We start from the raw sequence: 122661 nt of genomic DNA, 5'->3' as shown, positions 1-122661 counted from the left end.
AAACTTGGTTAAACTGGAATCAATGTTTCAAAGGCCTGATTGTGATATACGCTAAGGCAGCTCTGCCTCAGTGTAAAGGAGATGCAGTGTCAAAAGCGTTGCCACCATTCAGGATTTTAGAATGAGTCTCATGAACATAAGAACGGCCATACTGGGTCAGACCGATAGGATACTGGGCTAGATGGACTCTCTTCTGACAGTGGCCAATGCCAGGTGTTTCAGAGGGAATGAACGGAACAGGGAATCATCAAGTGATCCATGCCCTTCCGCCCATTCCCAGCTTCTGGCAAACAGAGGCTAGGGACACTTCAGAGCATGGTTTTACCTGATATTTGGTGTGTTTGTTAAAGCCCCAGGTCCTGGAAGCATGTGACGAGGTGAGACTTTTGGCTTGTGTTTCCTAAACAAAGGAAGTTTCTTGGTTACAGAGAAAAGCTATAAAAAGGTGATCTAAGTGCAGCCTAAAGGGCTGAGAAGCCAGAAGGAAAATCGAAAGAACTCAACATTTATCATTTTTATGTCTCATAACAGGCAGTTGTGTCATTCTGGGGGTCTCGACTCATCATTTTCAAAAGTTTGGGGTTGGCAATCCTGTGCCACTGAGAACTCAGGCCGTAAATCTCTATCTGCTGCCCCTGGAGACCCCCCTAATTTAGTGCCATCATTTATCTAAAACAGAAGAATTAATAGAAAGGGAAGTAGACAGAGAGGGCAAAGTGTGGGAATGCGCATGGAGCCGGGCTGTGGGCCCAAGCAGCAAATGAGCACAGGCCCCGCTGGATTGGAGGCGAAGTGAAGAGATAAATTAGAAAGTTCATTTTTATGTTTAGGTCCTTAGAGCCTTTGCTGGAGACAAGAGGCCTGAAAACAAACTGATCACTGCCAAGGCAGTACAGTCAGTACCACGTCATCCAAAATCTTGAGTTTGGCTGAAGGAAACACGAGGGTTTTCTTCTAAAAAATTACATTGTGGAGTGTTTGTTTGTTTCTGAGCTGCCATGTTCTCAGCTTTTTCTTCTCAGCCATGAGAGCAAGAAACTGACCTTTGTTAAAGTGAGAGCTGAGATTGTCAGTTAATCACAGGATTCCAGGAGCTGGGGTGTTAAGAGAAACACCAGCTAGTGAAAGGGTCAGTGTGAAATCAGGAAAGTTTGTGACAACCCCAATGTGAAGTTTTTGGGAGTTGATGTGACAGGAAACAGCTGCACTTCTAGCGATTGCAGGTCCTTATCTGGCCCCCATCCCTGCACTGTCTGAACATGTCACAAATGCCAATGGGCTTAGCCTCAGTCATACTGCTGTGCAGAGACGACCCAGACCTGCCGATGGTGTGTGTGGGGGTGGGGCACAGAGTGAGGGCTGCACCTTCAGCTGATGTTACTAAACATGCTCAGTCTGTGTGAACATGGTCACTACAAGCCAAACATTAAATCTGGGGGACACATGACCCCATGTGCCTCCCCCACCCCCCACAGTGCTTCTTCTGCTGTGAGATGGGGAAGGCTGTTTTCCGCATTTTAGAAGAGGGGAAATTCAGGCCCAGACAGAATAAATGACTTATCTGACTTCACACGGAGCAAAACCTGGATCTGTGCAGGCTAACTTAGCACCTTAACTATGGGGCAAACCTTTCCCTCTGCAGCCAGAACCTGGGAGAAGAGGATAAGGAGACGGATGGACACGCACAGACACAGTTTGTCTGATAATCATCTCACTGACCCTCCCCACAGGCACTAGGCCAGTCTGTGCAGTGTTGGGTGATAATGGTGATAGACCACATCAAAGACTGGTGACATCTCCTTGGCCCAATACTGACCCTGTAATCACTGTGTGGACAGGTTCTGCTGGGGGGAAATAGGGGCCAGTTTGGGCTTTGTCTGACTCTGAGCAGAGGAGTGTCAGGCCTGAGAGAAGGGACAATGGAGATTGCTCGGCACACAAAGCTGGACATGCTCAAGTCCACAGTTAGCAGCAATTGCTCCTCTGCACAGGCTCTTTGCTGCTGGAGCTCCCCGCAAATGTTTCCCACCAACGCATTTGCCTCCACAGGTCTAGATTCTGACTCGGGTTGTCCCATTGCTCCTTTGACCTCAGCAGTTAGCCAGGGTTCGGGGCCTTGCTAGGTTCTTCCATTGGCAGGAGAAATGGATTATAGGAGTCAGGTATTTCTCTGGTGCAATCTGTATTAGTTACAAACAATGTCCAGACATTCCTGTGCCCTGAACACAGTACAAACAAACAGCAGCTGGCAGTTTCCTTACTCAGAACTCCACGTCTGCCTTTCCGGGGAACCCTGTGCCTGAACTGAGGGCAGAAGAGGGGAGGCAGAAGGTCAGGCTGAGGTGCTGACCCTGGCTCCATGTCTGCCTCCCCCCAGACCCAGGTGAAGGGCCAGAAGTTGCAGAGCATGCTGGGAAGCCTGAGCCCTTCCCAGATGGCACCACATGGGGTCCCAGAGTCCCTTGGGGCAGGGAGTGGGCGGGAGTGTTGCCTAGGGAAGGGAAAGGGGCTGTCACTCACACCACAAGTAGTTGTCCCGCATGTCCATCTGGACAGCCAGCTTGGCCTGCTGGATGCTGTCCATGATGTTGGTGCCATTAGGCATATCCCTAGATAACTCAGGAGGGTAGAAAAACCACAGTATTGAAGCTTTTCTGTACCAGGCCTGAATGGACCAAAGTTATTTTATGCTTGTCCAAAGTGCTTCCATATTAAACTCTGATTGAACTCCCAGGCTAGTATTAAGAATGGAATGTGTAACAGCTTCTTATCAGTGTAAGACACCAGAAGATAGTAAAAAGGGGCCCTATCTCCTGTTTAGTTTAGAAAGAGGGGAGGGGAGACAAGGTAATAAATTCAGAAGTGAACCAAGGTAACAGCCTTGAAAAGTTACGAGATGAATTGTTTGCTGTCAAGGATGATTTAACCTGTTTGATGTAATTGTTAACTATACACTGTATATACTATATAGTAGGGGGGAGGAGACTAGTGGGGGGTAATGAGGATGCCTTGTTGAAGTCATGTATAAGAAGACACACACAGCTTGTATCTGTGTGTGCAGGATTTGAGATTGTAAATATCTCCCTGGCACCTTACTTGGGCTCAAATAAACTTTTTCTGCATTCTCCACCCTGGTGTGATAATTAGTGCGACGCACACCGGGCAACGAACCACTGTTTGCTGCCTCAGGCCTTTTGGGCCAGCAACAGTCTTGGCGTCCCTGGGTGGGCTCGAGGCAAAATTGTGCCTTGCCCGGACTCCTCCAATGGCCGGTGGACGACAGTCACAGCCGATGCCAGCGCGCACCGGTGCTTTTACCGGGGGCCTCGGCAGGGACGTGTCAGACCGACCTTGGAAGGTACAACGGTGCAACGCACTCAGATAGTGGAGAAGCAGCTGCGGGCGACGGTGAGGAACCGGTCCTGTGGAAAAGGTAGGAACAGTTCAGTGCTGTTAACCTTTTGTTTGCCTGTTAAGACCTGGGGACGCCCAGTGTCTTCCCATGGGTATGGGGCAGGGATAGAGTACAGGCAGGGCACGGTGTATGCCCCCAGAATGCATTCTAGCAAATTGGAAAGTGTTTGGTTTGGATCCAATGATTAAGGGTAAACTAAAAAGGTTCTGTACAGTAGACTGGCCTCAATATCAACTAGAGAGCCAGGAAAGGTGGCCACCAGAAGGATCACTTAATTACAACATGATCCTTCAATTACTTTTGTTTTGTTAGCGAATGGGTAGCTTTTGAAACTGTTTGTATAAAGAGCTCTTGTAAAAATCCCCCACCATATGCCCCAGAGCTGCACTGGGAGGAGGATTGTCCGTGGGAATAATGGTCTTGGTGTGTGTGTGTGTGTGTGTGTGTGTGTGTGTGTGTGTGTGTGTGTGTGTGTGTGTGTATACCAGTGTGAGTGTCTGTTACTGGAAGACGCCCAGATTAACCTGTGAAGCAAATGCTAATGATCAGGAGTAGTCTAATGCAAGCCCAGTAACTAGTGGATCTTTAGGAGATCCGACCCACGGTGGGCTGACTCAGCTTGGCATCGTCCGGCGAGGAAGCTGCCTGGGTCTAGGAATGTGTGAACCTATCTTCCCCCCCCCTTCCTTTCCGTGTGGGCTACTGACAGTCTGATCATCTCACTGTACGCAATCAGAGTAGCGGCTCCTCTCCCAGAGACTAGCCGAAGCTCTTTGCTGAAAGGAGGTGTAGAAGAGTCAGTCATCCTCGTTAATCTCTCCTGTGTGAGTGTCCTGTAGGGAGAGATTCTTAGTTTATGAGCCGCTAGCGCGGACAGGGCCCCCCTCTTTGTGTGTATAAGTGGAAAATGGGGGAAGGGACAGTCTAAACATTCTACCTCACCCCCTAAGGGTACCCTAGCATAGTACATGTACGTACATTATGGTCCTGAAACCTGCAGGTATTTAGAGAATTGGAATCTTTACACATGTGAAAATCCATCTAAACAATGTCCATTAGAAGGTATCTTCAATCTAGATAAGATCATATATCTCAGAGGAGCTTTTAATTACCAAAGGAAAAGCCTCTGACACAGTGTGAGCAATTCGTCTAGGAATGGGTTAATTTGAAACTCAGCTAAGCCCAGAGATAAAGAGAGCTGCTCTGTGTATTAGGTCAGACTATGTTAAGTACAAAAGAAAAACTGCTTTTAGCCCCAGCTGGCTGTGGGAAAATATAGACAGAGGTAAATTAAAGGTAATATAAGTTACAGAACTGAGATTGCATTTGCAAAGCTTAACTGTTCAGTGAGATTTAACAGTCTTTGCAATCCCAGAGCTGGTATGGCTTGGTGACCTGAACTGGAATCTCTGAAAGAGACACTGCAGGAGATTCCAGGGTGTAAAAGAACAGCTCTCCCAAGAGTGGAAGCATGTTGGAAATACTGGATAAGCTGTATACAGAATAATCTCCTGTCCACCTATTCCCCTTCTCTGAATGTTATACACAGACGTGGTCAGTCTGGATATGTGTGAGTATTAAAGTGGCTTAAGGCTTGGGGAAGCTTTGGGGTTTGGTTATATGGTGTGTTTTATCCTTCCCCCAACGTCCTGCAGTAGATAAATTGGTAACAGATTTGTCACAGTTTGGTGAGTAATTGAGAATGGGGGAGCCCTATAGAATTTACACCATCTATTTGTTTTACCTTTGTTATGTTGTGTTTCTTTTGTTTGGAACTGTTGGTGTTATATGTTGAGGATTGCATGATTAAAGGTGAGCCTACTCTCAGCTGCAGTAAGTCTGAGAACTGGAAAGGGGTTCTACCCCCAGTTGCAGCAGGACTGGGCAATAGAGTAGTTGGAGAAAAAGAACAAATATGTATTTGATAACTAGAATTGAGCAATTAATAGCATAGATCATGACCCAGACAGCAACTCAAACCTGCACCCAGGGCAAGTTGCAGGCTTTGAGACAGGATTTCCAGTTAGAAAAGGAAGCCCTGGTTAAGCAAGTACTAGTCCTTCAGGGACTTGCCAAAATTTAACTATTTGTGCTCAGCATACACCGTAATAGCAGTGTGTTTGCTACAAGGGAAAATTAAATAATTAAACACCAGTGGGCCATGTGTTTTGCCCAGGTGGCAAGCCTCACAAGGGAAGACTTAGGTAGTCTTGTGAGTTAAAATGTTTTAGGGAAAAAGACCAGAAGGGTGGGGGCTAGTTGAGAAGCCAACCCCCCCTTAGTTAAAACTGGTAGTGGAGCAAATGGTACCTAGGGAAAGAACGGTTCAGCTAGAAAAGAAGGATCGGGCCCAGGCAGGCAGGCAACAGACGGAGAAATTGGAAAACGGGTTGGAAACTTTTGAGGGTCTAGTGGAAGAAAGGAGTAAATAGGTATAAACATGGGGATTTCAAATACCCAGGAGGATACTTGTAATAGTGATTTAAGTTGAGAAAAGTGGTTGTTGGAGAAAACAAGTGAGTGATTTAAGGCAGTGTGAAAAGTTAACTCCATAGTTGCTGGAGGGAACAGCAGTTGAACTTTGTAAAAATGCTAAAGAGAAAAATTCTTGGTGTCTTTGAAATGTTTGTAAATAAATTCAGGCAAAGAAATTATTAGATTGCAATCATTTGGTTATGACCCATTTAGTTGAATTATCTAAAAAATGTATATAGTGCTATGTAATTGAAATCTTATTAGGTTCTAAAGGCACTATAAGTGGTGATGTTTTCTTTCAGTGTTTAAAAGCAGGAGTTAAAAGTAAAGAGCAAGTCAGGAAGCATCTGTATTGATGCAAGTTATCTAACTGATAAAGTAGAAGTCACTGAGACCTAAGCTGCCTATGAAACATATATATGAAAATATGGGGTAATTCCCCTGTTTTGCCTGAAATCAACTAAGGTACTTGTATATTTTCAGTGATGATTGATTGCCCAGAAAGGGTAGACTTCTGTTTTTGTCTTTCAGAGAAAACTGATGCTAGCTGAACAGCATTCAACATACCATGCCTTTGATGGCACAGTAAAAATTATGTTTTGTGTTTTATGTTCTGTCTTGTGGTGTCTGTCTGGTGGCCAAAATTGTTTTGTTTATGGGATGGTCTGGATTGGAATACAGATACTTGTTTTGTTCAACTTGGAATACAAAGTGCTTGGATAAATTGGGAAAAATGTGATATACTAAAGTCTAATACATCTCCTTAAGTAAGAGAAAGAGAAACTTTATTGGCCAAATCTTTTAATTGAAAATTGTTAGTAAAACTTGCATACTAATAGTTTTTGGAAGCAAGGACATGGAAAGTTAGCCAGAAGGATCCAAATACAATATGGGGAGTGGGTTATCTCAGATTTCTAGCCAGAGGGCTGGGGATGGTGGGACACTATTGGACTAGAGGCTCTATGAAATAAACTCGTCAAAGTGGGTGTGCTTGTCCTAGCTTGTTGTCCCAAAGCTCTGGAAAAAGTTATTTTAGTAAAAGGATAGATGTGACAAACTTTAAATAATAAGACTAATGTACTGTATAAAGGCAATGTATATGTGTTCATTGTTAGAAAAAGATGTATAAGTGAAGGCTAAGTTTCCTTTGTAGGTTAAAAGAAGCCAAACAGGACAAAGGAAGAAGAACGAGTTAACTGAGGAAAAATAGCTAACATGCTGAGTTTAAAGATAGGGCATTAGCCCCATTTCAGGACATTGCTCTCAGCTAAGACTTAGCTAACAACCAAGACAAGAGGGGCTTAAATGTGCCACACAGCTGTAGAGTCTGCAAATCGCTGACAGGCACTAATGAAATGTGTTAGGTTTCTTTTTTTCACAGGTAAAGACAAACTACACAAAGACCCTACGAGTCCTGCCACCCTTGGAACCAGGAAACTGGATTAATGTAAAGCTCCACCAGCGAAAGACTGCTTTGGCTCTATGCTGGAAAGACCCTTATTAAGTCCTGGTGACCACCAACAGCGTTGTGCAGTGTCAGAATCCAGGATTTCCTGACCAAAAAGGACATTAAGGACTGACCCTGGTGTAGAAACCAAGAATTATACACTGGCAGGAAGAAATCTGTGGGACCCCTGTTTGAGACTGTGGTATTGATTAGATTTTGGGGTTTATTCTACAGGCTGCACCCTGTGGTTTGGATAAATCCTCCAGCATGTATTGCTCACAAGGGGCTGCCATTAGATTAGTACAACAGAGAGCCTAGGTTGTTTCCTCTGCAAGAAGAGGGAATTGACCAGATCTCTGTGGACTCAGGCCAATAATATAGCAACCATTTGAAATATTTTTAAAAGCTGGGAACATGATAAGAAATTGGGCCACCTAGAAAAAGGCCACTAGCCTTATTTTTAAAGCTCAGCTATCCCAAGTACAGGCTCGAGTTGGTGGGTTACATGTCATTTCCACCCTTAGTTCTATGACCCAGAAGTTGCTGACAGAGATGGTATTGAAAATCACTGAGACTGGGAAGGTATTGCAGTGGGATCTGGTATCTTTAGATGGATCTTGAGCACCAGACTTGGCCCACTGCCCTTACAGACTATCAGGAACCATCTGATCTGTGGTCAGGGGGATGACATACTTGGACACTTTCTGGATGGAAGTATGGACATTCACAATGCTCCTTCCGGGCATGTGGACCGGTTAGGGTGGGTGTGGGCTTCCACATACCGAATCCTACCGGGTCCATAGGGAGGATGAATGTGGAACTGAATACCCCAGCTCCCTAGAGTTTAATTGTTTTTTGTCTTCAAAGTATGAGAAAACTCAGCCAAATGTTTGTTGAGTATTCTCAAAGGGGGGGATTGTTGGTGCCATTAGGCATATCCCTAGATAACTCAGGAGGGTAGAAAAACCACAGTATTAATGAAGCTTTTCTGTACCAGGCCTGAATGGACCAAAGTTATTTTATGCTTGTCCAAAGTGCTTCCATATTAAACTCTGATTGAACTCCCAGGCTAGTATTAAGAATGGAATGTGTAACAGCTTCTTATCAGTGTAAGACACCAGAAGATAGGGCCCCTTTTTACTATCTCCTGTTTAGTTTAGAAAGAGGGGAGGGGAGACAAGGTAATAAATTCAGAAGTGAACCAAGGTAACAGCCTTGAAAAGTTACGAGATGAATTGTTTGCTGTCAAGGATGATTTAACCTGTTTGATGTAATTGTTAACTATACACTGAATGTACTATATAGTAGGGGGGAGGAGACTAGTGGGGGATAATGAGGATGCCTTGTTGAAGTCATGTATAAGAAGACACACACAGCTTGTATCTGTGTGTGCAGGATTTGAGATTGTAAATATCTCCCTGGCACCTTACTTGGGCTCAAATAAACTTTTTCTGCATTCTCCACCCTGGTGTGATAATTAGTGCGACGCACACCGGGCAACGAACCACTGTTTGCTGCCTCAGGCCTTTTGGGCCAGCAACAATGACATTCTGGGCCTGCTGCTCTGCGCTCTCAGTTGCCACAGAACCATGGACAGGTTCTGCAGCGAGATCTTGTTCTTCCACTATGGGGGCAGACACGGAGCCGAGGGCACTAGCATTTCGGGGGCGTGGCGACCGCAGCAGCCGGATCTTTGGCTGCCCCGGTGGTCAGCAGTATTTTGAGGGTGGGACCTTTCACCACCTCTGTCAGGGGCACCATTTATGGGGTGGAACCTTCCATTACTTAGGGCACCAAAAAAGCTGGCAGCGCTCCTGCTGCCCTTCAGTCATACCCGCTGTGACAAAGTTCCTCCTCTACCTTGGTGGGTCCTGCGCTTATTGGCAGATTTGCTCACCTCAGTGATCTTCCCCACAGTCTGGGTCAACTCAGACTGTGGGGAAGATCTTTTGACTGGAGATTAGCTAATGTAGTTCCTATATTCAAGAAGGGGAAAAAAAGTGACCCGGGTAACTACAGGCCTGTTAGTTTAACATCTGTAGTATGCAAAGTCATGGAAAAAATCTTAAAAGAGAGAGTGGTTCCGGAGCATGAGGCCGATGGCAACTGGGATAGATTACAGCATGGATTTACGAAAGGTAGATCGTGCCAAACCAACTTGATCTCCTTCTTTGAGAAAGTAACAGATTTTTTAGACAAGGGAAATGCGGTGGATCTAATATATCTGGATTTCAGTAAGGCGTTTGATACGGTACCGCATGAAGAATTACTGGTTAAATTGGAAAAGATGGGAATCGAAATGAAAATCCAGAGGTGGATAAGGAGCTGGTTAAAGGGGAGACTTCAGAGGGTAGTATTGAAGGGGGAACTGTCAGGTTGGAGGGTTACCAGTGGAGTTCCTCAAGGTTCGGTTTTGGGTCCGATTTTATTTAATCTATTTATTGCTGACCTGGGAACCAAGAGTAGGAGTGGGCTGATAAAGTTTGCGGATGACACCAAGTTGGGAGGTGTTGCCAATTCGGAAAAGGATCGGGATATCCTCCAGGGAGATTTGGATGACCTTGTAAACTGGAGTATTAGTAACAGGATGAAATTCAATAGTGAGAAGTGTAAGGTTATGCATTTAGGGATGACTAACAAGAATTTTAGTTATAAGCTGGGGACGCACCAGTTGGAAGTAACGGAGGAGGAGAAGGACCTAGGAGTCCTGGTTGATCGTAGGATGACTATGAGTAGGCAATGTGATGTGGCCGTTAAAAAAGCTAATGCGGTCTTGGGATGCATTAGGCGAGGTATTTCTAGTAGGGATAAGGAGGTGCTAGTCCCGTTATATAAGGCGTTGGTGAGATCTCATTTGGAGTATTGTGTGCAGTTTTGGTCTCCCATGTTTAAGAAGGATGAACTCAAACTGGAACGGGTACAAAGAAGGGCCACTAGAATGATCCAAGGAATGGAAGGCCTGTCGTATGAAAGGAGACTTGAGGAGCTCGGTTTGTTTTCCTTAACCAAAAGAAGGATAAGAGGAGATATGATTGCACTCTTTAAATATATCAGAGGGATAAATACCAGGGAAGGAGAGGAATTATTTCGGCTCAGTGCTAACGTGGACACGAGGACAAACGGATATAAATTGTCAGTCAGGAAATTCAGGCTTGAAATTAGACGAAGGTTTCTAACCATCAGGGGAGTGCAATACTGGAACAGCCTACCGAGGGAAACAGTGGGGGCGAAGGACCTCCATGACTTTAAGATTAAGCTAGATAAGTTTATGGAGGAGATGGTATGATAGGATAACGGGCTTAGTCAATAGGTCAATTAAGTGCCGCACTGAAGTAAATAGTCCAATGGGTCAATGATATGATATAACCTTTTTCAAGAGGGTATGGCTGGAGAGTCTTGCCCGCATGCTCGGGGTTCAGCTGACCGCCATATTTGGGGTCGGGAAGGAATTTTCCTCCAGGGAAGATTGGCAGTGGCCCTGGAGGTTTTTCACCTTCCTCCGAAGCATGGGGCAGGAGTGGGTGGATCAGCTTATGTGGCCTGCATCTAGCAGGAGGTCAGACTAGATGATCATAATGGTCCCTTCTGATCTTGAATTCTATGATTCTATGAACTCCTCCTGTGTCTGATCAGGAGTTGGGAGGTTTGGGGGGAACCCGGGCCCACCCTCTACTCCGGGTTCCAGCCCAGGGCCCTGTGGATTGCAGCTGTCTATAGTGCCTCCTGTAACAGCTCCATGACAGCTACAACTCACTGGGCTACTTCCCCATGGCCTCCTCCAAACACCTTCTTTATCCTTACCACAGGACCTTCCTCCTGGTGTCTGATAACACTTGTGCTCCTTAGTCCTCCAGCAGCACACCCTCTCACTCTCAGCTCCTTGTGCCTCTTGGTCCCAGCTCTTCACACACACTTCCTCTCCTCTGGCTCCCCCCTGCCTGACTGGAGTGAGCTCCTTTTTAAACCCAGGTGCCCTGATTAGCCTGCCTTGTTTGGCTGCAGGTGATCTAATCAGCCTGTCTGCCTTAATTGGTTCTAGCAGGTTCCTGATTACTCTAGTGCAGCCCCTGCTCTGGTCACTCAGGAAACAGAAAACTACTTATCCAGTGACCAGTATATTTGCCCTCCAGCAGACTCCTGTACCCCACTGGTTTGGGTCTGTCACACCAGCTATTTTAAAGTTTAAGGTGATAGTAAATAGACCCATTTTAAACCCTTCACCACACAAGACAATGCCCCTAGGATTCCTCATTAACTATTTATTTCTCTTCCCCGGGCTCCCTACAGCCACCAGCCACCTTCGAGCTTTCCCTCTTCTCTCCCAGGCTCTGCTCACTTGATTGCAGCAGCTCAGCGGATGGTCCAGCTTTGCTCTTTCACTTCCATTCTTCACTTCTTTGGGTGGCTGCATTTGCAACTAAGCAGCCTGATGGAAATACCTGAGTCCTCTTTCTCGGCAGGCAGGCTAAGCAGCTAAAGCCAAAGACTCCCTGAGAACGGGGGAGGTTAACCTGAGCTGTCAGGAGTGGACGCTTGGCCCATAGGGCAGGGTTACCATATTTGAACTTTCAAAAAAGAGGACACTCCATGGGGGGAGTGGTAGCCCTGCCCCCTATCCACACGCTCCCACTTCCTGCTCCCTGACTGCCCCCCAAAGGACCCCCAACCCATCCAAACCCCCAGCTCCTTGTCCCCTGATCGCCCTCTCCCAGGACCCCTGCTCCTAACTGCCCCTTGGGACCCCACCCCCTGTCTAAGCCTCCCTTCTCCTTGTCCCTGACTACCCCCTCCTTAGACCCCGCACCCTAACTGACCCCTAGAACTCCACCCCCTACCTGTCCCCTGACTGCAATGACCCCTATCCACACCCCCACCCCTGACAGACCCCCGGGACTCCCACACCTATCCAACCGCTCCCTGTCCCCTGACTGCACCCCCGAACCTCCGACCCATCTAACCCCACCTGCTCCCTGTCCCTTGACTGCCCCGACCCCTCTCCACAGCCCCACCCCTGACAGGCTCCCCAGAACCCCTGACCCATACAAACCCCCCTGCTCCCTGTCCCCTGACTGTCCCTTGGGACCTCATGCCCCTTCTCCAGCCCCCCAGCCCCCCTCACCATGCTGCTCAGAGCAGCATGTCTGGTGTGCGGAGCCAGACACAGTCTGCGCTACCCCATGGAGCGCGCAGCCCAGCCCCCCCCCTCCCCCCGAGTGCTGCCGGCGCCGTGCGCTGATCCTGCAGGGGAGAGGGGAGCAGGGGACAGGCTCTGACTACTGGAGGCCTGGATGCGAGCAGCTCAATCCAGCCCAGCTGCCATGTTAGCTGCGTCGCGCTCTGCACTAGGAGGGAAATCCCGGACCTTTTTAGATTTTTACAAATTCCTCCCGGACGGCTATTTAAAAACCAAAAAGCCGGACATGTCCAGGAAAATCTGGACGCATGGTAACCCTACCATAGGGACTCCAGGATCTGCAGCTGCTGCCACCTATATGGTGAATCCTCCAACTCATCACCAAACAGCTCTTCCGCTTTCTGCAAACTGGCCTCACTGGCTGACTGTGTAGAAGAACAGAAACCCTTTGTTACAGCAGAAGACTCTCGTCAATGCTGCACTCTTTGCATGGCTTTCAGAGGTCCCCATGAAACACGACTACCCTGCCCCTAGGAGTCTCTCAAGGAGCTGCCTGCGCAGTCACTTGACACCCACCAGTAATGGTCTCTGACAGTGGCATTGCAGAGGGAGCTTAGCAGACCGTCCCTTCTATGACTTCCCGAATTGCTGCCAGGACTGATGCTAAGAGAAGAGCAGATTTCTCCTCTGCGCTAGGGAGATTCCCATAGGAAAAGCAGCTGTGGTGGGGGAGGGGGCAATACAAGCACTACCCCTGAGCCCTTGAATAGCAGCAACCAGGACTCTGGGAGCCAGGGGATTGGTGTGTCTTGCCGGGAGAGCAAAGCTGGAGAGCAGAAAAGGGCATTGGAGGAATTGTAGAAAAGTCAGTGTCATGGCCAGGACATGGGCAGCCAGACCTAGTGGTCAGAGGCAGAGTCCACACTCAGAAGACAGGAGTTGAGAGTCAGCTGGGTCAGGATACTGGAAGAGCAGAAGCAAAAGACCAAGGAGATGAATGATATCTTCCATCTAAGCCTCAATGGGACCCATGTTGCTTGGATTGACAGGATGAGATCATCTGTCCCCACTGCTCTCTGAGCTGGGCTGGCTGCAGCATTCATCTGTGTGAGAGGCTGGGACAGAGACTGGAAGAAAGATGTTACAATCAGGGTCCAGGCAGCCCAGAAGGAGAACAAAGGGTCTGAAACCGAAAGGCAAAGCAATCAAATCACCAGATTCGACAGAGAATTTTTGTACAGTACAGGGACATCAAATAAGGTCTGTTAGGAAAGCTGAGATGTTAGTCTGGAAATTGCGAAGGCCAAGATTGTGACTCTTAAGATTCAGTTTTAGTCACTACAAAGTGTGTTTTGTTTTGTTTGTCTGTTTGAAATTTGTCTCTGTCTCTTGCTTAGCATCACTTAAATCTCTTCTTTGTTACTATGCTTCCCTAAGCACCTCAGTGTTGTGTGTGTGAGTGAAGTGAGAGTCTCCAGCCTACCTAACAGACTGAGCTGTGCCCTGTTTCTTCAAAGGTAGCAAATAATTTTGGAGTGGTGCCGGGCACAGAGTCCATGGGTAGTTCTCCAGACATCTCCTGTGAAGCCCAAAGAGAACAAAGGAGCAGGAGAGATTCAGGCCCCAATGACCTAAGGGAACTTCCCATAGAAGAGGCTACACAGTGCTCCAGACACAACCAGCAGGATCCCTCCCACAAGCTGGGCCATGTCCTTCCCCTCCCAGCCCCACAGCTTCTTCCCTACCCCAGCCTCAGTAACCCCTCCCATCTCCCTGGTCTCCCCACCCACGCTCCAATACCAGGCTGTTTCCATAATGGAAGCAGCTTTGTACCAGAGTTCACTCACCGCTAGATCCTGGCCAGGCCTCGTCTCACAGCTTTCTAGCTGGGCTAGCAACCCCGTTGATAGTCACTCTTGGGAACTCAGCCCTCCAGCCAGGTGACTGTCCTTTAGTCCACTCCTTCCTGGGTCACGCTCCTTCCAAACAAAGTCAAAAACTGTCTTGAACAGAAACAAGGCCTTCCACCCTTGTGGGGAGCTCTTCCACCGCCTGATTTCGGCTTGGCCTGCCCTTCTTGGGTTTCTATGGTCTTCTATGTCCCCTTCCTTAGGGACGGTGGGAGAACCCAGTGCTACCCTGGACTCCAGGTTTTGGCCCAAGGCCGTATACTGAACAGCTAGGGCTGCTTCTGCACTTTTGCTGCTGTTTTCCCTTGTTTCCTCTCAGGTGGGGCTCACTTGGTCATCTCCAGGCTTTGCAGCCACAGGCCAAGACACCCTGTTATATACCCCCTCCTCCTTAAAATCCAGACCAACCCGGGGCAAGTTCTACTCTTGTCCAGTATTCATCCCTCACCATCTCATCGCTGTCACCGGCTGTGCACTCGTACAGCCTCGTACTCACCAGAACTCAGAGGCCATCCTTCTCTTCCTGCAGCCACTCATTCTCATTAACAACTGCTTGCAGAGCCTTGTTCGGAAGCCACTAGCTTCTTCTGTAGCCTTTTTTTTTACTGCTGCTGCATCTCCCAAAACTTTTTCCATCAGGGTCTGAGCACACACCACTGCTCAACTCTTGTGCCTGATTCAGCTCTGTGCCAACCATTTCATCCTTCACCTCCCTGCAGCACCCGACAGGTGTGTTGGAGGAGGGTCTGCAAGGTCCACGGCTACCCCTGCCATCTCCACCTAGCCTGCCTCATGTGTGTTTGTCCAAGAGGACACCTTCTCCTTTCTTTCTATCTTCTTGGGGCCCTGGCCCCTCCTTTTGCCACTCAGGAATTTCCTGTGCAGGCCAGGTCTTTTGATGTGTCCTGCTTCTCTGCACCCAAACCAAAGAACTTTTGTTCCCAACTTGCCATTAGGCTATGCTTGTACACTTTCTCATGCCCTGCTCTCCTGGGCTAACCTTCTCAGTACAGCCCCAGCATGCTCTCCAAGTCTGCTCTTTTTGTCCATGGGTGTAGCAGGTTGATTTCCCTTTGCAGGATCTCTCACAGGTATTGCTGCTGCTCCCTCAAGATTACCAGCTGCATCTGTAGCTCTGCCTGCACTTCCTTCAGCTTCTGTTGGGTTTCTAGTAGCTGCCGGAGAAACCCGAGCCCTGCTTTGGCTGCTTAACCAGTCCCTGGAACTCAAATGGGAAATCCCACTTCGGGGGACAGACCTTCCCTCAGTAACCAAGACTTCCATGAGGTCTCATGGATGACTGGGTGAATTCAAACCTGCTGACTATGCCAATAATGAATGAATCTCCTCATTGTTAGGTGCCCTCTGGTCCTCCATCGATGGTCACTCCAGCACCATGGCAGTCTCTCTGCCTGGTAATTCGGCCCTCTGGCCGGCTCACCACCTTTAGTCCATGCTTTTGGGGCTCAGCTTGTCACACACTGAAAGTCCAAAGAGGTCTTCCCAGAGAAAAAAGTTCTTCTGCTCTCGCTGGGGCTCTGGCTCAGCCTGCAGCTCGCTTGCTGGGCTTGGTACCCCTCTCTGGGTGTGTGTATGTCCCCTTCTTTGGGGCCAGTAGAGGAACCCGGTCCCACCCTGACACTGGTAGCAGCCCAGGGCTCTGTATTCAACAGCTAGGGCTGCTCTTTTCTCTTTGCTGTAGGTTTCCCTGGGCACATCCTACCTCTCTTCTCAAGTTCCCTTCTAGGCTTTCCTTGGTGCTTTCAACTTCCTATGTAGTTCTCATTCCACTTCATAGCCCAGCTGGGCTTTATCACTGCTGAAGTCGTCTGGTTCTTTCGGGGCCAATACATGGTCCCTCTGAGGTAGGACTCATTCTGTAATCAGTTTGGCTAAGCCCCAGGCTCTGCAGCCCAGGGGAAAGCACTCTCCTTTCCCTGTTACAGACCTGCGCTGCCCAGTCCTGCTCTTCTTGGGTTGAGGTGAGTCTTGCCCCCAAGGTCAGGGTTTAGCTGATTGCCATTTTTGGGCTTGGGAAGAAATTATCCTCCAGGGCAGATTGGCAGAGTCCCTTGGGGGTTTTTCACCTTCCTCTGCAGTACAGGGCACGGTTCACTTGCTGGAGGAATCTCTGCACTTTAAAGTCTAGAAACCATTATTTGAGGACTTCAATAGTTCAGATATAGGTTAGGGGTTTATTACAAGAGTGGGAGGGTGAGATTCTGTGGCCTGTATTGTGCAGGAGGTCAGACTAGATGATCATAATGGTCTCTTCTGACCTTAAAGTCTATGAGTCTATGAGTTCAGACCTCTCCAGTTCAGACCTGGTTTCCAGAGGGGCTAAGTTCAGAAAGGCTCGACTGGCTGCAGTTGGAGTTTTGCTGGTTCTGGTGACTCTGACATTCATCGTTCAGAGGCTGACAGGTTTGTTGAGGTGACAGTGAAACCCCATTGCTGATCAGAAGGAGGTCAGAGTCAGGTCTCTAGGAGCTGAAGGTTCATTTGTCCTGCTGTGGGAAGTGGAGCTGGAGAGCAGAGATGTTATGTGAATGAGACTGCGTGATGGAGTTGGAGACTGAGGGACGGGAGCCTCCTCCCAGAAATGCTCCCAGGAGAACAGGTTTGAGGACATCACTGGGGAGCCTCTTGCTAGGAAAAAACCAAGAGTGGCACATTGATGGAGATGTCTCTGTCCCAGGGATGGGGGAAGCTCCCAGCCAGGCTATGCAGCAGGGATCCCATTTCTCCCCCAGGAGACCCATATGCCCAAAGAAGTAAATGGCTCTTACCTCCATGAGGGAGCGGGGTTTTCCCTCTCAGCCCCTTTGGGAACTAGCCCTGCTGGGTTTCATAGGACAAGGTGACCTGTCCCCACTGTTCCCTGAGGTGGCTCAGCTTCTGACTGCCCCCATCTGGGAGGCTGTCACACCCCCCAGGGTCTAGAAGACAGGTGGGGAGGAGGTTCCTATTCATGTCACCCTATGAGAGCCCATAGAAGGGCCAAAGGAAGAATAAAGGGCAGGAGGTGAAGCAGGCCCTGAGCCTCTGGCCCATCCTCACCTCCTCAAATGTGGAGCTTCCTGAGCTTCAGTTGGGCAGACAGTCTGCAGCCCTGACACAAAGGTCCTTCTGCGCCATACGGGGCAGGGAGATCTCTGCCTGGGAGCACGGGGAATGGGATGGGGGTCAGAGCAAGGAAAGAGGGGAGGGGTACGGGAGTGAGGGGAAGAGCTCATGCCCCAGATGAAGGAAGTTTGGGGTCAGAGGGAAGGACCCTGGTCCACAGAGAGGGGAGAGAGTTTCTGTCAGTGACAGGGGCCTCCATTTCCCCTTCCACTAGCCCCCCATTTACAGTGAGACAGAGTAGTACTTGCAGCAGGGAGCAGGAGTTGCTGAACATGGGAGGGGAACCTTTAAGGGGATCAGATGAGGCGCAGCCCTTGCAGCGCCTCGGGCACCTGGTGCAAGTGCCGGATGATGCGGAGCTGGCACATCACCTTGGCTGTGACATCCTCCAGCTGCAGGGGAATGAGAACATGTCAGAGACTGAGACACTGCCCAGGAATCAGGGAGGATTAAGGGCACCTGGAACCAGCACCATTTCCACCCAGCAGCTGCTCATGTCTGAGTGGTGGATTCACCCTCCTGATCCCCAGGATGGAGGCTTCTTGTCCTCTCTAGTGACCTCCAGTGCCAACCCCCTCCTTGTAGGGTTAGCTCCTGCCACCTCCCCATCAGTGCCCCTGACAGCTGTTCCACCTTCAACCCACCTGGGGACACCACTCAAGTTTGTAGAACCCTCTCCTGCACCCCAACCTCCATCCCCACCCAGGTAGGGCAGGGAGGGGGGCAGGAGGGATTCTGTCAGCAGTGAAGTGAGATGGGGGGAGGTTGAGACCTTTCCCCAAGTCACCCCAGTGACAAATGCTGAAGCCACAGGATGGCAGCCCTGGTGAACAGGGCAGGTCTGCAGCCCCTGCTAACTGAATCCTCCCGTTCTCTCGAGAGTGGGTCCAGCCCTGCCAGCAGCAGGACAAGCTTCCCCCACCCATGTGCCTCAGAACTGCCTGGCCAGTCGCCATCACCCATCAGTCCTTGGCCTCCCAGGCTGCCAGTGATGGGAGCAGCTCTGAGTGGTGGCTCGGGTGACATAGACACTAGGCCATGGGGAAATGGGTGCAGCTCTGTGGGGCAGGAAAGGTTCACAGAGGGCACTTAGGGGACTCTCCTGCCCTTCCCAGGAGTGAGAGCAGAGCATCACATCCTAAGAACACAAGTCCATGAAGTCCACAAGTCCCCACTAGGCTCCTTGCTCCCAGGCCAGTGAAATGTGATAGGATGGGAATGAGGCCTGGGCCCCGCCCCAATCTCCTGAGTCTAATGCAGCTGCTCACCTTGTCCCCCAGCAGCTGCTGGGCTTCCCCCAGGATGGAGTATGTGAGGAGCAACTCAGCCTGGTTGACACGCAGCAGGCGGTTATGGATCGCCAGCATTGCTGTCTGGAGGAAGTATTTTCTCTGCCCCTCAGAGAAGAATTTTCCAAAGACCTAAAACCAACAGGACACGAGGCTGTAGCAGATTGCCCAGAACCTTCTTCCAAGCCCTGGAGATAGAATGGCCTCAACGTCTGGTGCCCCAAAGGAAGGGTAAGAGAGCTGCTGTAGCCAAGGCAGTTCATTCCCCAGGAGGCTTTCAGGGTCCCATGGCTCAGGGAAGCCCCTTTATTAAAAGGTGGCAGATGCTTAGGGACCAAAGCCTCCAGTGGCTCTTTCTGGAGGGCAATTTATCACAGGGGCCATGATGGGCTGGAAATGGATCTCTAATGTGGGTGAGCAGGGCCCACTCTGCTGTGCAGCGCACAGAGATGATAGGGGACCCTGGATTGCTTCCAGCAGAGAGATCTCCTGCACCTCAGTGGCTAGAGGAGTGTGCGTGGCGGGGAGGGGGTTTGGAGCTGACAGACCAAAGGTCTATTCCCCCCAAATTATTGATTTCTCTAGTAGCTGGGTATGGCCTCTGCAGCTCCTTGGTTTCTTCCAAAGGGAATCCAATCTGCAACCTGACCAGGATAAGGAGACTCATGTCCCCGTCCCCATCACAGACACTCGTAGGAAACTTTTCTTCTGCTGCAGCAGTTCAGCTTGTGGGAGGCAGGACAAGCTCACACAGTCTCTCTCACGTTGCGGCTATAGAGCAGCATTCTGTAGATGCACTTGTAGATCCAGGAGCCATTCCAAGACCTCCTCTGTGATGTTGTGGAAATCACCCATTTCACCTTTAACTACAATCTCGGGGCACTGGGTTATGGTGTGTTCCAAGGTTTCGATGTTTTCACCACAGTTGTGAGACAGGGGGTGGGGGGAGTGTCTTTGATTTTCTACTTGTGCAGCAGTGACAATGTGCTTCTTTGGAACAGTGGCTGAGGTCCAGATACTCTGCCATTCCCTGGCCGGGTCTGGAGACATGAGGGGGGCGCATGTGGTCCATATTGGCTCTGGAGCTCACTGTGTCCCCTACCCAGTTCCCAGGTTGGGGCATTCTGCTTCCTGACTGGCAATGGAATTGGGCAAACCCCACCTCCTTTCTCTGCTTCTTCAGGCTGCAGGGAATTAAACAAGGATCTCATCAAGCAATAGTGACTGACTGACCCAGTGCTCTCCTCTCAGACACTTGGGGATCAGCCAGGGGGACAAGGAGCAGAGAGACACCCAGCGCCATAATCCTCTATTAACTCACCCACCCAGGGATTCTCCTTATGCCACGTAGCAATGGCTCCATGTAAGACACTCAAATCACGGCAACTAGCGAGGTTCCAATGTGGGACCTTTAGCACCAGCCTGTCCCACTGGGTGCTGGGTGAGGAACTCTGAGCTGGAAATAAGGAGTGGGCTCTTGTCCTGTCTCCAGGAGGCATCCACTGCAGGGACCCCAGCCAGCCCCACTCCCTGAGCTGGGTCATGCCCTGCCACGGTGTCCTTACCTCCCCCACCCTGGCTGTGTTCTTATAGCCCAGGAGCCTGCTGTCCTGGTGCCAGTCATGGCACCACAGATCTTCTGCCTCGTGTATGGTCAGCCCTGGAAGAGAGACAGACACTTTGATCATTCTGGTTGCAGTTTCTGTGTCCTTCCAATCCCATTGGTGGCTGCACAGTGGAGTGGAGAAGAACAGAGGCAGAGAGAGACTTGTCCTCCAGCTGGGGTCAGTCTGAGAGAAATTGTCCGGGGTCCCATTATCCACCTGTGGTCACTCTCAGTCCCCTATTGGGTTCCGTGTGCCAGCGGGTTCCTTACCCCTCTGTTGGAGCAGCAGCTGGTACAGCCGGTAAGTCCCCTCCCTGGCCTGCCGGCTGATGTCCTTGTCTGGGTCACTGACAAACAGAGCCAGCTGTGCCACGTGGTGACCCATCCTAGGGAACTCTGCTGAGATCTAATGGAAGGGAGAGGAGAGGGGACTCCATCAGCATTTTCCTGTCAGCTCCCTGTCCCCTCCTGGGCCAGAAGGCTCCTTCCCCTTAGCCCCTCTGCAGGAGATGCTGTGGGAGAGGAGCCTGAGCTAGACCCTTCATTTGCTCTGCTGCCAAGGGAGCCAGGAGCTGCTTTGGGATGCCAAGCAGGGGCTGGAGCATGGTCCCCTTAAAGGCTCAGGGACAACACTTAACCAGGACAAGAAGAACTTGACTCAAGCCTATCTCATTCCCTGCTCTGACTCTGCCTCCCCCTGAGGAACACTGTGAACCCACAGCCCCTGCAGCAGCAGATCCTACAGCCCGTTGGAGCCAGCCCGCCTACGCCTGGAGTCAGGAAGCTGGGGTCAGAGGTCACTTACGTCAAACTCAGGGAGCATGACTGCATATCTGAGCAGGGCTGTGCTGCTTCTAACGGCCCTGGCTCTCTCCTGGGACACTCTGGACACGATCCAGAGGTTGACATGCTGTGGGGAAAGGAGGCAGGTCAGGATCAATGGGCAGGTGGTGCTTTGCAAATGAGCCCCACCCCCGCAGCGCTAAGGGCAGTTCTGGCTCTACAGTTTTTGCCGCTCCAAGCAGCGTGCCGAATTGCCGCCGCGGGCGGCGGGGGCAGTCCATGTGCCCTTAGGGCGGCAGGTGCATTTCTGCAGCGGCGGCAATTCGGCGGCAGCTTCTATGTTTAGCTGAAGCCGCCCCGGACAGCTAAACATAGAAGATGCTGCCGAATTGCTGCCACCGCAGAAACGCGCCTGCCGCCCTAAGGGCACAGGGACTGCCCCCGCCGCCCACAGCTGCAATTTGGCGCGCTGCTTGGGGGCAAAACAACAGGGACTGCCGCCCCTTGCAGAATGCCGCCCCAAGCACCAGCTTGGAATGCTGGTGCCTGGAGCCGGCCCTGCCCAGGGGCCAGAGACATTATGCGCAGGGGGAATAGCTGAGTCATTGATCACAGAGCTTTAGAAGGGGATTCTTTCCCCCAGGACGCAGCTTGTATCCTGCAGGTCACAACTTGTCAGGGTCTCTCTAGATTGGGAAAAGCTTCGGTGTCGGGGCTGGTCCCATCCTCCCAGAACTCCTGATTCCTGAACAGTTCACCAGAAAGGAGACTGAACCCTCGCCCTTCCCTGCTACTAAAATCCTTGGTGGGATGTAGGGAGTCACTGAGAGCACAATCCCCACAGGAATTTCAGAGCATATCAGAGCGAAGGGCTGATTCCCTGGGGTCCTCCTGTTTGTCTAGGAAGGAGCGTGTGCCTCTTCTCTGAGAACCATCTCTGGAATCTCATGGTGTGTGTGTGTTGGGGGGGGGGCGGGGCAGGGTGGATTTTCAGACTCTCATTCCCCAAGACAGCCAGGGGCCCTGTGGTTAGTGCTCAACAGAACCAGGCAGAGCTCTGGCTTGAAGTCCCAGCTCCTTCCTCTGTCCCTCAAGAAAGCAGGACCTGAAACTGCATTGCTCTGACCTCCCCAACCAAGGATGCCCCACTGGGGACCAAGCTAGGAGGACAGAGGAGAAAATGGATTTTCCAGTCTCTCCTTACCAGTCCCCCAAAGAGTTAAGGTAAAATTGGTTCCCACTCCTCCTTATGGGGCTCACCTCCAAGATGTAGTGGAGCCTGTCTGCATCTGCGGACTCTGCCAGCAGGTTCCCCAGCATGGCATCCAGGAGCTCTGGCATGACTTTGTGCAGAGCCTGCAAAGCATGGGTCAGAGTTAGGGAAACTGGGCCCACACCTGCCACAGAATGGGAAGAGGGGTCTCTGGGAAGCACTGGTGAGATTCCCAAACACATCTCCTGGCCTCTCTCATTCACATCCCACTGCAGGCAATTAGTAAGGATTGATGACACCTGGATCTTTGATCCATGAGCTTAGCAGGTCTGTGCAGAGGGCCTTGTAGGCAGAAGAGGATGAAACAGGCAAGTTGCTATGGATGGAAGCTGGGCTGCTGGGGAAAGACAGAGATCCCCCATGGAGGGCTAATTCTCTGGAGGGAAGGATCCAACCCTGCAGCTTGTTCCATCTCTGCCTACCCCACCCCTAAATCTGACGCTCCAGCAAATCAAGGGAGCAGGGACCAAGGACCACTCTGGAAGAGGAGGAGGATGGAGAAGGAGGATGTACCTGGATGTTGATGGTGTCCTTCTCCGTGCCCAGGGTGAAGACCGAGCCAAGGGCAGCTTGCAAGAGGTGGGTCTCTAGGTCAGGCTCAAGGGCTGGTTTCATGGTGCTGGCAAGAGAGAGGAGCTGGTATTAGACTGTGCAGTACGGGGGTGGGACTGTCGCCAACATGGACACGAAACCACAGGGATATAGGCACAGGCTGGTGAGAATGGAAACTGAGGCACTGAGCTAGGGAATGACAAGGCCAAGGCGTCACAGACAGACAGGGACAGAACAGGAATAGCGCCTGTTCCCTGGAGCCTGCTGCACCTCCTGTATCTGAGCCCGGGAGTGAGCCCCTCCCCAAGGCCCCTGGAATGTTAGTGGAGTGAAAAGAACAGCCCAGCCAGGAGAGAGTGAACCTTTCCGCCCCACCAGCTCTGCCAGAGGAGCCACTCCTGGGAGGTGACTGACCTGGGAGTGGGAGGGACAGTGACTCCCAGCCTTGGGCCTGAGCAGCACTGGGGTTAGGGGAGCCAGCGGGGGGCGGGGGGGAAGAGGGGGCTGTCTCGGTACCTGAGGTTGCCGACTACAATCAGCGAGTTGGCGAGGATGGCGCTGGGTGGAGACTCTTTAGGAAGCTCCTCAATGAGCTCCTGTGAGACGCGAAGGAGACAAAGGAGGGTGAGAGATTCGGGCCCTACTGACCCCTCCCAATGAGGAGATTACACAGCCAGTGCCCCACATGGCCAGCAGGATCCCCCACTACCTCCTGCTCCTCCCATTTCTTCCTGCCCATCAAACTTGTCCCCCTTCCAGGATTCCTGCCCAGCTCGGTTCCAATCCCCTTCTTTCCTCCTCCCTGTCAAAACTGCCCCCATTCAGCACCATCCCGACGACCGAGCTGGGACCATGTGATTCCTCGTCCCCCAGTCTCAGCCGCCCTCCAGCCCCACAATTCCCCCACTGCCCAATCTCACAATTTCTCCCTTCTCTTCTCCCCAGCCTTCAGCCCGGCGATACCCCGGCCAATCTCATGTCTCTCTCCTCCCTCCAGCTGCTGGATGATGTGTCTCACTCACCACAATCCTCTCCACCACAGCCGCCTTGCAGCAGCGCGGCTCCAGTGTGTCCTGCCCTCTGTCCTGTGCAGCAAGACACGCGGGGTAGATGGCCTGCAGGAACATGAGCTGCTGCCCCTCATCTTGTACCCACCAGGAGTGGGGGATAGCGAGAGAGAACCTGTGAGCTAGGGACCTTCCTCCCCACGCACACCAGCTCCAGGGCTCAGGCCTAAGTGGGGGATTGTGAGGACCCACCTAGTGTCCAAATCCCCCACGACTCCTACACAAGCAGGATCAGGAACTGGGACAATGCCTGTGCGGGGAGGAGACCTCGACTGTTGTGGGACAAACACCCCCATCTGGGGGGTCCCACATCATGGATGTAAAAGGGCCCCATTAGGGGTGGTGGATCATCAGGGACAAGCCCCTCGGCAGGGGGTGGGGATGCTGGGAAGGGACAGGAGAATCTTGGTTTCAGCCCAGTTGGGGAACATTTGTACCTTTTCTCTGCACTGGAGCTGCTCTCTGATGACTTTGAGAGCAGCTTCATCTGTGGACATGTCCAGCCATTCCTCCTCCTCTGAATCCCTGGGGGTCCCTGCACCAGGGAGAGAAGGGAACAGGGTGATGCCTGCTGCCACTTGGGGGCAGGACAGGGGCGTGGTGGGGAGAACAGGATTAAAGACCCCCCTTCCCATCTCAGGCACCCAGGGCAGATCAGGCCCCACACCTCCCTCTCAGGGATGCCTTCAGCCCCCAACAGCTTCAGAAGCCCATGGCAGAGAGCCCCTCCCCCACTGTCCAGGACTCCATGGGAGGTGCCGACTCCCCCAGACCCGTAGCACCAAGGGAGAAAGTGGCAGCAGCTCTTGATGCCCCCACCCCCAGTTCCCCTTGCTACAGGGGCAGCTGTGTGACTGCTGCTGGTGTCAGTGGGGTTCATGTGGCTCAGGCCAGACACCTGGGCTGGGGACCCCCCGCCCGCCGCAATATCCCTGGGAGAGTGTCTGGGCCCAGGGTGTTCACATCCCCATCCTCACCCCTCCCTGAGCCCAGCCTGGCTCCTCACCTGGAACAAAGCAGCAGCGTCCATCGGCGTCGCTGCTGCCAGAGTCCCAGGCGCTGCTGCTGTCCCAGGCTGAGCTGCTGGTGCTGGGGCAGGGATCTTCCACCTCCTGGCCTGAGGGGGCTGGAAGAACCTCAGTGGCCGGGCAGGGCGATGCCTCCTGCTGGGAATAAGGGCTGGGCTCCTGGGGCTGCTGCTGCCCACACAACAAGCCCCAGAGCCTCCCTGCCCAGCGCCCCTCCTGGGCTGGGTCCTGTCTGCGAAACCGCATCCTGAGCCAGCTCCATCTGGGCCTGGTCGGGCCTCTCCCAGCTCGGTGCCTGCGCCGGGAGCTGGGTTTGTTCGCCAGAAGGCTGGGCACTTCCCCTTCTGGCCTGGACGGGAGCTGCTTCCCCACCAGCGGGGACAGAGAGGTGGCTCTGCCCCTTGGGAAGATGCAGCTGCTTCCCTCAGGCTCTGGGGCCACCTGCAGAGCCTTCTTCCCGAACATCCTCAGGAGCCCGCCCATCCTGGAACTGAGCGGGGAGCAGGTGTGAGTCTGGGCTCAAGGCAGCCTTTCACTCATGGGCCTTTTCAGTCCCTCCTCAGCCCTGCTCCAACCAGAGCAGCCCCTTCTCCCCCCACAGGAGTGCAGGGAGTGCAAGCTACACACACTGGCAGGAGTTCATTGCATGATCTGCTCCCAATGTTCCCCCTCCTAATCCCTGCTGCTGCTGCAATAGCCAGGCAGTCTCATCCTTTTAGAGCAAAGGGGTCAGTCCCAAAGACCTTCGGTTACTCTGGACAAGCAGCTCCCTCCTGTCATCCCAGGCCACACTCCCCTGCCCCAGGCTACGGAAAGAACAGAACCCAGGAGTCCGGACTTCTCCGGGGAAACCATTCCCCACGTCAAAGTCACAAAGACCCTAGGCACAGGAAAACCAGGGCCCTCCTCGTTCCCCATTGATTTCCATGCTCAGCAGCTCACAGGGTCTGGCCCAGCTCAGAGACTCTCAGCCTGGGGAACAGTGTCCCACAAGAGAAGGGCTGGGAGACCCATTGCTGGGACCTTTCCAAACACACTGGAGACGGCTCTGGAGATGCCCCTGCCCAGTCTGAGAGTGAGGGGCTCTTGGGGGCTGTTTGCAAATGAAATCCCCATTTGGAGATGTTCTCTCCTCCTCTTTCTGCCTCTCTCCAGACAGACAGGGGAAGCCACTGAGGAACCCTAATGCCACTCACTTGCTGTAGGTGATGGTATGATGGATGGCAGATGTTCAGGGTCAGCAGATGTCCCTCGCCCACCTCCTCACTCTCCAAGCCCAAGGCAGGCTGGAGAGGGTAGTGACCTGAGCAGTTACCCTGCCCAGCCAGCAGGCAGGGTGATGACACCAGGGTGATCGACTGGCTGTGAAAACAAGAGTCTGTCTTATTCCCAGGGGATGGAGAAAGTCAGCCAGCAGCAGCGGGGTGCAGAACACTGCCCTAGTGCGGAGGTGACAGCGGCTCCAAGATCCTGACATCCCAGCACTTTATACACCTTCCTGGAGCCTCCCAACCCCCCTGGGCTGTAGCCATGGGACCCCATCCCTACTGATGGCAAACGGGCCTCAGCTACTGGCTCAAGGTCACACCGAGTGTCAGAGCCATGGATGGACCCCTTCACTAACCACTGCTGCACACTCCCTCCCACAGCTGGCAATTGCAACCAGGCCCTAATGTCCAGTCCCCCTGCCTTTGAGAGGGAGGGTCACTCCTGCTTCCATTGCTGCCTATTGATCTGTGGGACTGGGCAAGTTGCTCCCCCTCTCTAGGGCTCTCTGGGACTCACATCCCCGAATGGGCTTTAAAAAAGACAATGGTTAAAGTTTGGCCCCAACAATTTCTTTTTTTTTCTAACTAGCCATTTTAGCAAAGTTTAGAATTCTTGACATCCAACACCTGGAAACATCCCTTTCTCCTTCGCAGACAGCTTGAGCCTCCCTTCTCACCCAGGCTCTCTGCTGCCTGGAGTTAGAGAATTGACCCTATTCCCATTGGACCTACCCAAGGAGTCACACAGCAAAGTGGTGACAGAGCCAGAAAGAGAAGCCAACAGTCCTGACTCCTGTTCTAACTAAGGCCTGGTCTACACTATGCGTTTAAACCGGTTTTAGGAGCGTTAAACCAATTTAACGCCACACCCGTCCACACTAAGAGGCCCTTTATATCAATATAAAGGGCTCTTTAAACCGGTTTCTGTACTCCTCCCTAACGAGAGGAGTAGCGCTAATATCGGTATTACCATATCGGATTAGGGTTAGTGTGGCCGCAAATCGACGGTATTGGCCTCTGGGCGGTATCCCACAGTGCGCCACTGACCGCTCTGGACAGCAATCTGAACTCCGATGCAGTGGCCAGGTAGACAGGAAAAGCCCCGCAAACTTTTGAATATCATTTCCTGTTTGCCCAGCGTGGAGCTCCGATCAGCACGGGTGGCGATGCAGTCCGAAATCAAAATCCAAAAAGAGCTCCAGCATGGGCCGTACGGATGTGATTGCTGTATAGGCAGGCAAATCTGTTCTATCAGAGCTCCATGACAGAAGATGAAATTCCAAAGCATTTAAAAAAAATCTCCAGACAGAGGCCACAGCAGGGACTCAGCGCACTGCTGCATGCCAAGCGTAACGGAAAGCCAAAGAATCAAATGGACACTCATGGAGGGAGGGAGGGGGGACTGAGGACTCAAGCTATCCCACAGTTCCTGCAGTCTCCAGAAAGCATTTGCATTCTTGGCTGAGCTCCCAATGCCTGTAGTGTCAAACACATTGTCCGCGGTGGTTCAGGGCATAGCTCGTCAATTTACCCCCCTCACTCACCCCCAGAAGTAAAAGGGAAAAAAATCCTCTCTTGACACTTTTAAATGTCACCCTATGTTTACTGAATGCTGCTGATAGACGTGATGCTGCAGCAGTCAACAGCATCATCCTCACCCCCCCCCCCCATGGGCGGCTGATGGTACAATATGGCTGATATCTATCATCATCATCATCAGTCTTGTGGCAGATGGTGCAGCACAATAGGACTGGTACCCGTCCTCATCATCAGCCCATGAGTGATCCTGGCTGGCCTCAGGTGAGGTGGGCCGGGGGCGCCTGGGTAAAAAACTCCTGATCATTCCCAGTAGATGGTACAGAACAGCTGGTAACCATCTCTGCTATCATGCAAAAGCAAATGAATGCTGCTGTGTAGCGCTGCTGAATCGCCTCTGTCAGCAGCATCTAGTACACATACAGTGACAGTGGCAAGAGGCAAAACAGGCTCCATGCTTGCCATGCTATGGCATCTGCCAGGGCAGTCCAGGAAAAAAGGGCGCGAAATGATTGTCTGCCGTTGCTTTCCCGGAGGAAGGAATGGCTGACGACATTTACCCGAACCACCCGCGACAATTATTTTTGCCCCATCAGGCACTGGGATCTCAACCCAGAATTCCAAGGGGCGGGGGAGACTGCGGGAACTATGGGATAGCTACGGAATAGCTACCCACAGTGCAACGCTCCAGAAATCGATGCTACCCTTGGACCGTGGACGCACACCACCAAATTAAAGTGCTTAGTGTGGCCGCGTGCACTCGATTTTATACAATCTGTTTTACTAAACCGGTTTATGTAAAATCGGAATAATCCCGTAGTGTAGACGTACCCTAAGAGACAACAACCCCCACGGAGGCAGGGATAGAGCCCAGGAAATAAGGGGTGAAAAGTTTCATGGGAACCATTTTCTGTCAGAAAATCCATTCAGACTAAACCACTTTGTTTCTTGAAATCATAACAAGTAGGATGAAAATTCTTTGCAAACAAATATTTGTTTGCAAAACAAGAACATCTCCTGTTTGTCACAGTGCATTAAACTGTCTCTTCGTACGCAAAGAGGAGATGCTGTGATCTAGAAAATTAGATGAGATGCTTCAGTCTGAGCTAAGTAGTTGCTGCTTTTAACAATTTCAAAATAATAAAATACCAATCAAATAGAATATTATGTCATAATCTGATATGGCTCAATGTGATAGGACATCTCCTATTCTGCACTGCTACTAGTGACACTCTTCAATGGATCCCCATCATCCACCCAGCGCAAGGTAGGTGGGAGAGGATTGTTATTCGTACTTGACAGAAGGAGAAACTAAGGCTGAGAAAGGAGCAGTGACTTGTCTCAGCCAGTCAGTAGCAGAGTTGCTCTCAAATGAGCTACAGACCAACAATTGTTCATAGTAATTATTCAGCAAGTGTTTTAGAAGAATTGGAATGTCAGAGAGGATCATGAACTGCTCCAAGACAATGAATGGAGAGCAGCATCAGCACTGGTCAAACATATCACTGGTTGTGACTTATTTGCTTGGTCATAAAAGAGAACAACAAAGACCAGCGTTTCCTCTCTCTCAATAGCCCTCTCCTCAGCCAGTCAAGGTTGAGCCTTTGAGGAGTGGGAGGCTAAGGGTTCTCATCAACTAGCCCAAAGAATGGTGCAGGTCACCACCGAGGGGATCACTCTCGGAGCATTATTCCAGTCTCACCTCTCGGTGAGGGCCTCCCACAATGCCCCCTCCCCGGCCCCCGCTGCACACACAGAGCTCCTGGTGGTGGGAGGACAGCAGAGGAAAAGGACAAAGGAAGCCAGAAGAGAAAGGTAGGAGAGACAGAGGAAAAAGGGAAAACAAAACGGAGAAACCCCAATGTCCCCAGTGATTCTAAGGGACAAGTCATACGGTTGGGAATACAATGCTGCCACCTCAATCTAGTGTTTTCCATTCCTAGAATTCAGCCGGCACCTGATGGATCAGACTGAACAGGTTCCAAATCTCTCGGAGGCTCTTACCTTCTATACAGGGACGTCTGTTTTCTAGCAAAATCAAGAAAAGAAAAGGAGAAAACTCCAAAGAGGGTCCTCCTTGCGCTCATGTATGTGAAAGTGAATTCTCTCTCAGTCCTCAAGGAGAGACCTCGAGAAGGAGACGTGCTGAAGCAAAGCCACAGGGATCTCCAAAGTTGCCCCTGTCCTGCACCCCTGTCCTGCCTGGCTGATGTCAAGATCCTTCTGTGAGATCATCGCCTCCCCACCACCTTTGTCCAATAGGCTGAGGTCCTGCCAAAGACCCTTGTGATGTCACTGCCACACCCACCCCTCCCCTGCAGTGCTGATGTCCTGCCCCTGTCCAGCCACATTGGATGGTTGAGCTGCTTCCCCTGGATCACCCCACTCAATGACTCTTCATTGTGAGATGACACCGACTATACAGTAGAGCACGAGAGGCTCTTCCCCAGGCCGCAATCAGGTTTTCATAAGTTAGTAGAGAGAAGGAACCATTAGAGCATTTAGTTTGATCTCCTGCGTATCCTAAGGCCTCCTGTATGTCAGAAGAGCTGGGTTTTTCTTTTACTCAAACAGTTTCCAGAAAGGCATCTAGTCTTTATCAGAAGATATCAAGAGATGGAGAAGTCGTCATTTCTCTTGGCAGTTTGTTCCAATGATGAATCACCCTCTTACAAATCTGGGTCTTATTGTCATTATACTTTTTCTGATTTCTGCTTCCATCCAGGGGGTCTTGTCATGCCTGTCTCTACTAGATAAAAAAGCCATTTTATACTCAACATTTTCTGTCCATGAAGTCAAGCAACTCATCTCTCATTATTCTTTTGTACATACTAAACAGATTGAGCTTTTTCAATGTCTCATTACAAGGCATCATCCCCATCACTCAATTATGAATCTTTTCTGTACCCTCTCCAATTTTTTTAACATAATATTCAAAATATGGACACAAGAACTGGATTCAACATTCCAAGATCAGTCTCACCAATGCTGGATCACTTCCCTTTCCATACTCACTACTCTATCCAAGAATGGCTTTAACCTTTTTTACCACAGTTTCACATGGACATTTTATGTTGAGCAGCTCATCCACTATGGCCCCGAAATCCTTTTTAGGATCACTGCTTTCCAGCGTACTGTCCCCCATTCTGTAGGGTACCACCTGACTCCTTTGTGACTGGAAGTATGGGTTTGCCTATAGCTTTATTAAAACCTAATTATTCAATAAGTATTTTAGAAGAGCTAGCCCCATAGAGAGAGAATCATGAATTGCTCAAAGACAATGAATGGAGAAAAGCAGCAAGAGCAATCGAACACATGTTTGGTTATGGCTTATTTCCTTGGTCTAAAAAGCGAGTAACAAGGACCTGAGTCTTCTCCCTCACAATGGCCCCATGCTCACCCAATCAGCATTGAGACTCTGGGAATCAGAAAGCTGAGAGTTCTCACCAGATGTCCCAGGTCACCACCAGAGGGAGTCACTCTTAGAGCACTATTCCAGCCACATGTCTTTGGGAGGGCCTCCCGCAATGAGAGTTGGCGTGTAACCTCCCCCCGCCCCCCACAACACGCACACACCCTCCACATGCACAGACAGGTCCTGGTGGTGAAAGGAGAGCAGGGAGAATAGACAAAGATGCAAGAGGTGAAGAGAAAGGAGGAAGAGACAGGAAAAGGGAAAACAAAAAGGAGAAACCCCAATGTCCCCAGTGATTCTAAGGGACAAAGTCCTCGGACGGAAATAAAAAGTTGCCCCCACAATCTAGTGTTTTCCATTTCTAGAATTCAGCCGGCATCTGATGGATCAGACTGAACAGGTTCCAAACCTCTCGGAGGCTCTTACCTTCTATACAGGGACGTCTGTTTTCTAGCAAAATCAAGAAAAGAAAAGGAGAACACTCCGAAGAGGGTCCTCCTTGCGCTCACGTACGTGAAAGTGAATTCTCTCTCAGTCCTCAAAGAGAGACCTCGAGAAGGAGACGTGCTGAAGCAAAGCCACAGGGATCTCCAAGGTTGCCCCTGTCCTGTACCCCTGTCCTGCCTGGCTGATGTCAAGATCTCTCTGTGAGATCATCACCTCCCCACCACCTTTGTCCAATAGGCTGAGGTCCTGCCAAAGGCCCTTGTGATGTCACTGCCACACCCACCCCTCCCCTGCAGTGCTGATGTCCTGCCCCTGTCCAGCCAGTGGTGAGCTGGAGCCGGTTCGCACCGGTTCCCAGGAACTAGTTGTTAAATTTAGAAGCCTTTTTAGAACCGGTTGTTCCAGGACAACAAGTTCTAAAAAAGCTTTTAAATTTAACAAAAGCTCTGGCAGCTGTCCACCTCGTCCCTGGCACCAGCTCACGTCCCTCTCCTCCCCTGAACGCTCCGCCCTCCTTCTCCTCCCCCTCCCCTGCTTCCCGCAAATCAAATGTTCAGGGGAAGCCTGAAACAAGCAGCAGGCAGGTAAGCTGGGGTGAGCGGGTGGGGGGCGTGAGGAGGGCTCCAGGGAGGCATAGTGGGGCCCAGTCCGGCTTCGGCTGAGCGGCTCCCTCTGGCCCTGGCGTGGCCCCGTCTGAGCACCCCAGCTCGGTCCCAGCCAAGCACCCCTGGCTCAGCCTGGTCCCGGCTGAGTGGCTCCAACCCGGCCCAGCTCGGGCCCCACAGCACCGAGCGGTTCCAGCCTGGCCCAGCCCAAGTAGTCAGGTCCCGGGGCGCTCGTCCTGGTCCCGGTCCCGGCCAAGTGGCCCCGGCCCCAGGCAGTGCGGTAAGGGGGCAGGGAGCAGGGAGGGGGTGTTGGAAGAGGGCAGGGGAGTTTGGTGGGTTGTGGGGGGGTGGATAGGGGTTGGGGCAGTCAGAGGGCAGGGAACAGGGGGATTGAATAGGGACAAGGGTCCTGGGGGCAGTCCGGAAGGAGCAGGGGTTGGATGAGGCGGTGGGGGGCAGTCAGGGACAGAGAAAAGGGGTGGTTGGATGGGGCAGGGGTCCCGGGGGGCCATCAGAAATGATAGGAGGGGTTGGATGGGGCAGCATGGGGCAGTCAGGGGACAGGGAAGGGGGGTGGATGGGTCGGGGTCACTGGGGGATGTCAAGGAACATGGGGGGTTGGATGGGGCACGACCCCCCAGGGGGGGATGACCCCCTCGTGGGGTGTGGAGGGAACCTGTTGTTAATATTTTGGCAGCTTGTCACTGTGTCCAGCCACATTGGATGCTTGAGCTGCTTCCCCTGGATCATCCCACTCAATGACTCTTCATTGTGGGGATGACACCGACTACACAGTAGAACATGAGACGCTCTTCCCCGTGCTACGCTCAGTTGTTCATAAATTAGCAGACTTTATGGACAGAAGAGACAGTTAGAGCATGTACTCTGACACCCTGCATATCGCATGCTTTCTGTATAGCACAGTAGCTAGTTTTTGACTAAACACGTTCCAGAAAGGCATCTAGTCTTCATTAGAAGACATCAAGAAATGGGCAATTCCCACCACTTCCCTTTCTAGTTTGTTCCTTTGGTGAGTCATCCTCACTGTTGAATGTTTGTGCCCTATTTCTAATATGAATCGGTCTCTTTTGAGTTTCCAGCCACTGGGTCTTGTTATGCTTTTCTCTGCTAGATTAATGAGCCCTTTAATACCTGATATTTTCTCTCCATGAAGTCACTTCAAGACTTCAGTGACATCACCTCCCGATCTTTTTGATAATCTAAACAGGCTGAGCTCTTTCAATAGCTCACCAGCAGGCATTTTACTCCAGCCCTCAAAACGTTTCATTGCTTTTTGCTGCCCCATCTCCAATATTTCAAAATCTTTTTCGAAGGTAGATGCTAAAACTGGAGGCCGTATTCCAGGATCAGTCTCACTGACGGTGTGTCACCTCCCTGTGCTACTCACTGCTCTTTTCCTACATCTAATGATGGCGTTAGCCCTGGTCACCACAGCATCACACTGTGTGCTCATGTTGAATGGCTTGCCCAGCATGGCCCCTGAATCCTCTTCACAGTTAGTGCTTTCCTGGATACACTTCCCCATTCTGTAGGTGTGGCCTGCATGCTTTGCTGCTAGGTATAGGACCTTTCACTTGGTTCTTTTCCAATTTGTTTTCTTTGAATGGGTCCAGCTTATCAAGGGATCCGATTGCTCTGTGTCACTGCCCTGTCCTCAGCATTAATTACCACTCTGCTAGTATTTTATCACCCACCAATGTTAGCAGCAGTGATTTTATATTGTGTTGCAGTTCATTGATATTTATTTTCAAAACTTAGTCCTTGAGAGCCTCTTCCAATCCTGAGTGCTCAGAACCTGCTCCGCACAGCACAGTGAGAAAAGGCCGCCCAGCCCAGCAGTTCCATAGGGGCTAAGCACAGAACAAACTTAGGAGCTTGTGTTATCCATAGGTTCTGAACAACATGTGGGGGTCATCAGCTTACAAAGACACTCTAGACCAGTAGCGTAGACAGGCCCCAAATGTATCTAAGTTTCCTGCCTTGCAAAATAGGAGAGAGAAAAAACATAACCTTGATTAGCTTCATGTTATAATTGTGGAAACTGAAGCACACAGAAGCAAAGAGATTCGCTCATGGTCAAAAAGCCAGGAATAGAAAAGCCACGGGATCAGTGGACCCTCCGCAGGCAAGCCGCAGAAGGTACCCTGCCTGCTGCCCTCGCGGCGGCCGGCAGAGCGCCCCCCGCAGCTTGCCGCCCCAGGCACACGCTTGAAGCACTAGTGCCTGGAGCCGCCCCTGGGGGCTGTTAGCAGCTACAAACTGAGCCCTTTGGATGCCAGCACCCTGGTAACTGAGAACACCCAGGGCTCCGAGTGCAGTTAGACAAGGAGGGACTGAGCAGTTTGGGTTTGGAAGGGCAGAGGGGATCACTTGCACCTGTACTGAGCCTGATGAGGTCACTAGCTCAGTGCTGAGAAGAAAGCAGCAGCATAAATGTCTGAATCAGGGAGCAGGAAGGGGGCTCCTTGTAACTGCTGCTATGTTGTGATGCACCGTAAAAAGTCATAAAGACGCTTGGTGGAAGTTCCCTGGCAGACTGAATGCTGCTTAATTCACAGAGAGGTCTGCCAGCCAGGGGTTGCAGGAACTGATGGGGGAGCCCATTCACAGTTAGAAATTTAAAAATGAACATTGCCAGCAATCTCTTCATGACACTTCATGGTGTAAATTGTGAGTGACAACACATTTTTGTGTCTTGTCAGATAGTAAAAACCATGTTGTATATTAACCTATTTGCCAACATATTTCCCCATGTAATAACACAATAAGATTGGATAAGGTAACACAGTAATTACACATAGTTCAGTGAGAAATAGAGAAAAGAACATAGATATTTCCGAAGGAAATTGTATGGAAAAATTATCTATTTTTAGATTAATATTTCCCTGTGTTAAAAACTAGAAAGAACACAAAGCTTCAAGAACCCATGTCACCTAGACACCAGTAGCCTGGATAAAAAGCACAAATGAATCTATTAAAAGATAATTTTAGAGTATTTATAATCAAGGTAAGTTTAGGGCACTCTGCCATGAATGGCATATTGTGAATAAATCTTCAAAACTGAATTATTACATTGAAAATGTTCATAACGCATCAAGTTTAAAACAAAAAGGAGTCCTAGCAATGCCATGTGATGTGCCTCCCCTCAGACTTTGCTCAGCTAGCTCTTCAAGAAATTAGGTTCAACAGCTAATTTCAATGAATTAGATCAATGAGTCACTATTTTTACAGAGCATTAGTGAAGGTGGTGGACAGAACCCAGAGGAATTGTGATGAATTTCCTGGAGAAACTTTCTATTCTTTATACTCTAAACCTCACATGACAACAAAAATATCACCCTTTCAACTGATTTATGGCTGAGAAGAAAGGTTTGCCAAAAAGCTTCACCAAATTTCATGTTATGTGTCATTAACTGCCGGCGTCTTTAATACAATTAAATTAATTTGTGATAGTAGAGTAAAGGAACACAACCCCTTCTCTATTTCTTTATCAAACTACATTTGTTGTGTCCTTATAACCAAGAACATGAAGAGCCTGGCAGTACATTGAAATCAACAGTGCACAGTGACAGTACATTGCCAGTAAATAATATGTCTAAAGAAAAATAAACTAAAAACTGGAGGTTGTAGAAGAGATTTCTATCGATAGGAAGAGAGCATTTGAGGTTGGGGACTGTGTTTTGTTAATTGATGTGAGAAAAAGAAAGGAAGGGTCATATCTTGATTACCAATGATATGTAGTTAGTTAAAAATCACATGAATTAATGCTGACAGAAGTTCAAAGATTATTATACAATCTTGTGTGAGTTAACTTAGAATTAATTAAGCAATATATTTATCATTTTTTCAAATATTAATTTTCAAAGGTGTAGTGCAGGATGGAGGTGGGTATATGTGCCCTGCCTGCCAGAGACAACCAGCCAAGACAATAAAGAGAGGAGGAGAGAGAACAGAGAGCAGCTGCACATGTGTGTGGTTGTGATGTTTATGACACATGTACATTGTAACTGAACAACCCAGTCTTACAATTTAATAGTGTATTTTGTTAAGATAAATATTTTGGATTTCTTGTAATTCCACAGTTGAAATACAAATGACATTATTTAGAGAAGTTAAATTTCACTATAGATTTGAGGGAAAGATAAAAAAAATGTAAATAATTCCATTTCTACAAATATGTTTAGATGCCTGTTTTTAAGATACTGTTGAAATGTAAATTAAAATATTCTTGTATTTACACCTTGTTACAATAATATTTTCTAAATTAGAATAATCTTTTTTCTTTCATATTTTACATTGAGATTTCACAGGGGTAGAAAATTCTGACAGGAGTGAATGACCCCATCCCCCACCATCTGCTACCCCTGGGGCAGGGGATGGGAAAGGTGGGGGCTGGGGGTTGCCAGGTGTCCGGTTTTCGACTGGAACCTCCAGTTGAAAAGGGAAACTGGCAGCATCCGGTCAGCACAGAAAGTCCAGTTGCTGCAGTAACTGGCCCCCACCATGGGGGTGGGAAGAGCAGCAGGGCTGGCAGGGGCCAGTCTGTGCCGCGGGGTCACTGTCAGGGACAGAGAGTCCCTCCGGCCTGAGCTGGGACCGGGCAGATTATCAGGGGAGCCGCGTTTGTACCCCCAGCGTTGAGACCAGGACTGAAATAAGGGTGGAGAGTCCCGGAGAATGTGCCAGTGAAAGTGAAGAGATGGGACCTGTCAGTCACGTTGTAAAACGAGACCTCGCCCGCCTCATAGTCCAGGAAAATCCCCACCTGGCTGGGCCTGACGCTCATGGGGAGGGGGGTTGCGGGGGAGGTGCAGGCCTCGTATCCCCCATCCCTCAGCACCACGGCCCAGTATCCATTCCCAGGTGAGAGTCTGACCTGCCCCTTCCTGCTCACAGATTCCCTACAAACCCCCAGGTCCCAGCCTGTCTTGTCTCCCACTTCCACCTCCCAGTAACGCCTCCCGCCCGCGAACCCCTCAGTGCCCAGGACAGAGACACAAGTATCAAATCTCTCAGGGTTGTCGGGCAGATCCTGGCGTGTGTCTCCGTGTCTCACACGTTTCCGATCCTCAGACAGGACGAGCCAGGGATGAGCTGTGTCTGGATCCAGAGTCACGTCCACTGGGGAGAGAGTCACCGAGTCAGGGCCGGGGGCACTGGCTGGTCACTGTGTGAAAGCTATAGCCCCCCCTAACCCCCCCCGCCTTTTCATAGTTTTGCAAACGGCCAGTAGGTGGAGGCAGAAGCCTCCACAAGGCCTCATGTACACAGTACCTTGAACTTTGTAATGAATCTTTCTTTTGCTGGCAGAGACAGAAAAAGATTCCGCTTCAAGCCAGTCTTTCTTGAACAGATAGCGTGTTACGGGGTTTGACACCCACCAATGAAGTGTTAACACGGCATGGTCTTTGTCTGAAAGTGCATAAAAAGCTTGTGAAACTTGTGTGCAGTAGAGTTTTCTGTATCTACTACAGAGCTCTCCTTTCTTCTGCAGAATAAAGCATTTTTCCTTATCCCTGTCAGGCTGTTATTGGCTCTCAGCTAGGCAGACCCGATATTTCAATAACAGTTTTTGGCGACTCCAGACGGGACTCTCCTAGCTCAGACATTGGACTCCGGACAGCTGCGGTGAACTGAGAACGGAGCCCACGGGGTGTTTGGCCCCTCTTTCTCTGCTTCACCGCGGCCCCTGGGGTTCGTGTTCCGATAAGGTGAGCCCTAATAGGATAAGGAAACACTATCTGGTTTTGTTCTGTTCTGTTTAACCGGTTACTGTTGTTTTTCTGCTCTGTTCATTTGGGCGTTAGGTGTGTGGGCGGAACTGAACTTCTCGTTCGTAATTCCCCAGAGTGGAAGCCATGTGTGTGATGTAGCTCTGAGGTTGTATTGAGATCCTTCTGTCCCGCCCCCTGTAACGGACAGTGTAATAGAAGTAGGAAAACCTGGATTAGACTGTAATTCCCACTGATCTCTGAGTAATTCTCTTTTCAGGTTGAGTGTCAGCAGACAGATGGGTGGGTCTCTGGAAAAACCCTCTAAGGATAGCCCTTTAGATTATATGTTAAGTAAATGGCCTTTACCCAGTGTTCAGAAAGGTATATCAAGGAAGCGCTTTGTACAACTTTGCACCCAGGACTGGCCAACCCTGGGGACTGCATGGCTCGAATTTGGCTCCTTTGATATTCTGACTTATTTAACTCCTTTGCGCCTGATATTAGAGAATCAAGCGCCTGGTCAAATGGACTATTGGTTTTTGTGGGACGATGAGGCTCATCGTCGTTTAAAGAAGATAAAAATCCAGAACCCCCTATTCCCGAAAGCTTCTGCCCCAAGTGAAGCCGACTGTTGGGAAGATACCCCCCTCCCCCATGTATTGTCCTAGACCGCGGCCACCCTCGGCAGCAATATCACAGGCTGTGATGGATCAGGTTTCCTTGTCTACGGGGCCCAAGACAGTGATCCCCCCACTGAAGACTGAGGCAACCAAAATTCAAGTTAATGAATCCACTAGTGGAGCGACGGGTAGTGGGTACACTTCTGTTCTGTCTACCGCCATTAGTCCATCTCGTACAAGACAGGGAGTAATCTATGGGGAGGATGCAGTTAAAATCCAGGCACCCCTTCGGACCATCCTGGTACCCACTACGGATGGAGAGGTTGTGGACCGTTATGTACATGTCCCTTTTACTACAGCAGATCTTATGAACTGGCAAAACACTACACCTCACCTCAGAGATGACCCGGACGTCGTTCACAGGCGATTCCATGCTATTTTTCATCTCTTAATCCTGATTGGCAAAACGTGGGCCAACTTTTAGATTGCCTACTGCGCACGGAGGAGAAAGAGCGGGTCCTAAGGGGGGCCTGGGAGGCAGCGGAGGCTGCCGGTGACAGGCGTGATTTGATAGCTCTCACTAACCCTACCCAATGGAATCCGAATAATTCAACCCACCAGGCAACCTTAAAGAAATTTTTAACCCATGTTTTGACAGGTATAAAACAAGCAGGAGAAAGTCCATAATACTGTGCAAGGGAAAGAAGAACACCCTTCTGACTTTTATGAGAGACTTTGTAAAGCATTTTGTACTTTTACTAATATAGACCCCAAGGCTGCGGACATACAGTCCACGGTCAGGCTTATTTTTATCTCTCAGTCAGTTCCAGACATTAAGAAGTGGTTGCAGCAGCTCGAAGGCGCTGAGGGAAAATCCCTGGAGGAACTGGTAAGCGTAGCCATCCGTGTGTATCACACAAGAGATAAAATTCAAGAGACCAAACAGGTGAGAATGCTAGCAGCCCTTGTGAATGCGGGGAGCGAAAAACAAGGAGGGAGGTGGGGACCCCCCATGTGGCAACCGAAGGCAGATCGGGGGGGGGGCCAAGCCGTGCAAATGATGTATGCCATTACTGTAAGCAACTTGGTCACTGGAGGAGAGAGTGCCCAAACCGACGTACCGGACACGGAAAGGATTTATAAGCTATTAAGAATGCTGCTGTTGTATTTCATGCTGTATCTCTTGATCACACCTTTAGTTTTGAGGACCTCCTGCCAGACCTTGGGTCTTGGTTCACTGACCTTTTCCGTACTATTGTTAAATGGATTGTTTTCTCTCTATTCTTCCTATGTGTTAGTTGGATGATGATTCAATGTGCAAAATGTCTGTGTAATACTGTAACCAAAAGCTCTGCTGTCAGTAAGACAACCCAATACCTGTCTCTTCAGCTTGATCGCAAGTTACGTAACGGGCCTGACAATCTGGGCTGGGGGAGGGCCCGGGAAACCTCACCCGGCCCGGACATGGAAAGGATTGACAGATTCATAGCTCAGACTGTAAGGCCCGAATGGGGGAACTGTGAAAGCTATAGCCCCCCCGCCCGCCTTTTCATAGTTTTGCAAACAGCCAGTAGGTGGAGGCAGAAGCCTCCAAAAGGCCTCACGTACACAGTATCTTGAACTTTGTAACTAATCTTTCTTTTGCTGGCAGAGACAGAAAAAGATTCTGCTTCAAGCCAGTCTTTCTTGAACAGATAGCGTGTTACGGGGCTTGACACCCACCAATGAAGTGTTAACACGGTATGGTCTTTGTCTGAAAGTGTATAAAAAGCTTGTGAAACTTGTGTGCAGTAGAGTTTCTGTATCTACTACAGAGCTCTCCTTTCTTCTGCAGAATAAAGCATTTTTCCTTATCCCTGTCAGGCTGTTATTGGCTCTCAGCTAGGCAGACCCGATATTTCGGTAACAACTGGGATCAAAGGGAAATTAACCTGCGTCCCATTAATCACTGGGGTGGGGAGGGGGTGTTGTTGGCTGAAGGGAGTCAGGGACCCTCTGCCTGCGAGGGACAATGAAGGGGAAGGGCAGGAGGAGCGTGGGAGGGGTGGGAAGGTGTCAGGGGAGGGGGAGGAGGGGACACACTGATGCTGGGAGAGGAAAGGGGAGGGGGAGGTGACAGGAGCCGAGGGGGTGGAGGGAGGGACATAGGAGTGGGGCAGGCACAAGGGCAATGGGGGGACAAGGGAAGGGAGGGGCACCAGGGGGCGGAGGAGGGTGAAGGGCAGGTTCCAGGGGCTGCAGGCGGGTGGGGAGGGGTGGGCACCAGGGCAGAAGAAGGGGATGGACCCCAGGGGGCACAGGGAAGCAAGGGAAGGGGCAGGCACCAGGGGGCAGAGGGGTGTGAGGGAATGGGGGAGCTCCAATGGGACAGGGGAAATCAAGGGGCAGGCGATCTGCCATGGGGTGAGATGATGAGGAGTGGGGAGGTGGAACCATGGTGGGGGAGCAAATGAACAGGCATTGGTGCCAAAGGGGCAGAATGGGAGGTGAGGGAGCAGGTGAGCAGAAGGGGGCAGAGAGAGGGGTGTGGAGAAGGGCAGCCGCTAGGGGGGCAGAGGCGTGTGCAGGGAGATGTGGGCACCAGGGGGGCAGAGGGAGGATGAAGGGAGGGGTGGGGCCCAGAGGTTAGGACAGGGTGAGGGGAGGGGTGGGGCAGTGCTGAGGTGAGGGGAAGGGCTGAGACCTGGGGTCCCAAAGGGGGGTGAGGGAAGGGACTTGCACCCGGCAGGCAGAGGGGGCAAAGGAAACAGCAGGCACCAGGGAGGCAGATGGGGCCAGGGTAGAGCTGGGACTTGGGGCAGAGGAGGAGCTGGCACCAGGGGACTGGAGGGGTGGTGAGGGGTGCAGGTGTCATGGAGCCAGAGGGGGAGGAGAGGGGCAGGGGCCCAGGGGAGCAGAACGGGAGTGAGAAGAGAGGGACGGATGTTGTTGAGGGGTCAGAATAGACGCAGGGTCCAGGGTCCCTCACAGTGGTGAGGGAAGGGTAAGGGAGGGGCAGGAGCCAGAGAGGGGGGAGGGAGAAGCAGGCCCCAGGGAATCTCTGTTCCTTTCGGGCCATGTGTGGTTGGTTTCTCACTCAGAGCAGGTCAGTGGCTGTCCCCTCACACACTGGGGGTACAGCCCTGCCCCAGGGGGAGCAGCTGGGACTCTCCATGATGGTGGTCCCCACAGGCCCCACCTTCCAGCTAGGAAAACCCCACAGCCAGCCCCTCCCCTCACCAGGCCGAGCCCCACCCCCACGGGGGCAGTTGCCTGGATTGGGCTCACTTGGGGGGCATTACAGTGGAAGATTGCAGCGGGGGGTATAAATGCGTACTAATGGGCTGTTGCTAATGAGGCCAGGGCAGTGGGGAGGGGAGGGGGCATTTCCCCACTTACTGCTCCCTCCATCTGGGAGAAGCTGCACCGGGGACCAGTCCCAGTTCACACCTGCACAGCACGTCTGCACTAGGGGTTTGGACCGGTTCAGCGACATCAGTGCAAGGAAACCCCGGCAGACATGGCCTGAGACACTGCTGTGCCAGGGGCCGTAACCCCTCCCTTCACTGGGGTTATGGATCAATAATTACAGGGTCACTGGAGCAGGGGAGCTGGACTCTGAGTCTCCCAGGTGGGGGCCTGACACACTGGGCTCCAGAGTCATTCTTACCCCCACGCTCTGGCCCAGTGCCCATGGCAGTGTTTAGACACAGGGGGACGTCATCAGACACCTGGAGCCCAGCGGTTCGAGCTCTCATGGCATCACACGGGGGGACTGAACCTGGGGCTCCCAGCTGAGGGCCCAGCCACTGGGCTAAAGGCTACAAGGGAAGAGGCAGCACCTTTTTCTCTTAACTGAAACTAGTCAGCAAACCCGACATGGAGTCGCGAATAGTTTGTTGACCCGAAATATAATTTTGCAGCAAATAAACTATTTGTCAGAAACATTGCACCCAGCTCCACTGCAAACCTTTCTGAGCAACTTAGGAGCCCCAATCCCAGTGACCTACAATGAGAGACGGTCAACACTCCCAGAAACGCAGTTACAGGCAGGCCAGGCTCAGGACATCAGCTGTGAAACACTCCTGAGCTGCTGTTTAATTTGCCCTTGGCAGACAAATGCCCCCGGGCCCCTGATCTCACCCCCACAAATCAGGCTAGAAATGGAGACTTGGCTCCAGCCTGAACTCTCTGCCCAGAGCCATTTTTCCCATGGACGATGCTAGCGGCACAGACCCTCTGCAGCTCCACCTGGGCATCTCCCAGAGCGGATAACAGTCACAGAGACCCAGGAACTCAGGTATCTCCATCTAACGACTGTGCCAGCCACCCACCTCGCTCCCATTAACCAGCCCTGGGACAGACCCGCTGGGAACTTTCACACCCAGACTCTGGAGACATTTTGGGTCCTTCTACACAGCCTGCAGAAGCGAGTCTTGGAACAGGGTGAACAGATTCAGACTTACGGGGCTCCCTCTTTGGAATTAAAAATAGCTGCATAGATTTTCAGGCTCTGGGTGGAGCTCAGGCTCTGAAGCCCAGGGTGGAGCCAGGTCTGTCCCTCACAGAGCAAGAGGGGACATTGTCTGTGTCCACGTCTCCTTCACCCCCTTCCTGGGATGGGGAACAGCAGCCCCACGACCCCTCCCTTCACCCCCAGGGCAGGGGAGTGAGAGCCCTCAGCCTCCTGGGCAGTGGGGCCTCCCAGCACAGGTTCCTGGGTGAGCGTGAAAGTGTCTCCACACAGAGAGCTCTGTGCACCCGGCAAATACACAGATGTGTCCGTGGATCAGGATCCGGGATGGTGCCCTCCCCAGGAGTGATGGAAGCTCCCTCAAAGTAGAGGGGTCACCCACTCGTGCCAGCCCTTCTCCCTGAGCTCCTGTCCCCGCACCCCTGAACCCTCGCTCTCACACTGCCCCTCCTTCCTGAGCCCCTGCCTTCACGCCACCTCTTCCCCACACCCTGACCCCCTGGTCTCTCCTCTTGGCCCCCTCCCCCATCCTCGCTCACCCTTACAACTGGTAAAGAGTGGGAGGGCATAGCCCTCCCATTGGTAAAAGTGATGGGACCATGGCCCCCCTCTTCCAGTGCCCCTTACTCACCCCCAACCCAAGTAGGAGAGGACCCTGGGGGCAGTGTCAGTGAGTTCAGTGGTGGGGGTACAAATTGGGTTTTGCACCCCGGCTGCTGGAGCTCTGTGTATTGAGGGTAAGGAGACAGAGGCCGTGTGAGCCCCCCACTGTCCTGCCAACGTGGCTCAGCCCTGACATCTGCCAGAGCCTCTCCCTCGGGAGGAATCATCTCTGCGGCCCCTTCAGGCCTTGGCCTCCCTACGGAGGTGGCCGGTGAGGCTGCTGTTAAAGCGAGTTACGATGTGAGCTCCTGTCCGCTGGGAATTGGACTCTGAGCCTGGGCTAAGATCGGTGACTGGGGAGTGAAAGGCCCCAGCTGCCCTCACTGCCCCCCTGAGCCAGCCCAGCGCCGCCAGCCATTCAGTGCAATAACAGCGATGCTCAGGCTTGGTGACACAGTCAGTGCCCCAGCGGGCAGGTCGAGGGCCTGTCCAAGGAGCAATGGGCACAATCGGCAGCAAGGGAGGTTGAGGCTGGAGATGAGGAAACACTTTCTAATTCTCAGGGCCGTGAAGCTCTGGACCCGGCTCCAGGGGAGGTTGTGGGATCCCCGTCACTGGAGGTTTGTAAGAACAGGTTGGACAAATCCCTGCCAGGGATAGTCTAGTCCCTGACCTAGGGTGGGGGGCTGGACTAGGTGACCTCTCGAGGTCCCTTCCAGCCCTGCATTGCTCTGGTTCTAGGTTACAGCTGTTCTGGGGCTGGGCCCTGGGGGCTCTAAGCCTGGTGAGTGGCACGTGACAGAGTTAACACTGTTAGTGACCATGGCAGTTGGCAGCTCAGCCTCCCTGCCAGGGGCCTGGGCTGGCATGTGGCTGCCTGTACCTGGCTCAGCAGGGTATTACTGGGCCATGTGGACAGGACCTAGGGCTGGCACCTGTCCATAGGGTTGCCAGGCGTCTGTGTTTTTACTGGGACGCCTGGTCGAAAAGGGACCCTGGCGGCTCCGGACGGCACCACCGACTGGGACATTAAAAGTCTGGCAAGTGGTGCAGCGGGGACCCAGGGCTAAGGCAGGCTCCCTGCCTCCCTAGCTCCGTGCAGCTCCTGGAAGTGGCCACCAATTTACCTCCCTAGAGTGTGAAACTTTTCTAGCAGAACAGAACCAAATGTCAGCCATGGTCACACCTCCCTTTGAATACAGGTTGGCTCTGGGGGTGGGAGGAAATGTCTCAAGAGGGCTGGTCCCTTTTAGGGGAGTCAGGGACCAGACTACCTGTAACAGGCTCCTGTAAGGGAGAATGAGACAACCCAGACCAACCTGGCAGTAATTGAATCCTTAGGTGGCTAGTCGGCAGGGAAACAGCTAATGAGGCTGATAAAGGGTAACCAGGGCTCAGCTGAGGGATCCCAGGGACAGGAAGCTGCTGAGGAGAGGAGCTCCCAGGAGAGCTCACCAGAGCAAGGAGCCTGGAAGGGGCTCCTAGAGCAGTGCTCCCGAAACGGTGGGTTGTGCCCCCCTAGAGGGTGTGGAGGAACATTTGGGGGGGCCTGACAAGGCCTGGACCAGCCCCCATGGGTGGCGGGAAGGGAACCCCACCCAGCCCTGGTCTGTCCCCAGCTCCACTCCAGCCCCACCTTAAGCCCCAGCTGCATCTCCGGCCCCGACCTCATCCACCCACTTCCAGCCCTGCTCCAGGCTGAGAACCCAGCTGCAGCCCCAGCCCCAAACATGGTTCCGCCCCCAGCCAAAGGCCCCAGCTCCTGGCCCCAACTGTGGGTCCACTCCCAGCCATGGCCCCCGGCTTCTGGCCCCAACTGGAGCCCCCTTCCTGGCCCAGCTCCTGACAGCAGCTCCCAGGGTGGGGGCACAAACCACGTAAGGAAGGACATGACCAAAAAAGTTTGGGGACCACTGTCCTAGGCAGAGGAGCTCCCCTAAGGGGGAGGAGCTGCCAGAGATGACAATGACAGCAGCAGCTGTAGCAGGACAGAACCCTGGAGAGCTGCCCCCGGCTGGAGAAAGTGGATGCAGAGAATAAAGGCACAGTCTGAAATGACCCAGCTCCAGGAGGGAGGGCTGGAGTCATCTGTTTCCACAACGGAAACTAATCCAAGCCCAGCTCCGGGAGGGACTGAGGACTCCTGACTTGAGGACAGTGAGGAGCTGCAGTGAGAGCTGGAGGCTGGAGCAGACTGAGGGAAAAGATTTTATTTCAGGGTTTACTTGGACTCAGAGCGGACCCCAGGAGGGGACTTTTCTCTCAGATCTTTTGGACTGTGAGGTGTAATTTAAGGAGTGCTGAAGAGGATAAACTGAGGCAAGATGCTTGCCAAGATACCAGCCTCAGCCATTTCAGGGTATCAATAAGAACACTCACTGCCCAGCTCCTAAGGGCTGCATGACAGCGCGGGGCCTTCCCCATTGCACACGGGGACCCTGGGGCTCAGGGAGCCCTGGTTATTCTGCCCCACATAAGACTCCCCTGAGCTGCTGGACCCAGGTCCCTGGGGTCAGAACGCAGGCAGTCGAGTGGCACTGACCGGCCGGGGCTGCTGGGGTGGGGGGAAGGAAAGGGTTAATCTCAGCACGGTGACACTTTGCTGCCCGGCCCTGGCTGGTCTCTGCCCTCTGGGTGCAGCTCAGGGCGTGTGTCTCTGAGCAGGTCCCTGCCCACTCACCCGCCATTTGAACCAGACACAGAGAACCCAGATGCCGAGGGAAGGAGCAGCCCCAGCAGCGCCGCATTGGCCCTGGCACGGGCTGAGCCTGGAAGCGCAGCAGCAGAGGCAGCGGCAGAGAGAGGGGCTCAGCCATTGAGAGCAGCAGCGTCCCCACCCGCAGGGGAGGGGTCAGCGCTGGGACAACAGGCCGGACTGGATCAGGGGCTGGGAGCTCTGGCAGCGAGCGGTGGTGCCAGCACCAACAGCCCTGCTGGAGACCCTGGGCCTGGCCAGCCTGGAGCAACCAGCGAGTGACTCAGGGCCTGGGACCCTGCCCAGGAAGGAGCTTCTGGGGGGCTGACAGGAGGCTCCCCAGGGGCTGGTGATCCCCTAGAACAAGGCACTGAGGTGACTGGCTCAGGATCCCGACAGGCTCAGGGGCCAGGGATGTGGAATGGCCCAGAGCCCAGCCGGGTTCAGGGCCCAGTGGGCACAGACTGTGCCGGGCTGGGGGCAGTGAACGGGGAGGGGAGCAGGGATGTGCTGGCTCCAGCCAGTGACAGAGAGGAAGCTGCTTCCCCCACAGCCTGGGGTTCCTGCTCCCCGGAGCCCTGAGATCCTGGCCCTGCAGCCGGCACCGACTGTGCAGCCTCCATCGGCCGGGACAGACACACCCAGCTTGGCCCCTTCCACTGCCCCGTGCTGGGGGTGGTTGGGAAGAGAGGAGCGGGGTGGGGTGGGGGTGTAGGAGGAATGGGCCAGTTCAACAATCTCAGACCGAGCTCACTGAACCTTCTGTGATGGAGTAGTGGCTGGCTATGTGGGAGATAGGTGAGAGACGGGTATGCAGCCAGTAACTTGAGCTAGGCCTGGGGGAGGGGAGGTCGACACCTCTGCCAGAGAGCTAGACAAAGGGAAGGAGCTGAGTGGAGAGGGTGGGGTCAGTTTTCAGTTTTGCAGTTTGGGAGCTGGGTGGTGGGTTTTCAGGGGAACCTATGCTGGAATCCAGACACCCTGAACCCCCAGAAGGGCCAGAGTGAGGGGTCCTGGCGCTGAACACGAGCCCTCCTGTATCCTGTGTTCCTGTTGTCCAATAAACCTTCTGTTTTACTGGCTGGCTGAGAGTCACTGTGAGTCCCAGGAAGAGGGGTGCAGGGCCGGACTCCCTCACACTCCGTGACAACTGGTGGTAGCAGTGGGATCTACTGCACCCCGTGGACGGCACTTCCTGCAGTAAGTGACAGGGGAGCAATAAAACGAAGGGGATACTGCAGGGTGATTAACCCCTGGGAGAGTGTGACCAAAGAGAAGGACTTTGCAGTAACAGGGTCCCCCGGGGAATCACAGCGAGCGGTCCCAGGGGCGGAGGAGTCTGCAGCTCGACCCTGGCAGAGAGGTGGTGACCTCAAGGACTGGCACACTAGGGGTCCCCCTGGAACCCGTGGGGAGCAGTGAGCACCCCGGCCTGCGAGTGGCCAGCAGGAAGATGTATGCCAAGCAGCACAAGTGCGACCTGGTGGAGCTGTGCTAGTGCAGGGGGCTGCGCAGCAGGAAGCTCACCAAGGACCAGCTGATTGCCCAGCTGGAGGAGGGGGATCGCGTGAATGAACCGATCCCTGTCCCTGAGGGAAGCAGCCCGGCAGATGCAGCACAGGCACCAGTGTCTGTCCCAGCTGGGAGTGGTCAGCCGGCTGCTGAGGGCTTCCCGAGACCCCCCCATCCCTATGCCTAGGGGCAGGGGGAGGAGGAGTCCAGCAAATACCGAGGGCACCGTGACACCCCCCCCCCCCCCGGCCAGCACGGGATCCTCCCGGCGAAGCTCACCCCCCAGCAGGGGATCGTCCCGGCGACACTCATCCGTGGAGCGCATGCGGCTGGAATGGGAGAGAGAGATAAAACTGAGAGAGCTGAAGGATTGTGAGAAACTGAGGGAACATGACCGGCAGGAGAAGGAGAGACAGAGGGAGCATGAGGAGAGACAGAAGCAGTGTAAACATGAGCTGGACCTGGCCCAGCTGAAAAGCAGTGAGGCCCCGGCTGCGGTGAGTGAGGGGGGACCCAAGCCTACAAAGAGCTTTGATAAGAGCTTCCTGGCCCGGCGTAAGGAGGGGGAGGACATAGACACCTTCCTGGCGGCCTTTGAGAATGCCTGCGAGCTGCACCGGGTGGACCCTGCAGACAGGATCCCGTTTCTCACCCCCTTACTGGACTCCACCACCGTGGAGGTGTACAGCCGGATGAAAGGGGTGGATGCAGGGGACTACGAACTGTTCAAACAGGCCCTGCTCCGCGAGTTTGGGCTGACTCCTGAGATGTACCGGAAGAGGTTCCGGAGTCAACATAAGACCCGGGAGGTCACATACTTACAACTGGTCAACCGGGTGCAGGGGTATGCCCGCAAGTGGACAGCTGGGGCCCAAACTAGAGAGGACCTGCTTGACCTATTCATACTGGAGCACCTGTATGCGCAGTGCCCACCCGACCTGCGGCTGTGGTTGATGGACCAGAAGCTGGAGAACCCGCAGTACGCAGGCCAGCTGGCCGACCAATTTGTGGACAGTCGGGCAGGGGATGGCAGGGAGGAGTCTCGAAGGAGCAGGCCTGCCTCCACGCAGAGAGAAAGTCACCATGGGACCTCCCAGCGGGGGCCTATGGAGAACCCCCACCAAAGGGGAACATCCAGCGTCAGGTCCATCCGACCCACTCGAGGGGACCCACGAGACATGGGCTGCTATCACTGTGGCCAATGAGGCCACATACGGGCCCAGTGCCCCAAGCTCAGGGACAGACCGAGCAGACCAAACCCACAGAAGGTTGACTGGGGAAAGACCCAGTCGGATGAGGGGCAACATTCCCAGGAAAGGGGGGCTGGCAGCGTTCCACCTGGGAAGGAGGGAGGAGGGCCCCAGCTCAGCTCCTCTAGGGGGCTGGATGCTCCGGACACAGGGTTTTTGGTCTACAGGGTGGGCACGGGGCTGCCCCTCTGGAAACAGTGCCTTGTTTCCCTGGAGGTGGATGGGAGGAAGGTCACTGGGTACTGGGACACAGGCGCAGAGGTGACGCTGGCCCGGCCCGAGGTGGTGGCCCCAGATCGGATGGTGCCTGACACCTACCTGACCCTGATGGGTGTGAGCGGGACCCCATTCAAGGTGTCCGTGGCGAGGGTGCACCTGAAGTGGGGGGCCAAGGAGGGCCCCAAGGACGTGGGGGTACACCCACATTTGCCCACAGAGGTGCTAATGGGGGGGGACCTCGAGGGCTGGCCAAGCAACGCCCGGGGTGCCCTGGTCGTGACCCGTAGTCAGAGGCGGCGCAGGGCACTGCGCCCTGACAACGGGGAAGGTACTCTGCCCGAGGCGCAGGACCCTAACCTGGTGGGGAGGGAACACCCAGAGACACGGCCCAGAGAGGCTGCTACCTCAGACCCAGCCGGCGAGAGAGAGCAGGTCCCCATCCCTGTCCCAGCTGCTGAGTTCCAGGCCGAGGTGCAGAAAGATCCCTCCTTGTGGAAGCCCAGGGACCGGGCTAACCTCAGTGCAGTACAGACCATGAGGAGAGGTTGCAAGGAGAGGTTTCTGTGGGAGAAGGGGTTCCTGTACCGGGAATGGGCTCCCCTCGGGGAAGTAGAGTCATGGGGGATCAGGAGGCAGCTGGTGGTTCCCCAGAAGTTTTGCCACAAGCTCCTGTACCTGGCCCATGACATCCCCCTCGCCGAGCACCAGGGAATCCGGCGCACCAGGCAGAGGCTGCTACAGAACTTTTACTGGCCTGGGGTCTTTACCCATGTCCGACAGTACTGCCAATCTTGTGACCCCTGCCAGCGGGTGGGGAAGGCCCGGGACAAGGGGAAAGCAGCTTTGAGGCCTTTGCCCATCATAGAAGAACCTTTCCAGAAGGTGGCCGTGGACATAGTGGGACCTCTCAGCAAGGCGACCCGGTCAGGGAAGAAACACATCCTGGTGGTGGTAGATTTCGCCACTCGCTACCCCGAGGCGGTGGCCTTGTCCTCCACCGAAGCAGACACCGTGGCAGATGCGCTGTTGACTATTTTCAGCCGGGCGGGGTTCCCCAAGGAAATCTTAATGGACCAGGGGTCCAACTTCATGTCGAGCCTGCTCCAGTCCCTGTGGGAGAAATGTGGGGTCCGGCACAACTGGGCCTCAGCGTATCATCCCCAGACCAACGGGCTGGTGGAGAGGTTCAACGGGACGCTAAAGATGATGCTAAAAACATTTATGCACCAGCACCCACAGGACTGGGACAAGTACTTACCACACCTGCTGTTTGCATACAGGGAGGTATCCCAGGAATCTACCGGGTTCTCGCCTTTCGAACTGTTGTATGGAAGGCGGGTAAGAGGGCCCCTGGACCTGATGAGAGACGAATGGGAGGGGAAGGCCGCTCCCGATGGCGAGTCAGTGGTGGAGTATGTCCTGACCTTCCGGGAAAGACTTGCCGAGCTCATGGGCCTGGCCAGGGAGAATCTGGCCCAAGCCCAGAGGAAGCAGAAGATCTGGTACGACCGCACAGCGCGGGCCCGCGCCTTCGCCACTGGGGATCAAGTGATGGTTCTCATCCCCGTGAGGAAAAACAATCTCCAGGCTGCCTGGGAAGGGCCCTTCAAGGTTGTCAAGCAACTAAATGAGGTAAACTATGTGGTGGAGCTGTCGAACCAAGCTCATCACCGCCGGGTGTACCATGTGAATATGATGAAGCCATACTATGACAGGGGGAATATGGTGTTGGCCGTGTGTGGACATTGGGAGGAGCAGGGAGACGACCCTTTAGTGGATCTATTCCCAGGGACAAAGGCTGGTTCCCCCCTGGAGGCGATTCCCCTCTCTGATCAGCTGACCCCGGCCCAGCACGCTGAGATCAGAGGGGTGCTGCACCTGTACCGACAGCTGTTTTCCAACCAGCCTGGATGCACTAATTTGACTGTCCACCGGGTGGAGACCGGGTCACACACCCCTATAAGATGCTCCCCTTTTCGGGTCACTGGGAAGACTGCCCAGGACCTAGAAAGAGAGGTCAGGGACATGCTGACCTTGGGGGTGATCCAGCCATCCGCCAGCCCCTGGGCCTCCCCAGTGGTGCTGGTCCCCAAGAAGGACAGGTCGATCCGGTTCTGTGTGGACTATCAAAAGCTCAATGCCATCACTGTATCTGATGCCTACCCCATGCCAAGACCTGACGAGCTCCTAGACAAGCTGGGAGGCGCTCGGTACCTCACCACCATGGATCTTACCAAGGGCTACTGGCAAGTGCCGTTGGACGCAGATGCCAGGCTGAAATCGGCCTTTATCACCCCTTTGGGGCTCTAGGAGTTTCTGACCCTGCCCTTCGGCCTCAAGGGAGCGCCGGCCACCTTCTAGCGCCTGGTGGATCAGCTGCTGAGGGGGATGGAGAGTTTTGCTGTGGCGTATATTGACGACATCTGCGTCTTCAGCCAGACCTGGGAGGACCACGTGTCCCAGGTTAAACAAGTGCTGGACCGACTCCGAGAGGCTGGGTTAACCATAAAGGCTGAGAAGTGCAAGGTGGGGATGACAGAAGTATCTTACCTGGGCCATCAGGTGGGGAGCGGCTGCCTAAAGCCGGAACCAGCAAAGGTGGAGGTGATCAGAGACTGGCCCGCTTCCCAGACCAAAAAGCAGGTCCAGGCCTTTATTGGGATGGCGGGGTACTATCGAAGGTTCGTGCCCCACTTTAGCGCCATAGCTGTCCCCATCACTGAGCTGTGCAAGAAGGGGAAGCCAGACAAGGTGGTCTGGACCAAGGAGTGCCAGCAGGCTCTCCGGGCGCTGAAGGAGGCTCTGCTCCGTGGCCCAGTTCTGGCAAATCCAGACTTTGACAAGCCCTTTCTGGTGTTCACCGACGCCTCAGACACGGGGCTGGGAGCGGTGTTGATGCAGGAGGATGAAAAGGGGGAGAGGCACCCCATCGTGTACCTGAGCAAGAAGTTGCTACCCCGGGAGCAGAACTACGCAGCCATCGAGAAGGAATGCCTGGCCATGGTGTGGGCCCTTAAGAAACTGGAGCCATATCTCTTTGGGCGCCACTTCACCGTGTACACTGATCACTCTCCCCTGACCTGGCTGCACCAGATGAAAGGAGCCAACACCAAGCTCCTGAGGTGGAGCCTGCTCCTGCAGGACTATGACATGGACGTGGTCCATGTGAAGGGAAGCGCCAACCTGATAGCGGACGCGCTGTCCCGGAGAGGGGGCCCCAAACTTCCCTGGGTCACTGGGCAGAGTGACCCCGCTCAGTTCAGTCTCGAAGGGGGGAGAGGTGTGATGGAGTAGCAGCTGGCTGTGTGGGAGATAGGTGAGAGACATGTATGCAGCCGGTAACTTGAGCTAGGCCTGGGGGAGGGGAGGTCGACACCTCTGCCCCGGAGCTAGACAAAGGAAAGGAGCTGAGTGGAGATGGTGGGGTCAGTTTTCGGTTTGGCAGCTGGGTGGTGGGATTTCAGGGGAACCTATGCTGGAATCCAGACACCCTGAACCCCCAGAAGGGCCAGAGTGAGGGGTCCTGGCGCTGAACACAAGCCCTCCTGTATCCTGTGTTCCTGTTGTCCAATAAACCTTCTGTTTTACTGGCTGGCTGAGAGTCACTGTGAGTCCCAGGAAGAGGGGGGCAGGGCCGGTCTCCCCCACACTCCGTGAGATCTTCCCACCCCCTACTCCTCTGCCTTAGTTTCTTTTCCGTTCCTCCTCACTGTCAGGTTTCTGCCTTTGCCCCCGGTCTCCGCGCTGGGGTTGTGGGAGGGGTTTGGATGGGGGCAGCTCACACTCAGCTGTTGTGACAGGGTCACACTCTTGTGAGTGAGTCTCACTCACTGAGCAGCAAACCACTGACCCAACCTCACACTGGGCTGTGCTCAGAGCAGACGAGGGGCTCGTACGATTCAGCTTGTTGCCCAGTAACACACGGCCCATGTCAGACCTCCTGCAGCTCAGAAAGCTGGGCCAGCCTTGGCTAATGGGGGTTGGGGCAGTGCTGAGCGGTGGCCACACAACGCAGCCCTCACGTGTCCCAGGAGAGAGGCACAGACACGTCATCCGTTACCCACCTGTGCAGCTCCCAGCACAACGGGCCCAGTCCAGGCCTCACAGCACCTGGCTCAGTGACACCCATTAACTCAGCCATGGAGGGGTCAGGATGTCAGAGTGCCGGGGCCTGGTCAGACACCTGGGCAAGTACCAGCAGGTGGCTGTAAGTAGCAGGCAAACTGCCCAGCACTCAGTGCATCAGCCTCCAGCTATCACAGCTCCAAGCCTGTCAGCTGGGTGCATGTGTGTCCTGGGGTCCCAGGCTCTGTCCAGAGCCCCAGGCACAACACAGCTGAATGTCCCAATAGAATCCACTCACCTTCAAATCTCTGCAGCGCTTCCCCCATGTCAAGGGAAATTTTATACACGTTCTTCAGGTCAGTAGAAACAGTTTCTGGTTCCTGGAGTTTCACATTCTCACTCCTATGAAGAAAACGTCCCATCATCACTCAGCTGCTCTGTACACACATCATCCCAGAACCACCACCAAGAATATAAGAGCAATGAACATAGGAAACACACCTGCTCAATGTGCTTTTCACATCCTGAAAGGAAAAAAAGAGAATCAATGTTCTGTATTAACACAATGTGCATAAAACTGTGAGTTTCACTCTGGACATCAAACTTTCATCTAGAAAATAGATCAACCCTCCCAGGCTTCACTGTTTTGTTGTAAAATCTCGTACACTATTTTGCATTAACACTTCTTTCATTTATGTAGGTGAGACAGGAATTTAGCTAAAGGATTCTCCCTTCTAGGGACCCAACCCATCAGTATCTGTGTTTATCGCCTGTGTTGGGTCCAATGTTCTGGAGTCAGAGCAGGGATGGGTTCAGCTCAGTATCATTCTTGTATCATCCATTTAATCTCCCATGACCTCACTGGGTCTCCATGAGGAGAATTCCCCTCTAACATGAACTGGGATATTTTGGAACTGATGGAGCCCTTAGCCGGATGATCTGTTTGTCAGTAAACCACAGAACACATTTACTCTAACTGCTGGAATCCAGACCCAGGGATCTGAGTTCTAATTCTGGATGGGTGGAGAATTTTGATGCCGTCTCACCTTTAGCAGCTCCACAACGGGTTGCTGACACTTCTCCTCTAGCTCTGTGATCAGCTGCTGCAGAGAGGAGCTTTGCTGGGAGAGTTTGGTGACATTTTCCTGTAGTCTCTGCAGAGTCTCCTTCTCCTCTTCCTCCAGGCTCTGCAGAAGCAGCTGCTCCTCTTCTCTCAGCAGTGTGTGCAGTTTGTTAAATTCACCTGCAATCATCTCTCTCCTATTCTTCACTGTCCCCTTGAAATAGAAGAATAGGAAAGGCACAGAGAAAACGTGAGCCAGATGCTGAGTTACACAGACTGGGCCTCTGTCCATGAAGCAGGGGATTAGATCAGTATCAGGGTTTGTAAGGAGATTTACTTCTTTGGGAAACGTACCATAATGGGTTTCTTTTAGTTCAGAGTCCATATGGCCAGTTCCATAGCGGGGTTGTCTAGGGTGCTTTGTAAAGACGCAGTCTGTTATTGCAGGTAGCAGGGGATTAGGGTGACCAGACGTCCCAATTTTCTCGGGACTGTCCCGATATTTACTTCATTGTGCTGCATCCCGACCGATGTTCGGTCAGGATGCGAATAGGCAGTTATTTTGCCTCCACAGGCAGAGCCTGGAGGGGGCTCGTGCCTCCGCCCTGACTCCGCCCCCTCCTTCCCCTGTTGCATCCCTCCCCAAATCTCCCCACCCCCGGGGAAGGAGGCAGAGGCTTTGGCCTCAGCGCCGGGGAAGGGGTGAGGGATGCCAGCTGCGGCTGGGGATGGAGCTGAGTGGGAGTGGGGCATGGGGCAGAGCAGGACGGGAGTGTGGGTGGTGCCTCGGGGAAAGGAGGCCTAATGGGGGTGGAGCAGTGGGCAGGGCGATGATCCGGGCGCAGGGGAGGTTCCGGCCCATAGCTGGCACCAAGCCTCTGCAATGCAGCAAACAACCAGAGCAGGTTCATAACCTCAGCCTGGAGCTTTACGGCCCCGTCATTCCTGGGAACGCTGCAGGGGGAAGAGCTCAGGGATGAATAAACCCAGATACCCACCTGCCACTCTGTGGTTTTCTCCTCCTCTGCAGACATCAGAGCCAGGGCCTCTTCCAGCTCCTTCCTCAGAGGGCCCAGGGCTCCCTGGAGTTTCTCCTGCGGGGACATCGCATGTGATAAACAGCCATTAGTCTGCCTGTCCGATGGGTGGACAGTACTGTCCATATTGGCATTTCACACATGAGCAGTAAATATCCTGGAAGCGAGCAGCAGACTCGGCTCTGCCGGCCCCAAAGGCCTCATGGGAGCAGAGACGCCAGTCTCAGAGCAGGGGCTCTGCTCCCTGCAGACACTCAGGACTTCTCAGAGCCTGTGTCTGAGCTAAAGCTTCACATCACTGAGCACAGGCCAGAGGGGAAACAGCTGGGAAGGTTCTGAACAATCCCTCCTGCCGGTGCCAGTGAAGAGGTTGGGGCAGCACCTCGCTGCCCTGTACCCAGACCCAGGCCAGGAACAAGACCCCACTGTGCTCTCCTCTGTCCAGGCTCCCATGTGGCCTCCCCCAGGCAGCAGCCGAGCACCTGAGCCAGGGCAGTCCCATTAACTGCACAGGGTGAAGCTGTGATGTGGCTGGAGGTCAGTGAGGACCAGGGAACACTCGGTCTGGGGGAATGTGTCACCCATAATTATAACTGCTCCAGAGCTGGAATAACCCAGGGCTCTCTTCCCCTTTGACAGTGTGTGATTCATTCACACAGCACAGCAACGTGCTCCTGCCCCGTCAGCCCTGCTCTGTGCAACACCCCTGGCAGCCCCCCACAGCCGCCTGCTGAGATCTCCCCGTTTCACTTTTTCTCTGAGCCCTCGAGTTCTCTCCTGCCCTCTGCCCAAGGGCCCAGGCTGCTGCTGCAGCTGCTGCTGAGAGCTCCTGGGGAGCTGTTCGGTGACACCCCTGCGGTGCTGCTGCAGGGAAGCAGTGAGGGAGGGAGGGAGCCAGCAGGGGCTAGTGAGAGACAGGAGGTGGAAAAGCAGCCTTTGCATCCAGCAAAACAGCCTCATCAATGAGCCAGGATCAGAATGGGGGAGGGGCAAAGGTGGCTGGATTCTTTGAAGCTCCACCCACAAAATAAGCTCCGCCCACGTGAGTCACTAAAAGGAGACACATGATCCATTCAAATGGTGCATTGTTCAAAACGGGATGGAGTTGCTGATTGGCTCCAAGGGGCTGGACTCCTCTCCTGGGGCTGGAATGTACCCCTGGGCTCTGCTGGGCTCGGACCTCCTTTACTGGGGGGAAATAAGAGGTGGCATCTCCCAAACATCACCCGCTTGTGGCACTGGAAGGAGGCGTCACTGGCAATAAATGGTTCCGAGCTGTAATTCTCCCTCTCTGCTCTCAGAGGGGAACGAAATAATTAACAGTGTTGATATTTAAATGGTCAGTTCTCCAGTCTGAAGGTAACACACTCACCTAGACTGGCCTGCAGCTCTTGTGATTTAAACCTCACTGATCGTTAACACCGGCCGTGGTGGAAAAAGTCCCCTTATTTCAGCAGTGGAAGCTGAGTGTGAAAAACATTCAGAATCTCAGAGAAAAGTTTCCCACAGCAGGTATCTTTTAAGACTTGATATTCTGATTCTGTCGCCGCACTGCCAGATCATTCATTTTGTGATAGCATCTCCCGTACAATGAAGGCTTTACAGAGTTCAGTGATGCATCACACCTGTGACAGGCAACTTTCAGTGCAATCAGCCTGTAATTAAAATCCAAAGTTATTATCCCTTAAACTTGACAGCGATTCCCTACCTTGTACGCCTGGGCAGCCTCCTTTATGGGAACCACCCTGTGATCTCTGTGAGCCCGGGACAGATGGCAAACCACACAGACAGAAGTTTGATCCTCTTCACAGAACAGTTTCAGAGTCTCCTGGTGTTCCCCACACACCGTCTCCTCTCCTGCTCCCTTTGCTGCCTGTAATCTCAGCCGTTTGACCATTTCTATAATATTTGCCAGCTTCCTGTTCAGCCTGAGGTTTCCCTGTTGCACAGTTTCTCTGCACTGAGGGCAGGAGACGTCTGTATTCGATCCCTCCCAGCACTGGGCGATGCAGGCTCGGCAGAAATGGTGCCCACAGTCTATAGTCACTGGGTCCTTAAAATACTCCAGACAGATGGGGCACGTAGCTTCCTCCTGGAGACTTTCCACGGGGTTGTCTGTGGCCATGGCTCCCTCTGGACAGCGTCACTTTCCTGAGCTCAGAAATATGCCCGCCTGCAACAGCAGGAATTGGGTGTTTCCCTTCCTGGAACTGACTTAGGCTGTTTGCTGAGCTGGAGCCAGATCACCCGTAATGTTCCAGCCCTGGGGGCTTTGGTAAGAAATATCCCAACAAGGCTCTGATCCTGCAATCAGCCCCCTCTGCGGGTGTGTGTGGGGGGAGTCACTGGGGCTTCACATGGACATCAGCTTCCCCTTGTCCTGCTAAGCTGACAGAACTGTGTGTCCAAGGAGTGATATTTAGGCTTGGCAGAATTCATTTGATTTAATATGTAATTTTGACAGATAAGATTAATATTAATTTGTAAGAATGTTTATATATTTATCTATTTAAACTTTCACAGTTTCAGTTTTATCAATATTATTGTTCACAGTTGTGGGAAATTGGGGGGCGGTTCAGACAATATTTTAGTTAGACAATTATTTTATGACAGGTGACACAGAGATTCAAAAAGTTAAAAGGTGTAACTGTTAAAACACAAATTGTCAACATCTCATGTCAAAACATGCGAAGTAAATATCCTTAAATTAAACTCTAGTAAGTTCTCAAGCAGCATTTTTCTTACTGTAGGTATTTGTAAATTTCAGTTCTTATCAATGGAAATATTTTTTCATCGGTTTGTGTGTGAAAAGTGAAATCAACATTTGCTGACATCTACCGATAAAATCTAATCCTTCTGAGTCTAGGGATATTCAATTCACAGGCCAAAAACTTGTTTAAGCTGGAATCAGTGTTTCAAAGGCCTGATTCTAACATACGCTAAGGCAGCTCTGCCTCAGTGTAAAGGAGACGCAGTGTCAAAAGTGTTGCCAACATTGATGATTTTATCGTGAATCTCATGAACATAAGAATGGCCAGACTGGGTCAGACCAATGGTCCATCTAGCCCAGTGTCCTGTCTTCTGACCGTGGCCAATGCCAGGTGCCCCAGCGGGAATGAACAGAACAGGGAATCATCGAGTGATCCATCCCTTGTTGCCCATTCCCAGCTTCTAGCAAACAGAAGTTAGGGACCTAAACAAAGGAAGTTTCTAGTTGTCTTGGTTGCAGAGAAAAACTTAAAATGTGACCTGAGTCAGCCTATAAAGTGTGAGAAGTCAGAAGGCAAATAGAAAGAACTCAACATTTATTAGTATTTTTATTTTTTAGTCTCACAAAAGTCATCACATCATTCTGGGAGTCCTGACTAATGATTTTCAAAAGTTTTGGGGTTGGCAATGCTGTGCCACTGAGAACTCAGGCCTTAAATCCCCATCCCCCATGGAAAGCCCCCTAATTTTGTGCCATCATTTATCTAAAACTGCAGAGTTAACAGATAGGGAAACAGAGAGGGCGAGGTGTGGGAATGCGCATGGAGCCGGGCTGTGGGCATAAGCAGCAAAAGAGCACAGCCCTCCTGGATTGGGGGTGATGTAAAGGAATCACTCAGAATGCTCAGTTTTATATTTAGGTCCTTAGAGACTTTGCTGGAGAAGCCAGGCCTGAAAACAAACTGATCCCTGCCAAGGCAATATTGCCAGCACCATATAAGCAAAAATCAAGAGGCTGCTGAAGAAAACATGAGGGTTTTTCTTCTAAAAAAATATATTCTGGACTGTTTTTGTTTGTTTGTTTGTTTGTTTGTGAGCAAGCAGGCAGGATTTGCTCTGGTCACATACTCAACCTTTTCTACTCAGCCCCAAGAGCAAGAAACTTACTTTTGTTAAAGTGAGAGCTGAGATTGTCACGTAATCACAGGATTCCAAGAGCTGTGGCATTAAGAGAAACACCAGCTAGTGAAGGAGTCAGTGCAACAATCCCAATGAGACGTTTTTGTGATTTAATGTGGACAGGAAAGAGCTGCACTCCTAGCTATTGCAGATCCTTACCTGGCCCCCATCCCTGCACTGTCTGAGCAACTCACAAACATCCATGTGCTTAGACTCACATACTGCTGTGCAGAGACATCTGTACCTGCCAATAGTGTGGGGGCAGAGTCAGGGCAGTGCCTTCAGCTGATGTTACTGAGCATGCTCAGTCTGTCTGAGCATGCTCACTACAAGGCAAGCAGCAAGTCGGTGCGGGGAAGGTATATGGGTTCATTTGTCCCTTTCTCCTCCTCACACAATGTCTCTGCTGCCGTGCGATGTGGAAGGTTGTTACCCCCATTTAGAAGAGGGGTAAGTCAGGCCCAGACAAAATAAATGACTTACCTGACTTCACACAGAGCAAAACCTGGATCTGTGCAGGTTAACGTAGCACCTTAACTACGGGGCAAACCTTTCCCTCTGCAGCCAGAACCTGGGAGAAGAGGATGAGGAGATGGATGGACATGCCCAGACACAGAGTTTGTCTGATAATCATCTCACTGACCCTCCCCACAGGCACTAGGCCAGTCTGTGCAGAGTCAGGTGATAATGGTGAGATCACCAGTCCCTGATGTGGTCTTCCAGGGGGCTCTGCTACCCCCTGATTGGCTTCCTTTGATTAGCCCCTGGCATCTAATTAGGCCTAGAAGTCAGTGCCTTTGGGCTCAAGTATCAGAGGGGTAGCCGTGTTAGTCTGGATCTGTAAAAGCAGCAAAGAATCCTGTGGCACCTTATAGACTAACAGACGTTTTGCAGCATGGGCTTTCGTGGGTGAATACCCACTTCGTAGGATGCCTTTGGGCTGTGTCTCTAGAGGCAGCCTGATCCAGGGGTTTTACCCAAGGCCATCCTTAGGATTTATGGGGCCCTACTCAGTATTATTAAACGGGTGGTGCCTCTGTGCCCGATGGCAGCCCGGGCTCACAGCCCAGCGGGGAGGGGATGAGGCAACAAAGGATAGTGAGATGCCCGGCCCGCCTCACAGTGGCGGAGAGTCACAGTTCCCTGCAGAGACCCCAAACCAACCCCCTCACATAGAATGGACATGCAGACCCATTTTAAACCCTTCACCACAAAAGACAAAGCCCCTAGGATTCATCATTAGCTATTTATTTCTCCTCCCTTCGCCAGGGCCGGCTCTAACATTTTTGCCACCCCAAGCGGAAAAAAAAGCGCCGCCCTGCCCCCACGAGCGCCGCCCGACCCCTCCCTGAGTGTTGTGTTGCACCGCCCAAGTCACCGCCTCCCCCAGCACCGCACCACCCAAGTCCCTGTCCCTCCGAGCGTCGCGCCGCCCAAATCCCCGCCCCCCAGCGCCGCGTCGCATCGCACTGCCCAAGTCCCCGTCCCCCAGCGCCGCGTCGCACCGCACCGCACCGCCCAAATCCCCGCGTCCCAGCGCCACGTCGCACCACCCAAGTCCCCGCCCCCCAGCGCCGCGTCGCGCCGCCCAAGTCCCCCCCCCAAGCATCGCGTCGCACCGCCAAAGTCCCCGCCCCCCAGCGCTGCGTCACACCACCCAATTCCCCTCTCCCCCGCGCGTCGCGTAGCACCGCCAAAGTCCCCCCCCCCCCGAGCGGCACGACGCACCGCGCCGCCCAAGTCCCCGCCTCCTCAGTGCCGCGTCGCACCGCCCAAGTCCCCGCCCCCGCCAGCACCACCCAAGTCCCCGCTCCCTGCGCCGCCTGGCCAAACCAAAAACAACAAAAACAAACCCCGATCACCGCCCCCTCCCAAGGTGCCGCCCCAAGCATGTGCTTGGTAGGCTGGTGCCTGGAGCTGGCCGTGCCCGTGGCTCCCTACAGCCACCTTCTTTCCCTCTTCTCTCACAGTCACAAAGACCCTCGGCACAGGAAGACCAGGGCCCTCCTCACTCCCCTTTGATTTCCATGCTCAGCAGCTCACAGGGTCTGGCCCAGCTCAGAGACTCTCAGCCTGGGGAACAGTGTTTCACAACGGAAGGGCTGGGAGCCCCATTGCTGAGACCTTTCCAAACACACTGGAGACGGCTCTGGAGAAGCCCCTGCCCAGTCTGAGAGTGAGGTGCTATTGGGAGCTGTTTGCAAATGAAATCCCCCTTTGGAGATGTTCTCTCCCCCTCTTTCTGCCTCTCCCCAGACAGACAGGGGAAGACACCGAGGAACCCTAATGCCACTCACTTGCTCTAGGTGATGGTATGATGGATGGCGGATGTTCAGGGTCAGCAGATGTCCCTCGCCCTCCTCCTCACTCCCCAAGCCCAAGGCAGGCTGGAGAGGGTGGTGACCTGAGGAGTTACCCTGCCCAGCCAGCAGGCAGGGTGATGACACAAGGGCGATCGACTGGCTGTGAAAACAAGAGTCTGTCTTATTGCCAGGGGATGGAGAAACTCAGCCAGCAGCAGGGGGTGCAAAACAAGAGCATCTCCTGTTTGTCACAGTGCATTAAACTGTCTCGTCGTACACAAAGAAGAGACACTGTGATCTAGAAAATTAGATGAGATGCTTCAGTCTGAGCTAAGTAGTTGCTGCTCTTAACAATTTCAAAAGAATAAAATACCAATCAAATAGAATATTATGTCATAATCTGATATGGCTCAATGTGATAGGACACCTCCTATTCTGCACTGCTACTAGTGACACTCTTTGGTGGATCCCCATCATCCACCCAGAGCAAGGTAGGTGGGAGAGGATTGTTATTCATACTTGACAGAAGGAAAAACTAAGGCTGAGAAAGGAGCAGTGACTTGTCTTAGCTGATGCAGCCAGTCAGTAGCAGAGTTGCTCTCAAATGATCTACAGACCAACAATTGTTCATAGTAATTATTCCGCAAGTATTTTAGAAGAATTTGAATGTTAGAGAGGCTCATGAACTGCCCCGAGACAATGAATGCAGAGCAGCATCAACATGGGTCAAACATATCACTGGTTGTGACTTATTTGCTTGGTCACAAAAGAGAGCAACAAAGACCAGCGTTTCCTCCCTGTCAATAGCCCCCTTCTCAGCCAATCAAGGTTGAGACTTTGAGGGGTGGAGGCTAAGAGTTCTCATCAAATAGCCCAAAGAATGGTAGAGGTTACCACCGAGAGGATCACTCTTGGAGCACTATTCCAGTTTCACCTCTCTGTGAGGGCCTCCCATAACCCCCTCTCCCCCCAGTGCACACACAGAGCTCCTGGTGGTGGGAGGAGAGCAGAGGAAAAGGACAAAGGAAGCAAGAAGAGAAAGGTAGGAGGGACAGAGGAAAAGGGAAAACAGAAAGGAGAAACCCCAATGTCCCCCGAAATTCTAAGGGACAAAGTCATAGGTCAGAAATAAAATGTTGCCCCCACAATCTAGTGTTTTCTTTTCCTAAAAATCAGCCAGCACCTGATGGATCAGACTGAACAGGTTCCAAACCTCTCCGAGGCTCTTACCTTCTATACAGCCCCTTAGAGAGAGAATCATGAATTGCTCAGAGACAATGAATGTAGAAAAGCATCAAGAGCAATCAAACACATGTTTGGTTATGGTTTATTTCCTTGGTCTTAAAAGCGAGTAACAAGGACCTGAGTCTCCTCCCTCACAATAGCCCCATGCTCGCCCAATCAGCACTGAGACTCTGAGAATCAGAAAGTTGAGAGTTCTCACCAGATGTCCCAGGTCACCACTGGAGGGAGTCACTCTTAGAGCACTATTCCAGCCACATGTCTTTGGGAGGGCCTCCCGCAATGAGAGTTGGATTGGAACCCCCCCTCCCTCCGCCCCCCACTCCACATGCACAGAAGAGGTCCTGGTGGTGAAAGGAGAGCAGGGGGAAAGGACAAAGATGCAAGAGAAGAAGAGAAAGGAGGAAGAGACAGGAAAAGGGAAAACAAAAAGGAGAAACTCCAATGTCCCCAATGATTCTAAGGGACAAAGTCCTAGGTTGGAAATAAAATGCTGCCCCCACCACAAACTAGTGTTTTCCTTTCCTAAAAATCAGCCGGTACCTGATGGATCAGACTGAACAGGTTCCAAACCTCTCGGAGGCTCTTACCTTCTATACAGGGACGTCTGTTTTCTAGCAAAATCAAGAAAAGAAAAGGAGAAAACTCCAAAGAGGGTACCTCCTTGCGCTCACGTACATGAAAGTTAATTCTCTCTCAGTCCTCAAGGAGAGACCTCGAGAAGGAGACATGCTGCAGCAAAGCCACAGGGATCTCCAAGGTTGCCCCTGTGCTGCACCCCAGTCCTGCCTGGCTGATGTCAAGATCTCTCTGTGAGATCATCGCCTCCCCACCACCTTTGTCCAATAGGCTGAGGTCCTGCCAAAGGCCCTTGTGATGTCACTGCCAATCCCACCCCTCCCCTGCAGTGCTGATGTCCTGCCCCTGTCCAGCCAGTGGTGAGCTGGAGCCGGTTCTCACCGGTTCCCAGGAACCAGTTGTTAAGTTTAGAAGCCTTTTTAGAACCGGTTGTTCCAGGACAACCAGTTCTAAAAAAGCTTTTAAACTTAACAAAAGCTCTGGCAGCTGTCCACCTCGCCCCTGTCCCAGCTCACGTCCCTCTCCTCCCCTGAACGCTCCGCCCTCCTTCTCCTCCCCCTCCCCTGCTTCCCACGAATCAAATGTTCGCGGGAAGCCTGAAACAAGCAGCAGGCAGGTAAGCTGGGGCGGAGAGGGGTGAGGAGGGCTCCAGAGAGGCACGGCGCGTGCGGCCCGGTCCAGCTCCACCTGAGCAGCTCCCCCTGTCCCTGGCCTGGCCCCATCTGAGCACCCCAGCTCGGTCCCAGCCAAGCACCCCTGGTTCGGGCTGGTCCCGGCCGAGCGTCTCCGACCCATCCCAGCTCGGGCCCTGTCGCACCGGTCCCGGCCGAGCGGCTCCGGCCCAGCCCAACCCGAGGAGTTGGGACCCACGGTGCCAGTCCCAGTCCCGGCCGAACGGCCCCGGCCCCAGGCAGTGCAGTAAGGGGGCAGGGAGCAGGGAGGGGGTGTTGGAAAAGGGCAAGGGATTTTGGTGGGTTGTGGGGGGGCCAAGGGGCTAGATTAATGAGATTAATTCTCTGCTAGATTAATGAGCCCTTTAATACCTGATATTTTCTCTCCATGAAGTCACTTAAATACTTCAGTGACGTCACCTCCCGATCTTTTTGATAATCTAAACAGGCTGAGCTCTTTCAATAGCTTACTAGCAGGCATTTTACTCCAGCCCTCAAAACGTTTCATTGCTTTTTGCTGCCCCATCTCCAATATTTCAAAATCTTTTTCAAAGGTGGACGCCAAAACTGGATGCAGTATTCCAGGATCAGTCTTACTGATGGTGTGTCACCTCCCTGTTCTACTCACTGCTCTTTTCATACATCTAATGATGGTATTTGCCCTGGTCACCACAGCATCACACTGGTTGCTCATGTTGAATGGCTTGCCCAGCATGGCCCCTAAATCCTCTTCACAGTTAGTGCTTTCCTGGATACACGTCCCCATTCTGTAGGTGCAACCTGCATCCTTTGCTGCTAGGTATAGGACCTTTCATTTGGTTCTTTTCAAACTTGTTTTCTTTGAATGGGTCCAGCTTATCAAGGGATCCTATTGCTCTGTGTCACTGCCCTGTCCTCAGCATTAATTACCACTCTGCTAGTATTTTATCACCCACCAATGTTAGCAGCAGCGATTTTATATTGCGTTGCAGTTCATTGATATTTATTTTCAAGAATTAGTCCTTGAGAGACTCTTCATATCCCGAGTGCCCAGAACCTGCTCCGCACAGCCCAGCGAGAAAAGGCCGCCCAGCCCAGCTGTTCCATAGGGGCTAAGCACAGAACACACTTAGGAGCTTGTGTTATCCATAGGTTCTGAACAACATGTGGGGGGTCATCAGCTTACAAAGACACTCTAGACCGGTAGCGTAGACAGGCCCCAAATGTATCTAAGTTTCCCGCCTTGGTTGTCCTCCAGGTTTCAGCTCCATACAGTAAGACTGATTTCACGTTGGAGTTGAACAGTCGAATCTTTATTGCCAAAGACAGCTCTCTGGAGCTCCAGATGTTCTTGAGCTGTAAGAAGGCTGCTCTTGCCTTACCAATCCTTACTTTGATGTCTGCGTCTGTGCCACCCTGCTGGTCGATGATGCTACCTAGGTAGGTGAAGGACTGCACTTCTTCCAGGGGGCTTCCATTCAGTGTGACTGGGTAGTTGCTGATGGAATTGATCCTAAGGATCTTGGTCTTGTCCTTGTGGATGTTGAGGCCAACCTGTGATGACGTGGCTGCCACTACGTTGGTCTTCTCTTGCATCTGCTGTTTACTGTGCGAAAGGAGTGCAAGGTCGTCGGCAAAGTCCAGGTCATCAAGCTGGGTCCACAATGACCATTGGATTCCATTCCTACGCTTGTAAGTGGATGTCTTCATAATCCAATCGATGACGAGAAGAAAGAGAAGTGGTGACAACAAGCATCCTTGTCTGACTCGGTTCGCACCTGGAAGCTGTTTGTGAGCTGCCCTCCATGGATCACTCTACAGTGTATGCCGTCGTATGAATTCTTGATCAGGTTGACCACCTTTGCTGGGATGCCATAGTGCGAAGGAGCTTCCAGAGGGTCTCTCGATCCACGCTATCGAATGCTTTCTCATAGTCAACAAAGTTGATGTACAACGAGGAGTTCCACTCCATAGACTGCTCGACTATGATGCGGAGCGTTGCTATCTGGTCCGTGCATGATCTGTTCTGCCGGAAACCTGCCTGTTCATCTCGTAGCTGTGGATCGACGGCATCCTTCATTCTCTCTAAGAGGACTCGGTTGAAGACCTTCCCTGGCACCGACAGGAGTGTGATTCCTCTATAGTTGGCACAGTTGCTGAGGTCTCCTTTCTTGGGGATTTTGATGAGATATCCCTCTTTCCAGTCAGCCGGAATCACTTCTTCTTCCCATATTTTCTCAAAGAGGGGGTACAGCATTTCCACTGAGGCATCCAGGTCTGCTTTCAGGGCCTCTGCTGGGATATCGTCAGGTCCAGCCGCCTTCCTGTTCTTCATCATGGTGATGGCTTTTCTGATCTCGTCTCTGGTTGGTTTATCGCAATTGATTGGGAGGTCCTCGTTGGCTGGGTCGATGTCTGGTAGATTTGGTGGTGCTGGTCTGTTCAGGAGTTCCTCAAAGTGCTCCGCCCATCTGTTCATCTGTAGTTCTATTCCTGTTATAGACTTTCCCTGCTTGTCTTTAACGGGACGTTCTGGCTTGCTGAATTTTCCAGACAGTCGCTTAGTAGTATCGTACAGCTGTTTCATGTTACCGCTGTATGCTGCCTGCTCTGCTTCTGCTGCCAGTCCATCCACATAATCTCTCTTGTCCTTCCTAATATTCCTCTTCACTGCTCTGTGGGCTTCAGCATACTCTTTTTGAGCTTTGGCCTTTGCTGCTCTAGTCCTGCTGTTGTTGACTGCTGTCTTCTTCTTCTTTCTGTCTTCTATCTTTGTCAAGTACTCTGCTGTGATCCACTCTTTCTGCTGGTGTTTCTTAATTCCAAGCACTTCCTGGCATGCTGACCTAAGTGTGTCTCTCACTTTCTGCCATCTGTTGAGTACACTGTCTTCCTCTTCCTCAGACCGATCCTGTAGTACTGAAAACTTATTCTTCAGCGTCAATCCAAAATCTTCCTTGGTCTTATGGTCCTTCAGAAGGTTGACGTTGTACTTCGCTCTTCTGTCTGATGCATCTATCCAGTTCTTCTTCAGCTTCAGCTTCAATCTGGCCACCACTAAGTGATGGTCGGACGCCACGTCTGCTCCAGATCCGCTGGCCAGACACCATCAGTAACATCCACCTCTTGGAGAGGACCCATCAACTCCCAGCAGAGGAAGAAATTAGAAGGAGAAGGTGGGGCTGGATAGGACATACACTACGCAAGCAGCCAACCAACATCACCAGACAGGCACTGCAGTGGAACCCCCAAGGCAAGCGGAAAAGAGGCCGCCCAAGAAATACCTGGCGACGCGACCTTCATGTTGATAGCAAAAAAATGGGCTATACCTGGAACCAGCTAGAGCGAATGGCCCAGGATAGAAGACTATGGAGATCTGTTGTTGGCGGCCCATACCCCGGTTGGGGTGACGGGCATGAATGAATGAATGATGATTCCCGCTTTGCAAAATAGGAGAGAGAAAAAACAGAACCTTGATTAGCTTCATGTTATAGTTGTGGAAACTGAGGCACACAGAAGCAAAGAGATTAGCTCATGGTCAAAAAGCCAAGAATAGAAAATGGCAGATCTGCTGATAGTCAGTCCTGGGCCCTAGCCATGTTTGTCCTGGCCTCTCTGCTTCAGCTCCAGTAACAACCCGAGTAGAGGTTTTCTTCTTCTCCATGTTCTTTAACTTCACGTCACTGCAGAAGAAAGATTTTTTCTTACCGCCTGGCTCTAATGCATGGAGATGTCTTTCCAGAAGACGTGCTCTGGCTCAGGCACGTCATAGGTTTTCTGGAGGAAGCACTCGGTGACGTTCTAGGGCCTGTGTTATACACACGTTCTAGGGCCGCGCCGTCCCTCCCCGCTGCTCCTTCTACCAGCTCTGCAGATGCCCTTCCCCCAATCCCCAGGCATACGCCCAGGTGGCGGCAATCCCCCCACCTGCCACTACATCATCTCCTCTGACCACTGCATCCGCTCAGGAGGCGGTGGAGAAGGGCCTGGCGGTGGGGGCGTGTTCGGCCCCCTGGAGCCGTTGAAAGACCTGGGTGTCCAGTTAGTCCTGACCTCTGTCCCTCCCTTCCTGCCCAATGCTTCCCTGCTGCCTGCCCTTTCTACCCTGGGGCGACCAATCTCTGTTATCAGCCCTCTTCCATTGGGCTGCAAAGACCCCACCCTCCGTCACGTCCTCTTGTTCTGCTGGCAGGTGCAACTTCAACTGCCGCCAACAGCATGTGATGGAGAGGCACTCGAGGGGTTCTGCCTCGTCTCCTACAATGGAGCCCACTACCGGGTGCATTATTCCATGGGGGAGGCTTTGTACTACCTCTGCTGGGAGATGGGACACGTCCGGAGGGACTGTCCCTTGGTCCAGCACGGAGGGTGTAAAGAAACCATGTTCCAGGGGAGTCAGAATGGTCTCATGATTATGGCACTGGACTAAGAATCAGGAGACCTGGGTTCTGTTTCTGCCTTGCTGGGGAAGTCAGAAATTCTTAGTGCACAGACTGTAGATTAAAATAGGGTTGACTTCTTCAGGGACAAGAAACTGTCCAGAGCTGTGGCATTTGAGGCCCTTTCAATTATCCTGTGCTGGTTCCATCAGGCAGTTTGTGTTTCCACTCCTTGGTCTGAGTCTCTCTTAGATCTCCAAGGAGACCTTTGAGTGCTCTGGGTAACGTTCTCTGGTTTCATTGGAAAGACAGCAGAGAACCCAGGGAGTTACAGCAGGTTCTGGTCACCCTGCTGTCTCTGTCACATGCTTTGCAGGAGTTCATACAGGATCTCATACCAGGCAAATGTCCTGCTTGGATTGGACTTAACTTTACAAGCCCTGCCATGAAGTGGACCTGAGCTGATGGCTCCAGGTTAAATAAAAAACTTTGCATCTTTCCCCATGTTAAATACATCTGAAGTGTTCTTAAACATTGGCCAAGGTGATTGTTTATCATTATCTGTATTTATTATTGCTGCACAATAAAGCCTCTAATCAGCTCTAACAAGTGCCCCTGTGAACTAATGGATGACATAGTGCAGCAATGACTTCTATTGTATTTATGCAAGTTTTCAGTTGCAGAAGTTTGGGCTGTATTTATTTATGTCTGAAAAATACCAAAAGTTAGATTCTGACTGTGTGGAAACATCAACTATTATAGAAACCACATTATAACATTTACTTTGCTTACTATGTATGGGATTATAATTAAAATGTCATAGGAAAGATCCAAATGAGAACTCCAGCCTGTGTTCTTGCACACAGGTTGTTAATCCCTGGGAATTGCGGGGAGAGATTTAATTGGACTCTATCCAGTACCACAGACACGATACCAGTTTGTACTGACAGCTACAGATGATTTTTCAAAAGAGGTAGAATTTCCATTTAGAACTATGACAGCACATGAGGGGGAGAAGAAGACATGTAACATTATATACCAACATGGCTGTGCAGAGCAGATACCGGCAGATCTAGGTTCTGAATTGAACAATGAGGTAACAGTTTACATCTGGTGTTATTTCCACTCTATGGTCAATTACACACTCATGGCCGTGTGACACGGGCTTTTAGTAGCTACAGACTGAGCCCTTTGGAAGCTGGCACCCTGGTCACTGAGAACACCCAGGCTACCTGCAGGGCCGTCCCTAGACGTTGTGATGCCCTAAGCAGCTGCCCCCCCCATAGGAGGGGGACCCAAGGCCTCCATACAAGAGGTGTCCCCAGGCCTCTGCGGGGGGCGTGCCCAATGTCTGTGGGGCAGAAGCAAGCTTGGGGGGCAGAGAGGAAACCACCCCCCCGGCATGAGCCAGTGGAGTGGAGAAGATTGGGGCTGGGTCGCTCCACTTCCCACTGCCTGGTGATTGCAGGACAGGCCCAACCCTGCACTCATGGGGTGACAGGAAGTGGATTGACCTGGCCCCCAACCCCTCCTCTCTGCTCCCCTGACTCCCAGACTTGGGGGGCTGGGGAGAACCACCCCCAAGCACTCACTGGCGGTGCAGCTGGGAGCTGGCGGAGCGGAGCAGGCTGGGGCTGGGTCACTCCACTTCCTGCCGCTTGCTGAGTGCAGGACAGGTGTGATGTTATTGATATAATCTGGGACCATATAGAACACGGTTTGCAACCAAGGTCCTGTAGTGGCACCAAATCTTATGTAAAGGGGGGCATGTAAGGTGTCTAAGACCAGGTTATGGGTTGCTGGTTATGATTATGGTGTCTATATGTATGTATCATTTTGTAGTTGAAGTTATAAGTATTAGCTCTGTACTATCTGTATTTCAAATCTGTGCTGTGTTTCTGGTGGTGGTAGCTCTGCCTAGCCTGCTTAATGGCCTATTAAGGACCATCAGCTACACAATTGACCCATGGAGAGAAGGCAGATACCCCTTGTAACTCAGCAAAGTATGCGGGGACTTGCCCAAGTGACTCCAGACTTCATTTTGCTGTAAAGCCTATAAAAGGCTGATGCCTCATCTCCATCTGATCTTCAATCCTGCTTCTTACCTCTGGAGGAACTTTGCTACAAACTGAAGCTCTGCACAAAGGACTGATCCCTCAGTGGGGGATGTTCTCCAGAGACTTGACTTGAACCTGCAGTTTACTCCATCACTGCTACAAGCCTGAACTAAGAACTTTGCCATTACTGGATGTAATTGATTCCATTTAACCAATTCTAGCTCTCATCTCTACCTTTTTCCCTTTATGAATAAACCTTTAGATTTTAGATTCTAAAGGATTGGCAACAGTGTGATTTGTGGGTAAGATCTGATGTGTATATTGACCTGGGCCTGGGGCTTGATTCTTTGGAATCGAGAGAACCAGTTTTCTTTTACTGGGGTGTTGGTTTTCATAACCATTCATCCCCATAACGAGTCGCACTGGTGGTGATACTGGGAGACTGGAGTGTCTAAGGAAATTGCGTGTGTGACTTGTGGTTAGCCAGTGGGGTGAAACCAAAGTCCTTTTTGTCTGGCTGGTTTGGTTTGCCTTAGAGGTGGAAAAACCCCAGCCTAGGGCTGTAACTGCCCTATTTAAGCAATTGGTCCTGAACTGGCACTCTCAGTTGGGTCCCGCCAGAACCACATTGTCACAACAGGCCTGACCGCTGCTGCAGTGCCCTGGATGTAGCTCGGGGGATGGGGTGGAGTGAAGGTGGGGCTGGGGTGGAGCAGGGGTGGGAAGAGGCAGGGTGGGGTCAGGGGCTTTGTGGAAGAGGTGCGGTGGGGACAGAGTGGGGGTAGGGGCAGCTTTCCTGGTTGGCTCAGCTGGCTAGGAGATCAGGCTGGCTTCTGGAGCAGCACGCAGCTGCGTAGGTGTGACAAAATGGGGGATTTTCGTATATTTTCATGGTTTTCCAATGGTTTGCATGCAGAGGGAGTGGGACTCAGTGCCCCTGGGTGTTACTGGTTTAACGAGGTGAGGGGAGAGGAAGTTTGTCATTGCAGAGGACCACCGGAGAGGGAACTTGGGACCCCAGCCAATGGCCTGCAGGAGGGACACCCCAGAGACTGGTGACCTGACGACGCAGCCGGTTCTGGCCAGTGGTAGGACAATGGGCTGTGAAGAGAGGACTCCATGAGCTAACCAGCCGGTTCCAGCCAGAGGAGGGCGGAGAGGAGAGGAGGCCAGATGACCCTGTTTACCTGGAAAGAAGACAATGGACAGAGGCAGGGCCTGGGGCTGGTGATATCAGATGCCCAGCTGGGAAGCAGAGGGGCTCCAGGCTGGAGAGGGGGAGCAAGCAGAGTCCACCTGGATGCAGGGGAGACTGGGATGTGCTGTGCTGTGCTGAGGGAGGCCAGGCCTGAGGATCAGAGAGTTTCCTGTGCTGTGTTCAATGCTCAATAAACCCTCCTGTTTTATGTTGGCTGAGAGTCACTCTGGTCTAGAGAACAGGGTTGCAGCATAGCCTTTGGGGGGTGGAGGCCCTGGGGGGTCCAGAGCAAGTGGACTCCCCAAGGGGGCCCCCAGCAGAGACAGACATGCTAAGGCTCAGAGAGGTGCAGCTCCAGGACGTGGAGGGGCCAACCCTGAGAGTGGACCCCCGGGAAAAGGGCTGTCTCATTGGAAGGGGCACCCCCCCACACACACACGGACCGCACAGGGCCATGAGTGGGCACGATCTGTAGGTCCGTGACAGTCGGGCACCAGGAAATTTGGGGCAATTTGGTGCCCTACGCAGCTGAATAGTTTGCATATGGGTAAGGACGGCCCTGGCCACTGGGTGTAGTTAGAGTAGAAGGGACTGAGTAGTTTGGGTTTGGAAGGGCGGAGGGGATCATTTGCACCTGTACGGAGCCTGATGTGGTCACTAGCTCAGCGCTGAGAAGAAAGCTGCAGTATAAAAGGCTGAACCAGGGAGCTGGAAGGGGGCTCCTCGTAACTGCTGCTATGTTGTGATGCACCATAAAAAATCATAAAGACGCTTGGTGGAGGTGCCCTGGCAGACTGCCTGCTGCTTAATTCACAGAGAGGTCTGCCAGCCAGGGGTTGCAGGAACTGATGGGGGATTGTAGAAGAGATTTCTATCTATAGGAAGAGAGCATTTGTGTTTTGTTAATTGATGTGAGGAAAAAGAAAGGAAGGGTCACATCTTGATTAACAATTATATGTAGCTAGAAAGTTAAGTCACATGAATTAATGCTGACAGAAGTTCAAAGACTATTATATAATCATGTGTGAGTTAAGTTAAATATATTGCTTAATTCTATCATTTTTAACCTATTAATTTTCAAAGATGTACTGCAGGAGGTGGGTGTATGTGCCCTGCCTTCCAGGGAGAACCAGTCAAGACAATAAAGGGGGTGAGGGGGAAACAGAGAGAGCAGCTGCACATGTGTGGAGTTGTGATGTTTATAACACATGTACGTTGTAACTGAACAACCCAGTCTGAGAATTTAATACTTTATTTTAAGATAAATATTTTGCATTTCTTGTATTCTCCAGTTGAAATACAAATGACGTTATTTAGAGAAGTTAAACTTCAATATAGATTAGAGGGAAGAATCAAAAAATAAATGTAATGTAAATAATTCCATTTCTAAAAATGTTTACATGCTTATTTTTGAAGTACTGTTTAAATGTACATTAAAATATTCTTGTATTTACACCTTGTTACAATATTTTCTAAATAATCTTTTTTCTTTCATATTTTACATTGAGATCTCACTGTAGAAAATTCTGACAGGAGTGAATGATCCCATCCCCCACCACCTGCTACCCCTGGGGCAGGGGATGGGGAAGGTGGAGGCTGGGGGTTCCCAGGTGTCCGGTTTTCGACTGGAACCTCCAGTTGAAAAGGGAAACTGGCAGCATCCGGTCAACACAGAAAGTCCAGTTGCTGCAGTAACTGGCCCCTACCACTGGGAGCGGGAAGAGCAGCAGGGCTGGGAGGGGCCAGTCTGTGCCGTGGGGTCACTGTCAGGGACAGAGATTCCCTCTGGCCTGAGCTGGGACTGGGCAGATTATCAGGGGAGCCGCGTTTGTACCCCAAATGTTGGTACCAGGATTGAAATAAGGGCGGAGCTTCCCGGAGAAGGTGCCAGTGAAAGTGTAGAGATGGCACCTGTCAGTCACATTGTAAAATGAGACCTTGCCCGCCTCGTAGTCCAGGAAAATCCCCACCTGGCTGGGCCTGACCCTCACGGGAATGGCAGTCGGGGGGGAGGTGCCGGCCTTGTATCTCCCATCCCACAGCACCATGGCCCAGTATCCATCCTCAGGTGTGAGTGTGACTGGCCCCTTCCTGCTCACAGATTCCCTACAAACCCCCAGATCCCATCTCGTCTTGTCTCCCACCTCCACCTCCCAGTAATGCTTCCCGCCCGCGAACCCCTCAGTGCCCAGGACACAGGGACAAGGATCAAATCTCTCAGGGTTGTTGGGCAGATCCTGGCATTTGTCTCCGAGTCTCACACGTTTCCGATCCTCAGACAGGACGAGTCTGGGATTTGCCGTGTCTGGATCCAGAGTCACGTCCACTGGGGAGAGAGTCACAGAGTCAGGGCCGGGGGCAGGGGCTGGTCACTGGGATCAAAGGGAAATTAACCTGCAGCCCCGTTAATCACTGTGGGGGGAGGGGTTGTTGCCTGAGGGGAGTCAGGGCCCCTCTGCCTGTGAGGAGACAATGAGGGGAAAGGGCAGGAGGAGCGGGGGAGGGATGAGAAGGTGTCAGGGGAGGTGGGGAGGGGAGGTGACAGGCTGATGCTGGGAGAGGAAAGGGGAGGGGAGGTGACAGGAGGGGGAGGGAGGGACATAGGGGTGGGGCAGGCACAAGGGCTATGGGGTGATATGGGAAGGAGGGGCACCAGGATGATAGGGGTGTGAAGGGAAGGGTGGGTTCCAGGGGCCTCAGGGGTGAGGAGGGGTGGGCACCAGAGCAGAAGAAGGAAGGACCCCAGGGGGCACAGGGAAGCACAGGAAGGGGCAGGCAGCAGGGGGCAGAGGGGTGTGAGGGAATGGGGAAGCTCCAGTGGGGCAAGGGAAATCAAGGGGCTGGTGAGCTGCCAGGGGGTGAGATGATGAGGAGTGGGGAGGTGGAACCATGGGGGGGAGGAAATGAACAGGCATTGGTGCCAAAGGGGCAGAATGGGGGGTGAGGGAGCAGGTGAGCAGAAAGGGGGCAGAGAGGGGTGTGGAGAAGGGCAGGCCCTATGGGGGCAGAGGCGTGTGAAGGGAGATGTGGGCACCAGGGGGGCAGGGACTAGGAGAGGGTGAGGGGAGGGGAAGGGCTGAGACCAGGGGTCCCAAAGGGGGGCGAGGGAAGGGACTTGCACCAGGCAGGCAGAGGAGGCAAAGGAAACAGCAGGCACCAGGGAAGCAGATGGGGCCAGGGTAGAGCTGGGACTTGGGGCAGAGGAGGAGCTGGCACCAGGGGACTGGAGGGGTGGTGAGGGATGCAGGTGTCACAGAGCCAGATGGGGAGAGGAGGGGCGGGGTGAGAAATAAGGAGAAGGTGGCATGGGTGATGGTGGGAGAGGGGCGAAAGGAGAGCAGGGTCAGTGGGGCAGAGGGTGGAGAGGGGATGGGCACCAGGAAGGAAGGGGACAAGGGGAGGGTCAGGTGTTGGGGGGCAGGAGGAGGGAAGGGGCAGGCAGCAGAAGGGTGCGGGGTGAAGGGAAATGGCAGGTGCCAGGGAATTTAGGGGGTTGAGCAGAAGGTCAGGCACAGGGAGGGCAGAGGAGGGGAGGGAGAAGCACCAGGGGGCAGATAGGGGTGAGAGGCAGGGCAGGTGGTTAGAGGGAGGAGTGAGGAGAAAGGATTGGGGAGAGGCAGGTGCCAGGGGGGCAGAGTGGGGTTAGAAGAGGGGTGGGCACAGGGGGACGAGGGTAGGGGTGGGTGCCAGGGTCAGAGACGGTGAGAAGAGGGGCAGGTGTCAGGACAGCAGAGGAGGGTGGGGGGTGCGATGGCAGTTGTAGGCACCAGGGAAGCAGATGGGGGTGAGGGGAGGGCTGGGAGACATGGCAGCAGAGGAGGGAAAGGGGAGAGGTGGATGCCAGGACATAGCGGGGGTGTGAAGTGATGGGAGGGCTCCAGGGTGCAGAGGATGTTGGGGGGAGAGGGGCAGATGCCAGGAGGGCAGGGGGAGAAGGGATGGGCTGTCCCAGCGGGGCAGAGATGGGTGGAGGGCAGGGGCATGTGCCAGGGAGGCAAAGTGGGAGGAGAGGGGCAGGGGCCCAGGGGAGCAGAAAGGGAGTGAGAAGAGAGGGAGGGATGTTGGTGAGGGGTCAGAATAGACGCAGGGTCCAGAGTCCCTCACAGGGGTGGGGGAAGGGTAAGGGAGGGGTGGGAGCCAGAGAGGGGGGAGGGAGAGGCAGGCCCCAGGGAATCTCTGTTGCTGTCGGGCCATGTGTGGTTGGTTTCTCGCTCAGAGCAGGTCGGTGCTGTCCCCACACACACTGGGGGTGCAGCCCTGCCCCAGGGGGAGCAGCTGGGACTCTCCATGCTGGCAGGCCCTATGGGCCCCACCTTCCAGCCAGGAAAACCTCACAGCCCCTTCCCCTTGCCAGGCCGAGCCCCACCCCCACGGGGGCAGTTGTCTGGATTGGGCTCACTTGGGGGGCATTACAGTGGAAGATTCGGGGGGGGGGGGTATAAATGGGCTGTTGCTAATGAGGCCAGAGCAGTGAGGAGGGGAGGGGGCATTTCCCCACTTACTGCTCCCTCCATCTGGGAGAAACTGCACCGGGACCAGTCCCAGTTCACACCTGCACAGTGTGTCTGCACTAGGGTTTTGCACCGGTGCAGCTACATCAGTGCAAGGAAACCCCGGCAGACATGGCTGAGACACTGCTGTGCCAGGGGCCGTAACCCCTCCCCTCACTGGGGTTATGGATCAATAATCCATCCCTCCAAGGTAGGGGCCTGACCCACTGGGCTGCAGAGTCATTCTCACTCCCATGCTCTGGCCCAGTGCCCATGGCAGTGTTTAGACACAGGGGGACGTCATCAGACACCTGGAGCCCAGCGGTTCGAGCTCTCATGGCATCACATAGGGGGATTGAACCTGGGGCTCCCAGCTGAGGGCCCAGCCCCTGGGCTAAAGGCTACATGGGAAGAGGCAGCACCTTTTTCTCTGAACTGAAACTAGTCAGCAAACCCGACACGGATTCACGAATAGTTTCTCTTGACCCGTAATGTAATTTTGCAGCAAATAAACTATTTGTCCAAAACATTTCACCCAGCTCCACTGAAAACCTTTCTGAGCAACTTAGGAGCCCCAATCCCAGTGACCTGCAAGGAGAGACTGTCAACATCCCCAGAAACGCAGTTACAGGAAGGCCAGGCTCAGGACATCAGTGATGAAACACTCCACAGCTGCTGTTTAATTTGCCCTTTGCAGACAAATGCCCCCTGGGCCCCTGATCTCACCCCACAAATCGGGCTGAAAATGGAGACTTGGCTCCAGTCTGAACTCTCTGCCCAGAGCCATTTGTCCCATGGATGATGCTAGCGGCACAGACCCTCTGTAGCTGCACCTGGGCATCTCCCAGAGCGGATAACAGTCACAGAGACCGTCTCAGAGCCCCAGGGGCTCAGGTGTTTCCATCTAACGACTGTGCCAGCCACCCCACTCACTCCCATTAACCAACCCTGGGACAGACATGCTGGGAACTTTCACACCCAGACTCTGGAGACACTTTGGGTCCTTCTACACAGCCTGCAGAAGCGAGTCTCGGAACAGGGTGGCTAGATTCAGGCTTACGGGATTCCCTCTTTGGAATTAAAAAGAGCCGCATAGACTTTCAGGCTCAGGCCGGAGCTCAGGCTCTGAAGCACAGGGTGGAGCCAGGTCTGTCCCTCACAGTGCAAGAAGGGACATTGTCTGTGTCCACATCCCCTTCACCCCCTTCCTGGGATGGGGAACAGCATCCCCAGGGCCCCTCCCTTCACCCCCAGGGCAGGGGAGTGAGAGCCCTCGGCCTCCTGGGCAGTGGGGCCTCCCAGCACAGGTTCCTGGGTGAGCATGAAAGAGTCTCCACCCTGAAAGCTCTGCGCACCCGGAAAATACAAAGATGTGCCTGTGGATCAGGATCTGGGATGGTGCTCTCCCCAGGAGTGATGGAAGCTCCCTAAAAGTAGAGGGGTCACCCACTCGTGCCAGCCCTTCTCCCTGAGCTCCTGTCCCTGCACCCCTGAACCCTCGCTCTCACACTGCCCCTTCTTCCTGAGCCCCTGCCTTCACACCACCTCTTCCCCCCAACACTCTGGTCGTTCCTCTCGGCCCCCTCCCCCCTCATCACTCATCCTTACAGCTGGTAAAAAGTGGGAGGGAATAGCCCTCCCATTGGTAAAAGTGACTGGCCATGGCCCCCTGGCCCCCCTCTTCCAATGCCCCTTACTCACCCCTCAGCCCCAGGGGGAGAGGAGCCTTGGGGCAGTCAGTCAGTTCAGTGCTGGGGGTACAAGTGGGGTTTACACCCCAGCTGCTGGAGCTCTGTGTATTGAGGGTACCAGGACATCACAGCAGCCATGTGAGCCCCACACTGTCCTGTCAACATGGCTCAGCCCTGACATCTGCCGGAGCCTCTCCCTGGGGAGGAATCGCCCCGGTGTCCATTCAGGTCTTGGCTTCCCTGCGGAGGTGGCCGGTGAGGTTGCCTTTAAAGTGAGTTATGATGTGAGCTCCTGTTCGCTGGGAACCAGACTCTCAGTGTGGGCTGAGATCAGTGAAAGGCCCCAGCTGCAGGACTGGCTCCAGGGTTTTTGCTGCCACAAGCAGCCAAAAAAAAAAAAAGCTGCGATCCTGATCTGTGGCACTTCCACTGCGACTCTACCACCGCCGCTTCTTCCGCGGCAATTCGGCGGCAGGTCCTTCCCACAAAGAGGGAGTGAGGGACTCGCTGCCGAATTGCCGGACATGCCGCCCCCTTTCATGCGCTGCCCCAAGCACCAGCTTGGTACGCTGGTGGCTGGAGCCAGCCCTGCCCAGCTGCCCTCACTGCCCACCTGAGCCAACCCAGCGCCGCCAGCCATTCAGTGCAATAACAGCGATGCAAAGCCAGTGACCCCAGCAGGCAGGGCGAGGGCCTTTCCAAGGAGCAATGGGCACAATCTGCAGCTAGGGAGGTTGAGGCTGGAGATGAGGAAACACTTTCTAATTCTCAGGGCAGTGAAGCTCTGGACCCGGCTCCAGGGGAGGTTGTGGTATCCCTGTCACTGGAGGTTTGTAAGAACAGGTTGGACAAATCCCTGCCAGGGATGCTCTAGGCCCTGCTCCAGCATGGGGCGGGGGCTGGACTAGGTGACCTCTCGAGGTCCCTTCCAGCCCTGCATTGCTCTGGTTTCAGGTTACAGCAGTTCCTGGGGCTGGGCCCTGGGGGCTCTAAGCCTGGTGAGTGGCACGTGACAGAGCTAACACTGTTAGTGACCATGGCAGCTGGCAGCTCAGGGTCCCTGCCAGGGGCCTGGGCTGGCATGTGGCTGCCTGTACCTGGCTCAGCAGGGTGTTATTGGGCCGTGTGGACAGGACCTAGAGTTGGCACCTGTCCATAGGGTTGTCAGGCATCCGGTTTTTGATTGGAACGCCTGGTCGAAAAGGGACCCTGGCGGCTCCGGTTGGCACCACTGACTGGGACATTAAAAGTCTGGTCAGTGGCGCAGCGGGGGCCTGGGGCTAAGGCAGGACCCCTGCCTCCCTAGGTCCGTGCAGCTCCTGGAAGTGGCCACCGATTTACTTCCCTGGAGTTTGAAACTTTTCTAGCAGAAAGGAACATTTTACACAGAAGGTCACCTCTATATTACCCTCAAGCCAATGGGGAAATCGAACAGTTTAACAGACGTTTGAAAGAGAGTTTGCAAACGGCTGATCTGGAAGGGCAATTGTGGATACCCTTCACTATCGATTTCTTGCCAGCATTCCGGGCTACCCGACATGCCACAACGCAAAGATCACCCGCAGAGTTACTACATGGGAAACAGATGAATACTAAACTGAACATTGCTGGATTGTTAAAGGCACGACCTGAGGCCCCTACCAAGGATGATGTGAGAAAAAGCAGTTGAACGGAATCAAGCAAAGTATCAGGTTTTCCCAGACAAGCGACGGGGTGCTAAGGAACTAAAGTTTGAGTGCGGTTCCTTTGTTAGAATACGAAAACCTGGAATTTTACGCAAAGGGGACCATAAATTCACAGCTTCTCTTAAAATCATAGAGAAGAAGGGATCTTACACCTATCGACTTTCTGATGGGCAGGTATGGGATGCTTATCTTGCACCTGCCTATGCACCAAGAGATTATGCCAACACCCAGTGTGCATTGGATGACTTCACCGTAGAACCAACACAACAAGACATTGCACTGGAACCGGGGCTCGAGAGATGGCCTATCAGACCCAGACGACCATCTGTCTGGACTAGAGACTACGTTATGTAGTATCTACAGTGTTTTCAATGTAATATTTCTGCCAACAGTATAGTGTCTTGTTTCATATTTGTTCCTGTGTTTAGAACAACAATGTTTATTTGTTCTAACCACATTCTTAAGAGAGGAGGGAATGTCGTGTTTAGATGTTTGCAATTATTAGAACTGGGAGCACTGGCTGTGGGGAGTCTGAAAGGGCAGGAAACAGGAGATGGGGGGAGGAGTTGAGGACGCTGAGTGAGAGCTACCGAGGGTGCAGCAGCAGCTTGGTAAAGAGGTTTCCACTTTAAAACTAAAGTCCTGTTGAAGTTTGTTAGTACTTTGCCTGGTCACTACAACACCGTGGTAAGAGCTGCCGGAACCCTGAACCCCCTCCCACATCTCCAACCCCCTGCCCCAGCCCGGAGCCCCCTCTTTTGCCCCAAACCCCTCATCCCTGGCCCCACCCCAGAGCCCGCACCCCAAGCTGGAGATCAACCCCCCCCTTCCACACTCCAAACCCCTGTCCCAGCCCAGTGAAAATGACTGAGGGTCGGGGAGAGCAAGCGATGGAGGGAGGGGGGATGGAGTGGGCCTCAGGGAAGAGGAAGGGCAGGGACAGGGCCTCAGGGCAGGGGCAGGGCAGGGATGTTTGGTTTTGGGAGATTAGAAAGTTGGCAACCCGACCTGTCCAGGTTTTCCCAGGATTGTCCCTTTGTTCATGCCACTCTCCTGGGAAATCTGTGAGTCTTTCCAGGACATGACAAGTCTCAGGTGTGTCAGTGGCTGTAGCGGGGGAGCTGTGGGGTGGTGGTACCTATGCAAGGGGAGCTCTGGATGCAGAGTGTCTGGGAGCTGCAGAGACGGGGCAGCTTGGAGCAGTGAGTGAGATCAGGAGCTCAGGGCCAGCAGGGGCCAGTCACCACTGTGCAGGTACCAGCTGTGGGGATCACCGCTGGGGGCAGCGGGGTAGATCTGGTGCCATGTCCTGCTGGGTGAGGTTGGTATTTGGGGCAGTCCAGGAGCAGGAGCCTCTGGGGGCTGGTGCCCTCTCCCGGGATTCGGAGAGGGAGACAGTGCCCGGGTGAGGGAACAGGGGGTGTACATGAAGCAGGCAGATTTCCTGTTTTGTTGCACCTCAGAGGTGGTGACCCTAACAGGACCCCCAGCGGTGTTTGTGTAACTGCCCTGGGTACCCCGCTCCCTCCCAGCTCTGTGTGGTAGGATACCCTGAGTGCATGGACCCCTGGGCCAGTGGTGCTGCAATGTGTGCGCATGGCCCGTGGGCTCTCTGATCCCTGCTGGAGCTGCCCAGACTCTCCCAGCATGCACCAGAGCACACACACGGTCAGGCTGCAGGCTGGGTACAAACACACACACTCCTCAGCCACGGCTGTGAGGCAGAAAAGTTGCTGCGGGGGCACAATTTGTTGCAACTGGGTCAGGGGAGCATCACAACCTGGTTATAAAAACCTATCTGCCCTTGCAGTGGGGAAAGTGCCTTCCTCACCCCAGATCCAGGGGGACACTGAACAGCTTCTGTCTGGTCCTGTTATGCTAGAAGGAAATTGTGGGCTAAAGCCCAGTCTGAGCATAGAAACCCTGCTGCTGGGAAGAGAGAGTCGAGCAGTTCAGTGTAAATGATGGACGGATAAGAATGTCCATCCTGCAGATCCCAGGTACTGCCCTGCAAAGGTGACACCAGGGGGCAGCATTTCATCACCAATCAGCCCTTTTCCAAAGGGGGCACGTCCCTGCTCTGCAATAAACCTGGGTTTTGTCTGCCCCTTTCCATCCACCCCCCAGTGACATTGCTGTTTCCAGCCTATTGAATGTCATAGGAAAATGCTCTGTGCAGGGAAAGGAGCAGAGAGCTCCCGGGGGGAGGTGGGTCTCACCATGGATAAAACACCAGTGGTATGTACAGTACCTGCGTAGAGCTGGGCGCGTCTCCACCCTGCAACCAAACACAGACAGAGGGGTGAGAATGCCCCTGAACACCAACACACTGAGCAGGAGACAATGTCACACAGGGTGATACTGGGGGGGAATGGAACTTACTGAGCTCAGCCTGGAGTTTATCTAAAAATAAAACAAAGAGAAATGAGTCAATATCACATAAAGTGAGCAGAAGTCCCCAGTCCTGATATTTGGGGCTTTGCCTTATATAGGCGCCTATTACCTGCCCCTATCCTGATTTTTCACACTTAGTATCTGGTCACCCTAATATCACATTATCTTGCAGAAGAGAAGTGAGTTAAAAAGACTTTAAAGCAAGGAAGTTAAAATCCTTAGATTCAGCCTGGAGGCTACATCAGCAACCGGAGCCTGGCACCTCCTGAGCAGCAAAGGAATTAGCAAGGGGAGAAATATTGTAACCCCACTGGGCCAGGTGCAGGCGGTTGTTAGAGCCAAGCAGGGATCCCTCAGCAAGTGGAAAATATTAACCCTGTGAAGACTGCAGAAAGGATCATACAGTACATCGGGTGAATTGCATGATGGGAATTTAGAGGCTAAAATGGAATTAACAGAGTGAACGTCCAGAGATATAAAACAAATACCAGGGAATTATTTCAGTCCATCAGTATCAGGAAGCCTGTGAGAGAATGGATGGGTCCCCTGGATCAGCAGGGAGGAAAGGGAGCAATCTGGGAGGGTAAGGACAATGCTGAGAGACTGACTGGTTTCTTTGCATCAGTTTCCACCACAGAGAATGTTGGGGAGAGACCTGCCCTGGAGCTGCTCTGTTCAGGAAATGAATATCAGGGATCGAGGTGTGAAGAGGAGATATTGGAACAACTGATAAGTTAAAGAGCCAGCAGCCACCAAGAGCAGCATAGATCCCTGCTAGGTGGCAAACGCCCAAGAGTTCTGAAATTACATCAGACGATATGGCTGAGCTGCTAACAATAATATGCATCTCTCATTAAAATCAGCTACACTTCCAGAGATTCAGAGGACTGGGAATGTTGTACCCAGCTTTAAAAATTTGGCCGAAGTAATTCTGAGAATTACAGTCCAATGAGCCTTACCTCAGTGCCTGGCAAATTGGCTGAAACAAGAACTAAACCAGAATTCTAAATCAGCTGTATGAGAATGATGGGAAAAATTCCAACCAGCACAGCTGGAAAAGTAAACTGTGGGTATGTCCACAGTTAAACCTCTACAGCAGTGCAGCTGCACCACTGCTGCTGGGGGGCTTCAGCATAGACCAGGGGTAGGCAACCTATGGCACACGCGCCAAAGGTGGCCCCTGAGATGATTTTCAGTGGCACTCTCACTGCCCGGGTCCTGGCCTCCAGTCTGGGGGGCTCTGCATTTTAATTTAATTTTAAATGAATCTTCTTAAATATTTTTAAAAACCTTATTTACCTTACATACAACAATAGTTTAGTTACATATTATAGACTTCTAGAAAGAGACCTTCTAAAAACATTAAAATAGCACACGAAACCTTAAATTAGAGTGAATAAATTAAGACTTGGCACAGCTCCTTCTGAAAGGTTGCCGACCCCTGGCATAGACACTACCTATGCTGAGGGGAGGGATTCTCCCATTGTCATAGGTAACCCACCTCCCCGTAATCCACCTTGCATCGACCTAGCACTGTCTACACCAGGGGTTAGCTTGGTAAATATAAACTGCATCTCTCAGGGGTGTGGATTCACACTCCAGAAGAACGTAGCTATACCAGTATAAATTCCTAGAGTAGACTAGGTTTGTGTGTCACTAATCGATTAAATGTCAGTGAGTTTGTCAGTCCAGTATGGTACAAAGGAGAACCCAATAGCATAACTGATGTGGCCTTTCAAAAAGTTTTTTAAAAAGTTCCTTACAAAAAGTTGTTAAGGAAACAAAGGCTGTCTACACTACCACTTATGGCTCCAAAACTTAAGTCACTCAGAAGTGTGAATATTCCACCCCCTGAGCGACATAATTTACACCGGCAGAAGCGTTAGAGTGCACAGCGCTATGTCGGTGGGAGAAACTCTCCTGCCCACATAGCTACCACCGCCCACTGGATGTGAATCATTATGCCGATGGGAGAACTCTCTCCCGTCGGCACAGAGTGACTCCACTAGAGATCTTACAGTGACCCGGCCGCACTGGTACAGCTGTGGCATTAGAAGCTCAGTAGTGCAGACATAGCCTAAGTCATCATGGGGTGAGGGGTAAAGTATTGTCTGGAACAGAAACCAGCTAAATGACAGAAAACAAAGAGCAGGAATAAATGGTCAATTTTTCATATGGAAAAAGGTTAGCAGTGGGGAGCCTCAAAGTTGGGTATTAGGACGGGTGTTTAGTCTATTTCAGTGGTGCTCAAAGACCCCAAAGTGGGTTGCAACCCTCTTTTAATGGAGTCGCTGGGGGTGGCTTAGACTTGCTGAGGCCTGGGCCCGAAGCCTGAGTCTCACCACCTGGGGCTGAAGCTGAAGCCCGAGGGCACGGGGATTCAGGTTACAGGCCCCCTGTCTGGGATGGAAGCACTTGGGATTCAGCTTTGGCCCTGGCCTCCCCACCCAGAGAGCGGGACTTGGGCAGGCTCAAGCTTCGGTCTCCCATTCTGGGGTCGTGTAGTAATTTTTGTTGTCCGAAGGGGGTCGCGGTGCAATGAAGTTTGAGAGCCCCGGTCTATTTATCAGTGACTTGGAACAAAGGAAAAGCCCGAAAGTGGCAAAATTCGCAGCTAACACACAATGATTTAGGTTACCAAAGAAGTCTGAGTTATTTCAGAGGCACCAAGCTTGGATAACCTGATGGCTGATGAAATTCAGTGTTGATCACTGTGAGGTAACGCACATTACAAGGATAATCAGACCTGCGCATGCAGGTTATTGGCTTTAAAATACTCAGGAAAAAGACCTGGGCATCACTGTGGACCCCTCTGTGAAGAGCTTTGCTCAATGTGATCTAAACTCTCAGGGTGAGATTCTGTGCTCAGAACCTGCAGCCCAGGGGCACTTGAGGGCTCAGGCAGCTTTAAGCGCTGCCCCGTATCCTCCTGACGCTGGGTGCTCTGGATGCCAAAGCAGCCCCCGCTGTAGCTCAGGGCTTGTCTGCAGGGCAAAGTAACACCAGTGTAAGCAGAGTCAGGATGAGCTCTACCCTGACATCTGGTGGTGAACTATGGGAGTGTGGAAAAGAATTTCAGGGGCTGATCTTGTTTGCATAGGCACACCCATCCTGCCTAGCATGAGCCCATGGCAGCCCAAAATGGTCACTTTGACAGTTGTGGGATCCCCAATTTCTCTGTTATTGGGGCAGGAGGAATAAGGTGTTGTTACTCTGATTATGTGAATGAAGGACTATGAAACTGTTTCATGACAGAGGGTCTCACCATCAAATAAGTAGCACCTGTTAGGCAAGGGACATGGGTTCCAAAACCCAGTGAATTGAGAGAGGTTGGGGAATTGATATGGGTGTTCTGATAGGACCTGGAACCCTAATTGTGTTTCTTCTCTCAAATGCTGAATAGCAGAGCTCATTTTGATTCTATTAAGAGTTTAGCTAGCAACTGCTGAGCTGAATTTGCTTTGGGCTAATGGTGTACCAACACAGGGACTCCCCTACTACAAGCTGAAATGACAATATGATTGGAGTGGTCTGTGGAACAGTGAGCTGAGTGGTTTGTAGGGATGGCTGACGCGGCTCACGGCTCAGCTGGAGGAGCAGAGTGACTGGTGGAGTGGAGCCGTTTGTGGTGAGGGCTGCAGCAGAACTCTATGGAGAGGTGGGACAGTCAGCCTCAGACCATGTAAGGTGCCCCTTAATACCCTGTGTGCCCCCTCCATTTCCACCCAGGCTTGGGGGGTAAAATTCTGCAGATAAACTTTTGAACTCTGGGGTGGCACTGACCAGGGACAGAGATTTTTGGGTTGCTGGACTTTGGGGTGATTGGACTTAAGATCCTAAGTGGAAATGGACATTGCCAAAACTTACTTGGTGGGTCTTTTGCTCATGGTTTATGTTATGAATCCTGTTTGTGGTGTTTCCCTAACATGATGCTGCGTTGTTTCCCTCCTTTATTAAAAGGATTTTGCTACACTCAGACTCCATGCTTGCAAGAGGGGAAGTATTGTCTCTTAAATGCACCCAGGGGGATGGTTTGTAATTGTCCCAGGTCACTGGGTGGGGGCTCGAGCCGGTTTCGTATTGTGTTATTGAAATGGAACCCCTGGATATTGAACCCGGCCCTTGTTGCTGCCAACTCAGAGGGGCAGAAGGATTATACCAGTATAAAATAAGCTGGGCATTTAAACCACTCATGTTATACCAGCATAATGCTCCATATGATACACTTATTCCATAATAAGAGTGAGTTTTTCTGGCTTAGCTTGTGCCTTTAGTTACAGCAGTCTGTCCCTGGGCGCATATGGGCAGCAGCACAGCCCAGGATCTCTGCAGCACCGTGCGCTGTGGCCCTGCCCCGACACCCCCCTCTTGTTCCCAGCCCCATCTTCCCTACACCCCTACAGCAGGGCTTGTAAGTGGGTCCTCAGAGGGCAGCCTGCAGCTGTTCTCTGCACTGCTTGCACTGGAGGAATCCTCCCCTAGCTGGATCCAAGCCTTCTGGAGCCCAGTTATGCTGTTTTGGTCCTTTTACTGACCATAAAGGGGTTGAAGTGTGGGTGAAAATCTCACCCTCCATTTATTAAAATGTGTCCAGCCTTTCTGGGTTTGAAGATAGCATTGAATAAGTGACCTGGGTGTAAGCAAGCAAGCTGGGTGCACCAGCCCAGTGAGATCTGTCTGAGTCTGCAGGAAGTGCTGTCTGCTGCTCATACTTATCAAGTGGGGCTGGGATGCTGACATTAAAGCCTGGTGGGTGACAATGTAATTGTCACCATTTGCAATTATTTCACTGGTGATCATTTTAACAGAAACATCCAACTTCTGTGCTTCTCCCTCACAGCTGGATGCAAGGACTGATACTGAGGAGGGAGGGAGGCAGTGGGGCAATGGCAGATACTTGGGCAGAAGGCAGTGGGGCAGCTACCTGTCATCAAAGGTTGCTGGGGTGAGGAACAGTGAATTCAATTCGTCCATCCAAATACAGAGCGACCACTTTTATGCTAAACCAGGAAGGGAGAGAGGAGATACATTTCCCTTTCCCTCCCCTTCCCCAATACAAAATGCCTCCTGGATACGAGAGCAAACACATGCACATAAACACACAGCACATGGTCACTGAGGGTGAAATCCTGCCCCTTCCCTCTTTACATGGCTGTGGAAGGGGCGATCCCAAGTGAGAGATCCTGTTAAATACTGGACAAGTCTTATAGTCTCCAGCAGGGGTGAAAGTAACTTACAGGACTTACCGGTACTGCTGGAGTCCTGAGGGGGGCGTGGCCTCATCCGGAAGGGTCGTGGCCTCAAGATTTCAAGGCCCTGGGGCACCAGCTGTGGCTGGGAGACCCAAGGCCTTCAAATCAACCAGGGACTCCCAGCTGCAGAGGTGGCTGGGAGCCCCCCAGGGCTCAGGGGCAAATTAAAGGGCCCGGGGCTCTGGCCACCAGGGGGTACCCCGAGCTTTGCGGGGCTGGGGCAGGGATTTAAAGGGCCCAGAGCTCCTGCCGCTGAGGGAAGCCCCAAGCCCCTTAAATCCTGGCCCCAGCCCAGCCACCAGAGCCACGGCCGGGATTCAAAGGGCTCTGGGCTGCCCACAGCCGCGAGGAGCTTTGAGCCCTTTAAATCCCAGCTGAGGACCGGCTTGCTTTCACCTCTGGTCTTCAGCAATTAGCCTGGCCCATGTGGGCTCCTAGACAGAGCTGCTCAGCCCCTTCCCCTTCACAGCTCATCTGTGTCAGTGAGACACAGAGAGAGAAAAGGGCGAGAGTTTGGATTTCATTCCATCACATGAACATAAGAACATAAGAACGGCCGTACCGCGTCAGACCAAAGGTCCATCTAGCCCAGTATCTGTCTACCAACAGTGGCCAATGCCAGGTGTCGCAGAGGGAGTGAACCTAACAGGCAATGATCAAGTGATCTCTCTCCTGCCATCCATCTCCAGCCTCTGACGAACAGAGGCTAGGGACACTATTCTTACCCATCCTAGCTAATAGCCATTTATGGATTTAGCCACCATGAATTTATCCAGTCCCCTTTTAAACATTGTTATAGTCCTAGCCTTCACAACCTCCTCAGGTAAGGAGTTCCACAAGTTGACTGTGCGCTGTGTGAAGAAGAACTTCCTTTTATTTGTTTTAAACCTGCTGCCTATTAATTTCATTTGGTGACCCCTAGTTCTTGTATTATGGGAATAAGTAAATAACTTTCCTTTATTCACTTATTCAACATCACTCATGATTTTATATACCTCTATCATATCCCCCCTTAGTCTTCTCTTTTCCAAGCTGAAGAGTCCTAGCCTCTTTAATCTTTCCTCGTATGGGACCCTCTCTAAACCCCTAATCATTTCAGTTGCCCTTTTCTGAACCTTTTCTAGTGCTAGAATATCTTTTTTGAGGTGAGGAGACCACATCTGTACACAGTATTTGAGATGTGGGCATACCATGGATTTATATAAGGGCAATAATATATTCTCAGTCTTATTTTCTATCCCCTTTTTAATGATTCCTAACATCCTGTTTGCTTTTTTGACCGCCTCTGCACACTGCGTGGACATCTTCAGAGAACTATCCACGATGACTCCAAGATCTTTTTCCTGACTCGTTGTAGCTAAATTAGCCCCCATCATGTTGTATGTATAGTTGGGGTTATTTTTTCCAATGTGCATTACTTTACATTTATCCACATTAAATTTCATTTGCCATTTTGTTGTCCAATCACTTAGTTTTGTGAGATCTTTTTGAAGTTCTTCACAATCTGCTTTGGTCTTAACTATCTTGAGCAGTTTAGTATCATCTGCAAACTTTGCCACCTCACTGTTTACCCCTTTCTCCAGATCATTTATGAATAAATTGAATAGGATTGGTCCTAGGACTGACCCTTGGGGAACACCACTAGTTACCCCTCTCCATTCTGAGAATTTACCATTAATTCCTACCCTTTGTTCCCTGTCCTTTAACCAGTTCTCAATCCATGAAAGGACCTTCCCTTTTATCCCATGACAGCTTAATTTACGTAAGAGCCTTTGGTGAGGGAACTTGTCAAAGGCTTTCTGGAAATCTATGTACACTATGTCCACCGGATCCCGCTTGTCCACATGTTTGTTGACCCCTTCAAAGAACTCTAATAGATTAGTAAAACACGATTTCCCTTTACAGAAACCATGTTGACTATTGCTCAACAGTTTGTGTTGTTCTATGTGTCTGACAATTTTATTTTTAACTATTGTTTCGACTAATTTGCCCGGTACCGATGTTAGACTTACCGATCTATAATTGCCGGGATCACCTCTAGAGCCCTTTTTAAATATTGGCGTTACATTCGCTAACTTCCAGTCATTGGGTACCGATGCCGATTTAAAGGACAGGTTACAAACCTTAGTTAATAGTTCCACAACTTCTCATAGGAGTTCTTTCAGAACTCTTGGGTGAATGCCATCTGGTCCCGGTGACTTGTTAATGTTGAGTTTATCAATTAATTTCAAAACCTCCTCTAGTGACACTTCAATCTGTGACAGTTCCTCAGATTTGTCACCTACAAAAGCCAGCTCAGGTTTGGGAATCTCCCTAACATCCTCAGCCGTGAAGACTGAAGCAAAGAATCCATTTAGTTTCTCCGCAATGACTTTATCGTCTTTAAGCGCTCCTTTTGTATTTCAATCGTCAAGGGGCCCCACTGGTTGTTTAGCAGGCTTCCTGCTTCTGATGTACTTAAAAAACATTTTGTTATTACCTTTGGAGTTTTTGGCTAGCTGTTCTTCAAACTCCTCTTTCGCTTTTCTTATTACACTCTTGCACTTAAGTTGGCAGTGTTTGTGCTCCTTTCTATTTGCCTCACTAGGATTTGACTTCCACATTTTAAAGGAAGTGTTTTTATCTCTCACTGCTTCTTTTACATGGTTGTTAAGCCACAGTGGCTCTTTTTTAGTTCTTTTACTGTTTTTCTTAATTTGGGGTATACATTGAATTTGGGCCTCTATTATGGTGTCTTTAAGAAGGGCCCACGCAACTTGCAGGGATTTCACTTTAGTCACTGTACCTTTTAACTTTTGTCTAACTAACCCCCCCATTTTTGTATAGTTCCCCCTTTTGAAATTAAATGACACAGTGTTGGGCAGTTGAGGTGTTCTTCCCCTCACAGGGATGTTGAATGCTATTGTATTATGGTCACTATTTCCAAGTGGTCCTGCTATAGTTACCTCTTGGACCAGCTCCTGTGCTCCACTCAGGATTAAATCTAGAGTTGCCTCTCCCCTTGTGGGTTCCCGTACCAGCTGCTCCATGAAGCAGTCATTTAAAGTATTGAGAAATTTTATCTCTGCATTTCGTCCTGAAGTGAAATGTTCCCAGTCAATATGGGGATAATTGAAATCCCCCACTATTATTGGGTTCTTAATTTTGATAGCCTCTCTAAATTCCCTTAGCATTTCATCATCACTATTACTGTCCTGGTCAGGTGCTCGATAATAGATCCCTAATGTTATATTTTTATTAGAGCATGAAATTTCTATCCATTTATGGTGAAGTTCCTATTACTGTTTAATGCAGCTCCGCTGTAGTTATGAGACAGAGAAACAAAGAGCCGGACAAATGGGTCACACAGATAGGTCTGTCTGTGGAGACCTCTGCCCTCTGTGTCCCTGCTGCCTGGGACTGGACTGCAACAATGAGTGGTTCAGCCTGTCCCCACAGGCTGTGGCCTCTATGGGTCGTAGCAGCCGACCCTGCTGCTTGAGTCCTAGACCCACTCACATCAGATATGGCTGTTGTGGGAAGAAAGGTCTCTGTTTATTGAGTTCCCTGTCTGCTGTCCTCTGTGCCCATCCCTTGAATGGCCCCAGCTCCCGACTGTGGGGATGGGGGAGGGAAGAGAACGATGGGAATGGGACTTTGACCTGGGCTGGATAAGGAACAGGGTCTTGCTGGCTCCATCCTAGGCCAGATCCTGATCTTGTGGATGGTGTCTGCCCTTGGTCCTAGGAATAACAGGGAAGAGCTCCCCCTAGGGGGGATAGTGGTAGATAGTGGGTTTCCCAGCAAAGAATGGGTTGTCCCAGCAAAGCTGGATGCTCAGGTCACTATCACTGCTGAGCACAGCCTGAGCTAGAGCATCTTGTGCCCAGTGTGAGTAGCGTTTCAGACCAGCTGTGCAAATCCTGAGTGTGTTTGTGTTATTACAGAATCCTAGCCACAGCTCACCAGCGTAGCTAGTGCGGAGAATTCTCTGAAAGGCCCAGGGAACAAGACAGTCACAGTTAATTGTTCTGATTGTTTAGTGTTTGGAAATGCGCCCAGCATAGCTCTCTCCGGGCACATACACAAACTTTACATACAACTTAAAATTAGTTAATCCCTGTATCCTAAACATTACTCAACCCATATAACGTATCTGTTAAAGCAGGGCTGGGGATCCTTTTTCTATCAGGGGCCACTGACCCACAGAAAAAAATAGTCGGGGGCCACACAGCCCCACAGGCAGGGGGCAGAGCGCAGAGGCTCAGGGCTTCCCCTAGGCTCTGGAGTGGTGCAAGAAATGAGGGGTTCAGAGTGTGGGATGGGGCTCCAGGTTGGGGAGGGGGTTGAGGTGTGGGAGGACGTGAAGGTTCTGTCTGGCACTGTGGGATTGGGATGGGAGGTTTTGGGTGCAGGAGAGGGCTCCAGGCTGGGGCAAAGGGGTTTGGAGTGCAGGAGGCAGCTGAGGGCTGGGCAGGGAGTTGGGGTGTAGGCTCCAGCTGGAGATCTGGGCCCTGGGGTGGGGTCACGGATGGGACAGGGGGTTGGGGTGCAGGAGAAGGTTCCGGGTGCAGGCTCCAGGATGGAGTTTGGATGTCGGAGGGGGATCTTTGTTCATTTATTTATAAATGGACACAAATCTGACATCAGGAATTATAACATTAAAAAACCAATAGGAGAACACTTCGATCTCTCTGGTCACTCAATAACAGACCTAAAAGTGGCAATTCTACAACAAAAAAACCTTCAGAAACAGACTCCAAAGAGAAACTGCAGAACTGGAATTAATTTGCAAACTGGACACCATCAGATTAGGCCTGAATAAAGACTGAGAGTGGATGGGTCATTACAAAACCTAATTTCCCCCAACTGTTACTCACACCTTCTTGTCAACTGTTTGAAATGGGCCACTCTCATTACCACCACAAAAGTGATTTTTCCTCTCTTGGAATCCTACTGTTAATTGAATTGTCTCATTAGATTGACACCCCCACCTGGTAAGGCAACTCCCATCTTTTCATGTGCTGTGTATTTATACCTGCTCCTGTATTTTCACTCCATGCATCTGATGAAATGGGTTCTAGTCCACGAAAGCTTATGCTCAAATACATTTGTTAGTCTCTAAGATGCCACAAAGACTCCTCATTTTTTTTTAATCTCTGTCTCTCTCTCACCAAGTTCCCACCTCTTGTTACTTAACCTTTTGCTCTGTGCTACCTACAGCAGTAGTAACAGGCCAGGAGAATGAGAACAGCCAGGAGAGCCAGGATCACACTCAGAGCCACCATCCAGGGATTGACTCGTGGGAAAAACAGCTCTGCAAGAAAAAGTGCCATTGACTTAGGAGCAAACGCGCAGAATGAAGACAGGACACTGTGACAGTGATGACTCTGTGACTAGTTAAAAGAATCTCACAGGGGAATATGGCTGCTTTGCGCTTTATTATTAAACCAGTGAGAGCCCACTGAACATGGTTAATTACTGGGAGGGGGTATGTTGTGGGTAGGGTGCAGCTCCATTATGCTGCTCCTATCCCCCACTGACATACATTCAGGCATTCCCTAAGTTGCTCTAAGTGATCACCAAGCTGCAGCCAGTGCAGAGTAGCCCTTAGAATCAGAGAGTTGTGACCAGCTTCCTGACACCCCCGACTCTCCTCAGCCATATGAAAGAATCTGGCCCAAAATATGTTAATGCAGGATTTTAATAAAAACAAAAGTTGAGCCTGGAGATTCAGAGTCATAATTCCTCCAGAGTCCCCTTCCCTGGGCTAGGAGCAATGGCTGACTAGAGGGTTCTTGCTAAGTTATTAGTGCGGTGTATTGAAAACTGTAAAAATTACAAGCTGACACTTGAAATCCTGAGGGGATTCCTGGTCCTACTTGCAGGCTAGGGGGCTCTGTAGGGAGCGTACATCTGGGTCCTCTGCAGTCAGTCTGCAAAGAGCCAGCCTAGAGCAGGGTGGGTTCAGTTCTGCCTTAGGGAGCAGCCTGCTTTGTCTCTCTCTGTATTTGGCTGTGGCATGTTAGAGTTCTGGGTCCTTAGAAATAAAGCAGTGTGACATTGTAGCCTTTCAGGAACAGTTTTTATGTTTTGTTTCTAACTCTCCGTGTGTGCTGTGTACATAACAATCAGGTAATACTGGACATATCATAGACTAACCAGCAGTCTAGCACTATGAGACCTCAGACAAATAGTGCTTTACAAATACAACATTCTTACTATTATAGTTACAAATACAACGTTCTTACTATTATAGTGATGAAATATTCATTCTGCATATTCTGGCCCTGAACTTTTATTGCTGGTATTTTCAGATGTAATCTAAGTAGGAAAGCTCAGGCCATATTCAGGGCTCTCTTGTGCTAGTCAGGAAAAGTGACTTTATTACCCAGATTTTCATAAATATTTAGCACCCAAAACTCTCACTGAGAACAAAGGAGAATTCCCTCCCCCACCCCCACAGAGAATTGTGATGTTCACAGCGTGTGCGTGCACACACACACACACACACACACACACACACACACAGAGTGAGATATAAGCATAAATAGTCCTGCTGGAAGGCTGCAGTGCATCATGACTTTATCTCTTAAAATCCAGAATCTGAATACACAAGAACCCCAGAACAGAGAGGCAGGTGTCTCCCGAAGGCAGCAGGCACAACTCACCCACCTTGTTCTACGGTGGCTCATCTATAGGTACAGTTAGTGCGTGGCCGGCTGGGGTGTAAATCCACTGTGCACTGGCCTGCTGTGCACTAACTGGCTGTGTGCACCCTGCTGAACTGCACTAAAAGTTCCCTGACGCACTTTGATCTGTTCCCATTTTAAAGTGGGGTAGATCAAAGCACAGCATGGAATTTTTAGTGCATGTTGCAGGGTCCAGCCCAAGCTCAGACATCTATACCACAATTTAACAGGCCCTTAGTCTGAGGCCCTTAGCCTGAGCCAGCTGGCCTGGGTCACCAGAGGGTTTTGAATTGCAGTGTAGACATACCCAAGGAGAATTGAGGTTATTCAGAACTTTACAAGACGTGCTCAGCACATGGAAGGTTCAGGCCAATAAACAGGAGACACAATGATAAATACTCTCTGCTCATGTCTGCAGCATCTCAGTCTATCCATGTGCGGCTGGGACGGGCACTGACCTGCTATGGAAATCTCTGACTCTCTCTCCTGGTTGAGCCGGGGGTTCCTGACACAGCAGGACACTTTCTGGTTGGACTCTTCAGTTAGAACAATGGCAATCTCTGCTTGAAACAGGCCATTGGCCTCTGGGGATATTTTTTCAGAGGCTGATGGTAAGACCTGCCCCTGAGGATCTCTCCACAGAGCCTCGGGCTGTGGGTACCATCCGGCTGATCGACACACCACCCGAATCCCTCCGTCCTGATGTCCCTCCACAGAGATGGCAGGAGCAGAGCCCAAACCTACAGAAGAAATAAATGAACTTGTGATAATCCTACAGTGCCCAGTAATGAGTCAAATGTTTTATTACTCTGTTATCAAAAGCCATTTCCTATTAAACTGAGAACTGAATGTGAGTCCACAAGTGCAGCTGGTCAGTTAATCTGGTCAGATTCCAATTTGATAGAATTAATCTTAATGTCAGGGCTGTTCTATGCACAAACTTGCTCCAGTTTTGTTAAAGTGTTTTTTTTTTAAACCAGTGTGAACCCCTGTGTGGACACTCTTAAATCAAGAAGGAATCAACTCAAGCTACATTAATATAAGCCATTTCCAAATCATTTAAGAGTCTCCATATTAGGGCCGGCTCTAGGTTTTTTGCCGCCCCAAGCAAAAAAAATTTTGGCTGCCCGCCCCCAGACATGAGCCCCCCCAGCCCACCAGTGCCCCCCACTCACACCCCCTGTTGCCCCAGCACTGGGCTCCCCCCGCAAATGTGGGATCCGCTACCAGCACACTGCAGCCGAGCCCTGGCCCAGCTGTGACTCTGTCCCCATGCGGGTGAAGCTGCTGGGCGGCGCGGAGCGGGAGTACTTCCAGGTGGCAGCGCGGCTACGGGGTGGCGCAAAGAACACAGCCCCCTCCCTGGGCTTCGCAGCACTGCTGGTGGCCAAGGTGGATCCGTTCGCGCTCACCGCCCTCACCCCCGACATGCTGGCGGCCGAGGACCTGGAGAGCCCCCTGGACCTGCTGCTCTTCAGCCTCATGGTGCCCTGGCCCAGCCCCGGCAGGAGGGAAGGCGAGGATCTCCGGCTGCGCGGCTACCTGCTCAGCACCGACGAACCCAGCCGGCCGCTCACCTCCTCACACACTCCAGGAGCCCCTCGCCACCATCGCAGCCCGGGCTCGGCTCCAGGAGACCCCGTTTCCCTCCCTCCCTGGCTCCTCACACACACTGAGTAGGGCTGCCCAGAGGGGCAAAGCAATTTTGGGGGCCCCTTCCATTAAAAAAGTTGCAATACTATAGTAACATGTATTTGGAAATGTAAAAAATAACTAGTGAAAATTAATTTGTAATAATTTGAAAATACACCAAATACATTATTTAAAAACATTAAATGCTTTACTGGTCTGTAAACATTTGCAATTACATAATGGGCTGTTGCTGGGTGATGGTGATGGTTGGTGCCAATGGGCTGTCACTGCCTGGAGGTGGTGCTGCTGTTGCCCAGGGCTGGGTGGGGAGCTGGGCTCTGGGGGGTGCCCGGCTCACAGGGGCTGGGCTCAGGACTGTGAGGAGATGGGGTCAGAGGTTGTCTGGCTCAGAGGGGCTTGCCTCAGAGCTGGGGGTCTGGGGTGGGGGGGATGGGGTTGGAGGGTGCCCAGCTCAAAGGGGCTGGGCTTGGAGATGAGGGTCAGGGCTGTGGGGGATGGGGTCGGGGTTGTGTCCAGATCAGAGGGACTGGGCTCAGAGCTGGGGGTCAGGGCTGTGGGGGAATGGGGTCAGGGGTGTCCAGCTCAGAGGAGCTGGGCTCAGAGCTGGGGTCAGGGCTGTGGGGAGAATGGGGTCAGGGGTGTCTGGATCAGAGGGGTTGGGCTTGGAGCTGGGGTCAGGGCTGTGGGGGAATAGGGTCAGGGGTGTCTGGATCAGAGGGGCTGGGCTCGGAGCTGGGGTCAGGGCTGTGAGGGGATGGGGCTGGGGGTGCCCACCTCAGAGGGGCTGGGCTTGGAGCTGGGGGTCAGGGCTGGGCCTGGGGGGTAATGGGGTTGGGAGGTGCCTGACAACCACCTCCCTGAGACCCCCCCAATCCAACCCCCCCTTCCCTGGCCCCTGACTGCCCCACCCACAGAACCTGTGCCCGCTCCGTGCCCCCTGAGTGTCCCCGGGACTCCCTGCCCCTTAGCCAACTCCGTGGCCCCAGCTGCTTACCCCCGGCTCACTGCGCGCCTCGAGAAGCGGCCCTGCACAGCGCTGCAGCCGCCTGGCTCTGGAGGGGACTGAGCTCTTCCCCGCTCAGAGCCGCGTGGTAAGGGGGGTGAGGGGGGTGTCCGGATCAGAGGGGCTGGGCTCGGAGCTGGGGGTCAGGGCTGTGGGGGGACTAGGGTCAGGGGGGTGTCCGGATCAGAGGGGCTGGGCTCGGAGCTGGGGGTCAGGGCTGGGCCTGGGGGGTAATGGGGTCAGGGGGTGCCTGACAACCGCCTCCCTGAGACCCCCATCCAACCCCTCCTTCCTGGCCCCTGACCGCCCCCCACAGCCCCCGTGCCCCCTCCCGGCCCCCAGAGTGTCTCCGGGACTCCCGGCCCCTTAGCCAACCCCCCGGCCCCGGCTGCTCACCCCCGGCTCACCGCGCCCCTCGAGAAGCAGCCCTGCACAGCGCTGCAGCCGCCTGGCTTCGGAGGGGGCTGAGCTCTTCCCCGCTCTGAGCCGCGTGGTAAGGGGAGGAGCCGCTCGGCCCGGAGCTCACAGCCCCTCCCCCTGACCACGCGGCTCTGAGCGGGGAAGAGCTCAGCCCTCCCGGAGCCAGGCGGCTGCAGCGCTGTTTAGGACCCGGGCGCGAACAAGTGGAGGAGGAGTGGCCCGTCTTCTGCAGCCAGGCGGGTCCACGCTACCGGTAAGGGGCCCCCCCTCTCCCCCAAGCGGAGCCGGTAGCGCGGCCCTGCCCCGGCTGCAGGAGACGGGCTGCTCCTCGGCTCGCAGCGGCGGGATGAGCTGGGGCCCCAGCCTTATGCCACCCCCTACATTTTGCTGCCCTAGGCACCAGCTTGTTTAGCTGGTGCCTAGAGCTGCCCCTGCTTGTACCCTTCCAGAGCACAGAAGCTGGCAGCAGAAAACTGGACTTCACTGAGAGCCAGGAAACACACCCACACTCACACCCACAAAATACAGACATTAGATACCAAAGAAATGCAGGGTTAAGGTATTGCCTTCTGCCCCAGATCACACTTTTACTGATGAGCTAAACTGAAATAAAATGATCTTAATCTGAATGATCTTAATCCGGCTGGTGGGAGCAGAGAGCAGGCGGCCGGCAGGAGTAGTGGGCAGGTGGGAGCAGGGAGCAGTTGGCCAACAGAAGCAGTGGGCAGGTGGTCCGCAGAGGTGGCCAATGGGTGCAGTAAGCAGGACGGTGGGACCAGCAGGCAGGCGGCTGGTGGGGACGGCTGGTAGGAGCAGCAGCCAGGTGGCCCGCGGATGCATTTCCCCCACCACCGCTCTGCTCATGGCAAGAGCAGCATGCACAAAGATGTACCTATGAACTCTGAGTCTGTGCTGACCAGGCACAACAACTGCGAGTGGTGGTTAAATGAGGGGCACACTACAAGAACTTGGTTGTTGGATTCAAGAACCTGAAGCAAAGGACACTGCCCAGCACACTCTGCGGAGAGTGACTTGCTGATGCTTTTGAGTTAATGAATATCGCTTGTGCTGCTCTCTCAGATTAATGCTAGGTTACTTTTATTAAAGAAACTATTTCTATCTCAGACTTTGTGCTTGCGAGAGGGGAAGAATTGCCTCTTAGAAGCGCCAAGAGGGTAGAGTGAAATTTTCCCACATTACTGGGTGGGGCTCAAGCCGGTTTTGTTTATATTGTCGAAAAGGAACCCCCTGGATATTGAACCCAGCCCTTCTTGCTGCCCACTCCAGCTGGCAGAAGGGCTACATTATAATGATGCTTTTTGATTGTCACGGTAACTTTTGTCAACAAAAGTTGGCAGTGTAGACAAGGCCTATTTCGAGGTGGGTGGGTTTTTTGTTTTGATTTTGTTTTCCTTTTGAGATAATTCAGAAGGTGCTGAAACTATATTTGAAAAGAAAATAAATTATACCTGCAAACACTCGCTGGGAGGTGATGGGGATGGAAGAGAAGATGGGAACAGCCGGGACCGGGCTGGGGCGGGCGGGGCGGGGAGCGGACCCGCGGGACCGGGCTGGGGCGGGTGGGGCGGGAGCGGGACCCGCCGGGACCGGGCTGGGCCGGGCGGGGCGGGGCGGGGCGGGGCCGGGACCGCGGGGGCCGGGCCAGGCCGGGCCGGGGGCAGAGCGGGACCCGCCGGGGCCCGGCCGGGCCGGGCGGGGGAGCGGGACCCGCCGGGGCGGGCTGGGCTGGGCTGGGCGGGGCGGGACCCGCAGGGGCCCCCAAGAGAAGAGCGGAGGCTCCCGCCTCCGCCCCTCTCCTGGAGCCTCGGCGCATCAAGCGCCAAGTCTCCTGCCGAGCCCCTGAGCCCCGCCCCGATCCGAGCCCTGTGGGAGGGGCGGGGCAGCCTCCGCTCGGCGTGGAGCTCACAGCCCGCCCTCACCACGGCTCTGAGCGGGACCAGCTCAGGCCCCGCTGGAGACGCGCCGGGTAAGAGGTCGGGCCGGGCCGCGGGAGGCGGGACCCGCCCGGCGGGCCGGGCTGGGAGCGGGACCCGCCGGGGCTGGGCCGGGCGGGAGCGGGACCCGCCGGGCCGGGCCGGCCGGCCGGGCGGGGCGAGGCGGGACCCACCGGGCCGGGCCAGGGCGGGAGCGGGACCCGCGGGGCGGGCCCGGCCGGGCGGGGTGGGGAGCGGGACCGCCGGCCCGGGGCGGGGGAGAAGCCGGACCGCGCCGGCAGCCGGCGCAGGCGGGTCCGGGGGCCCGGCCCCTTCTGTTCCGGGACCCACAGCCTAAGTGCCCCGAAGGCCCGCGGCGGGGACCCCCCCCACCGCGGGTCTTCGGGGCACTTTGGCGGCGTGTCCCGGAATGGAAGGGGCCCCCCACCGCTTAAGACCCCGGGCCCCCGGAATCCTCTGGGCGGCCCTGCTGCAAACCTAGGTGAGAACTACAACCACGTAAATGGCCACTAGCTCCTACAACAAACATTTCTCTTTCTGTTAAAAAAAACAAACAACACAACTAGAAAATTCACTGACAAAACTTTGGCTAGCACAGAGTTCAGGCTGCCTGGTGATACTATCTCCTGCCCTTCCATATCACAGTGGCAGCTCTGAGACCCTGTTCCCACTACTCTCTCCACTGGTCAGTACAGCTACACTGAACACAGGGAATGCAGCTGCACTGCAGGCAGATACATGCTGCAATTCAAATCAGTGGAGCACAGCACAAACAGTGGCACCTTCCTGTAATCCTTCCTCATGTCCATTCACTGACAAAAAACTTAGGGTAGGTCTATACTATTGCGTAAGTCGACTTTAGGTGCAACTCCAGCTACATGAATAATATTTATTATTATTCAGTCTCCCACTGACTTACCTTTTCTCTTCTCATAGAGGGTAGAGTACATGAGTTGACTGGAGAGTGATCTGCGGTCAATTTGGCGTTTTCACTAGACCCGCTAAATCGACTGCCGATGCATCAATCTCCACTCTGTTGATCCTGGCTGTAGTATAGATGTAGCCTTAGTTACCTCCAGGCAACCTTTACTCTGTACTATCTCATGCACTTCCAGAACGCTGAGTTCAGCAATACTCAGACCTCTAAAATGAGGAAATCCATTGGGAAGGTAAACACCCAAACAACCTTAACTCTGTGCCTTTGGAGCTCATAATAACCACTGGGAATTGGTTGCATGCACTAAAGCTGCATCCACTATGTTCGGTGTAGCTGTAATGACCAGTGGAGGGATTATTTAGAGTTTACTGGCAGAGCTGTCACAGTGACATCAGGAGAGGTGCAGGTGTATCTTGAGGGATCAATCATGACTCATTTCAGAACTGAGCAGTGAGGGCTCTGTCAGTAGCAGGGCTCAGACTCATTGCTGTGGGGATTGTCAGCAGCCTGGTGTCAGATATGCCAGTGATCACCAGCTCTTGGTGAGGGGTAAGTGAAGGCAATGTCCCAGAAGAAATCCACACCCACAGGGCAAGGGTGACAAGGCGATAACATTTTGCAAGTTGGGGGTGGTTTGTGTGGAGTAGGCTCAGTGTTTGAATGTAGACCCAGGTGTTCACTACACCTGGCCTAAACCTCATGTCATCGTTACAGAACTAGCTGCACCTGTGTCCCCTTGCTGGTCTCTCTGACAGCAACTTCAGGGGTCAGGCCTCCTGCCTCTACCAGTCCTGGGGGCAGGGAATTCCTCAGTTCTCCCACTCTTAGACCAGGCTCTGGACTACAGGGCCCTGTGTATCAACCACTGTAACCCTGAAGGGGCCAGACATGAGCGGAGATCAGTCCCAGCTGATGGCATCAGTTTGGGGAGGATCAGCCATTGTTTCCCCTTGTGTGCACAAAATAATTGTAATAACCACAACATGTTAATGTCACTTGACTGTTTAAGGGAGTTAGTGTGTCTCATTAACCCCTTGCTCCAATGCCCTCAAATTTGGGCCACTAGCCCCACCCCAGAGACCAATGAATTACAGCAATTTTCAAGACAATCTGAGTATGGGTTTTGGAGAACTTACAAAAAATTGATATTAAACAGCAAACTAGAATCAACCTTATCCAGAGCAGTGCTGCTGACCCACGATAATGAAAAAAAATGTGTAATCTCACAATAAACCTTCTGACTCCACTTATTACCCTGTTGAAGACGTTAAACGTCAGAACAAGTTACTGACCTGCCACCTGCAGTTCTAATAAAGCTTCTTCATAAGACATGTTGGATTTAAAAAAACACGTATACTGTCCATCATCGGAGGGCCGGATATCATGTATTCTCAGGGAAACTCTCCCATTGGTGATGTCGTCTTTCAAGAGCTCAGTTCTTCCTCGATATTCCGGCATCTGCTGTCCATACTGATCCTGCCCATAACGGTACAGGTGCACGATTGCAGAGAACTGGGATCGGAACCATCTCACCTCCATGTTCTCAGCGCTTATCCTGGGGGAGAGGTGGCAGGACAGGACGGCCTCCCCATCTAGGGAGGCAGCGATTGGATGGTTAGGTCCAGTCACTGTGAATTGTGCTGTGAAATGTACAATGAAAAAAGGAAATTAAATTGGCGAGGGGCTGAGGTTTGGCATTAATTCAGCAGTAAGACACACAGTAAGAGAGCACCCTGCGTTAGAAGTGAAAGACCATTTAAAGACAAAAGCTTGACAGAGCATAAACCAATAAAAGGTCTGAACATGTTACACTTGTCCCAAAAAATTCTCATCTGGCACATGGGACTCTCTGGTAGGTTCCAAAGTCTTTCCAAACCTTTCTCTAAGGGTTTGTCCTCTTGGTTAACAGGTCCTGTCACTTTGCAGCCCAAGATCTCGGGCCTCTGGTCCTTCAAATCCAGCTTTTATACCAAACATCTTTGTTCTCTTGGGGTTCTGGGACTTGGTCTAACCCAGTTTATGCAACTGTCCCGAGGAGTGGTACTTCTCTGGAGCTGTTACCTGTCCCTCAAATAATTACCCATCATCGTTTCCAAATTCTGAAGGAGATGGGGTAACCCTCCCCTATAGCATAGATTACAATCCCGAACCCACAAAGATACATATAACATGTATAGATACCATTGATAAAGGGGTACACAAATAAACAGAACATGCATAAAGTGAATTCGATAGTCCCCAAAATGCTGCACGTGGCTGCAATATCTGTCACACAGAGTTCACATGTGAGTGTCATACACTGTCCCTATTATCTCTGAATAAAGCTCTAACTTCTCATAGGCACCCTGGGGCCTGGGTCTCTGATACACCAAGGCCTTTTCATGCTGCTTCAGGACAGGGGCCTCCTCATCTGCAGGAGGGGTGGTGTAAAGGCTGTCAAGGTGTAAAGATATGAAAACAGACCATCGCTATGCAGGCAATGGCTTTAAAGGTAAAGTCAGGGGTCAGATAATGGAGAGAGGGAGGAGGCAGTTAGAAAAGTGCAGAAAACAAAGAATTGGTCACAATGAAACTGCACAGGATGTGGGGGGCTCGGTGCAGAGACTCAACATCAGGAGAGACCGAGAGAGCTGGTTAAATTAACAGGATGGAAACCACAGCGGGGGGAACCAAAATGCCCAGGTAGCTGTGGAGCCAGCCCTGGGGTGGGTGGGACAATGCAAGGGATTCACTGAGGGCACAGACGGAAGAAGCCAGCAAATATCATCACATCCTCACTGTGAGATGAGGTCTAGCTCTGAGCCCTAGTCAGAGGTGCCTAGTGCAGCATGAATGACTTGTGGGTTGTTACGTCTAAACTGGAGAGTCTAGGATTCAGGACTCCTTTGTGGCTGAAGAGTCTGATATGTGACGTATATGATCGGTCAGTGCAGTGTATAGGAACTGGGTAGTGTCCTTTTAAATAGTTTGCGAGCCCTGTAGTGGTGCTCACTGTGTTCTGTGTTTTAGAAGCTGCCAGAAATCAGCCAGAGCAGTAGGATGGATGTATTGTCTAGGCCTGACATGATGGTGTATGATAGTAACCATGGTCACTGGGGACCCAGGTGTAGCCTGTGAGTTCTCCATGTTGCTGGTTGTGGGCAGGTTGAGCAGACGTGGTTTACAAGACAAGGCAGTGATGCGAGGTGGATGGTGATGACCAGCAATAGCAACAGCAGCAAACCCAGCAAGGAGGCCGGAGCTCCTACCTGACACCAGCCTGGGAACCTGTAGAGCGAGGCAGAGAGCGACGTAGCCGGGCAGAGCAGAGCTCACTGTGCAGCCAGGGGAGAACAAGGGAACCTTCCCCGTCATCGTAGCTGGGTCTGGGGAACAGGAGAAATAACAAACCAGACAGTGAGTGAGTGGGATGCAGTGATAGTGCCAGGTTGTCTGACTTTCATAGCCCTGGTCCATTGGTCAGTTATGTTTACATTGGCCCACCTCCCAATATAGATTAGATCATCTAGTCTGATCTGTGCCACAGGCCAAACACTCTCACCCATTTACCCCTGTACTGAGCCCAAACTTGTGTTTGATTGAAGCATCTTCCAGAAAGTCACCAAGTCTTTATCTGAAGACAGCAAGAGATGGACAATTCACCACTTCCCTGGGTAGTTTGTTCCAGTGATTAATCACCCTCATGGTTACAATTCTGTGCCTTATTTCTAATTAGAATTTGTCCAGTTTTAACTTCCAGCCATTGGTTCTTTTTATGCCTTTCTCCACTGTATTAAAGAGCCCTTTAGTACCCTGTGTTTTCTCCATGAAGATGTGACAGGTGGGGAATTTTACTGAAATATTTTTATGAACTATCGGTAGGACTCTGTACCGATCCCCTGGGCATCACTGCTGCTTCGGGGGAAAGAATTGCTTCTCTCGCTGGGACATGGCCGAACAGGCTAGATGTAGAGCCACCCGGACTGTCTGGGCTGGAATCAACCCATATCAATGGAGGATCTTGGAAAGACAGTGGGAAGCCTCAACGATTAAGCATCAACTCCTACACCAAGTTTCTTCCCCCCACCTCTCTGCAGGGAAGAGGAGCCATAGCCCAGAGCTGGAGCCAGGGCCGGCTCTAGGCACCAGCGCTCCAAGCATATGCTTGGGGCAGCACTTTCCAAGGGGCGGCACTCCAGCCCCCTCCCCCCCCCCTTTTTTTTTTTTTTTTGCTTGGGGCACAAAAAGCCAGGAGCCGGCCCTGAACCAAGATGTTCAGCTGAACCTTTCAGGCTGAGCTGGAGCTGACACTGCAGTTCTGAATTCAGTCGCTAGATGGCGCCCATGGCAGCCTGTGTTGCCCAGGCTGGGCTGCAGTTCAGGCTGCCCTGAGCATCATCCCTGGAGCTGAGCCCGGGCTGCGGCAGCGAGAGGGGCTCAGCTCCGGGGGACGATGCTCGGGCTCCCCAGCGGCAGGGCAGCCTGAACTGCAGACCAGCCTGTGGGTAAGGAGCAGGGGAGGGAGGGAAGCAGGGCCCAGGATGCAGGGAGGGGGGAGGGTCCTGCTGCCGCTGCTGCTCTGAGTTTCCCCAGGGCGGCGCGGTGTTTCCCCACCCGAGTGGGCTGTGCAGGGCGCCCGCCGGGCTGTGCAGGGGGTGCAGATCCCAGCTCGCGCTGACAGGGCGAGTGGCTGGGCAGCCCGAGCTGCCGGGGAGCTGCCACCTCCTGCCCCCGGACCCAGCCCGCCGTGCACCTCCCCCGCCTCAGTCCTGCACTGCCTGCCCTAGGTGGGGAGAGGCAAAGCCCGGCTCCGAGCAGGGCAGCGGATACTGCCCCACCAGGGGACTCCCCTGGCTTGGGCACCTGAGGTCAGCGTCCGTCCTCTTAGCTCTGCCTGCACGGGGCTGGGGAAGCAGCTGTCAGCGCCTGCCCCTCTCAGCCCTTGCACCCCCCATCCCACTCCCAGCCCCTCCACTTGTACCTCCCCCCATCACTCCTTCGCTGCACCCCTTCCTCTTGTACTCTCTCTTTCCCTGTACCTCTCCCCTTGTACCTTCCCCCCAGCCCTCTTCTCCTGCAACCCTCCCGATACCCTCTCTCCTCCACCCTCCTCTGTGAGTACATCACACGCCACTTCTCTGCCAGTGTAGAGCCCCCAGCACCCCCACACCTGCTCCTCTGCCTGAACCCTCTTTACTAGATCCCCATCTGTCATAAACAGACAGTTATGGGTTAATGCCTCTTTTACCTGCAAAGGGTTAAGAAGTTCACCTAGCCTAGCTCACACCTGACCAGAGGAACCAATGGGGGAACAAGATGTTTCAAAAGGAAGGAGGGTTTTTTCCTTTGTTTAGTTTTCAGTTTCAGCGGAGTGAAAAAGATCAAGGAACCAGCCTCTTATCAGAGTAGTAAGTTTTAGAAAGGGATAAATAGGTTTATGTTTATTTCTTTGTAACCTGTCTTGTGCAATTAGAGGTAGAATCAAACTGGTATTTGGGTATTTTCATTGGTGTACTAAGTTTTTGCCCAGGGGAACATCCTCTGTTTTGAATCTGTTGCCTGTGAGAGTACCTGGTATGCTAATCTCTCCCAGGGGGTTTTCTTTTACCTTTCTTTTCTTTAATTAAAAGCCTTTTTCTTAAAACCTGATTGATTTTTTCCCTGTTTTTAGATCCAAGTGGGTTGGATCTGGATCCACCAGGAGTTGGTGGGAAAAAGGAAGGAGGATGGTTAATTTCTCCTTGTTTTAAGATCCAAGGGGTTTGGATCTGTGTTCACCAGGAAATTGGTGAAGTTTCTCAAGGCTACCCAAGGAAGGGAGTGCTTGTGAATGGTGGCAGCCAGACCAGATCTAAGCTGGTAATTGAGCTTAGAGCTCCTCATGCAGGTCCCCCACATCTGTACCCTAAAGTTCAGAGTGGGGAAGGAACCTTGACACCATTCCTTTCCGGGTACAAGGTTTGAGGGTTAGTCCCTATGCCTTCCATGTGCATGTGGAGCACTAAAGATGGGGTTGCAGGGGACGAGGGGATGAGATTTATAGTAAAGTGAAATAAAAATAGGAGAAACGGTTTGATCCCCACTGCAAGTGTAAACGGGGATTGCCGTGGTGAATGAGGAGGTCACGTTTTTTTGGGGGGGGGCAGGGCTGGGGCAGCAGGGTGTGCAGGTGTGTGGGGGGGGAGAAAGAACCAAGGGCTGGGGTAGCAGGGGGGGAGAGGTAGGGGGCAGCCAAAATCTTTTTTGCTTGGGGCAGCAAAAAACCTAGAGCCGGCCCTGGCTGGAGCACAAAGGGAGAAGGTGTCAGGTGTCTGTGTTAAAGGGCTGGGCTGACAGAGACACAGGAACTCACTTGGGACTGAGAGACAAAAAGGGACAGGGAGAGAGTGAGCCAAGCTGGGCCCTCCAGCAGCACGGCTCGGCAGAGCCCCAGCTCAGGCCAGGCTGAACCCTCTCTTAAACTTTGCTTCCCTGTACTGACCTAAGGACTTTCAGACTCTATAGACCAGGGGACTAACACATTGTTATTTGGTGTGGAAAAGGCTGCCTGGTGTCACTGCAGATACTCACTGAGAACATTGAGCCCTGAAGGGGTAGAACAAGTCTCCTGCGGGAGTCTGGCTTGGTTAGATTTGCTGCAGGGAGCCATGGAGAAAGCCAGGGATCGCTGGTGCTCAAAGGCCCAGTTTCTGAGTCACTGAAGCCATGGCCTTGCCTCTGTGGAATTGTGTGGGTCGTGGGGTCCAGCACAATCAAGGGGTCACTCCTGAGGGGCTGGCTGAAGGCCAAGGCACAGACCAGACCTTGTGAATCCATGACAGAAACTCACCTCTCACTCTTCTCTTTGCTAAACTGAACAGATCGATCTCCTTCCGTCTCCTTCTGTGAGGTGTTTGCTCCAGCCCCCAAGTCATCTTTGTGACCCTTTTCTGCAGTGTCGGTGATATTTTGGGTGCAATCCAGTCCTGCCCTCCTGAGTGTTGCTGCTCAGAGCCCCCGGAAACCTGCCCACATCACACAGGCACCTGCCTGGGAGCAGTTCAGAGCTGAGCTCTTTTGGAAACGTGGTCCTAGGCCCCTATGGCCGCTGGCGCCTGTAAGAGGCTGTGTGGCTGTGGGGGGCTTCCGACGAGGGCTGACTTCACTCTGGGCTCACACCACATAGCACTGATGGAAGCTCTGGCTGGGTCTGGGCTGTGGCAGGGTGAAGTGGCTGTAACCTGCCTCAGGCCAGGACAGCAGCAGGTGCCAGCACAGCCCAAAGAGCAGCCGCACTGGGGAGAAAGTAGGTGAGCGCTGGGCTGACAGATGCATTTGGTGGCGGCTGCTGAGACCCTGCCAGTGAGAGGTAAAGCTCCCCCCTCCCTGCCAGAAACCCCCCTGAGGGAAACAGCTGCTTCATCCCGTCCTCCCTTGGGGTGAGTCTCCTCCCCCCGGGAATGCAAAGGGCCTTGAGGGCACAGGCATGTGCAATTCACACTCGGAGGGGAAGATTTTCACAAATGCAGGAGAGTTAGGATCAATGGGGCTTGTGCTCCTGAATCCCTTAGGAGCTTTAGAAATTCTCCCCCTCTCTGCATCAGCTGCACCCAATCTGGCGCCAGGTGTTTCCCTTCCATCTTTCACCCTCTCACTCTGGAAGCTCACAGTGGTGAGCTGATGATGAAAACACCTGCACACTCCCAACAGCGCCCCACAGGAAAATTACAACTGACAATCGGTTCCTACGACTGTCAGTAAATAGAGGAGAACAGCAAACAAACATGAACCTGGCAGTGGAGAAGTGACTGAGCAGGTCTCTGAATCTGTGTGAGCATCTCTACAGCCACAGCTGAGTTTCCCATGGGAAAGTGACACTTTATCCCCCAAATCCCAGGAGCGAGGCCCTTTGATAGCTGCAGCTCCTCTGACTAATCAGCGCCAGGATCCAGGAAATACCAAGGATGCAGTTCAGCTGGGGTTGCAGTGAGTGAACCCCCTACCTGCGGAGTCCTTTGGAGTTGTTTCTGAGCCGTTCCAATCTCCCAGCTTCACTAGCCCCCAGAGCCATTCTCTCTAGGCAGAGCTCCTGCTCCCAGTGACTGCACCACTTTCCCAGGCTGTAACATCCATCCTGCTGGAGGCCTCAGGGAGCAACAGGGATTAACTCCAGCCTGCCCCTGAGCTTTTCATTAAGTTAATACATTTTATATTTCATGGAAGCACTGTCCTCTCTTGGCACATCCACCAGCTTCAAAACGGAAAGAGGTTGGAATGTGACTGTCACTGGCTCCTCCTCAGGATGGTTCTGGCACAAAGATCAAACTCATCTGACACACCCACAACATTAGTGTGAGGGCAGCTTTGGTGCCAGCAGCCTCAGCTCTCAACTTCGACTGGTGACACAGTCAGTTCTGCAGGCTGTTTTCTTGTGCTCCAGGAGTCACTGTAATTACCTCAGCCCTGTGTAAAGAATGGGACCAAAGTCTGCTTCAGCAGCTGCTAGACTCAGTGGCCAGGTTAATTTACTCTAGTGCCCTGGAATATTCCTCATTCCCAGCCCCACCCTACAAATACATGCAGGACTCGTGGCTGAAAATACTCATCGATGCAAAATTAACCCATGACTATTTGGGGGACAGGGTTTGTTGCTATACTCTCCAGGTGGCCCAGCCCCACCCTTTGGGCCTCAACTCCTGCAATGTTGTTCAGACAGCCTGGCTCAGACACTCCTCTCCTGGGCCCCAGCTGCTCTGCTCTTCTCCAAGACGCAGGTGCCAGCAAGGCAGGGAAACAAAAAAGCAAGTTGGTGCCTGGCTGCATGCAACAAACCTGCTGAATTCTCTGGGATCTTGGAAAAATGCTAAATTCCATCACCAGGGAATGTTGGGATGTTCGGGGTAAAAATGTCCCTGGATGGTGAGCTGAGCTGTGAGAAGTGAGCAAACATTAATCAAATATCACAATAGCCAGTAACAATAAATGCTGATAGGAAGAGCTGCAAACAAAGCTGGAGCTACCCCATTGGGTGCCCTAAGCAGGAATAGTGTGTGTGTGTGGGGGGGGGTGGCCCTGCCCACCCCTGAGAATTCTAACTGCATTATTTCCACAAATCATGGACCCTGAGCTGCTCGGGGCCCTAAGCTACTGCTTAGTCTGCTTATGCCTAGTGCCAGCTCTGGTGGGTGACAGGCCGACTGAATCAATCCCAACAAACAGGCTCCTGGTTTAATTCCAGGACTGTGTTAAGATCATGCCTGGTAAACATGAGAAGTGTGGGATGGGAAATCAATGGACCACAATGGGTGTGTCTGAAATTAGGCCAAGCTGGTGAACATAATACTGAGAGGATGGGCTATTCCACTCACCGCTCTCCCTTGGCGACCTCTAAAAGAGAATCTGGGTGGAGGCGGGGGAAATAACTGCTGGCTGCCTTGGAGCCAGGTGAGCCAGAAAGAGCGAGCTTCACCGTCATGGCTGCCACCCCCACCATCTCTTGGGACTTCAGAATCCACCATTACATGATTGGGCCTTCATAGTCCTGATCCAGATGGATGCGCTGACCAGACTGAGCCAGGGAGGGACCCAGGTGGCATCACCACCTCCACCAACTCTGGCTAAATCCCAGACACCACCTGGGATAAGAGACTTTATCACATACACACACCCCGTGTGTCCATTTCCTTCCCTGCCTACCTTTCTCTGTCCTATCCCTCTCTTTTGCCTTCTGTATATTTTGCAACTCAGCTTTAAGCCTGTGGCCAGAAAGAGGCAGCTACAAGCAATGCCCTAAGCAGCCCACTGCTGGTAAAAGTTTGCTCTGTCCTGACAGTGGCTGATCAGACCTTGTGCTGTGATTCTCCAGCAGCGAGGCTACAAGTCAAAGTCAGGGCTTGGCTACACTGGAGAGTTGCAGTGCTGGTGGTGGGTTTACTGCGCTGCAACTTACACACCGTCCACACTTGCAAGACACATACAGGGCTGCATCTCCCTGGCTGCAGCGCTGGCTGTACTCCTGCTCTCCCTCGGGTATAACTATTGCAGCGCTGGTGATGCAGTGCTGCTCCGCCAGTGTGGCCACCAAAAGTGCTGTTATTGGCCTCCAGAGGTATTTGGAGGTATCCCAGAATGCCTGTTCAGCCACTCTGCTCATCAGTTCGAACTCTACTGCCCCGGCCTCAGGTGACCCGCCCTTTAAATGCCCCGGGAATTTTAAAAATCCCCTTCCTGTTCGCTCAGCCAGGTGTGGAGTGCAATCAATGAATCTTTACAGGTGACCATGCCTCCACACGCCAAACGAGCCCCAGCATGGAGCAATGGCGAGTTGCTGGACCTCATCAATGTTTGTGGGGAGGAAGCTGTGCAGTCCCAGCTGCGCTCCAGCCATAAGAATTACAATACCTTTGGCCAGGTATCAAAGGCCATGCTGGAAAGGGGCCATGACCGGGACGCGCTGCAGTGCAGGGTTAAAGTGAAGGAGCTGCGGAGTGCCTATTGCAAAGCCCGCGAGGGAAACCGCCGCTCCGGCGCTGCCCCCACGACCTGCTGTTTTTACAAGGAGCTGGACACGATACTTGGGGGTGACCCCACTGCCAATCCGACGACCACAATGGACACTTCAGAGCGCGGGGAGGGTGGAAAGTGAGGGTACTGGGGTGGGGGGACACCGGAGTCCCAGGAGGCATGCAGCCAGGAGCTCTTCTCAAGCCAGGAGGAAGGTAGACAGTTGCAGCAGCCGGTACTTGGTGAAGGAGAAGCAGAGGAGCGGGTTACCAGTAAGCGGCTTTTATTTTCAGGATGGAAATGTTTCGGGAGAGGAGTGGGGGTTAGGGCTGCATGCATGCATGCCTAGGTGTGGAATAGCCCATTGATGTGGTCTATCATGTCGCAGTAATCAGCCTCAGTAATCTCCTCAAAAGTTTCAGCCAGAGCATGGGCAATGCGCTTGCGCAAGTTTATAGGGAAAGCCACTGTGGTCCTTGTCCGTCAGGCTAACACGTCCGCGCCACTGTGCCGCGAGGGGTGGGGGGGGGACCATTGCTGCACACAGGCAAGCTGCATAGGGGCCAGGGCATAATCCGCATTGCTGTAGAAGACCCTCCCGCTCTTCCCAGGTGACCCACAGCAGAGAGATCTTCCAGAATTAACTCCTGTGGAAAATGTTGGGAGACTGTTCAGTGCAGATCCCCCCTGTAGCTGTTTGCTGTCCCCAACGCACAGAAACCCCTGCACAGTCCTGAAGCAATCAGTCCCCCTTACTCACCATTTTGTGGCTCCTGTGGGTTATGTGCGCTCTGTTTGGTATGGGAAAAGTATGCTAAAGTGAAGACTGTAAACTCCTTCAGTGTGTGGGAATTACTGTCTGGATGAGATTATAAACAATGCTCCCCCTGTTAACTGTTCCCATTTTTGCCTTTCGAAAAGTGTCCTTGACTACTGGACTGCCCGTATCATCGACTGCTCAGAGGCTACAAAACCTCAGGAAGAAGCCGCAAAAAAGCAAAGAAGACATGCTGAAAGCAGTTATGGATCAGTCTGCAAGAGAGAGTAAGAAAGAGCAGGACTGGAGGAAAAACTGCAGGACTAGAGGGAAAGGGAAAGCAGGATCCGCCAGAGAAACGCAGCGGCTAAGAAAAAAAGCACAAAGCAGCTGATAAGCATCCTGGCATGCCAAGCGGACTCTATCCAGTCACTCATAGCCATGCAGGCAGAGCACTACCGTGCCGCCCCACCCGCCCCCGTCCCGAAGCTCTTTCCCTTGTGCCCCAATGTCAGCTCAAAACCCCCTTCCCCAGCATCCATGTTCTTACCAGCACCCGCTACCCCCAACATCTGTACATTCACCAACCAGCCCTGAGAACTACGACCCTTACCCTCTGCACTCAACCCACATCACCATGCAGTATAGGCATCCTGAAGTGCAGCACTCACTGCACAGCACTCCAGACAGGACATATTCAAACCTGTGACTGTACAGTCCACCACCCCATCCCCTGCCCTTTTAGGTTCCCAAAATGTTGTGTGTCTGTCAATAAAGTTATTTTCTTTTCAATAAATGAATTCTTGGCTTTGAAAACAGTCTTTATTATTGCAAGTATCAGAGGGGTAGCTGTGTTAGTCTGGATCTGTAAAAGCAGCAAAGAATCCTGTGGCACCTTATAGACTAACAGACGTTTTGCAGCATGAGCTTTCGTGGGTGAATACCTACTTCTTCAGATGCATCCGAAGAAGTGGGTATTCACCCACGAAAGCTCATGCTGCAAAACGTCTGTTAGTCAATAAGGTGCCACAGGATTCTTTGCTGCTTTTATTATTGCAGAAATTGAAAGATACCGTAGCCCAGGAAGAAATAGGCACTGCAAATCATTTTAGGAAAAACAGATTCCTACTAACATTGTAACCACTGCACTTCACTCCCGTGCAAGGCAACAAACATTACTGTTGGCTTTCAGCCTCAAATTCCTCCCTCAAGGCATCCCTAATCCTTGTAGCCCTGTGCTGGGCCTCTCTAGTAGCCCTGCTCTCTGGCTGTGCAAATTCAGCCTCCAGGACTTGAACCTCGGCAGTCCATGCCTGACTGAATGTTTCACCCTTCCCTTCACAAATATTATGGAGGGTACAGAACGCGGGTATAACCGCAGGGACGCTGCTTTCCCCCAAGTCTAGCTTCCCATACAGATATCGCCAGCGCCCTTTTAAACGGCCAAAAGCACACTCCACAGTCATTCAGCACCAGCTCAGCCTGTAGTTGAACCGGTCCTTGCTCCTGTCAAGCTTCCCTGTATACGGTTTCATGAGCCAAGGCATTAACGGGTAAGCGGGGTCTCCAAGGATCACAATGGGCATTTTGACATCCCCTACTGTGATCTTCCGCTCTGCGAAAAAAGTCCCGACCTGCATCTTCCTGAACAGGCCACTGTTCTGAAAGATACATGCATCATGCACCTTTCCAGGCCAGCCTGCATTAATGTCAATGAAACGCCCATGGTGATTCACAAGCGCCTGGAGAACCATAGAGAAATACCCCTTCTGATTAACGTACTCGGATGCTAGGTGGGATGGTGCCACAATAGGAATATGCATCCCATTTCTCGCCCCTCCACAGTTAGGGAAATTTGTGCAAAGCCATCCACAATGTCCTGCATGTTCCCCACAGTCATGGTTCTTCTTAGCAGGATGCGATTAATGGCCCTGCAAACTTGCATCAACACGATTCCAACGGTCGACTTTCACACTCCAAACTGGTTCCTGACCAATTGGTAGCTGTCTGGAGTTGCCAGCTTCCAGATTGCAATAGCCACCCTGTCATAAGCAGATAGTTAAGGGTTAAGGTTCTGTTCTGCCTGTAAAGGGTTAACAAGCTGTACCTGGTGAACACCTGACCAGAGGACCAATCAGGGGGCAAGACAATTTCAAACCCCTGTGTTCTCTGTTTGTTTCTTTGTCTCTTTTTGGAACTAAGAGAGTCCAGTCACATTCCTCAAGTATTCCAAGGTTTTGCAGTATTTGTCTTTATTTAGTCAAATTGGTGGTCTCTCTTTGGAGCTAAGAGAGTCCGGACATTCATCAAGTTCTCCAAGGGTTTTGGAGTATTTTCCTGTATTCAGTCTAATTGGAGTCTCTCTTTGGCACTAAGAGAGTCCAGTCACATTCTCAAGTTTTCCAAGGTTTACTTCAATAGTTTCTTCTATTCAAGCTAGTGAGTATTAGAAAAGCAACTTGTATTCTTATTGGTATTTTTGTGTGTGCAATTGTGTGGTTTGTTATAGAAATTCTTTACTTTTGTACTGTATTGCTTTTACTGAGAAAGAAAGAAAGGAGGGAGGATTTCCTCCAAAGATATAAGGTTCAGACCCTGTGAATGTCCATCTTGGCATCACAGAGATAGTGTATTTCTTTTTATTCTTTATTAAATCTATTTCTGTTAAGGACTTGATTGATCTTTCCTTGGGTGAATTCTCAGGGAAAGGGGAGGAGGAAGGCATCCCTCTGTATTTTAAATCATGGTATCTCCCCTAGGAGAAGGGAAGGGGGAGGAAGCGGGCTGTTTCTCCCTCTGTGATTTGAATTTGTGTTCCCCAGGGAGAGTCTTGGAGGGAGGGGGGAACAGAGGTGTCCCAGTCCACGTATATTGACTGGGTGGTGGCAGCCAGAAGGATATCTACCCTAAGATTTTAGGGTGGGGGAATATATGCAGGTCCTCATCTTGGAACCCCCCAGCTCCAAGTGAGGGTGAGATCCATGACACACCCGCTTCTCCACTGGCAGGGCAGCTCTCAATCTCGTGTCCTTGCGCCGCAGGGTGGGGGTGAGCTCAGCACACAGTCCCATGAAAGTGGCTTTTCTCATCCGAAAGTTCTGCAGCCACTGCTCATCATCCCAGACTTCCATGACGATGTGATCCCACCACTCAGTGCTTGTTTCCCGAGCCCAAAAGCGGCGTTCCATGGTGCTGAGCATTTCCGTGAATGCCACAAGCAATTTAGTGTCATACGCATCAGGCGCCTCGATATCATCATCATCGGACTCCTCACTGTCACTTTGGAGCTAAAGAAATAGCTCAACTGCCAAACGTGATGCGCTGGCGAGACTCATCAGCATATTCCTCAGCAGCTCGAGCTCCATTTCCCACAGAAATCACGCTGCACAGAAACCACTGGGGAGAGTCACAATGGCGCCAAATGTGGACTGAAAAACAGTGACTGCTGGGACGTGAAGCGATGCATCATGGGGCGTTGGGACAGGAAGCGGAATGACCCGCACCCTTCCATCCCCTTCCCACAACCCACAGCGCCAAAATGGGACGAGGTGCTCTGTGGGATAGCTGCCCATAATGCACCACTCCCAACAGCGCTGCAAATGCGGCCACACTGCAGCGCTGGTAGCTGTCAGTGTGGCCACATTCCAGCGCTTTCCCTATGAATACAGCTGTAACTCCCAGCTGTACGAAGACAGCTGTAACTCCCAGCGCTGCACATCTGCAAGTGTAGCCAAGCCCTCAGACTCACAGACAGAAAGTGCATTTCCTCTCTTTGCTGTTTTTTTTTCTCCCCTCGTGGGCTTGTCTTGTTTGGTCGTCTAGGAAATGGGATTGGACTTTCACAGAAGTAATGGCAGCTCCCGCCCATCTCAACTAACTTCTTCCCTTTTACTCAAAAGAACAGCTATTACCATTTGTAATTTTCTCTCCTTTGATATTCACCCCTTCTTGTCAACTTCTGAGGGTATGTCTACACTACAAGAGTAGTTCGATTTAACTTAGGTCGAATTTGTGGATTCGACCTTATGAATTCGAATTTGTGTATCCACACTAAGGACACTAATTCGACTTTGTGAGTCCACACTAACGGGGCAAGCGTCGACATTGGAAGCGGTGCATTCTGGGCAGCTATCCCACAGTTCCCGCAGTCCCCGCTTCCCATTGGAATGCTGGGTAGAGCTCCCAATGCCTGCTGGGGGAAAAATGTGTCGAGGGTGATTTTGGGTAACTGTCGTCATTCAACCGTCACTCCCGCACTCTCTCCCTGAAAGCGCCGGTGGGAAATCTGTTACCGCACTTTTCTGGTCAGTGACAGCGCGGACGCCACAGCACTGCGAGCATGGAGCCCACTGCGATCATCGCTGCACTTATGGCCGTTGTCAACTCCTCGCACCTTATCGTCCACCTCTTCCACAGTCAGCTGCTGAGAAATCGGGCGAGGAGGCTCCGGCAGCGCGGTGAGGACATGAAGTGTCAGAGTGGCACAGACCTCTCACAAAGCACGGGATCCCACGCCGTGGAGATCATGGTGGCAATGGGTCACGTTCATGCTCTGGAACGGCGATTCTGGGCCCGGGAAACAAGCACGGACTGGTGGGACCGCATAGTGCTGCAGGTCTGGGATGAATCACAGTGGCTGCGAAACTTCAGGATGCGTAAGGGCACTTTCCTTGAACTGTGTGACTTGCTGGCCCCTGCCCTGAAGCGCCAGGACACCCGGATGCGAGCAGCCCTGACTGTGCAGAAGCGAGTGGCCATAGCCCTCTGGAAACTTGCTACACCAGACAGCTACCGGTCAGTAGCGAACCACTTTGGCGTGGGCAAATCTACGTGGGGTTGCTGTGTTGTACGTCGCCCACGCAATCGTTGACCTACTGCTCTCAAAGGTAGTGACCCTGGGAAACGTCCAGGTTGTCATAGATGGCTTCGCCGCGATGGGATTCCCAAACTGCGGTGGGGCTATAGATGGCACTCACATCCCTATCCTGGGACCGGCCCACCAGGCCAGCCAGTATATTAACCGAAAGGGCTACTTTTCAATGGTGCTGCAAGCACTGGTGGACCATAGGGGACGTTTTACCAACATCTACATCAGGTGGCCGGGCAAGGTTCATGACGCGTGTGTTTTCAGGAACTCTGGTCTGTTTAGACGCCTGCAGGAAGGTAGTTTCTTCCCGGACCACAAAATAAGTGTTGGGGATGTGGAGATACCTACAGTGATCCTCGGGGACCCAGCCTACCCGCTAATGCTCTGGCTCATGAAGCCCTATACAGGCGCCCTGGACAGTGACAAGGAGCTCTTCAACTACCGGCTGAGCAAGTGCAGAATGGTGGTGGAGTGTGCTTTCGGACGTCTCAAGGGGAGATGGAGGAGCTTACTGACTCGCTCGGATCTCAGCGAAACCAATATCCCCATTGTTATTGCAGCTTGCTGTGTGCTCCACAATCTCTGTGAGAGCAAGGGGGAGACCTTTATGGCAGGATGGGAGGTTGAGGCAAATCGCCTGGCTGCTGATTACACTCAGCCAGACACCCGTGCGATTAGAAGAGCCCAGCGGGAAGCGCTGTGCATCCGGGAGGCTTTGAAAGCTAGGTTCCTCAGAGAGCAGGGTAACCTATGACTGTCCAGTCTCTTTACAGAGAAGCTGAACCTGCCCTTGTTTCAGTTACTATTCACTTTTTTCAGCGGTTACATACCCCGTTCACCAGGTTTCCCCCCTTCCAACAGACGTTTAAAAATAAAGTTATTGGAACATTTTTAATTAACAAAGTTTTCTTTACTAACAAATTCGCATTAAAGGATTCAAACAGGGATGCAGACTGTGGTGGGTACGGTGTGCAGTGATGTACAGACCGCTTCTACACTCGAGGACTGACAGGCTCCTGCTCCTACAGCGGTCTCTGGGGGGAGGACGGTTACAGGAGGGTGTGCAGGAAGGGGTGGGTTTGCAGGAAGGGGTGAGGGATGTGTGGGAAGGGTGAGTAGGTGTAGGGGGATGATGGCTCTGGCTGGGGCTCAGGGCGTCGGAGAGGTTCATGGCTAGGGTGGAAGGGCATGGTAAGGGCAGCCTGCCTTGCCATTTGTGGATGTCAGGCGCTCGGAGCCTGGGGCTGCATACACCTCCCAGACTGACCTGGGGCAGCAGACACCTCCCAGAGTGACCTGGGTGCCTAGTGACTGCACTCTGTGTGTGACCTGCTGTTGATCCTGCCCCCATGTCTGTACCCTGGTAATGGTGGCTGTCCTATGCAATTAACAAACCCCTATCTCCCCTTCACACAAAGTCTTCTGCAAAGAAACATGACGGAAACAGTAATGAACAGCAAACTATTTTTAATACTCAACTACACAGTTGGGGGATGAAACTGGGATTTGGGATTGGGTGAGCCAGGAAGGGAAGCAATTCTCATACTTTAGGGAATGAGAGCTGTTTGGTACATGAGCGCTCTGCTGGGGTGGAGTGACAGTTTTCACGGCCCCTAGCGCCCCTCCTTCTTGTGATTTTGGGTGAGGGGGGGACAGGACTTTGTGGCGGGGGAGGGCGGTTGCAGATACAGTTCAGGGGGGCTCTCTGCTCCTGCCTGCGGTCCTGCAGAACATCCACAAGGCGCCGAAGCGTATCCGTTTGCTCCCTCATTAGTCCAAGCAGCGTTTGAGTCGCCTGCTGGTCTTTCTGCCACCACCTGTCCTCCCGTTCGCTGTGTGAGCGCTGCTGCTGAGAGAGGGTCTCCCTCCACTGGCTCTGCTGGGCCGCCTCGGCTCTGGAGCAGGCCATCAGTTCAGCGAACATCTCGTCCCGAGTCTTTTTCTTTCGCCGCCTAATGTGCGCCTGCCTCTGTGAGGGGATGCCGGGCAGTTCGGGAAAGAGCAGCTGTGTGATGGGAAAAAGGAAGTGATTTCCTTGCAAAGATACATGTTTGCGAACAGTGAACACAGTCTAGTCTGTTTCTGTGAACAAGACCATACAGGGCACCTATCTCATGTGCTCTCAGGACAAGTTCGAATTTTCAACATTCGCTTTCATTGCCTGGGGTCTTGCACTGGAGATCAGACAAGTGGTGCAGGACAGCAGAATCCGTGTAGCAGCCAGGCCTGGTAAGCCGTAAACTTTAGGCTGCTTAACAGTTAATGGATAGCAGTGCCCTCCTGCTGCAGGCAATCTGGAAAGCATAAAGTTTGACCCTGTTCCAGCCCCTCGCGGCTGTCCCGGGAAAGATCCTGTATGCTTTTCCTCTGCAGCCTCCACCACGTGGCTGTTAAACGACGGTCATTGTTATGCAAAGGAAAAGTCAAGCATTCACAATAGTAACATTACAGTAATTCCCTAATTAGATGCAGCAGTCGCCGAGCGAGATCACCCTGAGGCGGGTCACTAGGAGAGACAGAGAGCGCATGCTGAGTGAATCCCTGCACAGACCAGGGCCCTATGCTGCCATGCTGGTCGAGGCAATGATCCCACTTTACCTCAGGAAGGCCTGGCGCGGTAGAGTGTGTTTCCACAGAGCACCCAATAAGGCACCTCTCCCCAGGAACCTCCTGAGGAGGCTTTCGAGTACCTCTATGAGAGCTTCGTGGAACTGTCCCAAGAGGATTTCTGTTCGATCCCTATATGTATTGACCTTCTTTTCATATAGTTTTTATTCCTGTTTTTAAAAAAATAAATGTTTACATGTTTATAGAACTTACCGACTGATCCTTCCCTGATTCGGAGTCGGGTTAACGGCCGGGGAGGTTGGTAGGGGATCTCTGTGAGGCTGATGAAGAGATCCTGGCTGTCGGGAAAGCGGTATTGTAAGCGCTGTCGCCTGCCTCGTCCTCCACAAACCCTTCCTCATCTTCCCCATCGACGAACATCGCCGAGAAACTGCCGTCGACACTATCCCATCCTCAGAGTCCACGGTCACTGGTGGGGCAGTGGTGGCAGACCCACCGAGAATGGCATGCAGTGCCTCGTAGAAGCGGCATGTCTGGGGCTGGGCTCGGGCGTCCGTTTGCCGCTTTGATTTTTGGTAGCCTTGTCTCAGGTCCTTGATTTTCACGCGGCACTGCATTGCATCCCGGCTGTATCCTCTGAGTGCCATGACTTTGGAGACCTTCGTAGGTCTTTGCATTCCGTTTTTGGGCGCAGCTCAGCCTGAACTCATCGCCCCACACAGCGATCAGATCCAAGACTTCCCGGTCAGTCCATGCTGGGGCCCTCTTTCTACTCTGAGATTGCATGGACTCCTCTTCTGGAGAGCTCTGCATCGCTGCCAGTGCTGCTGAGCTCGCCCCGATGTCCAACCAGGAATTGAGATTCAAACTGGCCAGACAGGAAAAGGAATTCAAATTTTCCCGGGGCTTTTCCTGTATGGCTGATCAGAACATCTGAGCTCGGACTGCTGTCCAGAGCGTCAACACAGTGGTGCACTGTGGGATAGCTCCCGGAGCTACTAAGTTTGATTTGCATCCACACCTAGCCTAATTCGACATAGCCATGTCGAATTTAGCGCTACTCCTCATCGGGTGGAGTACAGTCGAACTAAAGAGCCCTCTAGAGCGAACTAATTAGAATCCTGGTGTGGACGGTTTCACAGTTAAATCGAATTAACGCTGCTAAATACGACATAAACTCCTAGTGTAGACCAGGCCTGAGAATAGGCCACTTCCACCTTAATTGAATTGGCCTCTTTAGCGCTGTCCCCTCACTTGGTAAGGCAACTCCCATCTTTTCATGTGCTGTAAACTGCTTACTCTATTTTTCACTCCATGCATCTGAGAAGTAGGTTTTAGCCCACAAAAGCTTATGCCCAAATACATTTGTTAGTCTCTAAAGGTGCCACAAGGACTCCTTGGTGCTTTTGCTGATACAGACTAACACGGCCACCACTCTGAAACCATAAAGACTGCCATACAGGGGGTGCTCCCTTCTAAAATCTCTCTGCAGCTAACGGAAACAAGGCATGTTATTAAAATGAGAGCTTGACTCAATACTTTAAATTTCAGATGTTTTAACTGTTTGTCCTTCTTTTCTGTATCTTTTATTAAAGGTTAAAGGATTGTAACTTTAGCGCCCTCGTGGCCAAGATGGAGTCTGCTCTGCAGGCAGCTCTGGCCAAGAGACAGCGCGCGCAGGAAGGCAGCAGGAGAAATCCCTTCCACCCCAGGGGCACCTGTTCCAAACCCCCCAGAGTGAACACACACCCACAGGAAAAGTACAATGGACATAACAAAGGGTGATATTTATTTACAGAGGGAGAGGAGAAAAACAACAAGGGGAAATATAGGGGGAGCAGTAAAACAGGGCTGCATTCAAACCAAGGCCCCACGGGCCCAGTGGTAGCACAGTCTGGAAGGGCAGACGCTGAGCAATGTGTCTGCACACGGAGTTCAGGAGGCCTGAACAAAGTTCCAGTCCGGTGGTGAGTCTTGGGTGCTCCTGGTCGTCTTCGGCGCCAGTGAACTCTCCCCAGCAAACCCCTCCGGTGCCCTCTTCTGCTGCTCTCTGCAAAGCCACACAGAGCGACCCCCTCCCCACTTAACTATCTAGCAGCCTCCCCCCCGCACTTCTTCCCAGTGCAGAGTCACAAGCCCCAGTACTCACAGCCCCACGCAGCTCTGGCCTGTCCTTCTCGGGGGATTCCCCCCAGCACAGTGCTTCTCCTGGCTCCTGTCCTGGGCTGTCCCCGATCGGGCCTGTCCTCCTCAGGCAGGTTCCCTCTGCTTCCTTCTGCAGGGCCAGCTGTGCTGCTCCCCTCTCTCTCCCTGGAGCTCCAGTGCCGCCCCCTGGAGTTTCCCTCCTTTTTCTTCCTCTCCCCCTCCCCCCGGGAAAAAGATTTAAAGGGGCCGTGCTCTCTAAACCCGAAAGGGGTTACAGGATGTTTCATGGTGTGTTTGCCATGGGACTCAGCAGCCTGAGGTCTCTGAAAACCAAACCCCAAACCTTGTTTAAAAGTGCTTAATATTAGAAAGTGACAGGGTCATGTTAACACCTTTGGTTCTTTGGACCCATTGATTCCAGCCACATTAATACAACATATAATATACCATATCATCATAAGCTCCATGGGGCCTTGACTCAGATGCCTGGTGCAGTTCTCTCTTTTCAGAGCTGCTGTTTTAGGCTGTCTGCAGACTCAGGCAGTCATTGCCTGTTCCCATTTTCCAAGTCATCTCTGCAACCATAAAGATAGAAACTTAGGCTGAGGTTTCACAGCCACCTAGGGGATGGTATGATGACATTGCCTACAGTGCCATATGCCCCATCTGTGACTGTAGCAAATATCTCCAATGGCCATAGATGGGATATGAGATGGGGAGGGCTCTGAGTTGCTACAGAGAATTCTTTCCCAGGTGTCTGATTGGTGGGTCTTGCTGACATGCTCAGAGTCAAAGTGATCACCATTTTGGGGGTCAGGAAGGAATGTTAGGACAGATTGGCAGAGACCCTGTTTGTTTGTTTGTTTTTGTCTTCCTCTGCACATTGGGGCACGGGTCACTTTCTGATTTAAACTAGAGTAAATAGTGGATTCTCTATTGTTTAAAGTCTTTAAGTCATGACTTGAGAACTTCAGTAACTCAGCCAGAGGCTAGGGGTCTATTACAGGAGTGGGTGGGTGAGGTTCTGCGACCTTCAATGTGCAGGAAGTCAGACTAGATGATCATGATGACCCCTTCTGCCCTTGAAGTCTATATGAATTGGGTGCCCAATTCCCATTAATTTCAAATGGGAACTGGGCATCCAAATGTTTTATGGGGTTTTGAAAATCCCCCCTGTGATTTCTGAAGATGCAGATGGAGATTCTGGAGCCCAATATCTGCAGCAAGAGGTGAATTCTGCAGCCTAAGAACAGAGGAATACGCTGGGCCCAGCTGTAATAAGGAAAATAATGTTTATTGAACACCCACCTGCCCAGGCTTCCCACCACACTAGAGACAAACCCCTACAAAGTTTTGGTTGTGAGGAGTGTGACAAGGGCAGGCAGCTGGCAGAAGCTCAGCAGCAGCCCAAGATCAGCAGAGAAAACCCTCTTCACAGTGTCAGTTTCCTTCATAAGTTTCCTGGTACAAGTAAAATAAAACAACTTAGCAGAGTCTGTGGCCACGTTCACTTCATGCACAGACTGAGACCCCAAGGGCAGGGGCCCCTCTAGAGATCTGAATCAGTCACTCTGTGTCCAGTGGATGTTTCACCTCTGTGCTGAGATGCCAAACAGCATCTGCATCAGTGCCGATTGTGATGGTGGATGGGGTGATGTGGGCTCCAGTTCCCTATGAAATAAATGAAGACCCAACAGCTCACTTCACCCAAATCACCAGACATTGTCCTTGTATCATTGTCCTGTGCTATTACTGACCAACTGTACCAGTGTCCCAGCAGTGAAAATA

The 122661-nt window shown here is 52.3% G+C and overlaps 2 protein-coding genes and 1 long non-coding RNA gene across 3 annotated transcripts in view; all 3 read right to left on the bottom strand.

Moving 5' to 3' along the window:
• Window positions 1-36864: 36864 nt before the first annotated feature.
• Window positions 36865-57759, bottom strand: LOC120394797 (E3 ubiquitin-protein ligase TRIM39-like). Its single transcript, XM_039518947.1, has 6 exons — window positions 57337-57759; window positions 55590-55685; window positions 54575-54805; window positions 54030-54052; window positions 53827-53930; window positions 36865-37518 (listed from the first exon to the last, which is right to left on the bottom strand). Exons 1-6 carry the CDS (start codon window positions 57751-57753, stop codon window positions 36959-36961), a joined length of 1431 nt encoding a protein of 476 aa, XP_039374881.1. The 5' UTR covers window positions 57754-57759; the 3' UTR covers window positions 36865-36958.
• A 15931-nt stretch (window positions 57760-73690) lies between these two features.
• On the bottom strand, window positions 73691-101710 carry LOC120394799 (butyrophilin subfamily 1 member A1-like). The gene is given in 6 exon segments (XM_039518948.1): window positions 73691-74250; window positions 82042-82068; window positions 82173-82193; window positions 92616-92732; window positions 94566-94847; window positions 101368-101710. Coding segments are annotated over 6 exon segments (1254 nt in total). The 5' UTR covers window positions 101615-101710.
• A 20515-nt stretch (window positions 101711-122225) lies between these two features.
• Window positions 122226-122661, bottom strand: part of LOC120394798 — a 6326-nt gene continuing 5890 nt past the window's right edge. Inside the window, exon 3 of the long non-coding RNA XR_005592407.1 lies at window positions 122226-122544. This is a non-coding gene — a long non-coding RNA (uncharacterized LOC120394798). The remainder of the gene's footprint in view (window positions 122545-122661) is intronic.

This window comes from Mauremys reevesii, unplaced genomic scaffold (genome assembly GCF_016161935.1).
Source record: "Mauremys reevesii isolate NIE-2019 unplaced genomic scaffold, ASM1616193v1 Contig79, whole genome shotgun sequence".
Taxonomy (NCBI): Eukaryota; Metazoa; Chordata; order Testudines; family Geoemydidae; genus Mauremys; species Mauremys reevesii.
The sequence above is the reverse complement of the archived record's forward strand: the minus strand, read 5'-3'. Positions and strand labels throughout refer to the sequence as shown.

Bases quoted from the DNA above. Each gene is read 5' to 3' on its own strand.
- LOC120394797 (XM_039518947.1), bottom strand. From the start codon at position 57,753: ATGGCCACAGACAACCCCGTGGAAAGTCTCCAGGAGGAAGCTACGTGC. The intron at 54,806-55,589 runs GTGGGTATCTGG...TTCTATTTCAAG, and splicing joins AGAAAACCACAGAGTGGCAG to GGGACAGTGAAGAATAGGAG. The intron at 53,931-54,029 runs GTGTGTTTCCTA...TTTTCTTCATAG, and splicing joins GTGAAAAGCACATTGAGCAG to GAGTGAGAATGTGAAACTCC.